Raw genomic sequence first — 125,225 nt, forward strand, 5'->3', positions numbered from 1 at the left:
AATCACCAAATCACCAAATCACCAAATCACCAAATCACCAAATCACCCTTTATTTACTACTTCAAAGTACACTGACTATAACCAACCAGTTCAAAGTCCACCCTCAACTGAGGGGATGCTAATCTCCTGATTTATATTGCTCAGTCAGGGCTTTCCTGATTGGGGTTGTTAACCTGGGCCAATCAAGGACTTTACAGTAACAAGATTCACATGGTCCCAATCACTACATCCCTCCACTCCCCGCTTGCCCAAGTCCAGGGATGCAGGTCAGGTCTTTCACTTGTAGCTTCTCTTGCAACGTTTTCGCCCCAGGTTCAGTTCCTCTGATTTGGACATAGACATGGGCAGCATGTACCAAACCATGGCCCATCTCTTGCATCCGGACCATCTCGGGAGAGTTTCCTCCTCTTCTTCCAGCGGTAACATTATCGAGGCTTCATCCGTTTCAGAATCTGTGGGGGAAGGACCTGTGGTTTCTGACAGGCCTCCTGGCTGTTCTGAGGGGCCAGGTATGTTTTGCTCCTGCGCTGTTTGTGAGGTAACAACTTTCAGGTGATCACATGTTTGTTCAGGACCATCTCATCTACCCGAACATAGTAAGTCATGGGACCAGACCTCGCGTCAACTTTACCTTGTAAACAGGTCCATTTCCATGGTTCTGGCACCAAATTTCATTCCCTGAATTAAATTGTCTCTATCGTTTATAGGAGACATCTAGCCAGCATAGGAGTTCCTGCTGCCATTTCACCTTCCCCAAGATCTGGGAATATCAGGTTTAACCTGGTGCAGAGCCTTCTCCCCATCAGCATCTCTGCTGGAGCTATCCCTGTTGTTGTGTGTGGGATGGTCCTATAATCGAACAGGAACCAGGACAGTTTGGTCTCGAGTGATGCTGTAGGCTGCTTCTTTAAGCCTGCCTTCAATGTTTGGACTGCTCTTTCCATGAGAGCATTGGACAATGGACAGTATGTAGCTGTCCTTATGTCTGAATGCCATTGGGCTTTAGGAAATATTGAATTCCCTGCTGGTAAATAACGTCCCATTGTTCGTGACAACACTTCCAGAAGTCCGTCTATCGCGAATGATGCTTGCAGCTTCTTAGTTGTCATCCCTGAGTTTGCCGAATGAACTTTATGCACATCCAACCACTTTGAGCAAGTGTCCACAATGACCAGGAACATTGAGCCCATGAAAGGACTGGCATAGTTGACATGTAACTGAGTCCAGTGTTTATCCAGCCATTCCCACAAATGTCGGGGTGCTGCTGGAGGCAGTTTTTGTCCTTGTTGGCACTCTGGGCACTGCCCCACCAATGCAGCGATGTTGGCATCCAACCCTGGCCACCAGACACAGCTTATTGCCAGCATCTTCATCTCGGAAACCCCTGGATGACCCTGGTGGAGTTTGGCGAGTATCTGGTGGTGACTTTTACTCGGGACAATTACCTTTGCTCCCCACAGTAATATCCCGCCCTCTACAGTGATCTGGTCTTGCCAGGTCCAAAAAAGTTTTAATCCTGGTTGCGATGGCCCTTCTGTTTCCCCCATTACCAACTGTTTCAGTTTCGCTAGGACAGGATGTTTTTGTGTCCACAGTTGGATATTGTCCACGGCGACTGGAAAAGTGTCTAGAAAGTTTAAAACCAAAACAGACTCTTCCAGGGGAGGCACCACCAGTGGAGTATCTGCCAGTGGGAGGCAGCTCAGGGCATCCACATTAGCCACTTGGCTTCCTGGACAATGTTCTAACTTGTAATTGTACGCGCTGAGAATAAGGGCCCAACGCTGAAATCTGCTGGAAGCTATGGGCGGCACTGCCTTGCCTTCCTTCAGTAGCCATAACAGGGGTTTGTCACCTGTTTCTGTGACAAATTCCCATCAGTGAAGGTACTGGTGGAACTTCTTCACATCAAAGATGAACACTAAACCTTCCTTCTCTATCTGGCCATACTTGCATTCGGCACCAGCCAAAGTCCAGGAAGCATACGCTGTCATGCATTCCTCTCCATTGGACCATCAGTGAGCCAACACCACCCCGTTACCGTACGGGGAGGCATCGCATGTCAGCAGTACCTCTCGCTTCAGATCATAGTGGGCCAACACCTTAAATGACGATAGCTGCCTTTTTGCTTCCCTAAAGACTGCTTCTTGGTTACACAGCCATTTCCGAGGCTGACCCTTTTATAACAGCTTGTGTAAGGATGCCAAGGTGGAGGCCAGGTTATGTATGAATTTTCCATAATAATTCACCAACCCAAGGAAATACCTAAGCTCCGGTACAGACGTGGGATCCAGGGCTCCTTTGATCCCCCTCACTTTATCTTCCAACGGGTATAACTCGGTTTTGTTGACTTTGTAACCCAAGTAGGTCACTTAGGGTGCCTGGAACACACATTTTTCCCATCTAAGGCATACGCCCACCTGGGAGAAATGTTTAAGCTTTCTGTCCAGGTTCTCCAGGTGCTCATTATTGGTCTTCCCAGTTATTAGCACATCATTCAGATAAATGGCAACCTGGGGTAGCCCCTTGTAAAATGTTCTCCATGGCCCACTAGAAAGGAGCACAGGTTGGTGATACCCCAAATGGCCATCTTGTATATTGATATAAACCCTTATGGGTATTAATTGTAGCGTACTTCTGGAACTCCTCATCCACTCGCAATTGCAGGTAGGCAGGGCTCATGTCCAGCTTCGTAAAGGAGAGCCCCCCCACCAAGTTTGCGTACACATCACCTACGCGAGGGATTGGGTATTTACCCAGCTGTGAGAAGCTGTTTACTATTTGCTTAAATTCCCCACAAAGGCAGACCGAGCTGTCAGGCTTCACAATTGTTACAACCGATGCTATCCATTCTGCAAACTGCACTGGTTTGATGATTCCTTTGCTCTCCAGCCTCCTGATTTCCACCTCTACCTTTGCCCACTTTGGCCCCTTTGATAGTCCCAAGCCCTTCTAGAAAAACTCCTCTATCTTTCACGAAGACTTTACTGAGACAGACATTTCCCATTCGAAAAATGTTGAGCCAATCTAGATGAATCTTTCTGAACTAGTTGTGCCCCAATAGGCTTCGGCACGAGCCTTTTACTCCCATCAGTGGTAACTGCACTGACTACTTCTCATAGAAGACTGCAACCTAAATCGTCCCCTTAATTTGCAATGGTTCCCCAGTGTATGTTCTCAGTCTGGCTGAGGGCTTGTGCAAGGTTAAAGACTGGAGTCCCAAGCAAATCTTGTTGAAGACGGATTCTGTAACCATAGATACTGCTGCGTCGGTATCAACCTCCATGGGAACCAGGTAACCATTTAACTAAACATTAATTTTAATCAGTTCCGACTTGGGTGCCACTAAGCAAATTAATTACAACAAAAACAAGGTTGCTGGAAAAGCTCAGCAGGTCTGGCAGCATCTGTGAAGGAGAAAACAGAGTTAACGTTTCGGGTCTGCTGACCCTTCCTCAGAACTCTGCGGAAGGGTGACCGGACCTGAAACGTTAACTCTGTTTTCTCCTTCATAGATGCTGCCAGACCTGCTGAGCTTTTCCAGCAACCTTGTTTTTGTTCTTGATTTACAGCATCTGCAGTTCTTTTGGTTTTTATTTAAGCAAATTAATTATTCCAAACCACATGTAGGGGACTTTCCAGGGTGCGCACTCTCCTGGGAACTGGCCTACGAGGTTTCTTACTCAAGTCAGGCCTTTAGGATTCCTTCGCTGTTTCGAGTTCATTTACCAGCAGCAACTCCAATGGCTTGTTGATCCAGAACTGTTTAGTCACTTGGGTGAGGCTTGGCTTTCTTGTGGGGTTCTGCTCTGGACTGTCCTAGGGTCCCTCTGCTCAGGATATGCCCTGTGAGTGGCTCTGCGCTTGCATACACTCACATGGTGTTCCCCAAACTCAGTCGGAGAGGTGAGGGTGTCCACTTCCATTGGGATGCCCCTGGAGCTCCCATGCTCTACTTGCCTCATTTTCTAATGACCAGGCCAGTTGCAGTGCCTGTTTGAAATCTGGTTGGGCTTTAGCCAGTAGACACTTCTACATGGTTACATCATTAATTCCACATTCCATACAGTCTCTCAGCATCTCATTCAGGGTTAACTCAAAATCACTTGTCAGTCGTTGTAACCTCATCAAAAATCATGATACAGATTCCCCCGGTTCTCTAACAGCTGAATAAAACTGATAGCGTCTCAGGATTAGAGGAAGTTTGGGGCGTAATATTCCTTAGCCAACTCTGTTAAGAAGGGTATTGGAGAGAGATGACAAAGAGGAGTCTTGAGTTTTGTGTTCAGCAGCATTATCGATCTTCATCCAGAGCTCTTTTACCTACATGCAGGAAAGAACAGATACCACTCTGAATCTGGCTTTCTTTGGGGACCGGTCACTCTCCTATCACGACTCAGATCAGAAAGGTCAATGACATGCTGATTTCCCAAGCTGAATACAGCATGTTTATACATTTCACATTACAATAATTACATGCAACATTGATGTCATTTTCCTTCTCCCCTAATCTGTACATCCAATCCTGTGAGACCCCTGATCAATGACGGACACCTCTATTGACAGCTATAGACTCCCCATGATCGCATGATGTTTACTAGACATTGTTACCATCTGGTCTTGGGATCTTACAATGTAGCCCATTAATTTATATTCCAATGTTAACAGTTATATTCTTTTTCAGATATTTCCCAGACTTGCTTATCTCTAAGGAACAATCGAATTCTATTATTCATCGCTATCCTTATCAAATTCTATTACTCATATTTCCTACTGTCCTAATCACAGGAGACTCTCAAAGATGCTAAACACTACCCCTCTATCTTCCAGTTGCACTATAACTCATTCTCTCACATGCTTCTTTTAAGATGAAATTTACTGAGCTCCTCTAAATATTTCTATGCTCACTCTTTTACCTAATAAGACAACATCTATTCCATCAATAAGACTGAAACTAAATCACTGTCACAGTTCACTGAACTTGTCTGAACTTCTAGGGTTTTACAAGACATAATTTTGTCCTCCTTTTAACTTACCATTTTTCTCTGTTATTGTGGGATCATACTTTTTCTTTTAATTTTTGCTAAACTACAAACTTCAGGCTATCTGTTCCCAAGCATCTCTTATCAGACTGTCTCTTACAGACACCTGCAGCCATGGTTTGTAATGAGTATTAATTTGCAAGATTAATTTGTATATTAGTTTGCAAGATTCTTTGTTCAAAATAGACCCTGTTACCTTGGATTTATCTCCTTCTCAAAGCCACTATTGTGCTAACTTGTGATCTCACTCTAATACTAAACCAGGCAAGCTAATTCTGTTATTGCAGCTAAAAATCTCTACCATATTTATGCCAAGGGGTGGCCATATTGTGCCACCTCCTACCAAGGGCTGCTCAACAAAGGAATTAACTAGATTGATTCCTAGGATTGAAGGGTTGACTTATCAAGAATAGTTAAACAGGCCTGATCTTTATTTGTTAGAGTTTAGAAGAACAAGGGTGATCTTATTGAAGGATACAAGATCCTGAAGGGGCTTGACAGAGTAGGTGTTGGGAAGATATTTCCACTCGTGTGGGAATCTTGAACTAGGGGACATTGTTACAGAATAAGGGGGCACTCATTTAAAACTGAGATGTGAAGGAATTTCTTCTCTCAGGGGATAGTGAATATCTGGAATTATCTACCCTGGAGAGTTGTGGAGGCCAGATCACTAAAAGTATTTAAAGACGATGTGGATAAATTTTTGAAATATTTACAAGCAGATGTCTATAATGATGTTGGCACAAAAGGGGGTTTTGAGGCTTGGAGCAGATCAGCCGTGATCTTTTTGAATGGTGGAGCATCTTTGAGGGGCCAAATGGCCTATTCCTGCTCCTATTCCCTGTGTTGTTGGGCTGTCCCTGGCCCACTGATGCCTATTGGTAGAGACTGTACTCCAAAATGTCACTCCCAGACTGTGTACCAACTTAAGAGTGGCACACACTCCAAATACACACATTTCTTGTCATTTCCTGCTATTCTGGAGGGCTAACCATCTACCATTCTGACCTCTCACTGTCTGTGGACTCATCACTTGTGGAACATACAATCCAAGAAACTCAACAGCTCACTAATATCTTTCAGGGAAGGAAATCTGCCATCCACACCTGGTCTGGCTCACATGTGACTCAAGACCCACTGCAACGTGGTTGACTCACAACTGCCCTCTGAAATAGCCCAGCAATCCATTCAGTTCAAGGGTAGCCAGGGTTGGGCAATAAATTCTGGCCAGGCAGCAGCATCCAAGTTCCATGAGCAAATATAAAAAGAAACTCTCCTCCTCTTTGATGCTCTGCATTGACAACAGGTGTTTCCTCAAACTTGGAAATCCTCAGCTTAAGGTCAAGTAGATGGAAACATTTTCTGCATATGTTGTTCCCAAGTCACATGAGTGTTCTGAAGTTCCCACGTGGTGTACGAATCACAGTTGGTGGCTTCTAGATTGCACCCTGTAGTGTGATGGCTCCTGTATTATTTATTTATTGCAACCAAATAAATTCAGTCTAAGTCAGTTCAGTCAAATTCCTATGATCTTTCTAAGGCATTGCCCCTCTCCAACACTGTTACAGCTGTCCCTTCTTTCTTTCCACTAGCTTAAAAAAACAACTCGGCTGTGACCTTGATGGGCACTGGGATAAGATTGCCAGCTATTGCAATGGAGTGGAAGTCTTGTTTCAACAGTTGCTGCAGTTTGGTAATGATGGCTCAGAGCATCCCTTGTATGTTCCTGTATTGTGTTTCTGACAGCTCTAGATAGTGGCTGCAAGGCCTGTGGTCTTCAGCCTTTGATCATTCCTGTTCACCTTTTTGTGGGGTCTTCAGCTGCTGCTTCTCCCTCTGGAAGCTGTAAGGGAGCTGCTGGAGGTTCCTGGACTTGGTGTTGGCCTTCCAATTGCTGTTTTCTTTGATGTTAGTATCACATGGTGAACAATGCCACAATATATTATCTGAGTACTGGTTTTACCTCAGGTGAGTGAGCACACAATCAGTGGCGAATATCAGAATGAGAGCAGCAGGTTAGTGATGGTCCTTCTGATCTCCCACATCATTCACAATGAAACCACATGCTATAGTTTCACATAGTCTGTCATGAAGGCTTCGCCTTTACAAGAAGATCAATGTCGTAAGAAGATCAATGTCATACCTCAACAAAGAGCTTTGAACTCTGTAACTTTGTACAGAAGTAAGTTGCAGACTAAAGTGCCGATACTACATTGGTTGTGTTAAATGCAGGCACATATCCAATGTGATAGCACTTCCTCCCAAACGTAGCCAGCCTTAAAACCCTATAGAGCATGTAATTGGATACTTACAGTTACATGTGCTTACAGCTCTGAAGTATTGTCGTCCGTGTCAGGTATGAAAAGTGATACAGAAACAGCTTTGCACATCTGACGTGCCAGGTGGCCAATTGAAACAAAGTACCAATCAGTTATGATGTATGAGGCTATCATTTGATATGTTCATGATAGCCACAAGAATCACCTTTCAAAACAAACCAATTTGATGGCTTTTGGGTGGCAGTCTACATCCAGTGGATGCTTGATTAAGACCCTAGCAGAGCCTCACACATAAACCATTGCACTCTGCCCCAAATAGAAAAAACAGTAACTGACTCCACCAACACTTCATTCAGTGCCATATTGCACAGCTGAGTTAGGTGTGAACATGTCAAGATTTCAGTTTTGTTTTCTCATTGAGTGAATCACAGAATTATGGCATAGAAGGAGACAATTTGGCCCATCATGATTGCACCAGCTGTACTAGCTAGTCTGGCTCTATTATCTACTGCCAATCTCCAGCCTTTTCCACATTTCCCTGTGCACCATTACCATCCCTCTTGAATGCCTCAACTGAACCTGCCTCCAGCAGATTTCTGGGCAATACATTCCATACCTTAGCAACTTATTGTGTGAAAAAGATTTTTCTCACATCATCCTTGCTTTTCGAATTGTAGCCCCTATTTTATGTTGTCTTTCAGTGTTCTTCTAACCAAAGTACATCACCTAACATTTCTGTGTGTTGAACATCATCTGCTACCTATCTGCCCACTCCACAACTCCCTTTGGAGTTCCACACTATTCTTCTTCCACTTTACAATTCTTTCAACTTTAGTGTCATCTAGAAAATTGGAAATTGCCCCAGTTCCATTAAGATCTAGATCATTAATGTATAACAGGAAGAGCAAGGGCCCCAATTCCGACCCCTGGGAACACCACTACAAACATTTCCTCTAAATTGAAATATCCATTGACCATCACTCTGTTTTCTGCCACTCAACCAACTTCGTATCCGTTTTGCCACTGTCTCTTTTATACCATGACCTACAACTTTCCTCTCAAGTCTGGTGTGAGGCACTGTATCAGATCACAATCCATTTATACCACTTCGTAAATGTTACACTCATTAACCTTTTCCATTACCTCTTCACAAAACTTCCAACAAGTTAGTTAAAAATGATTTCCCATTTAGAAATCCTTAGTAACTCTTCCTAATCAAACACCTTTTACCATGTTATTACTGATTGTATCCTGCATAATTGTTTCCAAAGTTTCCAACTATCAGCATTAAAGTCTTTGGGATTTCCCTTTATGTTAGCTGCTAATTTTTCTCACAGTTTCTCTGCTTTTCTTATTTGCTTTTTCACGTCCCTCTGAACTTTTGGTATTTCCTTTGTTTCTCAATTGTATCTTCAGCTTTACACCTGTCAGAGGCACACCTTTTTGTTCTAATGTTAATTTCCACCTCCTTGGTATTCTGGGGAACTCTACATTTTTTAAAATTTCCTACCTTTTGCATTAGAAGGAATATACCTCAACTGTACCCTAAACATTATCTTGAAGGTGGCCCATTGTTTAGTTACTGATCTTCCCACCAACCTCTTATTCCAATCAATCAGTTGTGACGTTGGGAAATGGGCCAATTTGTGATTTGCATCTCCAAAATGAAAGTCCAGCAATCATTGGTACCTAGTCCTACCCTATTTAGATGCACATTTTGGAGATGAGTTCCACGTCTCTTAATAATTAAAAAAAAGTATAAAAATCCAGAAAACAAAGAAATGCCAGAAATCTCAAATAAAAACTGGGTCTCTCTCAGTTTTTCGGGTAGATCTTTGATCAGATTTCCAGATTTAATTATGTTTCTGCACCCAATATTTAGCAGCAGGCTTGAATTGTGAAATTTGAATTGGAGGAATTTGATAGAAACAGGAAGGAAAATATACCATCATTTCCATGTTTACGCAGTGTGCGTAAGATATTCAACTTGAATGATTCAGTCATTACTCGGAGAGAAAGCTGCAGCTTGCAGAGAAGCTAGATTACTTCAAAACATAATTTTGTTTCTGAGTGAAATTAGGTTTCTTGCTGTACTATGCTATATATCAAATTATGTTCTTTAGGATATGTCTTTAATGGTGACTATACATGATGGTTTTGACAGGATACAGGATCAGTTTGTGGATGCCGTTACTGCACAGCTATCTGCGATGGACAAATGTATTCAGCGATATACAAATGGAAAGACAGTTCCAATGCCACAACCATTCCACTTTGAATTGCCGGAGAAAACTACTCTTACGACAGTAATATACCCTGCTGGAGTCAGTGATGAAACTCTGGAAACACAACGAAAAGTAAGGTTGGAATCCCGGTCACTTTTTGCATTTTTACAGCCTGTCTATGAATTGCTAAATGGTTAAAGGAGTAATTTATTTTGACAATTTTCGATTGATGCTCAGTTTTGCTAAATGGCACAATCAGTTCTTTTTCTCATATTTTCCAAAATGTGCTTCTATTGGTTCTCAACAGAAAATGGTTTTTTGACATAACATTTCCTCAGAAAATAAATTCCATGGTACCCTAAACACAATATATGCTCAATATTAAATAAAATTCTTGGATGCGATGAGATGCTTGTTTCTTGAGCAACCATAAATTACTTTCCAAATTGTTTTCTTCTAATCTTGCCTCTCTTACGCTTTATTATAGCTTAATGACTCACATTATCCACAATACATTTAGAGGAAAAACCACTGTACTTACATTAACATACATAGAACTGTACAGCACAGAAATAGGCTCTTCAGCCCACGATGTTGTGCTGAACATGATGCCGAATGAAACCAACCCCTTCTGCCTACCATTGGTCCATATCTCTCCATTCCTTGTATATTCATATGCTTATCTAAAAGTCCCTTAAATGCCCCTGTTGTATCTGCCTCCACCATCACCCCTGACAGTGTGTTACAGACTCCTACCACTCCGTGTAAAACAACTTACCCCTCATGTCTCCTTTGAACTTTTCCCCCTCTAACCTTAAATGTCTGCTGCCTAGTATTAGATATTTCAACTCTGGGAAAAAGTTCCGACTATCAACCCTATCTGTGCATTTCATAATTTGATAGACTTCTTTCAAGTCTCCCCTCAGCCTCCGCTGCTCCGGAGAAAACAACCTGAGTTTTTCTAGCATCTCCTTATAGTTCATACCCTCTAATCCATGCAGCATCCTGATAAACCTCTTCTGCACCCTCTTCAAAGTCTCCACATCCTTCCTGTAATGTGGCGACCAGAATTGAGCGCAATACTCTGAATGTGTCCTAACCAAAGACTTATAAAGCTGCAATGTGACATCCTGACTCTTGAACTCAGTTTCCCGACCAATAAAGGCAAGCATGCCATACACCTTCCTTTACCACCCTATCTACTTGCTGGCTACTTTCTGGGAGATATCAATTCCTTAGCAACTGTCATCAGCTTATTAGCCTGGCATCAACTGAGAGTATTATCCTGCTTCAAGGAAAAAGCATAGTATGTTGCCTATTGAATGAGGTTTGGAATAAAGCCACCCTTCGCTATGGCAGCATTTTTATATCTTTGCCAAGCCAGGCAGGTCCACAATACTTTTGATAATTGACCAGTTTTATATATTGAATATTCCAAGTTTTAATAAAGTTAGATTTTAAGGGCATGTTCCATAAACTTGATTTAAAGAATTGAGGGGCAACCTGATTGAAGTGCTTAAGCTGTTAAAAGTATTTGTTGGGATTGATGCAGGGAAATTTGTTCGAATCAAGAGCAAGGTATTTTCAGGAACTTGGATAATTCTGTACAGGAATTACAGAAAATTAACCTGGAAGTGCAGCAAGTAAATTCAAAAAGCACTTGATTTGAAAATCTTCGTTGCAAAGAAACTAGTGTAAGAGCAAAGTAGTCTTCCTGTAACTGTATCGGGCCTGTGAAACCACATCTGGAATGTTTTTGGACTCCCTATCTTAATAAGGACATATTTGTCCTGAGATGAGTTCCAAAGGATCACCAGACCAAGCCATGGGACAATGGCGCTATCCTTTTAGGAGAGATTGGGTACATGGGAAGTATATTATCTTGAACTTAGGGAAATGGAAAGCTTATAATTGAAGCACATGTCAAATTCTTAAAGACATTAACAGGGTAGATGCTGGAGAGATATATCCTCATGCTAGGATGTAATCTAGAACTTGGGATCATAGTCTCAGAGGTAGGCCAAGACTGAAGTGCTGTGAAAGTTCTTCTATCAGAAATCTGTCAGACTTCGTAGTTCCTTACCACACAAGTCTATGGATGTGTAAATGTTCAAAATTTTCAAGATAAGGACTGAAAGATTTTTGGATATGCGAATAATGTAGGAAGTTGAAACAGAAGTAGAAGATCAGTCATGATCATATGACATGTTTTCAAAAGCTGAGAAGAGACCAGATGACCTATTCCTGCCCTTAATTATTTTCTTATATTGCAGTAAACTTAATATTAGAGTAAACTATTCATGAATGAAATTAGAAAACACTTTTTTTAACACAAAGGGTTTCAGAATCTGGAATTATTTCTCCCAAAGGACAGTGGATGTTGGGACAATAGAATTTTCAAAACAGATCAATTACTTTTAGGTGAATGTATTAAGTTATATAAGAAAATGCATGTAAATTGATCTGGGATACAGATCAGCCTTAATCAAATTGCATGGTGGAGGGGGCTAAATGACCTACTCCTGTTCCTAAAGGACAGGGTGTGTTCTGTCTTGGCTCCAGATAGCCCTGCATTTAAGGCAATACTGGCAGCAAATCTTCCATTTTGCCATTGCATGGATTAAACTCCAATTATGATTATTCAATGGTTTGATGGCCTGAAGTCTTGGCACTGCCTAGCCTGCCATGGGACATTGGTAAATATGATGTGTCCTTTTACTTCTATGAAAACTTCTTCTGTAAAATGTTAGGCAAATTTCTTTATCCTAACTCAAAATAAGCAATATCAAAGCCTCCAAAGTTGGAACATTACAATGGAAGTCGTCCTCCTCTCCATGTTTTGATTTGTATTATTTGATTCAAACTTCAGCGCATTGCAAAGGACCAGGCCTGTCTACCATTCATAGCATCCCTTGCTATATGCATTATTGATTGCAGTCCATTGTGGATATTTGGATGTGATGGGACATTCTCATAAAGCAACAGGATAGTGTGGAACTGCAGCCTGTACGTTTCCTACAGGAAATTATTTTGCGGTTCCACCTCTGGAGACATTTTTAACCAGTATAGCACCAGCTGTAGTAGTTGCCAGATATATGATTATTATTAGTTAGGTTACAGTAAGGACAACCAAGTTATTGCAGAAATTAGAATCTTGTGGATTTTTCTTTGTAGTTTTAAGATAGCACTGTTTCTGTAGTTTGTAAAAATAATTTATCTAAGGATCTTATGAAATCAGCAATTCAAACGTTGTGCATTTTTTGATGTGTACAGGAGTTGCATGCTGAACTTGGCCTAGACAATAAACCCTTCTTCCGCCGTGCTATGGCTTTTTGTTTTCCATATGATGAGATGAAAATTAAGTACTTGAGAAATGTGCATAAGTACCTTCCATCTCCTGACCCTAATGAGTTCAAGGTACATATCTAAGTCTACAGTACTATAAATTGTTTAAGTAAGGCAAAATAGCCACAAAAATAAATTTTGTCATTCAAATATTTTATTATTTTAGAAAACATGTATTATTGTAAGATGGGGGAAGTATATATTTTGACTCAATTACATACTTTTTAACGTATAAATGTTATGTTTTATTCACTTCGGAACAGATTTCTGTAGTGCACGGATCCTATTTCTATTACCACTGCTTGCAGGACAATGAAAATGACGCTGAGTGGGGTGCACCGTACCGTTGTTTGCAAGTTATCATCTCCTGGTTCAACTATCAGGGTTACTTCGACAAACCTGTACCTACAGTTACAGAGATGCAGGAGGTGTGATAATTGTTTTAAACTAATATTAATGTTGTTTATGCTTGTCTAGTCTTATTTATGCAAATCTTTTAAAAATACAATTTTCAGTTCTAACAAAGGTTTAGTTCAGTTGTATTGCAATATAGTCGTCACAAATTTGAGAAGTTCACTTTTAGAAAATTTAATCCGTAGAGTATCAGACTAAATCAATTAAATTACCAGATTTGCTGGATATTTTAATTACATTTGATAAGAGATCTTTCGGCGAGTAAAGTGAATGCCAGATATACTGTCACGTACAGTCAGGAAGGATTTTGGTCATGACCCCTTCAGTCACTTTAAGTATCTGAACACAGCAAAGGCTATCAAACCAACTCCATCTTATTATAAAAACAGGTAGAATTATTTTAGGATGAGGATACGAGCTGTGATTTTAAGAGATGTTTGATTAACGATAATATTTCCGGACTAGAAATCACACAGCCTAGGATAATGCCCTGGGAACATAGGTTCAAATCTCATCATGTCCACTGTTGTTGTTTAAATTAAATTAATAAATTTGGAATATAAAATTAGTTTCAGTAATGGTGACCGTGATGGACATCAACAATGTTGTAAGAAGAAAACTGGTTCACTAATGTGATTTAAGGATAGAAATCTGCCATTCTTGCCTAGTCTGGTCCATATTTTGTTACTATCAATTCTGGAGGGGTGAATATTCCTATCTTTTATTTTTTAAGATTGGTTGTAAGAGAGTTTGAATTTTGGAAGTATGTGCTTTTTCAATTCAATATGTATTTGACCATGTGTAAAGCTATAAAGAAGTAGCCAGCCAGATCTTTTGAGCTCACAAGTAAAGAGTTTGTTTGATTACTTAAAATAAAATTCACTCAGTTAAGAATAAGCATTAGTAAATGGTGAAGCCTATATAGAATCCAGTGATTGTACAGACATGAGCATGCAAACAACTAGAACAAGTTACAGGGTTAGAGGGAGGTGAAATTCAGAAAAACTTAAAGTTCATAAAATGTGTTATATATTCTGAGCTTCCTTTGGGTGGTCTTGAATTTCTAATGGGGTCGCAATCAGTCAATTCTTCTAGAGACAGTCCCTTTTAAACTGAAATCAGTGCTTTTCTAGGGTGGGTGCTGTGGCACTTGAGGTTTCTTTTATTTTTAACTGTTCCATCTCTATAATGTATTCCAATTTGTAACAGAGATAGGCTCCAAGCTTAAAACAAAAAATTGAGAGAGAGAGAGAGAGAGATCTTATTATTCCATCCTCCAGGCCTTCTTGATGTTACGGTCTTTTGTAATCAACAGGTAAGTTTATAATCATAGCATTTCACAAGGTAAGTTTCAGTCGTGTAATGATTAATGGTACACAATTACATGATTCCTGTTAAAGAAGGAATTTTAATATCCCATTGTGAAAAGTTAAAGTTGAAACAAAGGGAAGAGTCTGTAGGATCTTTTCTTGCATGGTGAATTTTAGTAAGTTCCCTTTTACTATTCCTGCAGATGAGACGTCTATTACTTATTGTCAGTTTTAGCTGTGCTATGCAAATCAGTTCCTTAGTAATATTCCAATAAAAACAAAATATCGTGGATGCTGGAAATTTGACATGTCGGTCTGACAGCTCTGTGGAAAATTAACCTTTCGAGTCCCATATGACTTCTTCATCTGAAATGTTCGCTCTGTTTTTCTCTCCACAGATGCTGCCAGACTTGTTGAGTTTCTCCAGCATTTGCTATGTTTGTTTATTAACAATACTGTTCAGCATCACTTTTGTAGTTTCCTGTAGACCTTGGCAAGTCAGGTGGCGTCTACAGCCACTTTAAAACACAGCATCCTGCACATTTAAAGGTGTCTTCTTTCAAATTAAAGTCCCGGATATTTTCTGATGAAGGGTCTACGCCCGAAACGTCAGCCTTTCTGCTCCCATGATGCTGCTTGGCCTGCTGTGTTCATCCAGCCCAGCACCTTGTTGTCTCGGATTCTCCAGCATCTGCAGTTCCTACTATCTCTGATTCAATTTCAACCCCACTGCGAAGCCTCTTCTAAGGATGCCTAGCCTGAAGAAGTTACCCCCCTCCTTTTCTGATGAAGTGTCTAGGCCCGAAACGTCAGCCTTTCTGCTTCTATGATGCTGCTTGGCCTGCTGTGTTGATCCAGCCCTGCACCTTGTTGTCCTGGATATTAAATTGGTTTGTAGAATTGAAGCTTAATTGTCCATATTTTGACATATCATGACAGTATGATTCCAAACCCACAGGAATGTAACTGATACTTAACTACTTAAATATGGCATAGCAAGCCACTCCATTCCAGGGAAATTAGAGATGGGTAAATAGTTCTGGCCTTGCCAGCATTTCGCATATCCAATTTTTTAAAAAAAAGGGAAAAATATTCAATTGCTGATAGGGATTGGAAGGCAGGTTTCACGTGAAGGGTAGTTATGTCATTGGGAGTTTCGGGCTACGGGAAGAGTCAAAAAACCTGGGGCTCAGGTCAGGGGGAGAGAGAGAGAGAAGGTGAAGGTAATAAAACTGGTGGTCAGAGAGAAGATGATAGTGAACCAGTGTTTGCGGTTGGGACCTCAGGTGAGCAAGAGGACCTGGTTAATATTGATTAGGAGAGTTAGAGACTTTGGGCAGTTTATTAAAGTATAAGAATCCGTAGAAAAACAGATGAGGTGAATGGGTTTTTTGAGCAGAATGAAAAGCAAAGAAAGATCCTGGGATGAGGAAATCAGGCTTAGGGTTTTGGGGAGCGGCATAGAGTAGAATGAGTTGACAGTGGGGTCACCATCTTTGACAGAGCCAGAAGTACCAGCAGCAATATTCTGAGTTTAACAGTGGAACTGAGAGGTCAGGAGGCAGAACAACATGGAACAAAACATGGGATCTTGCTGTGAGTAAATAATTGTTTTCACTCATGTACAAATGGGGAGCATTTTGGACGTTGAAAGTTCTCAAAATGCTCAGGAACATCACTACTTCCAATACGTGGAAGACTTGCAAGAGAGTTGAGTATAGTCGGAAGGACCTATCAAGTGGAAAGAAAAGTGATCAAAACCTTTGCTATCAATTCTTCACTAACCTCCAGTAGAACCACTGTAGAACAAGCAAGAATTGCAAGGTCATACTCCATCTTGCTTTACATGAACTTTGTACTATGGTCTTAGTTGCACGAGCTCTCATTATATAATTAAATTGATCAAATACTTATTTAATGTGATTATGAGGGATGCCTGGAAGCAGAAAGAGTACTGCATGACACTGGTGAAGCAGTCTAGGTGAAGGGCCTCACTCCAGATATTTTGCAAAAATTGCATCAATTTTTACGTAAAATAAGGAATTGCTACTTTATAAGTTATTTTTATTTTGCATTTTCAGATATTGGCAAAAGTTGATGAAGGATTTGTTAATCTTGTGGAAGGAAAAGACTGGATTCCACTTGAACAGATGGTAGCAATATTAAATGTTTTTAGTATATCAGCTATCACCAAGGATATCCGGTATGAAAAACATGCAAGCAAAATGATAATTAAAGTTATATTTTGGTCTACCTTTCGGTGTAAAGCAGGCTATAAATGGTTAGACACAGCTGAAGCTTGTTATGAGTATAGTTATATGAGGAGATATGAACAAAGTTGTTGAAAACTACAGAGAAAAGCTTTGCACTTCACTTTATGTACCGTTTCATTTTAGCTTGGGTTATTACAAAATAATTAATATTTCAGTACCAGAGATGACAAGTTTAGAATTTGTCTGTGCTTGCCCTTCAGCTAGAACTGCCTTCTTCAATCCCATTTCTCTGATTGTTTCATATTGATGACTTTATTCTTGTCTATTTACAGCCTCTGATTATAACTGCACTTGCAGTTACGTATTCCATGTTGTAATAAATATTCTACATTAAATTTTATTCAAGCTTTTCTTTTGATCTTACAGAGATAATCCTCCACCCCTGCCACCTCTTTAAAGTATTCTTTTTAGGAATGATCATTTATTATTTATTCTCTCAAAATGTTTCCATGATCCTGGTAGGGTGAACAACAATTCTGGATTTTTTGGCAGCATCCCTAATTTGGCATTTTGCCCTGCATCCTGGGTTAGGCATTCTAGAAACACATTTTGTCTCAGATCTTATCTGTCACCCAAAGTTTTAAACTTGTGTATGCATTGACTGTGGCAGGTTGATAGTATGTATGGGGGATGTCCAGTTTTGGTGGTTTGCATGGGGGCTGGGACCTGAGCTGAAAGCATCAGAATGGCTGCAGGCTAATAGTCCCCTTCACCCACTCCACTCTAGAACCTGGTAATCCTAACACCCCCTCACCCGCCTCACTCCCACCAAATGGTCTCACCAGAAGCCTCCATAGTGAAGTCTTTCTTAGCTTTTTAGCCAGAGTTGTTCACCCTTGATCTAAGACAAGGCCTGCCATTGTCCAGTTAGGTGTCCAACTGGCACTTAATTAGAAGTTCTTCACAAATTCCAACACAAAAGACAATTTTATAGATTATCGCTTGCTCGAACATCTTGTTCAATTTTTACTTAGATTATTCCACATGTATGGGTCAGGAGGCTCCCTCTTTATGAGACTTACGAATGTTCTGTTTCAGAACCGGTGCTAAAGATATGTCCATGGCACAGAATACAGGTCTACACTGCCTTGTGTTTGACGGTTTGGGAAGTTTTCTTCATATGGAGGAGAGAGTGTTATTTCTATAATTAAAACTAATAAGTAGAGGAATTCAATCCAACAATGCCAAACTATTTGTCATAAAAATGCATAATGTAAATATTAACCTCTCCATAAAAAATGGGAGAGGATTAAGGATATAAAAATATTTAAATTGGATACCAGTCCTTAACTGCTCCACATCTGCCTGTTAGAAATTAGGGTAACGTGCTGTGCAATTGTCCCACTGTCATTAGACAGTGAGCTGGCGTCTCTCTCTCTCTCTCTCTGTCTCTCTCCCCCCCTCTCTCTCTCTCTCTCTCTCTCATCCTGCAGAAAAGAAATCTGAAACCTGAAATCAGCCAGTTTATCATCACTTAACAGTTTACTATAAAGTGTTGCTTTTCACCAATAAGTCAGTGATTTGACAATTTGTGAACTAGTGGCTCTGGGCTTCACAAGGAAGTGAAAATTACCTGGAGAAGAGAGATTTAAGTACAGCAAATCCTGACAAGCAAAAGGTTTATCTCAGCGAACCTTGTGGACGGGGGTGATTGAAATGCCTTCACAGTTGTTCCCTTAATCTATAACACAAATTTCTTTGTGCCCTTCTGTTTGTGTATGTGTATATACATATAGGGAGAGTTATAAGGGGTTTAGAATTTTAACTAGTCACGTTACAGGTCAACAGTTCATTATTGTTTTCTTGTAACTAGAATCTATATACTTGTAATAAATAGTAATCCTTCTAAGTGCAGAAATCTGGTTCATGTTTTCTGTTAGTGTGTGTCTAAGAAGATACATACATTGGGGGCTTTTATGTAATTTGATAAAATCTTTAACATTTGTGCCGACTCTGGAAATAGTGCGGCCGGCCCTCCAGCGCGCTGTCCCACTGAGGCATGACACACGAGTCAGTTTAACTCAATCGTAGGCAAACTTTTGGAATAATTTCAGGGAGTCGTTGAGGGAAGATCATGGCTAACAAATTGGTTTTTGTAGATGTACCAAGGCTGATTGATGAGGATAGTGCAGTTGATGTGGTCTAAATGAATTTCAGAAGACTTTTGGCATGGCCCCACATGGAAGACTGCTTTTAAAAAAAGCCAGTGGGATACATGTATTGTAGCAACTTGGTGCACTGGCAGGAATAAAGGGTTATTGTTGACAAGCGTTTTTGTGACTGGAATGCAGTTTCCAGTGGAGTCCCCTAGGTCCCTTGCTTTTTGTGTTATATAATAATAATTTTGATGTAAGTATAACGGACATGATCAAAAAGTTTGCAGATCACACAAAAAGTGGCCACATGGTTGATAGTGAAGAGAATAAGAAGTTAACAATGGACTTGTCAAGTGAGCAGAAATGTTGTAAATAGAATTCAACACAGAGAAGTTTGAAGTGCGGAGATCAAACAAGGTAAAGGAATACACAACACTGTGAGGTGTAGAGGATGTGCATGTCCAGAGATTCTTGAAGGTAGCAGGACAGATCCATAACTTGATTAAGAAGGCATGTGGAATGCTTTCCTTTATTAGGTGACATACAGAATATAAGAGCAAGGAAGTTATGCTGGAATTGTATATATAATTAGTTAGGCCACAACTTGAGTACTGTGTGCAGTTCTGGTCACACCTTTACAAAAACATTACATTTGCTGAAGAGAAGGTACAGGTGCATTTTGGAGGATGTTGTCAGGATTGGTAAAGTGCAGATATGAGGAAATATTGGATAGGCTGGTGTTGTTATCCTTGGAATAGAGGAGCCTTAGGGTAGAATTGATTGAGGTGTACAAAATTGTGAGGGGCCTGGATGCAGTAGGTAAGAAGGGCCTATTTAGCTCAGCGGAGAGGTTAGGGGCTAGGGGGAATAGATTTTAAACATTTGGTAGAAAAGGTAGAAAAGGCAAACGTTTCTCTTTTGCAGGGTGTGGATGGCTGATAGTGTAGCAGAGGCAGAAACCCTCTACTTATTTAAAAGATGTTTCGATCTGCACTGGAGTTTTATAACCTGCAGGGATATGGAGCAAATGCTGGCAAGTGGGGTTAGGATGGGTGTGTCATTTCTCAGCCAGTGCAGACACTATAGGCCAAGTGACCTTTTCTATGCTATAAACCTTTGATCATTCTATTCCACAATAGGTGTTCTGTACTTGTTCCCAGAAACAGATCTGTAACTTTCTCCGTCCCAATTTCTGCTCTCTTTCCTAAAAATAATTTCCTTTTTGATAAACTTTATTAAGTGTTTTCATTTTTACAGACAAGACGTTGATGAACCAATCGATCTTAGTCTTCATTTCAAAGAACAAGGAACTCCTGTGGTGCTTTGTAAGTTTATAATTTTGTTACTTCCTCTTTCTTAACTTTTGAAATAACATTAAATTCTGCATAAAAAGTGGTTAATTAATCATGCAATTTTGAGAGAGCTGTTTTATTGTGTTCTATAAAATTAAATGTATTTGAAATGGCTCTAGAAGTATAAGTAGCAGTTACTGCAAAAAAGCAATATATACAGTGATCTTGACTACCTCAAAACTAGGAACAAAAGATCTATTTAGCAGTTTTTCCTATCAAGAACTTAAAAGACCAGTGTTTTGAATAAAATTTAAAGTAACAGTCTTACAACTAATTTTGGTACTTGCTTTCAAATTTTATTTGTTGCCAAACTGCAGGATCTGTGTTGATCTCATGATGAATATGTGTTGCACTTAAACTGGAGCGGTACCAATATCCTTACAGGGAGGTTTGATAGTGCCACTCAGAAGGATTTAAACTAGTGTGGCAGGGGTGTTGGGAACTGGAGCAGCAGGTCAGTAAGTATAGAGAATGGAGGGAAGAGCTTGAGACTAAGGTAAATATAGCCAAGAGGAAGAGCATGCAGGGAGAGGTTGCTGAGCTCAGTGGAACTGGAGGCTTGAACTGTATTTGCTTCAATGCAAAAAGTACAACAGGTAAGAAAGATGAACTTAGAGCCTGGATTAATGCTTGCAGTTATGATATTGTTGCTATCGCAGAGATATGTTTGAAAGAGGAACAGGATTAGCAGCTTAACGTTTCAGGATATCAATGTTTTAGACCAAAAGACAGAGGAGGAAGTAAAAGAGATGGGGTAGTTGCATTACTGGTTTGGAAGCATATCACAGTGTGTTGGCAGATGACACCCTGGAGGGATCTTGCAGCAAGGCATTAAGGGTAGAGCTCAGGAATAGGAAGGGTGCAATCACAATGCTGAGATTGTATTACAGATCTCCCAGCTGCCAGTGAGAGATAGAGAAAGAGATACTTAGTAGCTTCTGGAAAGATGTGAAAATAACAGGGTTGTTGTGGTGGGTGATTTTAACTTTGCCCATATTGACTGGGATCCCTTAGTTCTGGAGGTTTGGATGAGGACCAGTTTGTTAGGTGTGTCCAGGAGGGTTCTTTGAAACTGTATGCCAATAGTCCAATGAGGCAAGGAGTCATATTGGACCTGGTATTGGGAAATGAGCCCAGCCAATGATCAAATTTTCAGTGGGGGAGCATTTTGGGAATAGTGACCATAATCCCATCAGTTTTCAGACAGTTATGGGTAAGGATAAGAGTTGACCTCACATGAAGGTGTTAAAATGGAGAAAGGCCAATTATAATGGAAATAGGCAAGAATTGGAGAATGTAGATTGAGAGTGGCTATTTCAGGATAAATCCAGATATGATATGTAGGAATCTTTTCAAGACCAGTTGATTAGAATTCAGGATAGGCAAATTCCTGTGAAAATGAACAACAGGAAAGGCAGGATTCAGGAACTTTGGATGACAGGGGAAATTATCAGCTTAGTCAAAAAAAAAGGCATACTTAAGATCTAGGCCACTAAAAACAGATGAAATCCTGAAAAAATATGGATAAAATGGGAAGGAACTCAATCAGGGAGTTAGGAGGGCTAAAAGAGACCATGAAATGTCCTTGGCTAGCAGGGTTAAGCAGAATCCCACTACATTTTATTCATGTATTAAGAGCAAGGGGGTAGCTAAGGAAAGAGTAGGCCCACTCAAGAATAAAGGACAGAGGTTATGTGTGGAGCCAGAGGAAATGGGTGAGATGCTATTTAACAAACAGAGGGAAATGAAGGATGTTGAGGTTTGGGAAAGGTGTGTGAATACTCTTGGGCAGGTCAACATAACGAAGGAGGAAGTGTTGGGTGTCTTGGAATACATTAAGGTAGACAAGTCCCCAGGGCCAGATGGGATCTATCGCAGGATACTGTGAGGAAATAGTTAGGGCCTTAACAGATGTCTTTGAACCATGTTTGCCCTCAGGCAAGAACTGGAAAATAACTAACGTTGTTTCTTTGTTTAAGACGGGAAACAGAGATAATCCAGGTAATTATAGGCCAGTAAGCCTGACATCAATGGTGGGAAATCTGTTGGAGAAGATACTGAGAGACAGGATTTATTCTGATTTGGAAGTGAATGGATCTGTTAGTGATAGGCAGCATGAGTTTGTGCGGGGAAGATCATGTTTCACCAACTTGATTGCGTTTTTTGAGGAGCTGACAAGAATGATTGATGAGGGAAGGGCACCAGATGTGGACTTTAGTAAGGCATTTGATAAAGTACCTCATGGCAGACTGGTATAAAAGGTAGAATCTCATTGGGTCCAGGGTCTGCTGGCTAGATGGATACAGAACTGGCCTGGTTATAGAAGACAGACAGTAGTGGTGGAAGGATGCTTTTTGAAATGGAGATCAGTAACTAGTAGTGTTCTGTAGGGATCAGTGCTGGGACCTTTGTTTGTAATATTTCTGAATGTTTGGAGGAAAATGTAGGTGGTCTGATTAATAAGTTTGCAGATGACACCAAAGTTGGCAGGGTTGCAGATAGTGAGGAGGATTGTCAAAGGATACAGCAGGAAATAGATAGATTGCAGATTTGGGTAATGGCAGATGGAGTTTAATCCAGACAAATGCAAGGTGATGCATTTTGGAAGATCAAATTCAGGTGGAAATTACACAATAAACGGTAGAACCCTTAAGAGCATTAACATACTGAGGGATCTGGATGTACAGATCCACAGATCCCTGAAAATGGTAACACAGGGGGATAAGGTGGTCAAGGGGCATACAGCACGCTTGCCTTCATTGGTTGGGGCATCAAATATAAAAGTTGGAATATTACAGCTGAACAAAACTTTAGTCAAGTCATAATTGGAATAATTGCATACAGTTCTGGTCACCACATTACCAGAAGGACATGGATGCTTTGGAGAGGGTGCAAACAATGTTTACCAGAATGTTACCTGGTCTGGAGGGTTTTAGGTATGAGGAGAGGTTTGATAAACTCGGATTGTTTTTACTGGAGGCTGAGGAGTGACCTCATAGAGATCTACAAAATTATGAGAGGTATAGATAGTGGATAGTCAGAGGCTTTTCTCCTAGGGTAGAAACATCAACTACAAGAGGGCAAAGGATCAAGATGAGAGGGGGACAGTTTAGGAGAGAAGTGCAGGGAAATCTTTTCACCCAGAGGGTGGTGGGTGCCTGGAACACACATCCAATGGAGGTGATGGAAACAGGCACGGAAGCAACTTTTAAGGTGTATCTTGATAGACACATGAACAGAGGGATAGAATCCTCATATGGACGATAAGTAGCAGGTCTAAATAAGAAACAGAAATTGGCACAGACTTGGTGAGCTGAAGGACCTTTTCCTGTACCATTTAGTTCTTTGCTATGATTACATTTATTGCTGATTTATTAAATCCTGACTTCTTACTAATTTCGATGTTGTTACCGAATAAAACAGCTGCTGAACCTTTTGCGTGTGTTTTGCTGGGAATAGCAGTAAATGAAGAAGCAAACGTCAAAAAAATCCTTGTCCTAGACACAATATACACAGGAAGTGATGACTTGGCCACTATAATTGAAAAGGTATGCATAAATAATCACCATAGTAGTTTTCCAAATCATATATGAATTTGTGGAGTTTTCCAATGAAATTAAATTAGTTTTTTTTGATTTGTTTGTGAAATATGAGCTTAGCTCCAGGACATCATAAAAGATAAGTCTGAAGCATTTGCCCCAGTCTTCAGCCAGAAATGCCGAGTTAATGATCCATCTCAGGCCCCTCCATTAGTCACCAGAATTACAGATGCCTGTCTTACAGTTAATTTGTTTCATTCCATGTCATATCAAGAAACAGATTGGAAGCACTGGTACCTGGAAAGGCTGTGAGCCCTGATAACATTCGGTATTGGAGACTCGTACCCCTAGCCAAGCTGTCCCAGTACAGTTACAACAATGTGAAAAATTGCCCAGGATGTCCTGTTCACAAAAAGCAGGATACATCCAACCTGGCCATCAGTGTACACTCAATTCCCAGAAAAGTGATGGAAGGTGTCATCAACAGTGCTTTCAAGGAGCACGTACTTAGCAATAACCTGCTCCGTGACCCGCAGTAGGCTTCATCAGGGCCATTCAGCTCCTGACCTCATTACAGCCTTGGTTCGAACATAGACAAAAGAGCTTAATTCTAGAGGTAAGGTGAGAATGACAGCCCTTGACATCAAGGCTGCATTTCATTGAATATGGCATCAATGAGCCCTGGCAGAACTGGAATCAATACTAGCAGGGAGAAAACGCTTCGCTGCTTGCTGACATACCTAGCACAAAGGAAAATGGTTCAGGTTGTTGGAGGTCAGTCATCACAGCTCCAGGACATCAAGGCTGGAGATTCTCAGGGTAGTGTCTTTGGCCCAATCATTTTCAGTTGCTCCATCAACAACCTTCCTGCCACCATATAGAGTTCGAGTCATAGAGTCATACAGCATGGAAACAGACCCTTCAATCCAACTAGTCCATAGTGACCATGTTCTCAAACCAAACTAGTCCCACTTGCCTGCATTTTGCCCATATCTCTCAATCTTTCTTATTCACGTTCCTGTCCAAATGTCTTTAAAATGTTGTAACTGTACCTGCATCTACCACTTCCTCTGGCAGTTCATTCTGCATACAAACCACCCTCTGTGTGAAAAAGCTGCCCGTTAGGTCCCTTTTAAATGTTTCTGCTCTCACCTTAAAAATATGTCCCCTGGTTTTGAACTCGCCTACCCTCAGGGGAAAAAAATCTTTGCTATTCACTTTGTCCATGCCCAGCATGATTTTATAAACCTCTGTAAGGTCACCCCTCAACCTCTTTTGCTCCAGTGAAAAAAATCCCAGCCTATTCAGCCTCTCCTTGTATCTCATACCCTCCAGTTCCCAGTAATATTCTAGTAAATCATTTCAATGGAGGTTTTCGCCGATGATTTTACAATATTCAACACCATTCATGAATCATTATATGAAAATTTTGCAAAGTTTTGAGAGCAATTTGGACCATTGTTTTGTGGAATGGGGATGTTGCACAACTTACAAATGTGAAGTCTGTGGCTCAGCCCATACGTAGAACATCCTTTTCTTTGAAAGGGAAAGTTGAGGCAAAGATCAAAGAACAGATCAATTAAGACAACATAAGATCATTTGAAGGACCAGCACCAAGGATGATTGTGTCTTAACCAGATGGTAAGATCAGTATCTGTGTTGATGTGAGACATGTGAATGAAGTGCTGATGGGAGCATGTCACCAAATTCCCACTGTGCAGAAAGCCTTTTTGTCAAAAAGAATGATATTTTCCATATGAGATTTAAGTGGGGATGCCACCAACTGGAGCTTCATCCTGATTCAGGGAAGAAGAATTCTTTTGTCATTCATTGTGGATTTTACCAAGACAAGAAATTGTTATTTGGCATCAATGCTGCATCAGATGTTTACCAACTCAAAACCTGTAAGGCTATACGAGAGATTCTAAGAATAGCAGAGATCTCAGAGGATATCATTATTGTATGACTGAGGCTGGAGGAGTGCACGGTCTGTCTAGTCCCACTACTCCCTAGGCCACAACTTAAATTCAAAATGCTTTTCAAGTCACCAAATACCTCATCTTTATCAGCTTTAAAACGAAAAGATCCACCAAGTTTCTTAATAAACTCGGTGATGGGTTTATTAACAGGACTTAATCAATATAGATGCAATAGCTGGTTAACATACACAGTTAATAACATATAAGTATAAATTCCTATTTCTATAAATATGCCCAAAAGACAGACACAAACACACATACAGACACCCTTCAAGAAAGGGCCTGTGGCCAATGGGTGTTTCTTGAACACAAAAGGATAAAACATAAGATGTTCTAGGGACTGTTGCTGTGATGTTCTGGTGTGTGTGTTTGACATAATCATACACAGTTGTTTCTGAAGATCTGCAACACATCTTGCACAGGAAGTACAATCCTGAGATGCTCCTTCAATCACTGCTTCAAAAGAATAAATAGGTTTCCCTGAAATCAATAAGAAGATTTTCTTTACAGTAATGAAACACATTAGCCGGGCTAGCTGCTTTACTCCAAGTCAAGCTTGTTCTTAGCAAGCTTCCCTGCAACTGAACTAGATAAAGCAAGAACCTCTCCAAGATAGTCACTGTTCAAAAGCAGCTCCAGCAGAGTCTACAACAAAGCAAGCAGTTCTCACCAAATGTCATGCGATTTGTTAAAAAATACCAATGTTTACAGTGAACTTTTAATGACATTTTGTCAAAGAAACTATTCCAGGTATAGCCAGAAAACTTGAAAAGAATTTTTTTTTCCATAATTTTTCAAACTGTATGTCATCTGAGCAATATTAAATATAAACAGCATTTACAACTTTATTCATGGAAACAACATAGAGGAACATGGTGAGGAGCTGGGACTAGTATTGGCCAGATTGCAGTTGGTAGGATTTATGGTAAATGCAACCAAGTATTTGCTGGATGCAACAGAGCTAATGAGTATAAACCCATGAGCACATTGTCAATCCAACCAAAGATAGCAACAAGGGAAGCATGAATCACAAATTCCCAGCAAAGTGGGAAATTTTGAGGGATTTATGAGCTATTCTGCAAAGATACATCCCAAAACATTGCAAACCTAATCCATTGCACAAGCTGACCAGAAAAGATGAATGGTTCAGATTGATGAGAAACAAAGCTGCATTCAGAGTTTTATAGGACAAGTGGTGAATCCCTGGGATACTGTGATTCACATGCACCAACAAATGTCATTACAGGTCTTAATACAGTAAGATTAGAAGCAGTGTTAGCATAAATGCATGCTGTTGACCCCATAATCATTGCTGATGTGAAATGATAAAATGGAGGGAAAGCAGTATTAGTTAAGGAGAAGGTTGCAGTGCAGGAGAAATAGGATGCCTCAGAACACTCTAAGTCAGAGAATGTGGGTTAGAGTGATGTGTGGAACAATCAGCACGTACAGCATCTTGATGTTGGGGGAAAACTCCACCTAGCTTGCACTTAACCTGCTCATCTTTGTACTCTGGGAGGAAACACATACCGTCACAGGGAGAATGTGCAAACTCCACTCAGGCAGTCACCCAAGGCTGGAATTGAACTAGGGTCCCTGGTGCTTTGAGACAGCAGTGCTAACCATTGTGGCACCATGTAACCCACAAGCGCCTACTATCTTTTATACCAACTCATGGTATTTTATAGATATTTTCTATCCAACGCGTTAAGACATTTTAGTACACGTTTCTGGAGAAGGTGGGACTTGAACCTTGGCCCCCTGCTCAGTTGGTAGGATCATCTTTTGTGCTAATCAGAATTGGAGTGGTGAGATTCTCACTAGGCAGCAGTGAGTTGCCAATTGAAGTTGATTATTATTTGTTAAATAACTGGCAGACAGCCCAAAACAAAAAAGACAAGAACAGACTTTGCTGGAAAAAGTCATCACATCTAGAAGCATCTGTGGAGGAAAAGCAGAGTCTGTGTTTTGTGTCCAGCGACCCTTCTTCAAAACTGATTGTAGCTACGAAAAGGTGGTTAAATATTGAAGATGGGGAGTGGGGAGGAGGTGTGGCAAAGCAGTAAATGACAGGTGAAGATGGAGCCCACAGAGACAAAACAGAAGCTGCATTGACAAAGGGATTGATAATGCTGAGCCAGGGAGAAAGAAAAGTTGATAATAGAAACCATCAGTACGTGAAAATGAGTTGGCTGTGATGAAAGCAGCCCGTGTGAAGACAGACTAGGGTGGCTAAGGACATGGAAGAGGGTGTTCAGACGTTAAAATTATTGAACTCGATGTTGAGTCTTGAAGGCTACAGCATCCCCAAGCGGAAAATGAGATGCTGCTCCTCCAGCTTGCGCTGAGCTTCACTGCAGCACTGCATCAGGCCAGAGAAATGTAGGCCAGGGAACACAGTGATGTGTTGAAGTGACAGACAACTGGAAGCTCAGGGTCATTTTTGCAGACAGAACATAGGTGTTGCACAAAGCGATTGCCTATTCTGCATTTAGTCTCCCCAGTGTAGAGGGGACTACATTGTGAGCAACCCAAATCAACTCAATAATATTCAGACTCCCATTTTACCAAACTCGACAAACAGGCTCAATTTTGGAAAACTCTACAAGGAAACTAGAGCAAACGCCGATTGGACTAAGCTCACCATTTGCTGCATGATGGACACCAGTCACCTCAGGGCGAGCTCTGTGGCCAGTGGTCACAAATATCCGATGTTCATGGACATTGGGCATCCCACATAATCCAGCCTCCTACTATCTTAATGGCAAATCTCCAATCCATTTACCAGGCACTTCTGTCCTTCAACACCGCACGCTGACTGCACTGGCAAATACCATTGTAATGCTGCTGCAAGGATACTGCACTCATCACACACCCAGCTCATGGACGGAACAGGCTGCATCTCCAGCCATTTTACTCACTCTCAAAATACACAGTCAGTTTGAGCCTACCTGGATGCTCAAAGCATTTTCTTCATGCCTTGTATGTTTTGACCCCTCAGCCAAAGATACCAGGCTTATATTACTGCTGACTTGGTATGCCAGATAGTGCAGAAGGTAGGCAGTGCAGGGGGCGTGTTAGGTTACTGGTGTCAGGGATAGGGGTAGGAGAGAGTAAATGGGAGGATGTTGTAAGCAATAATGAGAGTGGTAGAGCATAAGCCCTGGTGGGAGTTGGGCACAGTAGCAAAGAGAGAGCAAGGAGAAGGTAGTGGCACATACCTTGGTGGAGTGGCGAAGGGCATTGACCTTCTCCCGATATGGCTAGGCATTCCTGCAGACAGCTACAAGTGAGTTAGCCAAGTGGTAAATCTCAGAGTGGACTGGCATAGACAGGACTTCGAGGACCCTGCTCGCAGGGCAGAGTACCAGTTTCCCCCTGCTTGCTGTATCTGGGGCAAAAGGCAGTTGCAGACAAACAGTGCTTGTCAAGTTGCCTTGAAAGATGGCACGGGCACAAGGAATGCCAGTGAATTACAGGATATTTCCTGAATGGTGAGATGCTCCAGGAACAGTGTGTAGTAAGATGGGGAGGAATTTGGATGTGAGAGATGCTACAGGAGCAAGATAGGTAATTAATGAGTTAATGATTAATTAATAATTAACTAATTAATTGGTAAGATATAGTGAGAGAACTCATTTGACCTCTCAATGAGAAACTCTCTGAAAAAACTCAGTCCAGGCTGATGAATTGTTCTGTGGTTTGTAACAACTCATGGTACACTCAGGGCAATGACAGCCAGGGCAATTAAAAGAGAATCAGACAAAGATCCAGAACTGGATGTCATAACAGAGAATCCAAGCTGGAAATTGGGACAAGTAATCATTGAAGGTGTATATTGCTCTATGATATTGACAATGCAGTTAGAAAGTGTGTTCTGCAGAAGCTAGTCCAGTGACGCTAACTAGTGGGGGTCATTGACAATGGTTGGTACTAAACAGACCATACAGATTAAAGTATTGTGGCCAGGAATGGAGAAAGAAGTGGACCAGATTTGTTGAAGCACATCATGAATGTTAGCAGTCAGCAGTCCCAATCTAGCAGAACCAGCACACTGTTACCAGTTGGACCACAGAAGGATGTGGTAGTTGACTTCTTCAGCCAATTTTCATCAGGAAAGTCCATAATAGTGGTGATTGACAATTATAGCTAATACTATAAGAATGTTGTGATGAAATCTATAACAACACAGATAAGGATATCTCTACTGACTGAGATCAACCAATCCCTCTGTTTTCAAACTATGAGCCACAATTCATTCACAGACCAATGCAGATTACACACAAGAGGGCTACAGAGTTAGGGCTCGAGAATGGGGCTAGCTGAATAGCTTTTTCGGGAGCTGGTACAGACATGATGGGTTGAATGGCCTCCTTCTGTACTGTAAACTAAACCATCACAGAGTAACACCTAATTGGACACAGGCAATGGTGAATTTCAATGATAAAATCAGGAATGTGATGGAATACTCTCCACTTGCCTGGATGAACATGGCCAAAAACTACACTACTCAAATAAGATACTTTCGGGTACATTGTTTCTCTTTATTCTTTCATAGGTTGTCAATGGGCACAGGCAAGGGCAGTCTTTGTCATCCATCCCTAATTGCTCTTGGACAGAGTGCCTTTCTGAGCCATTACAGAAGGCAATTAAGAGTCAATCACATTGCTGTTGGTCTGGAGTCACATGTAGACCAAACCAGATGAAGGTGGCAGATTTCCTTCCCTAAGGACATCAGTGAACCAGATGGCCACCATTACTGAGCTTAGTTTTATCATTTCAGAACTATTTATTAAATTTAAATTCCACCACCTGGTATTTTGGGATTTGAAACCATAACCCCCAGAATATTAGCATGTGCCGACAAATTATTTGTCCAATGATGGCATCAACACTGTGTCACTGTCTTGCTCATGTTGAACATGGGATCACCTGACCTGGAGCTGAAAGGTTGGAAAGCACATGCTCGGAAGTTAGCCAGCATTGTTGATTAAATGATGTGAGATCTGCAGCTAAATCTGTGACTTTGAGTGTTATGTCTTCAGCCTGAGACTTGACTTCTGTCTTGTAATAGGCTGAACCAGCTGAACATTGTAAAACTGCTACAGCACAGTGAATTTCTTGTCTGGGAAACCTTTTTCCTTGAAGGCAAGTAGATTTGCTCAGTGCTTTGAGAACCAGTGCGGACATGATGGGACCAATAGCATCCTTCTCCACAGTAATAGTTCTGTGATTCTAATGTGTTTTGCTTATCACACGCCCGCTCCTATGGAGATTTTCAGAACTTAGGTTTTTCTATGACTGCATGATACTGGATCCATTTGCTTAATGTTCCTCTGCAGTATTGTCATCTTGGATATGGTAATGAAAGCCTTTATCATTGTTCTCAGGGTCTGATTGTAATTTATGAGTTTATTCCACATAATCCTGGGATGAAGGGCTTATCTTATGAAGAAAGGTTGAATAGGTTGGAGTTCTCTGGGGGTTATGGTTTCAAATCCCAACATAGCAGGTGGTGGAATTTAAATTTAATAATTCATTGGCGTTTAGATGGATGACGTGTGATCCCATTGAAACATATAAGATCCTGAGCGGACTTATTAGTTTGGATACTTTGGAGATACTTCCACTTGTGGGGCGGGGGGGGGGGAGCTAGAACTAGGGAAACAGTTTAAGTATAAGACTCTCTTTAAGATGAAGAGAATTTTTTTTTTCTCACAGAATTATTAATAAGCGGAATTCTCAACGCCAGAAAGTAGTGGAAGCTGTGTCAATCAATTTATTCAAGACAGAGGTAGAGATTTTTGATAGAAAAGAGAGTTAAGCAGTATGAGGAGCATACAGGTAAGAAGAATTGAGACCACAGCCAGCTCAGCAAAGATCTTATTGAATGATCTGAATGACCTACTCCTGCTCATACATTCTACATTCCTAACCAACTCATGTATATTCTTGCAGAACTGCTAAGGTTGTTCAAAAATGGCCAGATTTGGCCATTGTAGCCCTTAGCCAAGTTTTTATTTATCCTTTTGTGAGCAAAATGTTTCTTTAATTGCAACATTTCAAGTATGGTGAACCTTTGGGGAATTAGAAAAAAAAGGTAGGCATTAAACAATCATGCAGAAAACAATCAAGAAGCAACCTCACTTTTCTAGCGGAACCCTTCCCTCCTACAAGCTATAGACCCCACCTGCTTCAAGAAGATCACCATCATCCCCATTCCTAAGAAAACATACGCAATGTATCTTAATGACTACCACCCAGTGGCTCTGACCTCCATAATCATGAAGTACTTCAAGAGGCTGATCATGGCCCACATCAACTCCAGTCTCCCAGCCCGCCTCGATCCCCTACAATTTGCTTACTGACGTAACACGTCAACAAAGGATGCCGTAACCCTAGCCCTGCACTCTTCTCTGGAATATCTGGACATCAAAGACACCTACGTCAGACTCCTACTCGTTGACTACAGCTCCACTTTCAACACCATTATCCCCTCCAGACAGATCTCAAAACTGCGTGCCCTTGGTTTCAGCTCCGCCCTTTGCAACTGGATCCTCAGCTTTCTGACCCATAGGCCGCAATCAGTGAGGATGGGTAACTGCACCTCCTCCACAATAATACTCAACACTGGAGACGCCCAAGAATGTAACCTCAGCCCCCTACTGTACTCCCTGTACACATAAGACTGTGTTGCCAAATTCTGAATGAACACCATCTACAAGTTCGTTGACGATATCACCATAGTGGGACGGAAGTTTAGCGAGTCAAAGTACAGAAGGAAGATAGAGGAACAAAAACAAAGTTGCTGGGAAAGCTCAGCAGGTCTGGCACCATCTGTGAACGAAAAACCAGAGTTAACGATTCGGGTCTGGTGACGCTTCCTCAGAACGGCCAGATGCATCCACAGTTCTTTTGGTTTTTATTAAGGGAGATAGAGGTCTTGGTGACGTGCTGCAGAAAAACTAAAGAACTGATCATCGACTTCAGAAAAAAATGAGGAGAACACGGCCCCATCTACATCAATGGAACTGTGGTTGAGAGGGTGGAGAGCGTCACGTTCCTCGGAGTGAGATAACCGACAACCTGTCCTGGACTTCCCACATAGATGCGACAGTGAAGAAGGCACAACAATGGCTCTTCTTCCTTTGGCAGCTCAGGAAATTTGGGATGTCCATAAGGTCCCTCACCAACTTCTACAGATGCACCATTGAAAGCATATTGTTCCAGTGCACAGCGGCCTGGTACAGCAACTGCTCTGCCCAGGACTGTAAGAAACTACAGAAGGTGGTGTGCACAGCCCAGACCATCATGGAAGCCAACCTTCCATCCATGGACTCTATTTACATGGCTCGCTGCCATGGAAAGGCTGCCAACAGCATCAAAGACCCATTGCATCCTGGTAATGACCTCCTACAACTTCTTCCGTTAGGCAGAAGACATAGAAGCCTGAACATACACACCAGCAGGTTCAGGAACAGCTTCTTCCTGGTCGTTATCAGGCTGATGAATGAACTCCCTAGCCTCAAATAATGCTGATCTTGCTAATGTTGATCTTGCCTAGTGCACACCCTGTGTAATATAACCTGTATGCCTCTGTCTCAGTCTTTTTGATCTGTACATCCTTTATTTACTATGATCTGCCTGTACCGCTCATAAACAAAGCTTTTCACTGTAATTTGGTACATGTGACAATAAATCAATCAATCAATCAGTCATTGTCCTGGCTCCACACTAGGTTAAACATAGCTCATCTTTAACATAAATAGGAATACTCTATTACTGGCATAAACCTTTATTCTAAGGGCCATTTTATCTTTTATATTTCAGGCTGTTGATTGGAAAGATGAAGAATTCTTGTCGGGATTGGAGGTTTATGGCTTATTCCTCCCTCAGAGACCAGAGGGTGTTTAAAGCTACCACTACCTGAGTTCATGCATGGGAAAAACTGTGGCTGGAATGGAACTGAATTTTCAGATGTGCAGGACTCTTACAATCTTTTGGAACTTCGAACCAAAATAAGAACTTGAGTGTCGAGTACATGTGCTTCACAAAGTACTGCAATAAAAACAGCAGCTGAATATATCTTTACTACTTTATTGCCTCATATACAAGATAGTTAAACTGTAAAGGTTAGAGATGCTCATTGGAAAGAACTTGATTGGCTTTCATTCTGCTTTCTTTAATAATTACTATCAATCGGTGGGGTTAGGAACTAGGGTATGGCTGATCAGGTAGGCTGCCAGCCATAGCATGGAACATATGAGGCCTTATTGGGAAAACCTCAGGGAAGAAATCAGAGTGAGAGAAGGAGGACAGTGGCCTCAGAGGAGAGATTAGTGCATGGTGCTGGGGGGAGCAGGGATCAAAGGTGAGAGGGAAGAAGTTTAGAGGCTTTGGGATGGTGACTGAAGGCAAACTGAGGTGGGAATGAGGAGAAAAGGTTCAAAGATCTGGTCGGATTGAGTGGTAAGATCAGTGGTAAACACAGATGCCCATACACTGGATTTCCTCTGTCTGTATCCAGGATGTAGATTTAAAGGCACTCAGCCCCTAGATCTTTAGCCAGCCTCTATTGGATGTCGCTCCTGGGTTCTCCAGTGCTCAGGAGACTAGACTGCCTTGAGCTGAAATTCAAAAGCTGAATGGAGCACAGAAGCTCATACCTCTATATTTAATCTGCCTCTTTAGGATGGGATGACCACCTGTCTACCTTTCATCCAGTTAAAGTCAAAAGTGAGTGGGTTGAAAGCAAGTTTGAATTGGACCTCTGATTTTTCTTTAACCCATGCTAGGCCAAACCTGTCCATTGTTTGGGTTTATATTCCCCTCTCTACATCACAAATGATATTTGTGTGATAGTTGGCAACTTGGGTTTAACAAATCCTGATTAGTACAACTCTCGAACATTAAAACTACACCCAAGTATATTGCTCCGTAGTGCCAGCCTCAGCAAAGCTATAAAATGCGGTAGGTCACACTGGCAGTTACTTCCAGCATCTTTTTATTGTATCATGGAATGTAGGTGTCAGTGCTAAGGCCAGCATTTAGTGCCCATCCCTAATTGCCCTTGAACTGAGTGACTTGCTAGCCCCTTTCAGAAGGAAGAATCAACCACTTTACTACGGGTCTGGGATCACAAGTAGCCTACACCAGGTAAGGGTGGAAGATATTCCTTCCCTATCAGACATTAGTAAATCAGTTGTGTATGTAACAATAATATTTCATCATTATCATTACTGATATTAGCTTTCATATCTAGATTTATTGATTGAATTCAAATTCCACAAGCTGCCATGTTAGGATTTGAACTCATGATTCCAGACCACATACCTTAGCCTTTGTATTACATTACCACTACATCACCATCTCTCTGCATCCCGAAATGACATCCTCTGCTTAGCAAGGCACTGGCACAGACATGCTGTGTCTATTGCAGTAGCACAAGGAGAGATCTGTTTGTGACGTTCTCTCATAACCTGCTCACGTCCCATGATAAAATTCAAAAATGTTGGCAAAGTGACCATTTGTTGCCCATCGCAATAGCTCTTGAGAAGGTGCTGTTAAGCACTGCTTCTTGAACTGCTGCAACCCATCGAAAGTAAAGGAATAATGTGATAATTCCATGTACCGTTAGGATGTGGAAAGAGATACTTTGAACTGGGTGACTTTCAGCTCTTTGTCCATTATTGGATCTGCATACTTCCAGGTTAGTGGAAATCATTCAATCACACTCCTGACTTGTAGATGGTGTACAAATGTTGGAGAGTTGAGAGGTGAGTTACTTACATTAAAATTCTGAATCTTGGAACTGCTTTTGTATTTATGAGTAATCCAGTTACATTTCTGGTCAAAGGAAGGTAATAGTTTGGGAGTTAGCAGTGATAATGCCATTGACTGCAAATTAGAGACACTTGGATTTGCTTTTGTTGGAGATGGACATTATCTGATACTTATGGGGCATGAATGTTACTTGTCAACTATCAGGGCAAAAGTGAATATTGCCCAGGTCTTGCTGCAATGCAGGGACATACTGCTGTAAAATTGGAGGAATTGTGAATGGTACTGAGCCATTAGAAGCAGTCTAAGCACTTGTGTGTGCCAATGGCTACATTAACAACCAAGTTAAGATAATCGATCAGTTTCATAAGTGGGGTGAGAATCCAATGAAGAGTCTCACTTACATTCAGAGTAGACCTGTGGATGTAACAGAAATGAGTGACACAATACCAAATATTATGTTAAAACAATAATTTTATTAAATCATTAATAAGCAATTATAAAAAGGAAAATAAAATAAGGAAAGACAAACAACTTCATAAGGAAGAACGTAGGAGAGAGATTATTATCCTTGTGGTTCTACATTTTAAATTAGACCCGGACTACTCATACTTCCTAAGTCGAACATCTTCCTAGCTCTGTCTATGTGATTGGTATCTATATGGACCACAACCAGTGAAACTGCCTCACGGGGCAAGTTCCTTCCAGCCAACAGCAGATATCCTGAAGCTAGACAAAAACATTACCTGCTAGACTCTTCTCAGCTATTGAGAGCTGGGTCTGTACCTGATTATAATGCCTCCTACTACAAGTACCTTCCTATTAAGTCCCTCTGCTATTCATAGAGTCACAGACATATACAGCACGGAAACAGACCAACTCATCCATGCCGACCAGATATCCTAAATTAATCTAGTCCCATTTTCCAGTATTTGGCCCATATCCCTCTAAACCTTTCCTATTCATATACCCATCCAGATGCCTTTTAAAAGTTGTAAATATACCAGCCTCCACCACCTCCTCTGGCAGCTTATTCTATATACGCACCACCGTCCGTGTGAAAAAGTTGCTTCTTAGGCCCCTTTTAAATCTTTCCTCTTTCAACTTAATTCTATGCCCTCTAGTTTTAGACTCCCCTCCCCTGGGGAAAAGACCTTGGCTTTTTACCCTATCCATTCCCGTAATGGTTTTATGAACTTCTATAAGGTCGCTCTTCAGCTTCCAAAGCTTCAGGGAAAATAGCCCCAGCCTATTCAGCATCTCCCTATAGCTTAAACCCTCCAACCCTGGCAACATGCTTATAAATCTTTTCTGAACGCTTTCAAATTTTAATTCTGATATGAATTAATTGCACTGAGTCATATTAGCCAAAGACTGACATCTAAAAGCTGAAGAACACAGGAGGAGACAGAGATGGATCATCCACAAGATACTTATATCTGTTGATGGTTGCAAATGTTTTTGAAGTTGTCATTTTTACTGATGTCCCAGGCTCCCCCATCTTTGAGGATGGGGAGTTTTTTGAAGCCTGTTCCTCAATTTGTTAAGTTATGATTGACTATGGAAGGATTGGAGCTTTGATATGATCCAGTAGCCTATCACATGCTGCTTCCACCATTTAGAATACATGTGGTCCTGCATTGTAACTTCATCGTATTAACATCTTATTTTTACATCTGATACTGCTCTAGGCATGCTCCCCTGTACTCTGCATTGAACCGGGGCTGAATGCCTGGAATAATGACAATGTTATAATGAAGGTTATTGGCAAGGTTACAAATTGTGATTGAGTACAATTCTGCTGATGCTAATGGCCTTTAGAACTTCATGGATGTCCAGTTTTGAAGTGCTAGATCTGTTCTGAATCTAAACTATTTAAACTGGTGACAACATAGGAAGTAGAAGCAAGAGACAATCATACAGCTTGTCAAGTCTGTTCTATCATTCAACATAATTTTAGTCAATATTAGGCTTCAACTTCCTTTTCCTGGTCTGCACCACATATGCCTTGATTCATTGAGAGACACTAATGGTCTGTATCTCAACCTTACCTATATTCATGAGGGCACATCCACTGCCCTCGAGGGTAGAGAATTCCAACAATTCCCAATCCCTTGAATGAAGAAATTTCTCCTCATCTCAGCCATAAATGATTGGCCCCTTATCCTGAAACTGTGCCCCCTTTGTTCTAGATTCCACAGCAAAGGGAACCATTGTTTTAGTATCTGCCTTGTTAAGACCTTTCATAACCTTGAATATGCCTCAACAGCATTCTTCGTGTTCACAGGATGATCATCCAACAAATCAAATGCTAGTCTCCTTCTTGAAGTCAGCTCTACAAGTATTCAAGCAAAACTGCAAAGACAACGACAATGGATGGGACAAAAACAAAGTTCTGAGGAAGGGTCACCGGACCCGAAACGATAACTCTGTTTTCTTCTCCACAGATGCTGACAGACCTGCTGAGCTTTTCCAGCAACTTTGTTTTTGTTCCTGATTTAAAGCAGCTGCAGTTCTTTTGGTTTTTACAATGGATGGGACCCTGTCTGAATGGCTGAAAAACATCTCCTTTGCTCAGTCCTGTTTTCTCCACTCTCCAATGGCCAACGTTGTAGGACAGGGCGAAGAACACAATACACTGTATTATGAAGCTTTCCTTGAAACACAGCAGCATGGCATGTCATAGCTCAAAATGACACAACATGTGCATCAAGTTGTATTTTGCATTAACTCCAAATGCCTTTATTACAAGGTAGATTGGTGGCAGAGAAAGAAAAGGAAATAAATTCAGCATTCTGACACTAGTACCTCATGGGATGCCCTGCCTTTTGTGATCAAAAATTTGTGGATCATCCAGTTCAGTCACATGATAATCCAGTGTTTATTTTATCCCTAGTTTTCTTTGAATTAATTGGCTCTCTGGACAAGTTCAGAGGGCAATTAAAAGTTAGTCCCATTGCTGTGAATCCGGAGTCACAGGTAAGCCATAATAGCTAGGAACATCAGCACGCATTTCCTAAAGAACATTGCACTGACATGCTGGGTTCCCCAGTCATTGAAGATGAGGATATTTGTGGAGTCTTTTCTTCCAAGGGGTCGTTTAATTGTCCACAACCATTCACAACTGACAGGACTGCAGTGTGTAGAGGGGATCTGTTGGTTGTGGAATTGTTTGCTGCTTATGCTGTTTGGCACACAAATAGTCCTGTGCTGTAACATCACCAGGTTGACAACTTGCATTTTGTTTCATTTTGCCTGGTAATGCTCCTGGCATGCTCTTTTGCACTATTTCAGTGAACTAGGGACAATGTCCCTGGTGGATGATAATGGTAGAGTGGGGTATATGCCAGGCCATGAAGTTGTGGATTGTGATTGAATACAATTCTGTTGCTGCTGATGACCTACAGTGCTTTATGGATGCCCAGAAATCTGCCCCAATACCTGATTGGCTGGTATGTCGGAAGTAAACTTTTTATTTGACATAAAGGATTCAGATTTACAAGCCTGGCACTCATTCCAAATTCAAATCATACTTTCTGAACAGAAAATTTGACAATAATCCTCAATATCATGTTGTTTATTTTCTTTTTGTTTAAATTTTCATGGAATGTGGGCAGCGCTGGCTGGGTCAGCATTTAGTGCCCATTCCTAATTGCCCCAGAGAAGGCAATGGTGAGCTGCTTTCTTGAACCACTGCAGTAATCAGTGTATTGAGAAGCCACAGTGCTGTTAGGAAGGAAGTTTCAGAATTTTGACCTGGTGACAGTGAAGGAAAATTAAAACTGTTCCAGTTTAGGAGGGTGTGTGACTTGGGAGTGGAACTTCCTTCTGGTGCCAAACCATGCATCAGCTGCCCTTGCCTTTCTAGGCAGTAGAAATTGCAATTTTGGAAGGAGGTAGAGTTCCTGCAGTACCTCTTAAAGATGGCTGCCACTGTGTGTCGGTGGTGAATGGAGTGAATGTTGAAGGTTATGGTAAAGGTGCCAATCAAGTGTAAAGAGGGATATCAAAGTTGAAATATTAATTCTACTTCGTTCTCCATGAGATGCTGAGTTTCTCTAGCGTTTTGTTTTTATTTCTCATTTACGTAGAGTTTTATGAGTTGTAGAGTTCACAATGGATTTGAACCAATCAATGGCTTTGCAGTAAGTTGGGTCCAGAAGGAGATCTTTCCAAGACAACTTATCAAAACTGAGCTGATCTTCTCTGCTTTACATTGTGTTTTAATCTCCTAGATGCTTAAAAGGACATTATTGCAGACACGTGGGAATACCACCATCTGCAAATTTCCTTCCAAGCCACACACCCCTACCCTGATTTGGAACTATATTGCTGTCCCTCCTATGTTGTCATATCAAAATCATTGAAATCCTTTTCCAATATTAGGCAAACTGCAGTGGTTCAAGAAAGCAGCTCACCAACAGTTTCTCAAGAATAATTAGGGATGGGCAATAAATGCTGGCCTTGCCAGTGGTTCTGACATACCATGGACAAATTGACAAAATAAATTTGTGACGCTCACATCCCATGAATTAGTAGAGAAGAAATGTGTGTAAGATGCACAGTCAGATTCAATGCATTATTTAGACAGATGAATTAGACAATTTCTAATCAGCTTTCTCATTGATGTAAACACACCTCTTGAAACAAGACCTGCTGTTTCAGAGATATAGACATTACCAATGTCCCATAAAAGTCCTCAGAAGCTGAATTAATTTATGTCGATCTATTTATTTCACCTGCCACTGAAACTGAAGACTCCTTGTTTCGATTGAACGTAGCAGTTTCACTGGAAGGAATTATCAACAAATCAGATGGTGAGTAAATTGCTTATTCGATGTATTCTTAACATTCAAGTTAATCTGTTTTACACTTTCAAATGAGCTTTTTATATGAATAATTGGAATCTTTCATACCTTTTAAGCAATGATGTTTTTTGCGCTAAAACTCTAGAAGGGAAGTTTGTGGTCTTTATCTTGGACTTTTTTGATATTCAGTGGAAATCCAGTGACTTTAGGCTAGCTTTTATTATTGTATTTAATGTGTACTTAAAGAAAAATGCCCTTTTGAAATCTAACGAGCAACATGTGACCTTTCCAATTGAGTTTTTTTTTAGAAAACTCATTGATCAATGGTGATCAATAATCATACATCTGGTTCTTGGTCAGATGTCATCATGCTTTTTTTTAAACAACCTGTACAGTGGTGTTATTACACACCTCTGGTGTAGGTGGGACTTGATCCAAACTTCGTGCCTCAGAGGTTGGGACACTATCACTGCACCACAAGAGCCTCTAATTATGCAACAATCTTGATTGTTTGACAAGGCTCTGGATCAGGGCTATTAGACCCAGTTCTGAGGAAGGGTCACTCCACCCAAAATGTTAACTCTGATTTCTCTCCTAGATGCTGCCAGACCTGCTAAGCTTTTCCAGCAATTTCTGTTTTTGTTTCTATTAGACACATGTCAGTTGAGGTCTGAATTCATTATTAATTCATCCTGATTTATGATTGTAAACAAAAACCAAGGACAAGAAACATTCATTTCATCCATAAATTTGTCTCTTTCGTATTTCAATGTGGCCAGACTTGTCACCAATAGCCTACTGAATTGTTTTAGCAGAAACTGTTGGAAACATGAAACACTTCAGTCAGAAAGTCTGAAGAGAGTAGATCACAATTGGGGAGGACACATCTCAGAGTCCTTTTAACAAATTTGATCTTAATGATTGAATGCTCAGCTATTGACAGTGGTGTGGCAAGTCAAAAAGGAATGAAAATAAATGAACCCCCTTGGCATCAAATAAAGCACTCAAAATGATAATGGAAAACACAGTCCTCTCATGTCTGACAGCCATGACATAGCTTCCTGGCTTTGTGTCTGAGCTGAATGGCAAGGCAAGGCAGAAGTAATATGAACCTGGTATCTCTGGCTGAGGGTGAAAGTGCAAAAAGGCAAAGCAGGGATGCTGTGAGCATCCAGGTACTCTCAGTGAGCGCTGTGACAGTGAATAGAGCCCACTGACGCAACCTGGTCAGTCCGTGAGCTGGATATGTGTCACTAAGTGCATAGACCCTTACTGCAGCATTACAATGATACTGGTTAGTTCAACCTGAGGTGCAGCATTGAAGTGCAGAAGCATCCTGAAAGTGGATCAGAGATGTGCCATGAGGGTTCTTAACGGTTTGCACATAATAGGTGCCTGTGACTGTCTAAATGGGATGTGTGTGACTAGTACCTTTGGAGCGTGCCATGATATTTTGGCGACTAGTGTCCAACATGGATGTCTAACAGAGCAAGCAGCAAGCTGAATTCACTAGATACCTGCTTGGATTCCCATGTCGAGTTTTCTCAATGTCTAAAGTAAAATAAATAATTGCAGATGCTGAAAATCTGAAACAGAAACAGAAATTGCTGAAGAAACCCACCAGGTCTGGCAACATCTGTGGAGAGAAAACAGAGATAACATTTTGAGTCCAGTGACACCTGTTCAGAGCCGAGTTTCTCCAGCAATTTCTGTTTTTCTTTCTCAACATTGGCACGTTTGATAAGATAGGAAGACAGAAATATTAATGAGGAAAGTTGAAGCAGTATCAAGGCATTTAACATGCAATAAGTCCCCTTTACTTGGCAACTATGAGGGACTTTGTCAAATACTTTCAAAGGCCACATCCTACCCACATTAATCATCTTCGTCACTTCCTCAAAAACTCATGGAAATTTGTGAGACAAAACTTCCTCTGCATAAAGCCGCGCTGACCATCCTTAATAAGTCCACTATTTTCAAAATACAAGTAAGCCCTGTCCCTAAGAAACTTCTCCAATAATTTCTCTATCATTGATGTAAGGCTCACTAGTTTATAATTTTCTGGATTATCCTTGTAACCCTTCTTAAATAAAGGATGAACATTAGCTATTCTAGAGTCTTTTGGGACCTCATCTAAAGAGGATATAAAGATCTCTGTGTAGGGTCCAGAAATCTCCTGGCATCGACTTAGGTACTGAAAAAGACAAGGACAGAAGCAGCCCTCTCGACCCTGCAACATCCTCCTCACTAATATCTGGGGGCTAGTGCTGAAATTGGGAGAGCTGTCTCACAGACTAGTCAAGCAACGGCTTGACATAGTTATAGTCACAGAATCATATCTTTCGGATAACATCCCAGATACCAGCATCACCATCCCTGGATATGTCCTGTCCCACCAGCAGGATAGACCCAGCAGAGGAGGTGGCACAGTGGTATACAGTCGGGAGGGTGTTGCTCTGGGAGTCCTCAACATTGACTCTGGGCCCCATGAAATCTCATGGCTTCAGGTTAAACATGGGCAAGGAAACCTCCTGCTGATTACCATGTACCGTCCTCCCTCAGCTGATGAATCAGTTCTCCTCCATATTGAACAACACTTAGAGGGAGCACTGAAGAAGGCAAGGGCACAAAACATACTCTGGTGGGGGATTTCAATGTCCACCACCAAGTGTGGCTTGGAAGTAGTACTACAGATTGACCTGGTCAGGTACTAAAGGACCTAACTGCTGGAGTGGGTCTGCGGCAGGTGGTGAGGGAACCAACAAGAGGGAAAAAGATACTTGGCATCAACTTTCACAATCTGCCAGCTGCAGATGCATCTGTCCATGATGGTATGCGTAAGAGACGAAGTCCCGCCTTCACATTTAGAATAACCTCCATCGTGTTGTATGGCACTATCACCGTGCTAAATGGGACAGACTCCAAACAGATCTAGCAATTCAAGACTGGGCATCCATGAGGCGCTGCAGCCTCTAGCAACCTGGCTCGGGGTGTTGAGGAGTCTGACAGGGTAACGTACCCACCAGCGTTCACCTGTCAGCTCTTAATGAGCTGGTGAGTTATCTCACTGGTGATGGCATCTTAGCTGCCACCTGACATGCTCCGCTCCACACACTTTAAAGAAAGAGAAAATGTTCCTCATTGTTTCAGTACCAAAGCCCTATCAAGTCCCTTCATAATCTTGAATGTTCACCGACATCTTTTCTCCTTCTTCCAAGCTCTTACAACCAAACTGAGTAACATCACACTTCACACTTCCCTGTATTACACTCCACTTGTCTATCCGTTACTTGTTCACTTATCCTGACTGAATTTCTCTAAAATAACAAGGTGTGGAACTGGAGGAACACAGCAGGTCAGGCCGTATCAGAGGAGCAGGAAAGCTGATGTTTCAGGTCGGGACCCTTCTTCAGAAATTTCTGAAGAAGGGTCCCAACCCGAAATGTCAGCTTTCCTGCTCCTCTGATGCTGCCTGGCCTGCTGTGTTCCTCCAGCTCCACACCTTGTTATCTCAGACTCCAGCATCGGCAGTTCCTACTATCTCTAAGTGAATTTCTCTAAAGCTGTTTTGTGTCCTCCCAGCATTCTATCATGAGCAAACTTAGTTACGTTACTGAACATGTCTGGCAGCTTCTGTGGAGAGAGAAATTGAGTTACTTTTCAAATCCAGTTTGGCTCTTCTTTAGAACTAAAATGGTCTGGTAAATAAATAGTGGCTATTTAAGCTGTGGAGAGGGAGAGGATAATAAGTCCCATTAGCACTACCTTTGTTTTTTGCTCTGGGCACTCTCACCGTCTATTCAACTTGCTCTTTCTCCTTCATCTATAGCATATAATCCACCATTTTCCTTTTGGATATGTAGTGATTTCGACCAGGTGGACCTCGTTGACTATGAGGTCATTGATTGGCGTTGTTACCCTGGGGCAATCAGGAAGGCCTAGGTGGACTAATATACCAAGGATATTAGAATCTCCTTAGTTGAGGACTGACTCTAAGCTGGCTGGTCACATCCAGTGTACTGTGCACTAGTAAATAAAAGGTGACTTGGTGACAAGACCCAACCTCTGTGCAGTTATATGAGGTTATGAAGAAGAGTCATATCAGACTCAAAACATTAACTTTGTATCCCTCTCCACAGGGGCTGTCAGACCTGTTAAGTTTCTCCAGAATTTCATTCCAAATTTCCAGCATCTGCATGATTCCAAGCCTAAGGCATCAGTACAGATTGTAAATAGCTGCTGAGTAACTCATGACAGTCCATTAGTTGCTGCCTTCCAACTTGAAAACACCCCCTTTATTCCCACTCTCCATAAATTCCCTATCCATGATAATATATTGCCCCAATTTTCGCGCAGTAATCTTGTGTATTAACCTCTCTATAACTGATTTTGTGCCATCAAACCCTGACTACATTGTTGCCTGTGATCCAAAATTGGGTCAGGTTTCTGATTGGTCAAAACTGACCCCATTGTTGTCACCTCTCACAAAGATGTCCACTTTGGTAACTCAGTGGCTGCCGTGGTTACCAAGGAAGTGGCTCATGCTCCTGGTCAATTGAAGCAGAGAGAATCGAAAGGATTTTGTGTGAGGGTGGCTTCTAGATTGTGAACAATAATAGAAATGGTGAGTGTTAGCACTTGTAGGACAACACAGCAGAGCTAGTGTACAGATCAGAAAGGCCCAGCAGGAGAACCCTGACTTTGCATAGCCTAGACTAATTAATGAGCCTTCATAATTTACCCTTGGAGATGGTACAAAAATGGGCAATGAAAACTGTCAAAACTGGAGTCAAATTTTGCAGTATAGAAGTTTCAAAAGTGCGTAATTATTTGTTAATTTTCCTTGGAGTGGTAAATTCACAAATACAGTGCAGGAGTGTCCTCAGAAAATATTTAAGGCCTTGATCTGTACAGGGGTTGCTCAAATCTGCCTATAAAGGGACAGGCCAAATATGGCTGAAAATGGTAGTGTCACTGAGACAGAGAAAATATAACAACAGTTGATGCGATGTTGCTGACTTGAACATCTAGACATTGTTTAATCACATGTATGCAGCTAAGTACAGTTGGAGTCATGTAATCATAGGAATATGAACAGGAGCAAATCATTCAGTCTTTCAAGCTTGTTCTCCTAAGGAAGTAGGTACATGTGCTTTATCTGCCTCATGTGGTATTATGTAGATAGGCCAACAAGAGGCAAGGCCACATTGGATTTGGTACTGGGTAATGAACCAGGCCAGGTGTTAGATTTGGAGGTAGGAGAGCACTTTGGTGATAGTGACCACAATTCGGTTACGTTTACTTTAGCGATGGAAAGGGATAGGTATATACCGCAGGGCAAGAGTTATAGCTGGGGGAAAGGCAATTATGAGGCGATGAGGCAAGATTTAGGATGCATAGGATGGAGGAGGAAACTGCAGGGGCTGGGCACAATTGAAATGTGGAGCTTGTTCAAGGAACAGCTACTGCGTGTCCTTGAGAAGTATGTACTTGTCAGGCAGGGAGGAAGTGGTCGAGCGAGGGAACCGTGGTTTACTAAAGAAGTTGAATCTCTTGTCAAGAGGAAGAAGGAGGCTTATGTAGAGATGAGGCGTGAAGGCTCAGTGAGGGCGCTTGAGAGTTACAAGTTAGCCAGGAAGGACCTAAAGAGAGAGCTAAGAAGAGCCAGGAGGGGACATGAGAAGTCTTTAGCAGGTAGGATCAAGGAAAACCCTAAAGCTTTCTATAGGTATGTCAGGAATAAAAGAATGACTAGAGTAAGATTGGGGCCGGTCAAGGACAGTAGTGGGAAGTTGTGCGTGGAGTCCGAAGAGATAGGAGAGGTGCTAAATGAATATTTTTCGTCAGTATTCACACAGGAAAAAGACAATGTAGTCGAGGAGAATACTGAGATACAGTCTATTAGACTAGACGGGATTGAGGTTCATAAGGAGGAGGTGTTAGCAATTCTGGAAGGTGTGAAAATAGATAAGTCCCCTGGGCCAGATGGGATTTATCCTAGGATTCTCTGGGAAGCTAGAGAGGAGATTGCAGAGCCTTTGGCTTTGATCTTTATGTCGTCATTGTCTTCAGGAATAGTGCCAGAAGACTGGAGACTAGCAAATGTTGTCCCCTTGTTCACGAAGGGGAGTAGAGACAACCCTGGTAATTATAGACCAGTGAGCCTTACTTCGGTTGTGGGTAAAGTGTTGGAAAGGATTATAAGAGATAGGATTTATAATCATCTAGAAAGGAATAATTTGATTAGGGATAGTCAACACAGTTTTGTGAAGGGTAGGTCGTGCCTCACAAACCTTATTGAGTTCTTCGAGAAGGTGACCAAACAGGTGGATGAGGGTAAAGCGGTTGATGTGGTGTATTTGGATTTCAGTAAAGCGTTTGATAAGGTTCCCCATGGTAGGCTATTGCAGAAAATATGGAGGCATGGGATTGAGGGTGATTTAGCGGTTTGGATCAGAAATTGGCTAGCTTAAGAAGACAGAGGGTGGTGGTTGATGGGAAATGTTCATCCTGGAGTTCAGTTACTAGTGGTGTACCTCAAGGATCTGTTTTGGGGCCACTGCTGTTTGTCATTTTTATAAATGACCTGGATGAGGGCGTAGAAGGATGGGTTAGTAAATTTGCGGATGACACTAAAGTCGGTGGAGTTGTGGATAGTGCGGTAGGATGTTGTAGGTTACAGAGGGACATAGATAAGCTGCAGAGCTGGGCTGAGAGGTGGCAAATGGAGTTTAATGCGGAAAAGTGTGAGGTGATTCACTTTGGAAGGAGTAACAGGAATACAGAGTACTGGGCTAATGGTAAGATTCTTGGTAGTGTGGATGAGCAGAAAGATCTCGGTGTCCATGTGCATAGATCCCTGAAAGTTGCCACCCAGGTTGATAGCGTTGTTAAGAAGGCGTACAGTATGTTAGGTTTTATTGGTAGAGGGATTGAGTTTCGGAGCCATGAGGTCATGTTGCAGCTGTACAAAACTCTGGTGCGGCCGCACTTGGAGTATTGCGTACTGTTCTGGTCACCGCATTATAGGAAGGATGTGGAAGCATTGGAAAGGGTGCAGAGGAGATTTACCAGGATGTTGCCTGGTATGGAGGGAAGGTCTTATGAGGAAAGGCTGAGGGTTTTGAGGCTGTTTTCATTAGAGAGAAGAAGGTTAAGAGGTGACTTGATAGAGACATACAAGATGATCAGAGGATTAGATAGGGTGGACAGTGGGAGCCTTTTTCCTCGGATGGTGATGGCTAGCACGAGGGGACATAGCTTTAAATTGAGGGGTGATAGATATAGGACAGATGTCAGAGGTAGGTTCTTTACTCAGAGAGTAGTAAGGGCGTGGAATGCCCTGCCTGCAAAAATAGTAGACTCGCCCACTTTAAGGGCATTTAAATGGTCATTGGATAAACATATGGATGATAATGGAATAGTTTAGGTTCAATGGGCTTCAGATTGGTTTCACAGGTCGGCGCAACATCGAGGGCTGAAGGGCCTGTACTGCGCTGTAATGTTCTATGTTCTATGTTCTATTAGATGCAGAGAGAAGAAAAGTCCTCTAATCATGTTAAACACATTAATCAGTGCACTGCTTAATTTTCTATACACAATGGAATAAAAACCTAGTTTATATAATATAGTCTCATATGTTAACCCTCGAGATGATACAAAAATGATTAATGACAACAATGGTAATATAACCAAGGAAGACGCTCTTACTGTTTTCTTATCCATTTGGGAAAAAATACAACTCACCCATTTAGCATTGTGAAGTCAAATCCTCAAGTCATTCCTTTCACATAACCCACTTGATGGCTGATGTGGCAGAGTAAGGGCATGGACAGGTTTGGGTTTACAAGCCCATAATCACTCGTGCCAAACAGAAAATCTGACACCAATTCTGAAATAGATGTTGTGGTTTTGGGGTCCTTTACTCATTGCTAGGCTACACTACTCTTGCTCCCAGAAGTGAATTTCACATTCATTACAATTCAGGATGCATTTTCTTTTAGCAAACTTTAATTAAATGATGATGTCAATGAATTATAACAGAGAAAGCTTACTCTGTCACAAAAGCAAACTCCTGGAGCTGCTGTAAATCTGAAATAAAACAGGAAATGATAGAAACACTCAGCAAGCCAGGTAACATTTTTGCAGAGAAAAATAGTTAATGCTTCAAGTCTTAGAGTCATACAGCCTGAAAACAGACCTTTTGGTCCAACTCATCCATGCCGAACAAATTTCCCAAACTAAACTATTCCCATATATTGGCATTTGGCCCATATCCCTCTAAACCCTTCCTATTCATGTCCAAATATCTTTTAAATTGTAACTGTACCTGCATCTACCACTTCCTCTGGCAGTTCATTCTACATACATAGCACCCACCGTGTAGAAAATAGAGAACTAGGGGCTCAGGTACATAGTTCATTGCAAGTTGTGTCACAGATATACAGAGTGGTAGAGAAGGCATTTGGCATGTTTGCTTCCATTGCTCAGACCTTTGAGTATAGGAGTTGGGATGTCATATTGCAGTAGTACAGCACGTTGCTGAGGCCACTTTTGGAGTATTGTGTACAGTTCTTGTCACCCTGGTATAGGAAGAATATCATTAAATTGGAGAGGGTGAAGAAAAGATTTGCCAGATTAAAACCCAAAAGAACTACGGATGCTGCTCATTGAGGACTGTTGACATGATCTTGGTCACCTCAATTTTTCTGCCTGCCTCACCCAATCCAACCTGTCTCCCTCCGAACTGACTGCACATCGTGTGCTTAGATCCAACCCTGACTTTGTTATTAAGCCTCCCGATAAGGGTGATGCTGTTGTAGTCTGGTGTAATGACCACTACATTGCAGAGGCAGAGTGGCCAGCTTTCAGATACCTCCTCCTATCTTCCCCAGACCATGACCCCACCATGGGACATCAGGCCACTGTATCAACTACGGTCACTGATCTCATTTCGTCTGGTGATCTGCCCCCTGCCACTGCCTCCAAGCTGATAGAGCCCCCAGCCCTGCACACCTCACCTCTACCTCCTTCCCAAAATCCACAAGCAGACCCATTGTTTCTGCCTGCTCCTGCCACACAGAACTCATCTCTTCCTACCCTGACTCGGTCTTTTCTCCCCTGCTCCAGTGCCCGCCCACTTACATCCGTGATTCCTCTGATGCTTTGCATCAGTTTCGGTATCTCCAGTTTGCAGGGTCCAGCCGCCTCCTCCTTACCATGAATGTGCAATCCCTTTACACGTCCATTCCCCACCAGGATGGTCTCAGGGCTCTCCACTTCTTGCTGGAACAAAAGGGCCTGAACCGTCCCCACCCCACCACCCTCCTCCGTTTGGCCAAACTCATCCTCACCCTGAACAACTTCTGTTTTAACTTGTCTCATTTTCTTCAGGTCAGAGGGGTTGCCATGGGTACCCGCATGGGCCCCAGTTATGACTGTCTCTTCATGGCGTACATGGAACATTCCTTGTTCCAGTCTTATTCCAGCCCCCACCCACAATTCTTCCTCTGGTATATTGATGATATCACTGGTGCTGCTTCCTTCCCATCAGGAATTGGAAATCTTCATCAATTTCGTTTCCAGTTTCCACCCTGTTTCACTTTCACCTGGTCTATGTCTGACTCCTCCCTTCTCTTCTTCGGCATCTTTGTTGCCATTTCTGGGGATAGACTGGCCACTAATATCCACTTTAAACCCACTGACTCCCACAGCTACCTGGACTACATATTCTCGCACGCTGCTTCCTGTAAAAACTCCATCCCATTCTCCCAGTTCCTCCATCTCCATCGCATATGTTCTGATGAGGCCAACTTTGACAATGGAGCCTCCAAAATGTTCAACTTTCTCAACCAAGGATTCCCCAGCACTGTTGTTGGCAGGGCCCACAACCAGGTCTGACCATCTTCTGCACTTCTGTCCCCACCCCCTCTCTTCCATCCCACAACAGTGATAGGGTTCCCCTTGTCCTTACCTATCATCCCACCCGCGTCTACACCCAGAAGAGCATCAGCTCCCATTTCTGCCACCTCCAGCAAGATGCCACCACCAGACACATATTCGCCTCCCCTCCCTTGTCCACCTTCCACAGGGACCATTCCATCCGAGACACCCTGGTCGACTCTTTGTCGACTCCCAACACCACTCCCCCCTCCCCACAGCCCCATGACACCTTCTCCTGCAACCACAGAAGGTGTAATACCTCCCCATTTACCGCCTCCATCCCCAGTGTCCAAGGGCCTAAACATACCTTCCAGGTGAAGTAGCACTTTACCTGCAGTTCACACAATCCAGTTGACTGCATTCGCTGCTCACAATGTGGTTTCCTTTAAATTGGAAAAACAAAGTGTATACTGGGTGACCGCTTCACAGAACATCTACCTTCTGCTCACAAAAAAGACCCTGAACTTCTAGTTCCCTGCCACTTTAACATACCACCCTGTTCCCTGCCTCAGGTTTGCTGCAGTGTTCCAGCGAAACACAGTGAAAGCTGGAAGAACGACATCTCATTTTCCACTTGGAAACTCTACAGCCCTCCAGACTCAATATCAAGTTCTATAAATTTTAGGGCCTGAACTCTCTCATGTCCTAACTCCCAACCCCACACACCAAGTCTTGTTATCATATAGTCTGACATTATACACTACCTATTGATAGTCACTAACAGTCTCCTTTAACAGCTGTTCACTCTACTAACTAGATTGATATCCAATCCTTTGTCTGTCCAACTGTTCTTCTCTCTGCTGGGGCTCTACCTCTACCTATCATTTAGTCTTACCCCCTCCTCTCACCCTGTCTTCTGCATGTAAACCAACATTTTCCTAGTTACTATCAGTTCTGAGGAAGGGTAACTGGACCCAAAACGTTAACTCTGATTTCTCACTGCAGATGCTGCCAGACCTGCTGAGCTTTTCCAGCAACTTCTATTTTTGCTTTAGATTTACCAGATTATTGCCTGGACTGGAGGGTTTGAGATATAAGGAAAAGCTGGATAGGCTGGGATTTTCTTCACTGAGCGTAGGAGGTTGAGTGGTGACTTTATAGAGTTTTATAAAATCATGCACAGCATAGATAAGGTGAATAACAAGGGCATCTCCTTGCAGTGGGGCATTAAAACTAACAGCCATAATTTTAAGGTGAGAGGAAAAAATTTTAAAAGGGACACTGCGTTTTCATCAGATGTAGTTCCAATGTTTCTTTTTAGTACCTCCTCTGCCCATGGGCCAAATCAAGTCACAAATTTTGAAAAGGTCCTCTTTACATAGACTTCTATGGCAGGAACTGTTTGACCACCAGTTGTTATTCACATTGGCTTTGAACTGATCTAGGGCCTTGCATAAAGCAGAAAATGTTGATATTGCAGCAAGAGTTCTCAGCAAGACTTTCATTATGGGGTGTAGCCCATCTCAAAGAACTGTGCATGCAGTCTTTTAATGTAGGGTTGCTGAACCTCACTGACCAGGAACCGAGCATATCTGAGCAAAAGACAAAAGACTACTTGCATTCAATTTTAACTAGAGGTTCCGAGTGGATGATCTATCTTGGCATTCTCAGAGGTCACTGGCATCTTGGATGCCAGTCTTCAGTTCAGTTCACTCCCATGATATCAAGAAACTGCTAAAGGTATTGGAAGCTGCAAAGAATTTGGACACTGTCAACCTTCCAGCACTGGTATTGAAGACCTGTGTTCCAAAACTAAGTGTTACCCATGCCATGATGGTCTAGTACAGATGCAATTCTGGCATCAACCAAATAATGTGGAACATTGCCCAAGCAGGTCCTGTCTTCAAAAAGCAGGACAAATGCAAACCAGCCAGTTACTGTCCCATCATGCCACCACTTCCCCCCCAATCTCAATCATCAGGGAAGTGATGAAAATGTTGGAAGATGTCATTGACAGTGCTATCAAGTGGCAGTTACACAGCAATAACCTGCTACCAATATTCAGTTCTGGTTTCACCAGGGCCACTTGGCTTCTGAATGAAATCCAAAAGAACTGCGGATGCTGTAAATCAGGAATAAAAACAGAAGTTGCTGGAAAAGCTCAGCAGGTCTGGCAGTGTCAGTGAAGAAAAAAATCAAAGTTAATATTTCCGGACTCGAAACGTTAACTCTGATAGTTTCTTCACAGATGCTGCCAGACCTGCTGAGCTTTACCAGCAACTTCTGCTTTTGTTCCACTTGGCTTCAGATCTCATTACAGCCTTGGTCCAAACTTGTACAAGGGAGCGGAATTCCATAGGTGAGCTGAGATGACTGCCCTTGATATTAAGGCAGCATTTGACAAATGTGGCATTAAGAAGTTAAGTGAGAATGTTCCCTGAAGATTGCATATTGCTCAGCATCATTCACAACTGCTCAGAAACTGAAGCAGTTTATATCCACATGCTGAAAGACCTGGACAACATTCAGACATGGGCTGGAAAGTGGAAATAACATCTGCACCACAAAAGTGTCAGACAATGATACATCTTCTATCTTCCTCCGCTGTCAACGGAATTATCATTCTTAAATGTTCGTTATCAATATCCTAAGGGTTATCATTGAAAAACAGAAACTGATCTAGATCAGCCATACTGTGGCTTCAAGTTCAGAGGCTGGGATTTCTGTAGTAAATAACTCACCTCCTAACTCCCCAGAGCCTATCTACCATCTACAAGCTACAAGTCAGGAGTGTGATGCAATACTCGCCACTTGCTTGTGTGAATGTGAATTGAGCAACACTCAAGAAGATCAACACTATCCAAGACCAAGAAAACTGCTCAACCAGTATCCATGCACCAAGTTAAACATTCCCTCCTTCAACGCACAATGGAAGCAGTGAATTCTAAATATGAGATAACAAGGTGTAGAGCTGGATGAATGCTGCAGGCCAAGCAGCATCACAGGAGCAGGAAAGCTGATGTTTCGGGTCTAGACCCTTCTTCAGAAATGGGGGAGGGGAAGGGGATTCTGAAATAAATAGGGAGAAAGGGGGAGGCGGATGGAAGAATATAGGAGCAGAGAGGTGGAGAGGAGACAGACAGGTCAAAGAAGCGGGGGTGGAGCCAGTAAAGGTGAGTGTAGGTGGGGAGTTAGGGAGGGGGTAGGTCAGTCCAGGGAGGACGGACAGGTCAAGGGGGCAGGATGAGGCTGGTAGGTAGGAGATGGGGGTGGGACTTGAGGTGGGAGGAGAGGATAGGTGGGAGGAAGGACAGGTTAGGGAGGCGGGGACGAGCTGGGCTGGTTTTGGGATGCGGTAGGGGGAGGGGAGATTTTGAAGGTTGTGAAGTCCACATTGATACCATTGGGCTGCAGGCTTCCCAAGTGAAATATGAGATGCTGTTCCTGCAACCTTTGGGTGGCATCGCTGTGGCACTGCAGGAGGCCCAGGATGGACATGTCATCTAAGGAGTGGGAGGGGGAGTTGAAATGGTTCGCGACTGGGAGGTGCAGTTGTTTGTCACGAACTGAGCGTAGGTGTTCCACAAAGCGGTCCCCAAGCCTCCGCTTGGTTTCCCCGACATAGAGGAGGCCACATCGGGAACAGCGGATGCAGTATATCACATTAGCAGATATGCAGGTGAACACCTCATCTTTACCATGGATGTCCAGTCCCTATACACTTGCATTCCCCATGCAGATGGCCTAAAGCCCCTCCGCTTCTTGGGGCCTGGGATAGGGGTGAGGGGGGAGGTGTAGGGGCAGGTGTAGCACTACTGCGGTTGCAGGGAAAGTGCCGGGGGTGGTGGGGCTGGTGGGGAGTGTGGAGTGGACAAGGGAGTCACGGAGAGAGTGGTCCCTCCGGAAAGCAGATAAGGGTGGGGAGGGAAAAATACCTTTGGTAGTTGGGTCAGATTGCAGATGGCGGAAGTGCCGGAGGATGATGCATTGGATCCGGAGGTTGGTGGGGTGGTACGTGAGGGCGGGGGGGGGGGGATTCTGTTTTGGTTGTTATTGCGGGGAGGGGGTGTGAGGGATAAGTTGCGGGAAATGCGAGAGACATGGTTGAGGGCGTTTTCGACCACTGTGGAGGGGAAGTTGTGGTCTTTGAAAAACGAGGACATCTGAGATGTCCGGGAGTGGAATGCCTCATCTTGGGAGCAGATGCGGCAGAGGTGAAGGAATTGGGAATAGGGGATGGCATTTTTGCAGGAAGGTGGGTGAGAGGAGGTTTATTCTAGGTAGCTGTCGGAGTCGGTAGGCTTGAAATGGATATCGGTTTCCAGGTGGTTGCCAGAGATGGAAACAGAGAGGCTCAGGAAGGAGAGAGAGGTGTCAGAGATGGTCCAGGTGAACTTAAGGTTGGGGTGGAAGGTGTTAGTGAAGTGGATGAACTGTTTGAGCTCCTCGTGGGAGCACGAGGCGGCGCCGATACAGTCATCAATATAACGGAGGAAGAGGTGGGGGATAGGGCCAGTGTAGCTTCAGAAGAAGTTCCACGTATCCTACAAAGAGGCAGGCACAGCTTGGGCCTATGCGGGTACCCATGGCCACCCCCTTTGTCTGTAGGAAGTGGGAGGAATTGAAGGAGAAGTTGTTAAGGGTGAGGACGAGTTCAGCTAAGCGGATGAGGGTGTCAGTGGAGGGGGACTTGTTGGGCCTATGGGACAGGAAGAAGCGGAGGGCCTTTAGGCCATCTGCATGGGGAATGCAAGTGTATAGGGACTGGACGTCCATGGTAAAGATGAGGTGTTGGGGACCAGGGAATCGGAAGTTTTGGAGGAGGTGGAGGGCGTGGGTGGTGTCACGGATGTAGGTGGGGAGTTCCTGGACCAAGAGGGAGAAAATGGAGTCGAGATAAGTGGAGATAAATTCGGTGGGGCAGGAGCAGGTGGAGACAATGGGTCAACCAGGGCAGCCAGGTTTGTAAATATGAGATGCATTCTAAATATGAGATGCATTGCAGTGATCCACCAACACTCGGTCAAAAGCACATTCCAATTCTGTGACCTGTACCACCTAGAAGGATCGGGGCAGTGGGTTTATGGGACAACACCAGCAAATGCCAGTTCCCCTCCAAGCCACACACCATCCTGATTTGGAATAACATCATCAATACTTCAGTGTTGTGGCATCAACATCACAGAACATCCTTCTTGGTAGTCCTGTGGGTGTACCTGCACCAGATGAACAGCAACTGTTCAAGAAAGCCATTCACCATCACCTTCACGAGGAAATTAGGAATGGGTAAAAATGTTGGTTCTATGATTGATACTCAGTTCCCACCAAAGAATAAAAAAAAGGGATAGACAATAGATGTCACATCTCAAGAATGAATGGGGAGAAAACAGAGCAAGATGCACAGCAGTTATAATAGATTACTTAGAAAGATAGATTACTTTATTTCAATCAATTTGTTTCAGTTGCCACTTGACGCTGAGGATTTGTTGTTTCGAATAAAAGGGGGAATTCAGTTGGAAGGAGTCATTAACAAAACAGATGGTGAGTAAATTATTTCTGGGATACATTTTTGATATTTATGTTGACCAACATTACCAACATTTTATCTATCAATTAATAATTAGAATCAATATTACTGCTTAAGTAATAATGTCTTGTGTGTTAAAGCGCTGTAAGAGAAGTTTACTATTTTACCTTAGCCTTTTTGATGTTCTGGGGAAATCCTATGTCTTTAGGTTAGCTATGTTTCAATGCATTTAGCTCACATATTGTGTGTTAAAAAATAGTTGCCCTTTGTGAAATGTCATTTGTAACATGTGTCCTTTCTAACTGAGAGACATATCAGCAATCTCATTGTTCAATGATAATCATATGAAAATTCTACTACTATTATTTGCAAATAGTTTCCTTTCATTTTTAATTAACCTGAATGGACAAATTATGACACAAATAGAGCAGATGAAACTTGAACACGCACCCCCATGGAACTTTCCTCTCCTCCCCTTCCCCCATTCCCTCTCCTCCCCTTCCCCCATTCCCTCTCCTAACCCAACCTCCTGTTGTGTATTTACCATCCCTCCTGACCTCCCTTTCTTTGATGCTAAATGTTCTGTCCTCAGCAAAGGTCTCAGTTTTATCCCTCTGTGTTCCCACCTTAATGAATTTCAGGCATGACATGATATTGAACTCTACTTCCATCATCTTCGCTTCCGTGCCCATATCTTCGGATAAGAATCCTCTCCCCATCCCACAGATCCCTTCACCCGCCTCCAACACTCCCTCCACCTGGACCCCTTCCTCTGGCCTTTTACCTGCACTCGACTTGTTTATCAAGAACTGCCAATGTGACATTGTTCATCACGTTTCTGCGCCCCCTTACCCATTCCAACCTATCTCCCTCTGAACTGACTGCACTCTATGCTCTCTGATCCAATCCTGACTTTGTAATCGAGCTTGCCGACAAAGGTGGTGCTATGGTTATTTAGCGTACTGACCTCTACATTGCCGATGCTGAGCGCTAGCTCTCAGATACATCCTCCTATCTCCCCCAGACCATGACCCGACCATTGAACACCAGGCTATTGTATTCACAAGGGTCACTAATCTCATTTTATGTGTTGATCTCCCCACCCTCCACTGCCTCCAAACTCATAGACCCTAACCCTGCACAACCCACTTTTCTCTCTCTCTCTGGGCTCCATCTCCATCCATTGTTTACCCCTCACCCCTCCCTCCATCCCACCTTCATCATATATATCAAGCTTTGCCTGGCTGCAATCAATTCTGAAGAAGGGTCGCTGGATGCGAAACGTTAATCTGTTTTCTCTCCACAGATGCTGCCAGGCCTGCTGAGTTTCTCCAGCAAATTCTGTTTTTGTTGATGAACCCAGACCTTTTCTGACTATCACTGAGTCACAAGACCCCTCAAATAGTTTTAGTTGCACCTAATTGCCCTATTGTCCTGAATGTTTTATTGACAAAGCTCTGGATCAGTGCCATTGGAGAAAGGTCAGGTCAGCTTGGGAATTCATCAACCTCCTAGTTCACAAAAGCATAAGAAAGAGACAAAGACAAGAAATACCCATTTGATCCATTAAGCTCATTGCTAAAGTATTTCAACTCACCTAGGTTTGCTGCAAACAACACAATGAACTCTTCAACAGAAAATGCTGAAAACACATATCGTATCAATCAGCAGTTTGCTCTAGAGAGACTAGATCACAATATAGGTTAGGACCCTTCTTCAGAGCTCTTTTAACACTTTTCACCTTGGCTATTGATGGCTCTGCTATTGAGGGTGGAGCAGTGCACATGAGATCTGTAAGACATCCCCTTGATCTGAAATTATCATTGGATTTCAACTCTAGTATCAATGGTTAAGTCTCTTTTATTTTAGATATTAATTACAATAAGCAGGAAGACAGCACATACATTAATGTCCCAAAGAAAACAGCTCATTGAAATTGCTTAGTCCACCAGCCTGAGGCAGGTACTTCAATTTGCTCCATTTCATGACCAATCCTCATCCTTATATATTCTCACATAAACTGGTCACTTCTCATTTCATAGATAACGCAGTGTGGAGCTGGAGGAACACAGCAGACCAGGAAGCATCAGAGGAGCAGGAAAGTTGAAGAAGGGTCCCAACCCGAAACGTCAACTTTCCTCTGCTGCCTGACCTGCTGTGTGCCTCCAGCCCCACACTGTGTTATCGCTGACTCCAGCATCTGCAGTTCTTACTATCTCTGACTTCTCATTTCATCATTTTTGCCTGATTTGCGCCAATATGCAGGCCAGTGCATCATTATAAAAGACTCCTGACTATTCAAGATCTACTTTAGAAAGCCCAGAAAAATCAGGAATATTCTTCCAGCAAAATCAGAACAGTTTAGAAATTGAACAGGAGCAATGATCATCAAACCCATTTACACAAGGACACAATGGTAGAAACAGTGCTTAGTTAGTGGTTAGTTAATGGTGCATTACTTACCAAACAGATAGAAATAATGTCCCTAACATTTACAGGGGCCACACGGGGGAACCTGGGGGAAACCAACTGGCAAGGCAAACACTAACAAAGACACAAATGTACCATCAACAAGAAGTAGGCAGAGGGTTTAATAATCAAGGGGGTGCTGAAAACTCTCTGGAGAGGCTAGCAGGCAAAAGTCAAACTGTTCATCCTGATCCACAAGAAATTCTATTTAAAAAAAACTCTTAAAGCTCCCACCTCCGCTTTGCTACTGAGCTCTGGGAAGCCAAGCCTTCAACAGTTAAATTGATACCAGGCTCCAATTTGCATTATAGGAGTTTTATTCAAAATATGATAATGAATAGACCTGCCTCACCATGACAGGTCACCTGAAGGACATGAAACTCGCTGCAGTAGCAATGGACATGAGGACTCTGCTGTTGTAGTGGTAATGTCCCTATCTCTGAACCAATTTCCAGACTAAGCCCTCATTGCATGAAGTTACCAAATAGCTTCTGGAGTTTCTTCTTGAGTCACAACTACACAGCACCAGTGATCTTCATCTGCTTTCTCAACAGCACAGCTAACAGCAGCATTTTTCCTGCACAGAGCCCTTTCTCCTGTTCCTGTTTCTGTCCGTCTCTGATAACTGACTGTTCAGTAACCCTTCAACTGTTCTGAGTGACAGTTCTATGGAAAACCTCACAAGACCAGCTCTTTTTATGAGGAAATAACAGACATAAGCACCAATAACAAGCACCAATTTCCCAGAATATTACAATTTACACAGTTTTTTGCTGGCTTATAATGTACAATCAGATATAAAAAAATGTATTTTGTCATGTGTGACTGATTGATATTTTGGAGTATAGTGGTCTTTTAATGACTATTCAAGCAATGTTTGCTTGCTGTGACAGATTTAACAAATGTTTCAAAGACTTTCAAATGCTATTTTTGAACTTTATTTCTATAACTTCTAACTATAGTGGATACTGAGTGAGTAAGTTTGTGGTATTACAAGGATTAAGGATAAGGGTGTTTGAGATGGGGGAAGCAGGGTGCGAATCATGAGGGTGGGGCATGACTGACACTGGTCTCTAGAAGTGGGCCAATATTGCTACAAGAGGAGGTAGGCCTTTTCACTGGGCAGTCCCAGAATCAGCCTGCCTCTGGCAAAAGATGACCCCAGCCTGTACCTGGCTCCACCCCCCCAGGTGAAAATCCAACCAGATCAGCATTGCTAGGTAGCAAATAGAGTTTCAAAGCCAGACAATGTACCAATAGATTCCCACAAGGAGATTCCAATATATATACATATATATTTTAAAAATTACAAGTGAAAGCTGGTCGAATGATTGCCAGTTGTCATAAGAATTCACATGGTTCACAGATGTCCTTTTAGGGAAGGGAATCTGTTCTCCTTACCTGACATGCCCTAAATGTGATCTCAGACCCATAGCAATGTGGTTGACTTTTAAGTTCCTTCTAAAGCAAGCCACTAAGATCAAGGGCAAGTATAGATGAAAAATATGTGCTGACCCACATAGCCTGAACAATTTTTTTTTAGAATTGACTTAGATGAAGAAATTCAGAGTAATGTATCTGACTTTTTTGAGATCACAAAGCTCGTTGAAAAGGTAAGCTGTGGGGAAGACACAAAAATATATTGCAGGTTGAGTGTGTGTGGGCAACAAGATGGCAGCTGGATCATAGTAAAGGTAAGTACAAAGTTATTCACTGTGGTTAAAAGAATAGAAAGACTGAATATTTTTAAAAGATGTGAAACTTGCGTATGTCAATGTTCTAAGAGACTTAAGTGTGTTTGTGTGATCAACACGGAAAGTTAATATGAAAGTAAACCAAGCAATTTGGAAGGCGCGCAGCATGTGCTCTTTGTAAGGTGATTGGAGTACATAAGGACATAAGAAATAGGAGCAGGAGTAGGCCATTCAGCCCCTCAAGCCTGTACCATTATTCAACAAGATCATGGCTGATCTGCTCCAGGCCTCAACTCCTCTTTGGAGCCAGCTCAGCATAGCCTTCAACTCCCTGATATTTCACAAATCTAACAACCTCCTCTGAGGTCATCTATGTGTGGAACCAGAAGAGATGGGACAGACCCTAAAATGTCAGTTTTTACTGTGGAGAAAGAAATGGAGGCTAGAGAGCTCGGGAAAATAAATGTTGATGTCTTGAAAACAGTCCACATTACAGAAGAGGAAGTGCTAAAGGTCTTAAAAAACATAAAGGTGGATAAATCTCTGGGACCTGATCAAATGTATCTGACGACATTGTGAGAAGTTAGGGAGAGATTGCAGGGCCCCAAACAGGGATATTTGTATCATCTACAGCCACAGATGAGGTGCTGGAGGACTGAAAGATGGCTAGTGTTGTCCCTTTATTGAAGAAAGGCTATAAGGAGGAGTCTGGGAGCTATAGACCTGTGACATCAGTGGTGGGTAAAGTTGTTGGAGGGAATTCTGAGAGACAGGATTTACTTGCATTTGGAGAAGCACGGACTGATTAGGGATTGTCAGCTTTGTGCATGGAAAATCATGTCTCAAAAGCTTGACTGAGTTTTTGAGGACGTAACCAAAAAGATTGATAATGGGCAGAGTGGTAGATGTTGTCTATATGGACTTTAGTAAAGCCTTTGACAAAGTTCCACATGGTAGACTGATGACTAAAGTTAGATCACCCGGGATTCAGGGAGACCTTGCTAATTCAATGCAAAATTGGCTTAATGGAAGAATCAGAGGATGGTGGTGAAGGGTTGTTTTTTTGGACTGGAGGCCTGTGACCAGCTGTATTCCACAGGGATTGATGCTTCCTCTTTTATTTGTAATTTATGTAAATGATTTGGATGAGAATTTAGGAGGCATGGTTAATAAATTTGTGGATGACACCAAAATTGGTGATATAGTCGACAGTGAAGAAGGTTATCTAAGATTACAAAGGGAACTTGAACAATTGGGCCAATGGGCTGAGGAGTGCCAGATAGCATTTAACTTGGATAAATATGAGGTGATGCATTTTGGTACAACAAATAAGGATAGGACTTATACAGTTAATGGTAGGGCCCTGGGTAGTGTTGACGAACAGAGAGACCTCAAGTTTCAAATGCGTAGTTCTTTGAAGGTTGCATCACAGGTAGACAGGGTGGTTAAGAAGGTATTTAACACGCTTGCTTTCATTGCTCAGATCTTTGAGCTTAGAAGTTGAAACGTCATGTTGAGGTTGTGCAGGACGTTGGTAAGGCCACTTTTGGAGTACTATGCATAATTTGGTCGCCCTGCTCTAGGAAGAATATTATCAAACTGGAGAGGGTTCAGGAAAGATTTACCAGGATGTTGCTGGGAGCGAACGGTTTGAGTAATAAAAATAGATGGGACTTTTTTTAACGGTCCGGAGGAGGTTGGAGGTGACCTTATAGGGGTTTATAAAATCATTAGGGCCATAGATAATGTGAATAGCAAAGGTCTTATCCCTAGGGTGGGGTAGTTCAAAACTAGGGGGTATATTTTTAAGGTGAGAAGAGAAAGATTTGAAAGGTACCTTAGGAGCAACCTTTTCACATAGAACAGAATAGAATAGCCTTTATTGACACGTGCACTTGAATGAGTGCAGTGAAAAGTTTGTAATGTCGCCTCTCAGCGCTATCTTAGGTACAGGGTACATAGGTACAGCTGGGAATGAACCACCAGAGGAAATGATAGATGCAGATACAGTAACAACATTTAAAAGACATTTTAATAAGTACATGAATATGAAAGATTTGGAGGGATATGGGCCATATGCAAGCAAGTGGGACTGGTTTAGTTTGGGAAACTTAGTCAGCATGGACAAATTGGACCGAAGGGTCTGTTTCCGTGCTGTATGACTTTATGATTCTTTAAATACTTGCAGTGATCTAGTCTTCACAAGTCTTGGGGTAGAGAATTCCAGGCATTCACTACCCTCTGGACGAAGAAGTTTCTTCTCCTCTCATTTTTAAATGAGTGTCCCCTTATTCTGTAACTATGTGCTCTAGTTTGAGTCTCTCCCACAAGCAGAAATATCTTGTCAACATCTACTTTGTCAAACCCCCTCAGAATTTTGTATGTTTTAATAAAATCATCCTTCATTCTTCTCAACTCTAATGAGTAAAGGCCTAACCTGCTTAGCCATTCTTGATAGATCAGCCTCTTTATCTTAGTATCAGCCTAGTGACTCTGTTTTGAACAACCTCCAATGCCAGTATATCCTTTTACAAATTTGGGAATCAAAGCTGTACACAGTACTCCAGGCACAGTCGCACCAACACCATATACAATTATTACAAGATTTCTCTTTTTGTAAACTCCGAACCACTAGTAATAAAGGCCAAAAATTCTATTTCATTTCTTAATTATTTGCTGCAACCTTTTGAGTTTCATTCACAAAAACATCCAGATCCCTCTGTGCTGCTTTTTTTTTGGACTTACTGTGCAGAAAATAAAGATGTCTTGTTCTAATTGAACAAGGTTTTTGGTGAGACCTGATGTGAAGGGCAGTGTAGAAAATATATACCTGCATTGGAGATACTTCAGTAAATATTCACTAAATTAGTCCAATGGATGATCCTATGATGAGAGGCTGAGTAAAATGGATCATATTCTCAGAACAAAAATAGAAATTACTGCAGAAACCGAACAGGTCTGACAGCGTCTGTAAGAAGCAAGCAGAGTTTCAAGATTCAAAATATTAACTCTACTTTCTTCCCACAGACGCTGCCAGACCTGCTGAGTTTCTCCAGCAATTTCTCTTTCTGTTTCAGATCTCCAGCATCTGCAGTTCTTTGTTTTATATTCTCTGGAGTTTAGTAGAATGAGAGGTAATGTCATTGAAACATTCAAAATTCTGAAGCTGCTTAGTAGGGTAGATATTGAAAGATTATTTCTGCTGGTCAGGAAACTAAAACACTAAGATACAGTTGAATCAGAGATAGTAGGAACTGCAGATGCTGGAGAATCCGAGACAACAAGGTGCAGGGCTGGATGAACACAGCAGGCCAAGCAGCATCATAGGAGCAGAGAGGCTGACGTTTTGGGCCTAGACCCTTCATCAGAAAAGGGGGAGGGGAAGGGGGTTCTGAAATAAATAGGGAGAGAGTGGGAGGCGGATAGAAAATGGATACAGGAGAGGATAGGTGGAGAGGAAACAAACAGGTCGAAGAGGCGGGGATGGAGCCAGTAAAGGTGAGTGTAGGTGGGGAGTTAGGAAGGGGATAGGTCAGTCCAGGGAGGACGGACAGGTCAAGGGGGCGGGATGAGGTTGGTCGGTAGGAGATGGAGGTGTGGCTTGAGGTGGGAGGAGGGGATAGGTGGGAGGAAGAACAGGTTAGGGAGGCAGGGACGAGCTGGACTGGTTTTGGGATGCGGTAGGGGGAGGGGAGATTTTGAAACTTGTGAAATCCACATTGATACCATTGGGCTGCAGGGTTCCCAAGCGGAATATGAGTTGCTGTTCCTGCAACCTTCGGGTGGCATCGTTGTGGCACTGCAGGAGGCCCAGGATGGACATGTCGTCTGAGGAATGGGAGGGGGAGTTGAAATGGTTCGCGACTGGGAGGTGCAGTTGTTTATTGCGAACCGAGCATAGGTGTTCTGCAAAGCGGTCCCCGAGCCTCCGCTTGGTTCCCCAGTCTTTGGGTAAGATAGTTCATATAGAACGAGATAGCAACAAATTACATCTCTTAAAGGGTAAACGAATGTTTGGAATTCTGTGCCCCAGAGGATTGTGGACTCTCCATTGTTGAATTAAGACCTGGATAGATAAATTATCAGTTTCTCAGGGATTGAAGAGATACGGGGAGTAAGCAGGAAAGTGGATTGAAAGCCCATGGTCAGCCTGATCTTATTGAATGGTGAAGCAGGCTCAAAGGTCCAGTCCAACTCTTGTTTTCTTTGTTATTGTGTACGGGACATCTGCAGAAATATCTCTTCTTGAAGATAAAGAACATTGGTGCATTGAAACATTCGCCCCTGATCTTCCCTGAGACCTCAGTGTGAATGCACACCTCCTGGGATATCTTTTAACTCTAAACTTTGAAATTTTTTCATACATTGATATCTATAGAATGAATATTTGAATACAGTTAAGATCATTTGTGTGATGCTTGCTTGATAAGTTTTGCTACAACAGCATAGTTTGGCGTATGTATATATTTCTCAAAAAATTAAATTTGACTTTAATTATAAAAGGATGATTTTTTATTATAGATAGAAATGTAATGGAAGATTTAGGCTGTTAGCTCTAGTGTTGGCATTGATTGTACATATAATGTGTCCTTTCTCTTCATTGCATGCAGATGAAGGAATTAAAGCAGGTTTTACAGAAGCTATTAACAAGTTGATTTCTAAAGTAAATTCACGGGCTTTTGGTCTGAGCGGTTTCGGTAGCTCACTGTATATATGGCCCAAAATACATACTAGCACTCATTCTTCAAGACTGCGAGAGCATACTCAATGCAAAGCCATCTTAAAATATGTTATGTAAGTAGCAGAATGGAATCTATTATATACTTCAGTATTAGATTGGTGTATGTCTTTGGTGCCCTTGATACATGTGTTAAACTTTCATTGTGGCGCTTCCCTTGAACATTTTGTCTATCAAGTTTTGATTTTGTCCTTTTAAATTTGGATTGTGAAAGGTAAGGTAGAATTTTCTCCTCTCAGCGGTGGAGAAAAAGATGGCAAGCAAAATGACTTAATTGGGCAAGAGTCTAAAAATTCAAATTCTCTTCGTCAAGAAAATCCCTCCTGGGGAGTGAGTTGTGAACCTTTCCATTGTGTGGCAAGCAGCTTATTTCCATGCATTTGCAGCTCATTACTATTCCAATCTGCCATATTAACATTACACATCCAATTTTCTCCTCCACAATCAAGAAACATGACAGCACAAACACTCAACAACCTGACTAGTTGTCTTGTCCGCGCCCTTTGCAGCTTTTGGAACTGTTGTGCTAGCCATCTAGCTTCTTTTTGTAGCTTTTGATGTATGAGGTGCTTCCATTGTCAATGGTCACGTACTCCCTCAATCCTTCATTCACACAATTTGGCATCAGCAAAGCATCAGCCTCAGAACATCATCATGTTTAGTTTTGTCCCAACACAGCCGTGTAATTTGGAGTTGAGGGACAGCTAAGACTTGCACATTCATGGCAGGTGAATTTGTGCTGAGAGCAGCTAGATAGCCACACTGCTTTGACAGTGCCCTATTATTAATCAACAGGATTTGGGAACAGGATGGGATTCCACCCCCTTCATGTAAAACAAATTTGCGAGCTTGGAAGCCACGTTTTGGAGATCTCCAAGATATTTTGGTAGATTCCATGACCTATATGGTATTTTAGCATTCAGATGCCCCTGTTTCCTTCCAAGATCCTCAGCATGTAAGGACATGGCTGGTGGGTGACGAAGCGTACCCCTTTGAAACCCAGCTCACGATATCTTTAGACAATATATAGATGGACACGGAGCTATGGTCCAATGCTGCTCACATTGCCACCAGGGCCATATTCGAGCAGACAATAGGTCTTCTGAAGATGAAGTTTCAATGCCTGAACCTCTCCAGTGTATCCCACACATGTTGTCCCACATCATTGTTGAACGCTGCGCTCTTCACAGTTTGATCCAAGAAAGGGGATGGACATTGATGAAGTGGGGAACAGGAACACTTTCTGAGGATGAAGATGAGGCTGAGAGTCAGGTTATTAACCAAGAGGATCATCCAGAAGAGTAAGACTGAGCAATGTTTCAGACAGCCCGAGTGGCAGGAGGAAATCTTATTGTCAGCCTCTTCCAGGATGACTGAGCTGAGTTCGGACATTGTTTGAGTGTTTTTGTATATACATTGTTCTCATAGCAGGCAGCCCCCACCTAGTGTAAATGACATAAATAACATATTGGCTTGCAATTTGTCACTTTTTGTCTTGAAAAATAAATACTATATTAGTTGTGTTAATGTGTGAATTATATTTTCAGATGCACCAACATTAGCATAACCTGCCCTCCACTACAATTAAGGAAAAGGCAGCAGTGAGAGAGTGCACCTACCTTACATGGTGCTGAAGTTTTGTATCTGCTGCCCTTGTCCTTCTAGAAGGAGGTGGTTGTGGGTTTGGAAGGTGCTGTATGCGGATCTTTAGTAAATTTCTGGCAGCACATCTGGCAGTACACACTGCTGCTACTCAGCATCAGTGGTGGGGGGAGTGGATGCTTGTGGATGTAGTTCCAATCAAATGGGCTCTGTCCTGAATGGCATCAAGCTTCTTAACTGTTGTTGGAGCTGTACCCATCCAGGCATGTGGGCAGTATTCCATCACACACCTAACTTGTACCTTGTAGATGGATGACAGGCTTTGGGGAGACAGGAGGTAAGCTAGTCACCACAATACTCCCAGCGTCTGACCTGCTGTTGCAGCCACTGTAGTTATAGGGTGAGACCAGTTGAGGTCTGGTCAATGATAACAACCAGGATGTTAACAGTGGAGTATTCAGTGATGGCTACACTATTGAATGTCAAAGGGTAGTTGTTAAATTATCTCTTATCGGAGATGGTCATTGCCTGGCATTTGTGTGCTGTGGATATTACTTTCCACTTGTCAGCCCAAGCTTGGATATTGGCCAGATCTCGTTGCAGTTGAACATGAACTGCTACATTATTTGAAGAGTCAAAGATGGTGCTGATCATTGTGTAATCATCAGCAAACATCCCCACTTCTGACCTTATGATGGAGGGAAGGTCATTGATGAAGCAGCTGAAGATGGTTGGGCCTAGGACACTTCCCTGAGGAACTCCTGCAGAGATGCCTTGGAGCTGAGATGTCTGACCTCCAACAACCACATCCATCTTCCTAAGTGCCATTTATGACTCCGACCAGCAGAAAGTTTGCCCCCGATTCCCATTGATTCCAGTTTTTCCAGGGCTCCTTAATGCCACACTCAGTCAAATGTGGCTTTGATGTCAAATGCAGCCGCTCTTACCTCACCTTGGGAACTCAGCTTTTTTGTCCATGTTTGAATGAAGGCTTTAATGAGGTCAGGAGCTCAGTGGCCCTGGTGGAACCCAAACTGGGCATCACTGAGCAGGGATAGTAGGAACTGCAGATGCTGGAGAATCTGAGATAACAAGGTGTAGAGCTGAATGAACACAGCAGGCCAAGCAGCATCAGAGGAGCAGGAAGGCTGACATTTCAGGTTTTTTTTTTCTGAAGAAGGGTCTAGGCCCGAAACGTCAGCCTTCCTGCTCCTCTGATGCTGCTTGGCCTGCTGTTTTCATCTACTCTACACCTTGTTAGCACGGAGCAGGTGCTGTTTGATATCACTTTTAATGACATATTCCATCATATTACTGATGATCAAGAGTAGATTGATGGGGTGGTAATTGACCAGGTTGGATTTGAGTTTGAATTTGAGTTTGATTTGTTGTTGTCACATGTACCATGATTAAATGAAAAAGTATTATTTTGCATGCTGTACAGGCAGATCATACCATGCAAAGTAAATCAGGATAGCAGAACAGAGTGCAGAATACAGTGTTATATCCACAGAGAAGGTGCAGAGAGAGAGGGAGAGAGCTTTGAATTAACACTTGAGAGGTCCATCCAAAAGTCTAATAACAGCAGGGAAGAAGCTTTTCTTGAATTTGTTTGTACGTGTATTCAAACTTTTATATTGTCTGCCTGATGGAAGAGGGCAGAAGAGAGTATAACCAGGGTGGGAGGGGTCTTTGATTATGTTGGTTGCTTTCTCAAGAACAGGACATGCCTAGGCAATTTTTCACATTGTTGGGTAAATGCTAGTGTTGTAACTGTACTGGATGAACTTGGCTGGTGGAGCGGCAAGTTTTGAAGGTTTTCAGTACTATTGCTGGTATATTGTCAGGGTGCATTACCTTTTCAGTATCCAGCACCTCCAACCATTGCTTGATATCTCACGGAATGAATCCAGTTGGCCAGGTTGGATTTGCCCTGCTTTTTGGTTACGGGTCATAACTGGGCAATTTTCCACATTGTTGGGTAGATGCTACTGTTGTAACTTTTGTGGAACAGCCTGGCTATTTTTTTGCGGCGTTAACTAGATGCATATCACACTATTGAAAGGATAGGATTGCACTGGAGAGGGTGTAAAGGGCATTCACCAGGATGTTGCCCAGGCTGGAGCATTTCAGCTCTGAAGATAGACTAGATAGATTGGGACAAAAACTTGCTGGAGAAACTCAGCAGGTCTGGCAGTATCTGCGGAGAGAAAGCAGAGTTAATGTTTTGAGTCCAATTACCCTTCTTCACATAAAGTGGGGTTGTTTTTCATGGGGCAGCAAAAGCTGAGTGGGGACCTGATTGACACCATCAAAATTATGAGGAATGTGGATATTGGCCCGATCTTGTTGCACTTGAACATGAACTGCGACATTATTTGAAGAGTTAAAGATGGTGCTGATCATTGTGCCCCTTAGTAGTGGAGTCAATTACCAATGGGCATAGATAGGTAAGGGACAGGAAATTTAGTAGAGATTCAATGAGAATTTTTTTCACCTAAAGGGTGATGGGTATTTGAAACTCACTGCTTGAAAGCACAACATTTAAGAATTATTTAGATGAACACTTGAAACCAAACAGCATGCAAGTCAATGGACTAATTCAACAGGTGATTGATGGCTTGGACACAAGGGGCCAAAGAGCCATTTTCCACGTTGTAATGTTCTATGTCTTTATGACTCTATAATCATAAAGGTCAGTAGAGCTCTGAAAATTAAAGAGTAAAGTTAAACTAGAACTAGATTTTTTTGTTCAAATTTGATTAGTGTAAATGTGAGACGTGCAGCAAAGCATGGCAAAAATTGAACCCTTTCATTTCCTCCTCGATGGCTAAGCAATGCATGCAAATATGTTTTTAAAAGACCCCATTGCCACTATAGCTCATGGCCAAAGTCATAGCCTTACAGCATTTTGATAACTATTTGATGGTATTAACTCCATTTTCTTCATAAAGATTATTAATGCACACCAATCTATTTGAAATGTCAACAGCTGTTTTAGCAACTTTCCCAAGTTCAGGATGGCCCAAAGCATTTTTAAGACTTTTTAAGGTGCTGCAAATTAATCAACGTTGTAACATAGGAAGGCAGACAAATACAGACACAATTTCAACCTATCACTGCTGTGTCCATTGCTATGTTTCAGGATTAAAGTTCTGATTAAACCATTTGGTTTGAAATTATTTAATAATGAATCAAGAATTTTGTAGAACTTGCTAAAAATCTTGTGAATTTGGTTTCTGCATACATTGTTAGATCATAAAGACAAGTCAGTGGAATTATGTTGAAAGAATGCTCAGAAAGCCTATGCAGACATGATGGGCTGAATAGTCTCCTACAGTACCAGTCTGGTTCTGTGACTCTTTATGGAGAAAACTGCCCACACAACCTACATCCCATCTCATTACCATGGTGATGTGTGGTGCTCTACCATACTGTGCCTAATTATCATAGAATGCCTACAGGGCAGAAGCAGGTCATTCAGCCCATCAAATCCACACCGACCCTCCGAAGAACATCCCATCCAGATCCACTCCCCTACCCTATCCCTGTAACCCTGCATTTTCTATGGCTAATCCACCTAGCCTGCACCTCCCTGGACACTATGAGCAATTTAGCATGGCCAATCCACCTAATCTGCAGATCCTTGGACTGTGGGAGGAAACCTGAGCCCTGGAGGAAACCCATGTGGACACAGGGAGAATGTTCATTCTGTATGAATGGATGAGAGTAAAAGAAACCTGGATCTTTAAAATCATTTCCAGTAGTTTTTACACAGATAGAAATAAAGAAAACCATTTTGTTTAATTCATCCTAGTCAATATTGGTATCAGACAATAGAACATGATGAATCAAGTTTATTTATGTGCTGCCTTATCACAGTTTACATTTTTTATTCCAGGGCTGAAGTCAGTGAGCTACTAAAGAAGGCTTCCAAAAAGAAATTCTTAAAGGTTGCACCTCTGGTAGGCATATACATTTTATTATTTCTGATTTTAAGGAAGATTTCATTATTTCTGATGTTAAGGATTTTTTGCTTTTGCAAATACTTCTGATGAGGAACATCTATAACGATTTGATGTAACAGCAGCTAACATATCCTAGGAGCGATGTACTACTGCCGTTGAAAAATCCTTCAACATTGCAGCCAAGTGTGCCACACAACTTCACTGATTCATTGTCAGTTTCATTTTGTAAAGAGAAAAACTGGATTGACTAGAGGTTTCACAGGCTTCATTACTTGTTTAAAATTGGTCTCACATTTTTCTCTTGGATGGACTAGGCTGTGTTTGGGCATCCTGAGTTGTAGGAGAGGGCTTCTTAAAAGTGACAACAACATTGTAACTTTTAGGCTGATTGAACTTCTTTTCTGCAACTCAGATTCTGTTTTATGTATTTTTGTTCTTTCTTTCATTTTTGTCACTGTCTCGATTTTATTCTTCCCTCTGCAAGGCCTACTTTGTAATGCAATATCAACCATTTTGTTTGTACCAATAAAAAAAAGGTCACGTTGGTAATTACTTTGTTGAGTTTCAATGCCAAGAGCAGTTATTTAGTGCAAGGACAGAAATACAACAGCTCCTGAAAGTCTGACCACAAACAGTCCCTTGTGGTCACCTCTACCTTTGCAAGGGCATAAACATTTCAGTAAACAATTTCAGTAATCCTTCTCAGCATCTACTGAGATTACCACAAATATTAAGTTCTAGGGACTCAAGAGTAGAAATCTATTGATGTATGTTCTCTTGCCTGATGTATTAAGTTGGAGACCTTAACATCCAGCTTGCAGTTTGTCATATTCATAGTTTGTAATGTCATTTTGTAGTTTATCGTTTCTAAGGGCTGTGTTCTGTAGTAACAAGTAACAGGAATGAAAAGCCTGAGAGAAGTTGGCATTATTTGATATTAAACATCTTCCAAAAGGTTTAATTTAAAGCGGTAAGTCCTGGCAGGAGAGCTCAAAGCCATTGTATCCTTCTCCCGCACTCTGTGGGAAGCCGGGTACATTTCCAATTTCTGGACCTGCATGTCTACAGGAAGTGTCTCCAGCTGCAGTTCCTGGAAACCTGGATTTTGGAGCTGGACCAGCAGCTGGGGACACTGTGGGGCATCTGCGAACCTGAGATAATCAGGAAGAGCGCACATAGAGATCTCATTACATCGCAGACTACAAGTGATCACAAGGCAGAGAAAGAGGACTAGAAAGACAATGGGGGAATTCCCTGTGGCCATTTCCCTGAAAAACAGATAAAGTATTTGGATACAATTGAGGGGAATGGCCTGTCAGGGGAAAACAGCAATGGTCAAATTCATGGCCCCACAATTGTCTCTGCTGCACAGTGGAGCAGCAAAATGTATGGAAATGCAATAGCCATAGGAGATTCAATTGTAAGGGGAATAAATAGGCCACAAACAAGGCTCCAGGATGGTATGTTGTCTCCCTGGTGCTAGGATCAAGTATGCCTCAGAGTCTCTACATGACATTTTCAAGGGGAACAGCCAAAAGTTGTGATATACAGTGGTATCAATGATAGAGATTAAAAAAAGGATGAGGTCCTTAAAAACAGAATACAGGGAATTAGGAAGCAAGCTGAAAAGTAGGATCTCAAAGATAGTGCTGTCAAGATTACTTCCAGTATCTCGCATTAGGGAGAGTAGAAACAGCAGGATATATCAGATTAGCGCATTGCAAAAGAGATGGTGGAGGGTGAGGGTTTCATATTCGGAAACAGTCATCATGGATTTACAAACGCGAAATCTTGCTCGACAAATCTAATGAATTCTTTGAGGATGTAACTAATAGAATTGATCAGAGGAGCCAGTAGATGTGATTTATTTGACTTTCAGAAGGCAAAGTCCACATAAGAGATTAATGCGTAAAATTAAAGTGCATGGAATTGGGGATAGAATATTGCGATGGATAGAAGACTGGTTAGCAGACAGGAATCAAAGAGTCAGAAAAAATTGGGTTTTTTTCTGAACAGCAGGCAGTGACCAGTGAGGCACTACAGTGATCGGTATTAGGACCCCAGCTATTCACAACATATGTTAATGATTTAGATGAGGGAACTAAATTTGCAGATGACACAAAACTGGGTAGAAGGATGAGCTGTGAAGAGGATCCTATGGTGTGATTTGGACAGACTGAGTGAGTGGGCAAATGCATGACAGATGCAGTATAATGTGGATAAATGTGAGGTTATCCACTTTGGTAGCAAAAATAGGAAAGCAGATTATTATTTGAACAGCTATAAATTGAGAAAGCAGAATATTCAATAACACTTGGGTATCCTAGTGCTCCAGTTGCTGAAAGTATGTGCACAGATGCAGCACGTAGTGAAGAAGGCAAACTGTATGTTGGTCTGTATAATAAAAGGATTCGAGGAGAGTAACGAGGATGACTTACTGCAATTATACAGGGCATTGGTGAGGCCACATCTAGCACACTGTGCGCAGTTTTGGTCTCCTTACCTGAGGAAGGATGTTCTTGCCATAGAGGAGTGTAGGTTTACCAAATTGATTCCCGTGATGGCAGGAATGACACATGAGGAGAGATTGAGTTGGTTAAGATTGTATTCACTGGAATTTAGAAGAATGAGGGGGGATCTCATCGAAACCTAGAACATTCTAATAGAACAACACAGGTTACATGCAGTAATAATGTTGCTGATAGTGGGGGATTCCAGTACCAGGGATCATAGTTTAAGGATAAGGGGTAAACTGTGTAGGGTTGAGGTGAGGAGAAATTTCTCCCCAGAGAGGGTTAAGCCTGTGGAATTCATTATCGCAGAAAGTGGTTGAGGCCAAAACATTGTATGCTTTCAAGAAGGAGGTAGATATAGCTCTTGTGGCTAACAGGGTCAAGGGATATGAGGGAATGGCAGGATTAGGGTATTGAGCTTGATGATGATCCATGGTCATATTGAATGGTGGAGTAGGCTTGAGGGGCTGAATAGCCCACTCCTGATCCTATCTTCTATGTTTCTGTTAGGAGATTACTCTAGTGGTGGGAGAACACACCAACAACATTCTGAGCCTGGGAATCCATTTATCGACCAGCACATTCCTTCACACATTACCTGATGGCCTTGCAATCTATCACTCATCAAATCTTCCAAACTTTACAACCCTCAACAATAGCAGTAATTAGAGCATAATTGTTTTTAACTTTTCAGAAAATCATAAACCTACAGATTCGGTTTGAGATGACTAGGCCTGAACACGTCCAAAAGATTGTTGTCCAGCACAATAAGATGCCATGTATCCACTTCAAGCTGACTCTTCCGATTGATGTGGTAGTATTTGCAAATCCAGAGGAACCATGGGGAAAGTATGTATTCCCCTAAGTACTGAATGATTTCTTATATCATTTACTGTGTTAACAAAGCAATAACATAATTTGTGAGCAACTATACTTTGTTGGTCAAGCATTTCTTAGCTTTCTGCCTCTGTATTATAAGCGATCTATTTGCTGATGCTACTTGTTTGGTTGTGTTCTGAGGTACTTAGAGTCATAGAGTCACAGAGATGTACAACATGGAAACGTGCTGATCAGCTATCCTAAATTAATCTAGTCCCATTTGCCAGCATTTGGTCCATATCCCTCCAAACCCTTCCTATTCATCCACCCATCCAGATGCCTTTTAAATGTTGTAATTGTACCAGCCTCCACCACTTCTTCTGGCAGCTCATTCCATTGATGCACCACCCTTTGCATGAAAAGGTTGCCCCATTAGGTGCCTTTTATATCTTTCCCCTCTTACCTTAAACTTATGCCCTCTAGTTTTGGACTCCCCTAACCTGGGGAAAAGACCTTGGCTGTTCACCCTATCCATGCCCTGCATGATTTTATAAACCTCTATAAGGTCACCCCTCAGCCTCTGACACTCCAGGGAAAATAGCCCCAAGTCTATTTAGCCTCTCCCTATAGCTCAAACCCTCCAACCCTGGCAACATTCGCCCGAGTGTGGCATCAAGGAGCCCTGGCAAAACCGGAATCAATGAGTATCAGCAGCAAACTCTCTGGTGTTTGGAGTCATACTTAACACATAGGAAGCTGGTCATGGTTGTTGAAGGTCAGTCATCTCAACTCCAGGACACCTCTGCAGGAGTTCCTCGGTGTAATGTCCTCGACCCAATCATCTTCAGCTGCTTCATCAATGACCTTCCCTCCACCATAAGGTCAGAGGTGGGGATGTTCGACAATGATTGCACAATGTTCAGCCCCATTCGCGACTCCTCAGATACTGAAGCAGTCCACGTTCAAATGCAACAAGATCTGGACAATATCCAGGCTTGGGCTCACAAGTGGCAAGTAACATTCATGCCACACAAATGCCAGGCTATGACCATCACCAATGTAACTATCACCCCTTGGCATTCAATGGTGTTACCATCGCTGAACCCCCACTATCAACATCCTGGAGCTTATCATTGACCAAAAACCCAACTGTACTTACCACATAAACACAGTGGCTACAGGAGCAGGTCAGAAGCTAGGAATACTGCAGCTAGTAACTCACCTGCTGACTCCTCAATGCCTGTTCACCATCTACAAGGCACAAGTCAGGAATCTGATGGAGTACTCCCCGTGTGCCTGGATGAGTACAGCCCCAACAACACTCAGGAAGCTTGACACAATCCAAGACAAAGCAGGTCGCTTGATTGGCATGACATCCACAAGCATCTACTCCCACCACCATCGATGCTCAGTAGCAGCATTGTGTACGATCTACAAGATGCACTGCAGAAATTCGCCAAAGATCCTCAGATAGCACCTTCCAAACCCACGACCATTCCCATTCTCTAAATTAAACTCCATTTGTCACTCCTCGGCCCATCGGCCCATCTGATCAAAGCCCCATTAAACTCTGAGAAAACCTTCTTAGCTGTCCACTAGACCACCAATTTTGGTGTCATCTGCAAACATATTAACCATACCTCCTATATTCACATCCAAATCATTAATATAAATGACAAAAAGCAGTGGACCCAGCACCGATCCTTGTGGCACACTATTGGTCACAGGCCTCCAGTCCAAAAAGCAATCCAGGAAATTAAGACCTGGGAGTCTCACATCAGGGTTTGGGAAGCTATTGGAGAGAATTCTTGGGGATAGGATTTACATACCTTTGGAAAAGAATGGCTTATTAGGGACAGTCAGCATGGCTTTGTGCAGGGTTGTCATGTCTTACTAGCTTGATTGAATTTCTTGAGGAGGTGATGAAGGCGATCAAGGAAGGTAGAGCAGTGTATGTTGTTTACATGGATTTTAACAAGGCTTTCGACGAGGTGCCTCATAGTAGGTTCATCCAGAAGATTAAGATGCTTGAGATCCACAGTGACTAGCCGCGTGGATTCAGAATCGGATTGCTCATGGACAACAAAGGGTAGCGGTCAAAGGGTGTTTTTCAGGCTTAAGGTCTGTGACTAGTGGTGTTCTGCAGGGTTCCGTACTGGGACATCTGCTGTTTATGATACATATATAAATTACTTGGATGAAAATGTAGATGGGTGAGTTAGTAAGTTTGCAGATGATACAAGGATCGGTGGAGTCGTGTATTGCATAGAAAGTTGTCAAAGGATACAGCAGGATATAGATCAGTTGCAGAAATGGGCAGATGGAGTTTAATCTGGGTAAGTGTGAGGTTCTGCACTTTGGGAGAGCAAATGTTAAGGAAAAGTATACAGTTAATGGCAGGACTCTGAACAGCATTGATGAATAGAAGGATCTTGAAGTTCAAGTCCATAGTTCCCTAATAGTGGCCATGCAAGTAAATAGGGTGGTAAAGAAGGCATACGGCACGCTTGCCTTTACTGTCAGGATGTCTTGTTGCAGCTTTATAAAACTTTGTTTAGGCCACACTTAGAGTATTGCATTCAATTCTGGTCACCACATTACAGGAAAGATGTGCAGGATTTGGCGAGGGTGTGGAAGAGGTTTACCAGAATGCTGCCTGGATTAGAGGGTATGAGCTATAAGAAGAGGCTAGAAGAACTCAGGTTGTTTTCTCTTGAGTGGCAGAAGCTGAGGGGAGACTTGATAGAAGCCTTTAAAATTATGAGATGCATAGATAGGGCTGATGGTCAGAATTTTTTTCCCAGAGTTGAAACGTCTAATACTAGGGAACATGTATATAAGGTGAGAGGGGGAAAGTTCAAAGGAGATGTGAGGGCCGTTTTTTTAAACAGAGTGGTAGGAATCCGGAATGCACTGCCAGGTATAGTGGTGGAGGCAGATGCGATAAGGGCATTTAAGGAACTTTTAGATAAGCACAGAATATGCAAGGAATGGATTGATATGGACCAAAAGTAAGCAGCAGGGATTAGTTTCATTTGACGTCATGTTCAGCGCAACATTGTGGCCAAAGGCCTGTTCCTGTGCTGTACAGTTCTATGTTCTATATTCTACGTTCCTAATTCCTCAATGCCTGATACCCTGACCTCCAAGTTCTCTGGGTTTCCCCTCCTTCAACCCTGCTGTGACAACCCACTGTGCTTACCTCCATGCTGGCTGCAGAATGTCAACTGAACAGTTTACCTCGCACATGGTGATACTGGGATTAATAACCCGCCACTATCTAAGATGAGTCTTCATCCCGAGTGAGGAATGGAATTCTCATCTATAACCATTTACTGCTTTCCTAAGTGTTAAACAGTTTTGGTACATTAATTATCAGGAGGGATCCCATTCAAAAACCTAACACTCATTAAATTCTAACCCTACAATAAAACTTGAAGAAAGGGTTGAGCATCTTTCAATAAAGCTCAGGTATCTATTTCCCTGTTACATCACTTGAATGGATGGCTGAGTTATTTGATCTGTTTCAATGGTTTTAATGTATTCATCTGTGATGGTTTGTTTACACAGCAGTGCAATGGAATCCCATTATGAATGTTTGACTGAGTCTCAAACTCATTAATGCATTAATTTGAATAATGGTTTTTGATACAGCTGTCATGGGAATGTGTTCTTGGTCGTACTAATATTATTATAAGTGTTTAACAGGATAAAGACTTTTTGAAATGCCTTTTCAATGGTTGTTTTAGATACCGTGAGATGGGGGGGATGGTAAAGATGGTGCATGTGTTGAGGGGGATAGAGAGGCTTTGAGCTATGGTGCTAACTAAGGAGAGAAGGAGATGAGGGGTGAAGAATGGATGAGGGAGTAGATGGTGAATGTTAGGGCACCTTAATTCATCTATAGACCTGGGCTGACATCCTAACAAATGGAGGAGGTTCTTTTAACCTGCTGGCCTTAGCATTAACCCACTAAACCTTGAGCCTGCCTTGGGCAGTGACAGTACTGACTCCAGTCCATTCCTGCCTTCTACCTAAAGTTGCAGGGTTGAGGCTGCCAAGCAGAGGTGAGATTGTAACATTGGGAAATGGCCCAATTCATGTTTCTCATCTCTATGATGAAAATCTTTGCCCCTTGTATCCAGGTGTATTTAGTACCCAACCTGCCCTTTACTGGATGTTCATTTAGGAGATGGATTTCTGACAGAATTTCTTACAAGAAAATACAGAAATCCTGTAAATCTGAGTTAAAAACTGCTTGTCATAAACATATACTAGTTTTTACTATTGATCTGTGTCCCATCGTCAAAGTGATTATTTCTAATGGTTTGTCTCCACACAATTTGAGTACCCAGGTGAATGACTGGATACTTAGCTAATGAGTAGGAGATGACCCCCATTTATACTACTTAAAGGCAAGGCTTTGCTGATGGGTTGCCTGCACTTGAGAATATTGGAATATTGAACCTTCAGTGATGGAAATGTTTGGACGATTTTGGAAATCTTGCAATATGGCTTCAGTCACTTTGTTTAAAAAAAATGACTCAGATGTTTCCAGCCAGCAAATTCATAAAGTAATTTTACAATAAGTATAGTTTCATAACATATTATACCTTTAACGGTAACTGTAAATTATTGTTTTGACAGTGTACAGGATCAATTTGTGGAAGCAATTACTGCACAGCTATCTGCGATGGACAAATGTATTCAGCGATATACAAATGGAAGGACAGTCCCAATGCCACAACCATTCCACTTTGAATTGCCAGACAAAGCTACTCTTACGACGGTAATATACCCTGCAGGATTCAGTGATGCTACGCTGGAACCACAACGGAAAGTATGAATGGAGTCTATGTCACTTTTTTTATTTATACAGTCTGTCCATTAATTACTATATGTTGAAAGTAGCAATTTATTTGATGTTCTTTTTTTTCTTAATCAGCACATCCTGTCATTTTAGTTATTTTCTAATCAACCTGTTCAGGTGGGAATTAAATCTCCTGGTGCAGCAGTAGGAACAATACCACTGTGCCACACAAGCTCTCATCCCATCATTTTACACTTTCGAAAATGTGCTTATATTGTTTAATAATAGGAAATGTGATTTAGCATGATACTGTCTCAAAACCATGGTCTCAGGGGAGATTAGACCGAGTGGTATTATCACTGGATTGTCAATCCAGAGACACAGGTAATGTTCTGGGGACCTTGGTTCAAATTTGAATTTGAATTCAATTTAAAAACAATTCTGGAATTAATAGTCTGATGATGACCGTGAATCGATTGTCAGGGAAAAACCCATCTGCTTCACTAATGTAGTGAAAGAGTTTGTTTCGGTTCACCATTGCTTTTTTTGCACATCACTTTAAATCTATGGCCTCTTGTTCCTTTTATGATCAGAAACCGTAGGGGAGGGGACACCCATGTTTTGGGGACTCAGGTTCAAATCCTGCCATGGCAGAATCTGAATTCAATAAAATCTGGAGCTAAGAATCTAATGCTTCATTGTCATCGTCAGAAAAACCCGTCTGGTTCAGGGAAGGAAATCTACCTTTGTCACCTGATCTGACTGACATGTGACTCCAGATCCACAGCAATGTGGTTGTCACTTAACTGCCCTCTGAAATGGCCTAGGAAGCCATCCAATTGTATAATCGCTATGACGTTTCGATAAAGAAATGAAACCGGATGGACTACCTGTCATCAACTTAGGCACCCGAAATGATAATGACAAAAGTAGCACTGTTGAACCTGCCAAGTCCTCCTTATTAACATCTCAGGACTCGTGCCAAAATTGGGAGCGCTGTCTCAAAGACTAGACTGAAATAGTCATACTCACAGAATCATACCTTACAGACAATGTCCCAGACACCATCATCACCATCCCTGGATATGTCCTGTCCCACCAGCAGGATAGACCCAGCAGAGATGGTGGCACAGTGGTATATGGGAAGGGGGATTTGCCCTGTGAGTCCTCAACATTGACCCAGACCCCCATGAAGCCCCATGGCGTGAGATTAGACATGACAAGGAAATCTTCTGTTTATTACCATGTACCAGCCTCACTCAGCTGATGAGTCAGTACTACTCCATTTTAAACAACACTTGGAGAAAGAACTGAGGGTAGCAGAATGTTCTCTGGTTGCGGGATTTCAATGTCCAGAGTGGCTCAGCAACAGCATTACTGATTAAGCTGGCCAGGCCCTAAGGACAGGGAACCAACAAGGGGGAAAACATACTTGACCTCATCCTTACCAATCTGCCAGCTGCAGATGCATTTGTCCATGACAGTATTGGTAAGAGTGACTGATGCACAGTCCTTGAAGAGACAAAGTCCACCTTCACATTACCGTCAAGCCAGGGGATCAACCCTGATCCATGGAGAATGCAGAAGGGCATGCCAGGAGCAGCACCAGGCATACCTAAAAATGAGGGGCTCACGTGTTGAAGCTACCAAACCGAACTACTCACATGTGAAACAGCATAGACAGCAAGTGATAGGCAGAGCTAAGTGATCCCACAACCAATGGATCGTATCTAAGCTCTGCAGTCCTGCCACATTCATTTGTGAATGGTGGCGACAATTAAACGACCCACTGGAGGAGAAGGCTCCACAAATACCCAATCATCAATGATGGAAGAGCCTAGAGCGTCAGTGCAAAAGATGAGGCTGAAGCATTTACTGCAATCTTCAGCCAGAAGTGTCAAGTGGATGATCCATCTCTGCCTCCTCCAATGGTTTCCAGCATTGCGGATGCCAGATTTCAACCAATTCAATTCACTCCACATGATATCAAGAAATGGATTGGAAGACTGGTTCCTGCAAAGGTTATGGAACTTGACAGCATTCTGTACTGAAGGTTTGTGCTTCAGAACTTGCCACTCTCCTAACCATGCTGTTCTAGTATAGCTACAACACTGGCATCTACCTGACAACGTGAAAACTTGCCTAGGCATGTCCTGTTCTCAAAAAGCAGGACAAATCTAATCCAGTCATTTACCGCCCAATCAGTTTACTCTTGATCATCAGTAAAGTGATGGAAGGTGTCATCAATAGTTCCATCAAGCAGCACCTGCTCAGCAACAACCTGCTCAGTGATGCCCAGTTTTGGTTCCATCAGGGCCACTCAGCACCAGACCTCATTACAGGCACATTTCAAACATCAAAAGAAAGATTGCTGAGGTGAGGTGAGAAGGACAGTCCTTGATATCTAGGCTGTATTCAACTGCGTGCAGCATCAAGGAGCCCTAACATAACTGGAACCAAAGGAATCAGAGGAAATATTTCTACAGGCTGGAGTTATACCTGACACACAGGAAGACAATCATGGTTGTTGGAGATCAGTCATGTCAGCTCCAGGACATTTCTACAGGAGTTCCTCAGGATAGCAGCTTAGGCCCAACCATCTTCAGCTGCTTCATCAATGACCTTCCCTCCATCATAAGGTCAGAAGTGGGGATGTTCGCCGATGGTTGCACAATGTTCAACACCATCTGTGACTTCTCAGATACTGAAGCAGACCATGTTCAAATGTAACAAGATCTGGACAATACCCAGGCTTGGGCTAATAGCTGGCAAGTTACACACAAATTCCAGGCAAAGACCATCTCAATGAGAAATTAACCACCAACCGTTGACATTCAATGGCATTACCATTGCTGAATCCTCAACTATTAACATCTGGGGTTTCCAATGACCAGAACTCTCCTGGACTTACCTACGGAAGCAGGTCTGAGGCTAGGAATACTGTAGCGAGTAACTCACATCCTGACTCCCCAGAGTCTGTCCACTATTGACATAACATAAGTCAAAAGTGTGATGGAATATTTCCCAGTTGCCCGGATGGGTGCAGTTCCAACAACACTCAAGGTGAGAGGAGAATTAAAAAAGACATGAGAAACAAATTTTTTACACAGAGGATGTAGAATGAACTTCCTGCGAAGTGGCGGATGTAGGTACAATTACAACGTTTAAAATACATTTGGACAGATACATGAATAGAAAAGGTTTGGAGGGATATGGGCCAGGAGCAGGCAACTGGGACTAATTTAGTTTGGGATTATATTCGGCATGGACTGGTTGTGAGACAGCACCTTCCAAACGCACAACCAGTTCCATCTAGAAGGACAAGCGCAGCAGATGCACAGGAACATCACCATCTGCAAGTTCCCCTCCAGGTCCGTCACCATCCTGACTTGGAAATATATTACCGTACCTTTACCATCGTTGGGTGAAAATTCTGGAATCCCATCCCTAACAGTATTACAGCACATGGACTGCAGAGGTTTAAGAAGGCAGCTGACCACCAACCTTTCAAGGGCAACTGGAGATGGGCAATAAATGCTGGCCAGCCAGTGTAACACAGGTGATTAAGAAAAAGTTTCTCGCTTTCTAATCCATCAAGCCTGCTCAAAATTTTGAAAACCTCTATCAAATCTCCCCTTACTCTTATCTCCAAGGAGAATGGTCCAATTTCTTCAATCCATCCTTGTAAATGGAGTTCCTCATCCCTGGAACCATTGTTGTAAATCACTTCCACACTCTCTCCAATGCATTCACATCCTTCGTATAATGTGGCACTCACAACTGTACACAATACTCCAGCTGAGGTCTAACAAGTGTCTTATACAAGTTCAACATCGCCTATTTGCTTTTCTACTCTATTACCCTATTAATAAATCTGAGCATCCTGTACGCTTTACATAATGCTTTCTCTATCTGTACTGCTACTTCCAATGATCTGTGCACACATACACCCAAGTCCTTCTGTTCCTGCACCCCTTTTAGAATTGTACCTCCTATTTAAGTATTATTCCCACCAAAATGTGTAATCTATACTTCACTGTACTGAACCTCATCGCCCATCTACCTGCCCATTCCACCAATTTGTCTTTTAATTTACCAGTTTCACAGAGACTGCAGCTCATTGCAAAAGGCCATGCCTGTCCACCATTTTAAATGTATCCTATGCTTTATACTTTACTGATTGTTTTGTGGATATTTGGACGTGACAGGACATCCTAGCCAAGAAACAGGATAGCGCGGAACTTCAGTCTGTGTGTTTTCTACAGGAATTTGTTATGTTCGTGCCACTCCAGAAATTGAAAGTTCTTACCATTTGTAGCACAGCAGTTTTAGTAGTGCAAGATATCTGGCTGTTTTTAGCTAGATTATCGTAAGAACAACCAAGTTATTGCAGAATTTAGAACCTTATGGATTTTTGGTTGTAATTCTAGGTTAGAACTGTTTGTATAGTTTGTAAAATAATAATCATTAAATGATGACCTAAGGATCTTACAATTAAAAGTTGTACATTTTTTGCTGTGTACAGGAGTTGCATGCTGAACTTGGCCTAGGCAATAAACCCTTCTTCCGCCGCCCTATGGCTTATCTTTTTCCAAGTGACGAAGTGAAATCTTTCTATCTGAGAGATATACATAAATACATTCCTTCTCCCAACCCTGATGAGTTCAAGGTATACATCTAAATCTACAATACTGTATATTGTTTAAGTAAAGCAAAATAGACATTAAAAAGAATAATTTGCCTTTTAAAGCATTTATATTGTATCAGTAGGCTGCAAGTTAAGGAAAAAAAATATTGGGATTCAGTTACATGCACTTTCAGCTTCTATGTTTTATTACTTTGGAACAGGTTTCCCTCGTGCATGGATTCTATACCTTTCATCATTGCCTACAAGACCATGAAAATGACAGTGATTGGGGTGGACTCTATCGTTGTTTGCAAGTCATCATCTCCTGGTTTAACCTTCAGGGATACATCGACAAACCTGTACCTTTAGTTTCGGAGATGCAAATTGTAGGATAATTCTTTTAAATTAATATAACTGTTGTTCATATTTGCCTGCGTTTACATAGGGTAATCTTCGAAAAGCACAATTTGCATTTCTGAAAAAGAAACTATGAACATACAAACAAGGGGGAAAAGTAGGCTGTTCAGACCCTTTGAACTCATTAAACAAGATCTTGGCTGAGATAGTAGGAACTGCAGATGCTGGAAAATCTGAGACAACAAGGTGCAGAGCTGGATGAACATAGCAGGCCAAGCAGCATCATAGGAGCAGTAATTTTTCTGATGAAGGGTCTAGGCCCGAAACCTCAGCCTTACTGCTCCTATGATGCTGCTTGGCCTGCTGTGTTCATCCAGCTCTGCACCTTGTTGTCTAAGATCTTGGCTGATCTCATTTTAATTTCAACTCTGTATTCCTGCAATTCCCTAATAATCTTTCATTCTCTTGATAATCAAGAATCTATGTACCTCTGCCATAAAATATTTAAAATATTCTGCCTTTTTAGGAAAGGAATTCCAAAGACTCGCAACCCTCTGAGAGAAAAAAAAGTTTTCTCATCTCTCTGTCTTAAACAGCAACTTTTTATTTTTAAACTCTGATCACTAGTTCTACATTCTCCCATAAGAGGAAACATCCTTCCAGCATCCATAAGTCAAGTCCCCTCAGGATCTTACATGTTTCAATTAAGTCACCTCTGACTCATCTAAACTCCAGAGGATATAGGGCTGGCCTGTCTAGTCTTCCTCATAAGGGAATCGCTCATTCCAGGTATGAGTCTCATAAACCTTTTCTGAAATGCTTCCAACAAATTAACATCCCTCTGTACAGTGACCATTACCATACATAGTACTTCAGGATGTGGCCTCATCAATGCCCTGGATAGGCATAAACCATGAACCTCCTTTCTCTTGCATTCAATTCCCCTCATGATAAGACAGATTAGCTTTCTTGACTACCTTCTGTACCTGTATACTAACCTTCTGTATTTATGGACTAAGACACCCAGATCTCTCTACATCTCAGGGCTCTCCAAAATGATTCCTTTTTTATCTTTCTACCAAAATGGACAATTTCACACTTTCTCAGATTGTACTCAATTTGCAAGATCTTTGCCCACTGACTTAACCTATCTGTAACTCTTTGTAGGCTCCTATGCCCTCTTCACAATTCATTTTCATACCTATTTTTGTATCTCAGCAAATTTAGCTACCTTGCATTCAGTTATCTCATCCAAATCATTTATAGAAACTGGAAAGAGTTGAGGCCCCAACACTGACCCCTGTGGAACACTACCTATAGCCTGTCTGCCTGAAAAATACACATTTATTCATATTCTGTTTTCTGTTAGCCAGTCAATCTTCTATCCATGCCAATGTGTTACTCCTTACTTTTATTTTATTTTCTGGAATCATCTTTGATGTGGCACCTTATCAAATACCTTCTGGAAATGTAAGTGCAATCCTTCCACTGGTTCTTCTTTATTCTTAGCACAAGTTATTTCTTCAAAAAACTCAAATAAATTAGTCAAAAATGACTTTCCTTTGACAAGACCATGTTGGTTCTGCCTGATTATCTCAAACTTATCCAAGTTCCCTGTTGTAACATGTTTGATAATAGATTTTCAGAGTTAAATTCCATCTGCCACTGTTTTGCCCACATGACCAACCTGTCTACATTCCTGTAATCCAGGATCTTCTTCCTAATCTTAGCCAGCTGGCCAATCTACATGTCATCCAGAAACTTACTTATTTCCTCCACACTGATAAGATTCCATATGGTAGGCCGCTCTGGAAGGTTAGATCGCATGGAATCTAGGGAGAACTGGTAAATTGGATACACAATTGGCTTGACGCTAGGAAGCAGACAGTAATAATGGAAGGATGCTTGTTGGACTGGAGCCCTGTGTCTAATGGTGTGCCTCAGGGTTCAGTGCTGGGCCCATTGCTGTATGTTATCTATATCAATGATTTGGATGCAAATATACAAGGCATGATTAGTAAGTTTGCAGATTACACTAAAATAGGCGGTATCGTGGACTGTGAGGAAAGTTATCAGAAATTGCAGCAGGATCTTGATCAGTTGGGGAAGTGGGCCGAGAAATGGCAAATGGAGTTTAATATAGATAAGTGCAAGGTGTTGATTTTGTAAAGACAAATCAAGGTATGAGCTTCATAGTGAGTGGTAGGGCCTTAAGGAACGTAGTGGAACAGAGGGACCTTGGAGTTCAGGTGCAAGATTCTCTGAAAGTGGAATCACAGGTAGAGAGGGCAGTGAAGAAGGCTTTTGGCACCCTGACCTTCATCAGTCAGGGCATTGAGTATAGAAGTTGGGAAGTTATGATGCAGTCATACAGGACGTTGGTGAGGTTGCACTTGGACTATTGTGTTCAGTTTTGATCACTTTGCTCTAGGTAGGATGTTAATAAACTGGAAAGAGTGCAGAAGAAATTACAAGGGTGTTGTCAGGACTCAAGTGACTGAGTTATAGGGAGAGGTTAGACAAGCTAGGATTTTTTTTCTTTAGAGAATTAGAGACTGAGGGGGGAATCTTATAGGAGTGTATACGTTCATGAAAGGCATGGATAGGGTGAATGAACTCAGCCTTCTTCTCATGGTTGGGCAATCAAGGGCTAAAGGGCATCAGTTTAAGGTAAGAGGGGAAAGAAAACAACTTTTTTTACACATAGGATGGTAGGCACATGGAATGTGCAGCCAGTGAAAGTGGTTGAGGTGGGGACACTGACAACACATTTGGATGAATACTTGGAAAGGTTTAGAAAGATATGGGCCAAGTGCAGGGAAACTGGGTCAGCACAGATGGACATTTTGGTCAGCATGGACCAGTTTGGGCCAAAGGGCCTGTCTCCATGCTGTAGGACTCTGTGACTCTATGACATTCTCATTTATATAATTTATACATATCACAAGAATAACGGACCCAGCATGAACCCTATGGTATGCCACCAGACATTGGGCTCGTCACACTGCCTTCTACCACCACTCTCTATCTTCTACCACTGAGCCAATTTTAGATTCATCTTTTTGAGTTACCCCGGATCCCATCTGTTTTTATCTTCTTTATCAATCTCCCATGTATGTTTTTGTCAAAGGCTTTGTTGAAATCCCTATAAACCCTATCAACTGCACTACCCTCATATACACACCTCTTTGAAAGACTAAATCAAACTGTTTAGGCATAACCTCCCTCTGACAAAGTCATGCTGACTATCCCTGATCAAAGCTTGCCTCTCTAACCAAAGAGTCATTCTCTCCTTCAGAACCATGGCCATTGTTGTGAGACTCAATGGTCTGTAATTCCCTGGTTTATCTCTATCACCCTTCTTGCAAAGTGGAGCCACGTTAGCTGTCATCCAGTTCTCTGGTCGCTCCACTGTGGCCAGAGAGGAATTAAAATTAGATCAGAACCCCCCGCAATTTCCTTCCTCACCTCCCTTAGGAGGCTGGGATAGAACTCATCCAGGCCAGGACATTTGTCCACTTTTAAGCCTGCCAAAACTTCCAAAACTTCCTCACTTCCTGTGTCATTCTGCTCAAGAACTTTTCTGCCATCTCCCAAAATTCTGTACCTATATCCTCCTTCTCCCAAGTGAAGAACAGAAGTAACATCCTCCAGCTCCACATACAGATTGCCTAATGGATCTTCCTGTTCCTCTGGTTGTCCTCTTCTCCTTAATGTACTTATAGAATATCTTGGAATGCTCCCTAATTTTACCTACCCGTGTTTTCTCATGCCCCTCTTTGGTCTCCCAATTGTTTTCTTAACAACCTATACTTTATACTTATACTTTTTGTATTCCCAAGAGCCTCTTTTGATTTGCTCCTTTTATGCCTTCCTTTTCCTTCTTATCCAGTCCTGAGTATTCTTAGACATTTAGGGTTCTCTGGGTTTGTTGCTGCAACATTTTACCTTAACAGTGTTGGGCCTGTACTCTCCCAATTTCCATTTTAATCCTTTGCCACCCCCACCACTGTTCTGCTATAGATTTCATACAAGTAGCTGTTCCTGTACTACTTTGGCCAGATTCTGCTTCATTTTAGTAAAATGCCTTTCCCCAAACTAAAACTCTTTTTGCAGATTGTCTTTTTCAAGGTCTCACCTTGAACAAGCATAGCTATTTTCCTTTGATGCCCGGTATGACTCCAACCAGTGGCAAGTTAACCCCACCCCTGATTCCCATTAACTCAAGTTCTGCCACAGCTCCTTGAACAAATGCAGCCTCAATGTTAAATGGGTGCAGAGTACAGCAAGAATCTAGGAAATTGCAGATCAGTTGAATGGATTTCCTGGTGGTTGGCATACAGGTTGAAAAGAGGCAATCAGAAGATTGGACCTTGGATGGTTGAATAAATGGAATGGGGTAAGGTGGTGTGAGTGTGGGGTCACCAACACTTCTAGCCATAGTGTGGCATGGTGGCATAGCGGTTAACACTACTGTCTCACAGTGCCAGGGGTCTGGGTTCGACTTCAGTCTTGGGTGACTGTGTGGAGTTTGTGTGTTTTCCCTGTGTCTGTGTGGATTTCCAAGACCAAAGGTGTGCAGGCTAGGTGGGTTAGCCATGGGAAATGTGGGGTTATAGGGATAGGGTGGGATGCTCTTCAGATGGTCAGTGCAGACCTGATGGGCTGAATGGTCTCTTTCTGCACTGTAGGGATTCTATTCTATTCTATGTCTGGAAATTTGCTGGGTTTAGGATTGGAGCTGGAGGGCAGGAGGCATTGAAGGCTGAAATCTGAGACATAACTCTGAGTACATAGTGAAAGATCACAGTCATTCATAGACAAACAGGGAATAAGGTGATGGAGACTGAGAATCTCAATGTGCTCCTGATCTCCAGTACATGGACAAGATACAAGAGAGTAGAGTACACCCAGTGGTACTGAAGTCAAGAGGAGCACCCCACCCACTTTCCACAGAAGGGGAATTAATAGGAACATTTCCTATTCATTCTTCAGTCGCCTCCAGTGGACCTACTGTAGAACAAGCAAATCTGCAAAGGACACAACCCATCTAGCTTATCATGCATTTTTGCATAAGGATCTTAAACAATTGTCTAATTCTTCTTTGCATATTTAAACTAGTATAGTAATTAATTCAGGAGGTTCATTGGATGCCTAGAACGTAACAAGCACTATAGTAGCAGTGATAGTCACTCTGAGAAATTGGTAAAAATGACACCAACTTTTGCATGAAGTAAGGAAAATCCAGTGGGCCCACTGTTTTCCTCAACGTGACCCATACCCAGGGCCAGGATGAGAAATCAGGCCCATCAGATCAATTAAAATTGATTCACTAATCTACAAACTGGAAAAATCAGATCAGTCGCTTGACTTGCACATTTAACAGTCTAGTTTCTAAATAATTTCCTATGAAATGAATACAGTTCAAACCATTAAAATGTGATCCATGGTTTCTGCTAATTATGTTTATCTATCTTCCAGGAATTGCTCATTTCAAAGCTGTGTTCAATCTGTATTTTCAGATGTTGTTGACGATTGGTGATAAATTCCTCGACAATGTGATATCGAAAGGATGGCTTGAACCTGAGGGGGTGGACGAACTACTAAAAATTTTTAATATTTCATGTACCACTATGGAAGTTCAGTAAGCAAAACATACAAGTAATATAATCATTATGAATTGTGTTTTGGCCTGATTTCACTGTATGTAAGAATGTAAATGGCTAGAATGAGTTAAGACTCATGCATTATGATATATGTACATATGTATATCTATAAGTAGTGCACATTATGAATGTGATTTGACAAATTTATGGTAAACTGTGAGAAAAGGTTTGTGCTCCACTTTAAGAACCCAGATATTTTAGCACTTTTGTGAGTGCCAGTGATTTAAGTGATTGAGGGAGTTAAGTGGAGGAAGGGAATGAGGTGCTGTGATGGCTTTGCATTAACTGAAACATTTTCAGTCTCCAGTTGTTCGTTTTTACTCTGCTGTGGAGAAGCTGGTTAATAGATGAATAGTCCATTCCACCATTCAGTGAAATCATGGCTTATCTGATAATTCTCAATTCCATTTTCCCACCTTTTCCCCAATACCCTTGAGTCCCTTACTGATTAAAATTCTGTCCGTCACAGCCTTGAATGTTCTTCATAAACCATCCTCAAACGCATTCTGTGGTAACAAATTTCACAGATTCACAACCTTCCTAGAAAGGAAATTCCTCCTCTTCTCAGCTTCAAATGTGTGTCTCCTTTTTCTGAGATTATCCTCTCTAGCCATAGACTCTCCAACAAGGGAAAGCAACCTTTCTGCCCCTACCCTGCCAAGTCACCTAAGAATCTTATATGTTTCAATAAGGACGCCTCTCATTCTTTTATATTCCAGTGAGTACAGTTGCAATCTACTTAACCTTTCCACATCAGATATCCCTCCATAGCTGGGAGTCAGCCCAGTGAACCTTCTCAGGACTGCCTCCAATGCCAGTATATCTTGCATTAACTAAAGGGCCCAAACTGGTCACATTATTCCAGCTGTGGTCTGATGAGTACATTGTATAGTTTTAGCAAAACCTTCCTATGTTCGTACTTTTTTTCCTTTGAAATAAAAGCCAAAATTTAATTTGCTTTCCCTATTATTCACTGAACCTGGATGCTAGCATTTTGTGAATCATGGACGATGTCACCCAAGTCCCCCTACTCTGTAGCATTCTGCAGTTTTAATACTTTTTTAAATTCACTCGGGAGTTGTGGGTATGCTTGCTGGACCAGCATTTATTGCCCATTACTAGTTGCCCTTGAGAAGGTGGTGCTGAGCTCCTTCTTGAACCACTGCAGTCGATGTGCTGTAGGTTGACCCACAATGCCCTTAGGGAGGGAATTCCAGGAGTTTGTCCCAACGAAGTAAAGGAACAGCAATATATTTCCAAGTCAGGATGATGAGTGACTTGGAGGAAATCTTGCAGATGGTGGTATTCCCATGTATCTTCTGCCTTTGTCTTATTAGATGGAAATGTCTTGGGCTTGGAAGATGCAGGCTAAAGATCTTTAGTGAATTTCTTCAGTATTTCTTTTAGTTAGTGCACACTGCTGCTACAGAGTATCGGGGGGGGGGAGGTGGTGGAGGGAGTGGATGTTTGTGAACGCAGTGTCAATCAAGTGGGCTATTTTATGCTGGATGGTTTCAGCTTCGTGAGTGTGGTTGGACAGTGATTAGATTGTCCTTATTGGAGATGGTCATTGTCTGGCATTTGTGGTGTGAACGTTGCTTGCCATTTGTCAGCCTACGCCTGGATTTTGTCCAATTGTGCTGCATTTGGACACGGACTGTTTCATTACCTGAGGAGTTGTGAATGGTGCTGAACGTTCTGCAATCATCTGCGGACATCCCCACTTTTGACCTAAAAGAACATGAGAGCATAAGAACTAGGAGCAGGAGTAGGCAAATCAGCCTCTTGACCCTGCTCCACCATTTAAAATGATCATGGCTGATCTCATCTCAGCCTCAACTCCACTATCCCGCTTGGTCCCCATAATCCTTCATCCCATTATTCATTAAAAATCTGACTATCTCCTCCTTAAATATTCTCAATCTTATAGCATCCACGTAGGGACCCAGGTTCGATTCCATCCTCAAACAACTGTCTGTGTGGAGTTTGCACATTCTCCCCGTGTCTGCGTGGGTTTCCTCCGGGTGCTCTGGTTTCCTCCCACAGTCCAAAGATGTTTAGGTTAGGTGAATTGGCTGTGCTAAATTTCCCACAGTGCCCAGGGATGTTCAGGCTAGGTGGATTAGCCATGGGAAATGCAGAGTTACAGGGATAGGTGAGGGGAGGTGGGGGAGAGCATGGGTCTGGGTGGGATGCTGTTCGGAGGATCGGTGTGGACTCCATGGGCCAAATGGCCTGCTCCCACACTGTAAGGAATCCACGAAAGGAAATTCTAGGCTAGTTAACTCGGCCTCAGTGTGTCTGGGTAAAATTTCAGAGTTCATTATTAAGATTGAGATTGCTGAGTACTTGGAAGTCAATGATAAAATGGGACTGTCAGCATGGCCTCATTGAGGCAAGGTCATGTCTGACAAAATTTGTTAGAATTCTTTGAGGAGGTAACAAGCAAGTTAGACAAAGGAGAGCCAATGGACACGATCTACTTAGATTTCCAGAAGGCCTCTGACGAGGTGCTGCAAGAAGGCTGCTAAATAAGATAAGAGCCCATGGTATTACGAGCAAGGCTGGTAAAGATGGAGGATTGGCTGACTGGCAAAGAGTAGGATAAAGTGGTCTTTTTCAGGTGGCAGCTGGAGACTCATGGGTTGCACAGGGGTCAGTGTTGGGACCACAACTATTCACATTATACACATGATCTAGACAACGCAGTTGAAAATATATTGCTAAGTTTGCAGATGACACAAGGATAGATGAAGGAACAGGTAGTGTTGAGGAAGTGGGGAGGCTGCAGAAGGACTTGGACAGATCAGAAAGTGGGCAAGAAGTGGCAGATGGAATACAATGTGGGAAAGTAAGAGGTTATGCACTTTGGTGGTACATAATAGAGGCATAGACTACTTTCTAAATGGGGAAAGGCTTTGGAAATCTGAAGCACAAAGGAAATTACACGTTCTAATTCAGGATCCTCTTAAGGTTAACATGTCACATCAATTGGCAGTTAGGAAGACAAATGCAATTTTAGCATTTGGTTCTAGAGGGCTAGAATACAAGATCATAGATTTACTTCTGAGGCTGTATAAGGCTTTGGTCAGTGCATTTGAAATATTTTTAGCAGTTTGGGCTTTGTATGTAAAGAAGGATGTGCTGGCCTTGGAGGGAGTCCAGAAGAGGTTCACTAGAATGATCCCGAGAATGAAGGGTTTGTCATCTGAGTAGCGGTTCAGAGCAATGAGTCTGTACTCAATGGAGTTTAAATGGATGAGGAGGGGATCTGATTGAAACTTACAGAATAGTGGAAGTCCCGGATAGATTGGACATGGGGAACATGTTCCACTTTAAAGTTTTGGCAAAGATCTGTAGTTCGGGCTGTGGATGAAGCTGTTGACTTGCTTGCCAAGCTGGCTTGTTCTTGTTCAGATGTTTCACCACCCTGCTAGGTCACATCATCAGTGGAGCCTTCAATGAAGCAATGTTATTCTACTCTGCTTGGAATTTATACTGTCCGGTCTGTTATGGTGAGTAGTGTCATTTCCGGTTTTGATCTGTATGGGTTTGTATATGGGGCCCAATTCTATGTGTTTGGTGATTGCATTATGGGTGGAGAACTATGCCTCTAGGAATTCCCGTACGTGTCTATGTTTGGCTTGGGCTACTTTGGTTACCTTGTCCCAGTTAAACTGATAGCCTTCATTGTCTGAGTGTACTGATATTAAAGATATTATGATCATCAACAAGCAGCAAAACGGCACAATGAACTCTTTTCAATATCGGTATACTCAGTATGCAAGTAGGCTACTCAGCCCATTGAGTCCAAACTGACCCTCTGGAAAGTATCCCACACACCTCCACAATCCCTGTAACCCTGCATTTTTCATGGCTAATCGATCTAGCCTGCATATCTCTGGATACTACAATCCACCTAACCTGCTCATCTTTGGTTTATAGCAGGAAACCGAAGCACCCAGACGAAACCCACACAGGCATGGGAAGAATGTGCAAATTCCACACAGACGTTTGCCTGATGGTGGAATCAAACCCAGATCTCTGGTGCTGTGAGGCAGCAGTGCTAACCATTGAGCCACCATGACTCCCTAGAAAGTGGTGAATCTGAGGAACTCATTGCCACAGAAGGCTGTGGAAGCCAAATCGCTGAGTGTCTTTAAGACAGAGATAGATGAGTTCTTGATTAGTAAGGGAATATGGGAGACGCAGAAGAATGTGAGAAACACATCAGCTATGATCGGACAATGGAGCAGACTTGATGGGCCGAATGGCCTAATACTGCTCTATATCTTATGGTCTTACTGTGTAAGGACAGCATATTGACACAGATAGATGATTGGTAGGCTTACATGAGGCAGATGTAAATGGGTATTTTTCAGGTTGGCAAAATGTAATGAGTGGTGTGTCACAATGATTGATGCTGGGACCTCAAATGTTTACAATTTATATGATGAGGCTGGAGATATATTTATCAAACCTACTGACAACAGAAAGATATAGGAAAGCAATTTGTGAAGAGGACATAATGATGTCAAGAAAATATGTTGATAGGTGAATGAGTAAAGATGTGGCAAATGGAGACCAATGTGGGAAAATATGAAACTGTCTATTTTGCCACGAAGAAGCAGCAGTTACCTGTTCAGTGAGCGATTGCAGAGTTCTGAGACGCATGAATCACAAAAGATTAGTATATAGGTACAACAAGTAATTAGGAAAGCTAATAGAATGATATCACAAGTGGACTTGAATGTAAAAATAGGAAAGTTATTCTTCAGTTATTGAGGGCACTAGGGAGATCACATATGGAGTACTTTGCATAGTATTGGTCACCTCATTTAAGGAAGGATATAAATATATTGCAGGCAATTCAGAGAGGGTTTACCAAACTGATATCTGGAAAATGGCAGGTTGTCTTATGAGGAAAGGCCAAGCTAGTCTTATACCTGCTAGAGTTTAGAAAAGTAAGAGGTGACTTGATTGACATACAAAATCCTGACAGGAGTCTTAACAGGGGTCTTGATGTGGAGAGGTTATTTGCTCCTATCAGAGAATCTATAACTCGGAGTCTCTGTCAATGATCACCTATTTAAAACAGAAGAGAGGTAATTTTTTTTTCTCTCGCAGGGTATGGAGTTCTTTTCTAGAAAAGATGGTAGAACTAGAATCCTTGAGTATTTTTAAGGCAGAGCTGAATAGATCCTTAATAAGCACAGGGATGAAATATTCTCAGGAGCAGGGGAGAATGGGGATTTGATGTTACTGCCAAATCAGCTATAATACAATTGAATGTTAGAGCAGGCTCAAGTGGCTGAATGGCTTATTCCTGCTCATAAATTCATAAGTAGATTTTTTTTACAAATTCTTACAAACTACGACTTAAAAGACAACTATTTGAGAATTTGTGCCTGTGCCAACTCTTCACCTAAAGCTGTTTTCTTCAATTCCATTTCTATTCATTGTTTTCATATTGCTGAATATATTCTCCCTTTGTGAAAACCAATCTTTGATGTGGCACCTTATCAAATGCCTTCTGGAAATTTAAACATAATAAATCCACAGGTTCCCCTTTATCCACAACACAAGTTATTCCTTCAAAGAACTCCAATAAATTAATTAAACATGATTTCCCTTTGACGACACCATGCTGGCTTTGCCTGATTACCATGCACTTATCCAAGTGCCCTGCTCTCGTGCCTTCAATAACAGCGCCTAACATGTTCCCTTGGACAGATGTTAATTTAGCTGGTCTGTAGCTTCTTGCTCTGTGCATGCCCCCGCACCCCCCTCACCCCCTTTACAGTAGAAGACTCATGTGAGCTATTTTCCAATCTAAAAGAAACTACCCCAGATCTTATAAGTTTTGGAAAATTAAAACCAATATATTAACAATCTCACTACCGCTTCTTTTAAGGTCCTAGGATGAAATGTTTGAATTATTATGTCATCCAGCAAATAAAGGGGGATTGGAGCTGCTAGCCCAAAAGGAACTTGGTCTACTCCTCTACTGATTATACCTGGTCTTTCCCTCCTGTTGATTCCCCAAACCCTCCCAAAAGCCTATGTTCACTCTCCCCATCCTCAGGTCTGGATCTGTCACTTCCTTCCTCCTGACTGATGCTCTCTTTCCCAAAAACATTGCAGTTTGTAAAAAGCAAATAAAATGTTATACTTTTACAGGGCTAAGAAACCAGTGGATCTTAGTAGTCATTTTGAAGAACAAGGAACCCCAGTTATGATTTCAAAGTTTGTGATCTGTAAGTTGATGATTTAATTCATTCTTCTTCCTTAACTTGTGAACATTCTTTAAAACTCTTAAAAATCTGATTTCAAAATTATGAACTTTGACAGAATTCATTTATTATGTGCTACTCGAATTAAATATGTTTCAAATGGTTCCTTACTATAAAAAGTGACAGTTACAGCGCTGCAATAAGTCTGTTTTTGTTACGCAGTTGTGTTCAGGTATTACTTGAAAAATAGGAATATAACATTTATTTAGCAGTTCCTGATATTAAAAAAAGGAAGGCATTTTAAAGAAATGAAGTTTGAGTCTTATGACAAATTTTAATATCTATTTTAAAAGTTAAATTTATTGGGAAACTGCTGAAAGCATCTTGAACCTCATGCTGACGTGATTAAATTTATGTGCTGATTCCTTAATTCTGCTGCTATTTTTTTATTCCTGTTACTGAATTAAACAGTTTCTGAACCTGAGGCATACATTTTGCTTGGGCTTGCTGTGAATGAAGACCCAAAAGCCAGAAAAGGCCTCATCTTAGACATAATGTACACTGGAATTGATGACTTTAACTGGATAGTTGAAAAGGTATGTAGGGGAAAATACGGAGGGCAAGTAATTTTTCTAACAGTACTTGAATATGTTAAGAAGCTTCTAGATGAAATCTAATTTGTTTTTTTTAATATGTGTATGAGATGGGCGTGTCACAAAGTCAGAAATTATTACCAAACTCTAATTGCCCTGAGAACACTGTGGTGAGCCAACTTCCCGAACTTCTGAGAACATATTCAGTGTTGAGTCTTAGTATTCTCCATGATCTTATCATACAGACCCATTTTCCTAAAAATTCCCTATGGTAACAGCATTACTGTCATCCTGCATATTGGTCAGGGAAGTCTTTCCCAATATTCTCAGGATCTGCTTCCCAACTAACATTTGCATTATCCAGCAGAGTTGCTAAGTAAGGGATATTTAAGAAAAGGGCAGAACCAGCCCTTGTAGCTCTTAATTAGATCATTACTTAACACTTTATTTACATTTCTTTAGTTGCAATATCTTAAGGACTTCCTGCCTGGAGATTTTTTTTAAACAGAAGTGGACAAAAACTAATTATCCAGCAGTCTTTTTCAGTCAATCAAGGAGTAGCCTCCTCTTCTCCTGCGACTTATTTACCTCCACCTCGTCAACTGTGATATTTTCCCAGGTCACCATTTCTGGCACCTGCCACCTCTACCAGACTTAGTGGCCTTCGAAAAGTGTTGTTTGATGTAGTTCATTACCACCAATCCTCCTTTGCTTTGGTCCTATTTGTGGTAGAGAATACAGTACTATAGGATATCTACAGAAGAGACACTGTTCCTAGAATTCAAGAAGGTTTATTGCATGACAGTAAATATAACTAAATTTTGATCACATATAATTACTAGGACCTTCGGAAACTACCACAGATATATCTATTCACTCCAAAAGCTCCAGTAGAATCTTTGTCTCTACCCACAGACTATGAGTGACATCATTGAAATGGGTTGACCAAGGTAACATGAAAATGAATGCCTGCAGAACCATTACCTTATACAACACTTTCCCACACCCTTGCATAATTATCCTCACTCTACATTTCATTAGAAGCTGTTCACTCTATTATAAAAGGATTAATCCAGTACAGAAATTCATCATATATTTAAAGCAACCATTTTATCTTTTGTGTTTCAGGCTATTGGGTGGAAAGGAGAAGAATTCTGGAAAGATTTGGAAGATTATGGTGTATGGCTGCCTCAGAGACCAGAGGGTGTTTAAACCTGAGTTCATGTTCCTAAAGAACTGTGGCTCGAAAGGAATTGAATTTTCTGATGCATAGAACTCTTACAGTCTTTGTACACTTTGAGGCAAATTTGAAAATTGGGAATAAGTACTAAACATAGTACTTCAATAAAAACAGCAACTAAATATATTTTCAACACTTTACAAACTAGCGCAAAATATAAAAGTGGATAGCAAATGTTTCTGTAAGTATGTAAAAATGAAGACAGTAGCTAAAGTGAATCTGGTCTCTTAGAGGATGAGACTGGGGCATCAATAATACAAAACGTAGAAATGACAGAGACGCTAAATCAATATTTTGCCTCAGTTTTCACGTGGAGGACACTGAAACCATCCCAGTAGTAACATGTACTCCAAAAGCTTTAAAAAAGGATGCATTGAAAATAGTCATCATTACAAGGGGAAAAGTAGAATCCTAGAATAGAATCATAGAATTCTTACAGTGCAAAAAGAGGCTATTCAGCCCATCAAGTCTGCACCAACCCTCTACATAGCATTCCACCCAACACAATCCCTTATCCGATCCCCATAACCCTACATTTACCTAATCCATCTAGTCTGCATATCCCTGTACACTGCAGATGATTTTGAATGGCCAATCCACCTAAGCTGCACATCTTTGGACTGAGAAAAGTACTGGGATTAAAGGCATATCGGTCCCCAGGGCCTGATGGTGTACATCCTAGAGTCTTGAAGGAAGTGAAAGCAGAGATACTGAATATATTGATTACATTCCAAAATTCCCTGGATTCTGGACAGGATACAGTGCATTAAAAATTTGTTAATGCAACACCCTTCAAAAACATTCTAAAAAGGAGAGAGGCAGAAAGTGGTGAACTATAGACCAGTTAGTTAAACATCTGTCACTGGGAAATTGATGAAATCAATTATTAAGAAAACAGCAACTGGACATTTGGAAACTCAAAATGCAATTCATATGAGTCAGCCTGGTTTGATGAAAGATAAATCATGTTTGCCAAATTTGCTAGAGTTCTTCGAAGATGTAACAAGCAAAGTGGATAAGGATGTCATGTAAATATAGTGTATCTGGAGCTCCAGAGGCATTTGATAAGGTGCCACACTGTAGTTTAATATACAAAGTAAGATCACATGGATTTAGGAGTAATATATTAGCTTGGATAGAAGATTAGCTAAGCATCAGAAAGCAGGCAGTCAGGTAAATGGGTGTTTTTCAGGTTGGCTAGCTGTAACTCGTGGGTTGTTTTAGGGTTCGATCCTTGGGCTCCAACAATTTACAATCTATATTAGTGACTTAGATGCAGGGATAGAAAATATTATAGCCAAATCTGTAGATAACACTAAAATATGTGGTTATCATAGAATCCCTACAGTGTGAAAGAGGCTAGTCGGCCCTCCAAAGAGCATCCCATCTGGTCCCAGCCCCCTAACCTATCCCTGTAACCTCACATTTACCATGGCTACTCCACCCAGCCTGCATATCCCTAAACACTACAGGGCAATTTAACATAGCAAGTCCACCTAACCTGCTCATCTTTGGACTGTGGGAGGAAACTGGAGCACCTCGAGGAAATCCACACAGACACGGGGAAAACTTGCAAATTCCACACAGACTGTCACCAAGGCCAAAATTGAACCCGGGTCACTGGTGCTGTGAGACAGTCATGCTAACCATTGAGCCACCATGCCACCAATGAAGAAATATGAAATTTACAAATGGATATGGATAGATTGGGTAAATGAGCCAAAATTTGGCAGATGGAGTTTAACATGGATAAATGTGAGATTATCCATTTTGGATGGAAAAGTAAAAAGGCGTCTTATTATCCAATTGGAGCTAAGGTTCAAAATGCTTTTGTTGGGAAGGATGTGTGTGTATTCATGTTTGAGTAACAAAAAGATGGTATGCAGGTACAGCAAATAATAAGGAGGGCAAATGGAGTTTTGGCATTTATTGCTAAAGTAGGCAACTGTTGTTGCAACTATTATTGAGTTTTGGTGACCTTGCTTGAGAAAGGATGTATTTGAAGTTGGTTCAGAGAAAGTTCACTGGATTAATTCCAGAAATGAAAGGCTTGTCTTATAAGAAAGGGTTAGGCCTATACTCGCTCAAGTTTAGAAGAATGAGAGGAGATCTAATTGACATATACAAAATGCTAAAGGGGATTGACAAAGTAGACATACAGCAAATGTTTCCCTTTGTGGGGCAATCTCAAGCTAGAGGTTTTAGGCTAAGGGGTGGCAGAGCTAAAACAGAAATGAAGAAGAATTACATCTCTCAAAGGTATATGGTGACAGATTTTTAATTAGTAATGGGTTAAAGAGTTATGCAGAGTGGCAGTAAAATGAAGTTGAGGCTGAGATGGGATCACCCATGATCATATTAAATGGTGGAGCAGGCTCAAGTGACTGAATTTCCTACTCCTGCTCCTAGTTCTTATGTTCTTTATTGCTTCATAAGTTGGATTGTCAAACTGCAAAGGTCACAAATGCTCATCGGGAAGCACTTGAGTGACTTTCACTCTAGATTATTTAGTATTTGCATTTATCAAGCTTCTGATTTTTTATAACATAAACTTGATGGAATCAAAGAAACTACTGAAATTTTAGAAACTTCAACAAATTTACAGAAGACTACAGGAATTAATGGAAAACTCAGTCCAACATAACAAGCATACAAAGTATACAAATATGACTATAATTATCTAGATACCAGGTAAAAAAAAAACCAATAGTGTAGACACTGAAATCACCAATCTACTCTCCATCTGGCACTAACAAGTTTGACTTGAAAGCTGCAGAATGGGTAGGTGCATGTGTATATGGAATAGATAGGGAGAGGATTTCAATTGTGGGCTATTGGCTGGTGGAGTCAGTCAGGGGCCAAACAGATAGAATTCTGATCACAGAGTGAGGAAATATCCATGCTGCTGAAGGAAGAGTCAAGAGAAATCAGAGTTAGAGGGTGAAAGTAATTGACCTCGAAGGAGAAATTGGGACCTGATAATGAGAAACAGAGATCTGATAACTGCAAAGAGACAGAGAATTGAGGGCCTGGGAATGATGACTGAAGGCATGGCAAGGGTGAGCTGGGGAGAAGAGGGGTTCAGGGACCTGCCTAGATCAGATGGCTGTGGGGTCAGTGGTGAGATCAGAGGTGGGGTTTCCTCAGGTAGACATGCTGTATCCAGGATAGTTCCTGATCTGTCATGTATTTCAGGGATGTAGCACCTGGTTTATTAATGCTAAAGAAATTGGGCTGACTAGAGCTAAAGTTAAAAAGCGGAATGGCAATGAGGCTCTGAACTCCAATTTTAATCTGCCTCATCAGCCAAGTTGACAGCTGCCCATATTTTGTCCTCAGTTAGTGCCGTAAGTGGGTGATTTGGAAGCGGGTCTGAGTTGGAAATCGGATTTTTCACTTTCATCTCCATCAGACCAAACCCATCTGTTTTCTTGGGTTAAAACCTCCCCCCTCTGCTTCAAACCAAACCGATGAGGAAAAAATCATTGCATGCTAAAGCAATACATTACTAACAAACACAGAAATTACTGGCGAAACCCAGCAGGACTGGCAGCATCTGTGGGGAAAAGGCAGAGTTAAAGTTTCAAGTCTGGTGCCTCTTCATCATAACTGATAGCAGCTAGGAAACATGGTATTTATGTTGCAGTTGATGGGGGTGAGGGGGGAGGTGGGAGAGGGGACCAGATAAGTGAGATGGAGAGAATGAGAGAGAAAGAGATATGAAAGGATGAAATTGCTTTTCAGAGATTGGTGGTGAGTCTCCTTCTTGAATTACTGGCATAAACAGGTACAATTTTGTACAGTGTCACAGGCTTGGGAAGCAGTGATCGTAAAGGTCCAATATATAATTTAGTCAGGATAGTGTGTGTGGATGATTTGTGCTGTTCATCTTCTTGAGTGCTGTTCCAGCTGCAGTAGCCTGGGTGAGTTGAGAATATGATATCACATTCCTGATTTGAATGTTACAGATGGTGGACAGGTGTTGGAGAAGTAGGAGGTACCTTTCTCGTTATTTAATTCCAATTCTTGGTCAGACCTGGCCTAGCATCCACGGTTGTTACATATCAGTCCTGTTAGGTTTCTGGTCAAATGTAACTCTCAGCAAGTTGATAAAATGGTATTCAACAATGGTAATGCATTGCTGAAAAAGATGCATTTTGTCATAGCTTTCTGTCTTGCACTCATCAGGGCAATTTGAAGGACTTCCAATTCAAGAGGAAAACTAACAATCATAATGTACATTAGTAGAGGGCATTAGTAGAGGGCATTGCCATGAAGAATGTATCAATTAATGATAGAAACGGAAAGAAAACAGAAGTTTCTAGAAAAGCTCAGCAGGTCTGGCAGCATCTGTGAAGAAAATCAGAGTAAACATTTTGTGTCCAGTGACCCTTCCTCAGAACTGATGGCAGCTAGGAAAATGTTGGTTTATATGCAGAAGGTAGGGTGGTGGAGGGGTAAGGTGTCAATGATAGGTGGGGATAGAGCCCAAACTGAGAGAAGAACAGTTGGACAGACAAAGGAGTTGTGTGGCTAGGATCTGGCTAGGAGGATGAATAACTGTTAATGGAGACTGTTAGTAGCTAACAATAGGTAGTGTGTAATGGCAGGTTTTGTGATAACAGGGCCTGGTGTGTGGGGTAGGGGGCTAGGACATGGGAGAGTTCAGGCCCTAAAATTATTGAACTCAATATTGAGCCCAGAGGGGTGCAGGGTCCCCAAGTGGAAAATGAGGTGTTGTTCTTCTAGCTTGCGCTGAGCTTAACTGGAACATTGCAGCAAATCTGAGACAGAGATGTTGGCCATAGAACAGGGTGGTGTGTTAAAGTGGCAGACAACTGGAAGTTCAGGGTCTTTTTTGCGAACAGAACATCGATGTTCTGACAAGCGATCACCCAAACTATGCTTTGTTTCCCCAATGTAGAGGAGACCATGTTGTGAGCAGCGAATTCAGTAAACTAGATTGTGTGATGTGCAGGTAGGGTGCTACTTCACCTGGAAGGTATGTTTGGGCCCTTGGATACTGGGGAGGGAGGAGGTAAATGGGCAGGTGTTACACCTTCTATGGTGGCAGGGGAAGGTGTTGTGGGGCTGTCGGGGTGTGTTGGCAGTGAAGAAAGCGTAGACGAGCGTGTCCTGGAGGGAACAGTCCCTGCAGAAGGCAGACAAGGGAGGGGAGGGAAATAAGTGCCTGGTGGTGGCATCTCGTTGGAGGTGGTGTAAATGGCGGCTGAGATCTTCTGGATGTGGATGCTGGTGGAATGGTAGTTAATGACAAGGGGAGCCCTATCGCTGTTGCAGGAGGGAAGAGAAAGGGTGAGGGCGAAAGTGCGGGAGATGGGTCAGACCCGGTAGAGGGCCCAGTCGATAACAGTTGCTAGGAAAAAAAGTCTCTTTGAACATCAACATTTTCAAATTTTACACATTTTTTTAAAAAATTCAGCTTTTCTATTATGACCAAAGTGAATAACTTCTCATCTATACTCCTGCCAACTTGTTGTCCATTCACTTAACCTTCTATATCTATTTGCATCCTCTTTGCCCTCCTAGTTTCATATCATCAGAAATCCTAGATACATTACTCTCTGTCTCTTCATCTACATCATAAATATAGATTGTAAATAACTGAGTCCTCAGCAATAATCATTCCAGTACTTCACTGATCACAGTCCCCCAGTTTGAAACAGTTCAATACATCCGTACTTTCTGCTTCCCGTCCATTATCCAATTCTCTGTAATGTTAACTATCACCCCTCACTCCATTCCTGTATAACTAACTTCTCCATGGCTGATATTCCAGTATCAAACTCCTGGCCCCATTATTGTGTCTATTTGACCCTTAATTGGATTCGGTCAGGCTTCTGATTGGTCAGAACTAACCCCATTATTATCAACCCTCACAAAGATGTCCGCCTTGGTAACTGAATGATTGCCATGGTAACCAAGGAATTGATTCATGTTCCTGGCCAATTGGAGCATTGAGGTTTCTGCACAGAGGGCAGCCTCTGAATCCTGAATGGTAAAAAAATGGTAAGTCTCATCACTGGCAAAACAGTAGAGTGCAGCTGATGTGCAGATCAGAAGCCTCAGATGAAGAACAGTGACAATGGAAGTACTCAGACTAGGCAATGTGTACTTATAGTTAATCTTTTAGGCATGGAGGTCATAAGTAATGGGGAATGGAAGCTGTCAATACCAGGGTCATATTTTTGACCATTGGACCATAAGATATTGGAGCAGAATTAGGCTATTTAGCACACTTTTCTTCTCCACCATTTGATAATTTTGCTGTATAGAAGCGTTACAAGTACAAATTTGTCTTAGAATAGCAATGTTACGAGTATCCACTGAAAGCAATTACATTTTTATTGCTCTGTGAAATTATTTAAGATCTTTCAGCGTACTGATTGATGTTCAACTAAACAGAATTTAGAGTTGTGAGGAAAATGCAAGGAGGCTTTGAGGTGATTTTGATGTGTGTGAACAAATATATGACAAATGGAGTACAACATGGCTAAATGTGGAGTTAGGTATTTTGGTGTGAAAAACAGAAATGAAGAGTATTATTTAAATGGCGATGCATTAGGAAGTGTGGATGTACAAAGGGATCTGGGTGTCCTTAAACATCAATCAATGAAGTCAGGAGTCATACGACACCAGGTTATAGTCCAACAGGTTTATTTGAAATCACCAGCTTTCAGAGTGCTGCTCCTTCATCAGGTCAATGAAAGCAGACAGACAGATGTAGCAAGCAATTAGGAATGCAAATGTTACTTTGGTCTTCATTGCAAGATGATTTGAGTTTAGAAATACAGATATCGTACTGCAGTTATACAGGGCTTTGATGAGACCACAGCTGGAGGTTTGCACACAGTTTTGTTCTCCCCACCTATGAAAGGATATACTTGCCATAGATGGGGTGCAGTGGAAGTTCACCGGGCTGATACAGGTGATGGCAGGTCTCTGCTATGAAAACAGAGTGGTTCGGCTGTGTCTGTATTCACTAGAATTTCGAAGAATGAAAGATTGAAATCTATAAAATTCTAATAAGGCTGGACAGACTCGATGCAGGGAGGATATTTCCCCAGTTTGAGGAATCTGGAACTAAGGATCATAGTCTCAGAATACAGGGTAGACTATTTAGGACTGAGATGAAAAAAAAAGCTCAAAAGGTAGTGACTCTGTGGAATTTTGTACCACTGAAGGCTGAGGAAGTGAAATCACTGAATATATTCAAGAAAGAAATATCCTTTTTTTATTCATTCATGAGATGAGGGCATCGCTGCATTTATTGCCCATCCCTGAATGCCCAGAGAGCAGTTAAGAGTCAACCACATTGCTGTCGGTCTGGAGTCACATGTAGGCCAGACCAGGTAAAGATGGCAGTTTTCTTCCCTAAACGACATTAATGAACCAGATGGGTTTTTCCAACAATCAACAATGGATTCCCGGTCATCATTAGACCCTTAATTCCAGCTCGTTATTGAATTCAAATTCCACTATCTGCCATGGCAGGATTTAAACCCAGGTCCCAGAATGTTATCTGGGTCTCTGGATTAACAGTCCAGCCATAATACCACTAGGCCATCGCCTCCAAATATTAAAGAGGTTTGGCAATAAAGTGGGAATAGGACATTAAGACAGAAGTCCAACCATGACCTTATTGAATGGGGAGCAGACTCAAAGGGCTGAATTCTGTACTCCTGCTGCTAGAATCTGAGTTTTGATGTTTCTATTTGTAATAAATTGTAATTCTCATTAAGTACAGAAACCTGATTCATGTTTTCTGTCAACCTAGGTCCAAACTGACAGGTAAATTAGGGAATTTTGCATAATTTTCTAAAGCCTTTAACTATTGTGACACCCTGGGAATTGATTCCAGTACAGTACCCCAGTGAGACATAACAAAAGTGAATTAATAAGAGAGAATAAAGTGGGAGCAGATGAATTGAACAGGTATTGTGAATTGGTTTTCACTACAGATGATATATGACATCCCAGGAATAGCTGTAATCAGGAAATGAAAGGGAGGGAGGAAGTCAAGAAGCTTGCAACCACTAGGCAAGCGGTGCTGAGTAAATTATAGGAGCTGAGAGCTGAAAGGTGCCTGAGTCTGGATAGATTTCATTCGAAGGTCTTAAAAGAAGTGGCTAATGAGCTAGTTGATGTGTTGGTTTTAATTTTCCAAACTAATCTAATTCAGAGAAGGTTCTTTCCAGATAGTGACTGCAAATCCTTTAAATAAAAGGGGAAAAGGCAAAGAGGAAACTACAAACCAGCTAAATCTGAATATCTGTCACAGGGAAGATGTTAGAAAGTTTTATTTAAAAAAAAACATTATAGTAGGGCACATAGAAAAATTCAAGTAAATCAGGCAGAATAAACATTTCATGGTGAAAGAAAAATCACATTTAACTATATAATGAGAGTTCTTTGAGGAAATAACATGTGCTGTGGACAAAGAGGAACCAGAGGATGTACTGTCCTTAGATTTTCATGAATACATTAGATAAGACAGCGCATCAAGGTTATTGCAGAAAATAAAAGCTCATGATGCAGGGGTAACATATTGGATAAAAGATTAGTTCACTCCATCAGGTTGACAACTCATTGTTAGGTAGGCCTGGTTCTGCTCCTGGCATGCCCTCTTGCACTGTCTATTATACTAGGGGAATCTCCTGACTTGATTCTAACGAACAAGAATAAGCAGGTCTTTTTCTGAGTGGCAGGCAGTGATAACTGCAGGGATCAGTCCTTGAACCCCTGCGAGTCAAAATATAATGATTTAGATGAAGGAAATAAATATAATGTCTCCACGTTTGCAGACGACACAAGCCAGATGGGAGGGTAAAATGTGAGGAGGATGCAGAGATGCTTCAATGTGATTTGGACAAGTCGAGTGAGTGAGCAAATACATGATAGATGAAGTGTAATGTGCATGTGTGTGAGGTGATGTAGCAAAACCAGGAATGGTGATAGGCAGCATTTATTGCCCATCCCACATTGCCCAGAGGGCAGTTCAGCGTCAACCACATTGCTGAGGGACTGGAGTCACATGTAGGCCAGACCATGTAAGGATGGCAGTTTCCTTCCCTAAAGGGCATTAATGAATCAGATGGGATTTTCCAACACATTAAGGATACCCTCCATCATGTTGCATTGCATTACCACCATGCTAAATGGGATAGATTTTGAACAGATCAAGCAACTCAAGACTCGAATATTCATGAGGCACTATGTTGCCAGCAGCAACAGCAGAATTGTATTTGACTACAACTTTGCAGCTATGTCCTTTAGGATTTGGGCCACTCTTGGTGATGGACATTGAAGTTCCAGAATACATTCTATGCCCTTGCCATCCTAGAGCTTCCTCCATGTGACTTACAACGTGGCAGAGTATTGATTCATCAGCCATGGTGGCATGCTCATTGGTAGTCAGCAACAGGTTTCCCTGTTCAAATTTGACCTGATGGCATGAAACTTCATAGAATCCAGAGTTAATGTTAAGAACTCCCTGGTCAACTCTGTCCCAACTTTGCTGCCACCTCCCCTGGGTCTTTCCTGCCAGTGGGACAGGACATATTCAGGGATGGTGATGCTGGTGTCTGGAATATTGTGTCCAAGGTAAAATTCCATGAGTATGACAATGTCAGATGAGTCGTGACTAGTCTTTAAGACAGCACTTCCAATTTTGACACTAGTCTCCAGATGTTAATGAAAGGGGTCGATAGAGCTGAAGTTGTCATTTCTGATGCTTTGCTCAATGCCAGGTTTCATTCCTTTGACACTTTTGAATAAAAGCAAAATATTCTGGATGCTGAAAGTCTGAAACAAATGCAGAACGCTGGAGGCAGGACTTTGAGTCCGTTAGTGGTTTTCTTGCAACTGAGTGGCTTGTTAGACCATTCCAAAGTGCTGTTAAGAGTGAAACACATTACTGTGGGTCTGGAGTCACATGTAAGCCAGAGCAAGTAAGGGATAGCTGATTTCTTTCTCAAAAGGTTGTTAATTTTCCACAATTCCTTTTGTTAATCTTAAGAACTGCCCATTTCCCTAAACAAAACTAATGCACAGATATAACACAGCGTCAGAGGTAACACAGCATGGAGCTGGAGGAGCACAGCGGGCCAGGCAGCATCAGAGCAGCAGGAAAATTGATGTTTTGGGTCAGGACCCAAAGGGTCAATTTTTCTGCCCCTCTGATGTTGCCTAGCCTGCTGTGCTCCTCCAGCTCCACACTGTGTTACCTCTGACTCCAGCATCAGCAGTTCTTACTATCTCTGAGTGAGTTAATGCACAGATATAGTCATAGATTAATACAGTCTTACAGTAGGGAACCGGACCCTTTGGTCCAACCAGTCCATGCTAAACATAAACCCAAACTAACTAGACCCACCTGCCTGCTCCTGGCCCATATCCCTCCAAACCTTTCCTATTCATGTATCTACCCAAACATCTTTTAAACATTGTAATTGTACCCACATCCATCACTTCCTCAGGAAGTTCATTCAATATGTGAACCACCCTCTGTGTAAAAAATTTGCCTTTTTATAAACTCTCTCCTATCACCTTAAAAAAGTGCACCCTAGTCTTGAAATCCTCCATCCTAGGGAAAAGCTAACTACCATTAATTCTATCTATATCTCTCCAATATTTTATAAACTTCTATTGAGTCGCCTCTCAACCTCCTACACTCCAGTTAAAAAAGTTCCAGTCTTTCTTTATAACTCAAACTTTCCATACCTGGCAACATCCTGGTAAGCCTCTTCTGAACACTCTCCAGCTTGATAATATCCTTCCTATAACTGGGTGACCAGAACTGGACACAGTATTCCAGAACAGGCTTCACCAATGTCTTCTATAACCTCAACAGGACTTCCCAACTCCTATACTCAAAAATTCCTAGACTCAAAAACTCCTTTATTCAAAGGATTGAGCAATAACCACACTGTCTATACATGACGCAAACTTCAAAGAATTATATACCTGCACCCCTAGGTCGCTCTGTTCTACAACACTACCCAAGGCCCTACCATTAATTGTATAAGCCCTGCACTTGCTTGTTGTACCAAAATGCAATACCTTGCTTTTATTCAGATTGAACTCCATCTGTCATTTTGCAGCCCATTGCTCCATTTGATCAAATCCCTTTGAAATCTTATAAAACCTTCTTCACTTGTCTACTATGCCACGAATTTTGGTGTCGTCTGCAAACTTACTAACCATGCCATCTATATTCTCATCTAGATCATTTATATAAATTTGTTTGAATTCATGTGCCAGGCCAACTAGGGATCGTAATTTCCTATCACTGGCCTCCCCTACTATGTTCACTATCAAAGTTTGTCAAGAATAAAATTTAATTTTGCACCTCCATTCTTCCATTGCTGACTCTTGCCACATTGCAGCCAGCCAAGTGGCACCTCACCCCATTGACTGATCATTGTGCCTGCAATTGAAAAAATTGAGATTTCTGTATCAACATATGCCCATCCAGTAGTTGTGGGATCACTGGATAAAGACCCATGATTGAATTGTCCTCTCCCCCACCACACTAACTAGATATTAAACTTTACATTACTTAGTGCTTGGACCTGAGACTTAGAAAGTTAGTGTTGACTGTCTCGATGTTAGTGCATAATTTTGAAGATGAGTCTTATCCTTGCCTGGCATTCTCTCGCACATATCCTGGAAGAGACAACTGGATAAGCATCAAAGTCAGGATAAATTGAGCTAATTCATGGTGCCACTTTTTCTCCTCTCCCACCACCTGGGAACATGTCCGATTACTGTAGATCCTATAGAGAGATATTAGGCAAATGGGACTAGTTCAGTTTAGGAAACCTGGTAGGCATGGACGAGTTGAACCAAAGGGCCTGGTTCCATGCCTTATGACTCTATAACTCAGATGGCTTTCGAAGACAATCACATGGTTTCACAGTCATCATTAGATTTTTAATTCCGGATTTTTTTTAAATTCAAATTCCACCATCTGCTCTGGTGGGATTTGAATCCTCATCTCCAGAATATTTTCCAGATCTCTGGATTACTAATCCAGCTGGCTGTGCATATTTTGGAGTCCCTGGTGACCGGAACCCAGAGTGTGGAGATTAGGCCAAATCAGCGTTGTTGTATTCTTAGGGCATTTGTTTTGCATCAACAGAGTATGTCTTTAGAACGCTGAGGACCCCTTCTACAGTTATAATTACATTTGGATTGATTTGCCCAAAAGTGTCAAGAAATTATCCATCACTGTCTCCTTGTTAGAGTCATAGAGTCATAGAATTGTACAGCACAGAAGCAGACTCGTTAGTCCAACTCTTCCATGCCAACCAGATATCCTAAATTAATCTAGTCCTATTTGCCAGCATTTGGTCCATATCCCTTTAAACCCTTCTTATTCACATACCCATCCAAATGCCTTTTATATGTTGCAATTGTACCAGCTTCCATCACTTCCTCTGGCAGCTCATTCCATACACGCACCACCCTTTGTGTGAAAAAGTTGCCCCTTAGGTCTCTTTTAAATCTTCTCTTTTAAACCGTCTCACCTTAAACCTATGCTCTCTAGTTTTGGACTCGTCTACCCTGGGGCAAAGACGTTGGCTATTCACCCTATCCATGCCCGTCATGATTTTGTAAACTTCTATAAGGCCACCCCTCAGCTTCCAATATTCTAGGGAAAATTGCCCCAGCCTATTCAGCCTCTCCCTGTAGCTCAAACCCTCCAAATCTGGCAACATTCTTGTGAATCTTTTCTGAACTCTTTCAAGTTTCACAATTGTTACTCAAGGAAGTAAGAAGTTGGGGTTGTAATATTTTTGTTGCCCTTCTACTCACAGATAGTTGCACTAAGTTGCAAAGGTGACCATAGTATCTTTAAAGTGTGCATTGCTCCTAGTCTGAGGGAATATAGAAGATGGACATAACACCCTCTCACAGAGAAGTCACAAAAACCAATTGATGTGAGTAACTGAAGAGAGGCCTGATGATCAGAAGGAAGATAGCATGGCATGAGCCCCAGATGGTTGGAGGAGAGGAAAGAGAAACAGGTTCTAATGTGTAGGGGAGTCTACAGGCACAAGTCATCAATCATAACCTTTCAGAAAATTAGTTTCGGATGAGACTTGGGTTGAGCTTTGAGGTTGTCACAGATATCTTTCACATGGCGCAGGAATAGGAATCACAGTCATTTGACCCTCAAGCTCATTCAACTTCTATGCCTCAGACGCTTTCTTGAGCACAAGATTTCCCAGTCAGTAATACAAAATTCCATAAAGGATGTGATTAATGCCTTGTTTGCTAATGTTGTGGAGCATATTAGTTTCCCTTTGGATTTTGCACCTCAAACATAGAGCGCTATAGGATCTGCCCAGTGTCCATGCTCCCCGCAGATGAAGGGTTGTTGCAGTAAAGGTCCTAACCTACAGTACGGACACCTTCAACACCAAGAGTCATTTCACCTAGTCAATGCTTAAATGACCACAGTAAGGTCTTCCTTCATGTCCATGCAAGATTCTTGGGCAGCTACAACTCCTCTGTACTAAGGCATTCATAATTCCTCATATGACTGAAAGCTGACAATTGGTGAGCAAGAATGTTTTGACTTTTTTGTGCAAATCTAATTTTGCTTGTAGTAAGCATTAGTTACCATTTAACTGAAATCTACACATTAAAATCAAAAATTCCTAACTAGGATTTAAACAAGGTGTTGACTGGAAGAACACTTAGATTTCATTAAATTCATAATTATTGAGATATTGCAGATGTCTGTGCCAATATACAGTGAAACATGGACAACATTCAATCTTTAGTTAATAGGGCTCATGCAAAACATGTCAGGAAATGACTCATTTGTCACAATACTTTAGGACCTCATCTGAGAATTTGGTTTCAAGAATTATTGGTCAAGGGAAAGGCAAGGTCAAGAACTATCTTAAAGCTCAGGTATCTGTAGAACTCGACTATATGTTAACACCGGATACAACAATACATGCTAATCTGATAGATCCCAAATTCAGGGCTTATTGTTGCATTGTTAAGAAACAGTTATCTACATTGTAATGATCTTCCACCTTCGATTTACCTGACTGAAACTTGGCTACTCAAACCTGTGACGAGAAACCCTTTGATCTCATCATAAGGTTGCTCAGGTATCCTAAAATCCTCATGTAAAAATTAACAACTCCAACAAGGAGAATGTAACCAACCCCCTTGACATTCAATGGTGATTAATTCACAGAATGCCCAGTATCAACATTCTCTGGTTACCATTCACCAGAAACTGAACTGGATTAGTCATATAAATACTGTGGCAACAAGAACAGGTCAGAAGGAATTCTGAAGAGAGGTGATAGTGACTGCTGTTGACATCAAAAGCAGCATTGGAGAATGACATCAAGAAGTCCGAACAAAATTGGATTCAATGGGATCAAGAAATTCCTCAGGGTATTGTCCTATACCCAACAATCTTCTGTGACTTCATCAATGATCTTCCCTTCATGAGGTCAAGAGTGAGAATGTTCGCTGATGATTGCACAATGTTCAGCACCATTTGTGACTTCTCAGATACTGATACAGTCTGTGTTCACTTGCATTAAGATATTGAAATATTCTGGCCTGGGCTAATCATGAACAAGCAACAGCCACATTACACAAATGCCAAGCAGTGATCATTGCAACCAAGAGGGAATCTAACCATCACTCCCTGATGGTCAACAGAACTACCATCATTCAATTCCCAATATCATCATCCTGGAGTTACCATTAACCAGATACTGAACTTATCAAGCATTATAAATACCATGGGTGCAAAGACTATGAATTTTGCAGTAACACACCTCCTGACTCTCCACTGTCTGTCCAACATCTACAGAGCACAAATAGAATAGAATGGCCTTTACTGTCACATGCATACGAATGAGTGCAGCGAAAAGTTTGAAATGTCTCCTTTCGGCACCATCTTAGGTACAGGGTACCTAGGGACAGATACTTTTTAGTGTTGTTACAGAATTGAAATAGCAAAAAGAAAACTAGGATGGAAATACAGAGTTTAAGAAGTCCATAGTAATAACAAAAAAATTATCTTTAAAGTACTCAGGTTATCGTCCTTTTTCATCGAGTCTGTGCCCTCCAGGCTTCAGAACACGAGGCCTCGCTGCCTCCATGCGCTCACCTGTGCCCCAGACTCCCCTCCAGGACTCGTCCCCCAGCCAGCCGAGACTTGCTCTACTCCCACTCCGGGTTCTGGCCATGACTTGCTTCCGGGACTCAGCCCGCACTTGCTCTGCTCCAACTCTGGGCTCCAGATCAGCCCGGGCTTGGTCTGCTATCGCTCTGGGATCTGGCTGGGACTCTCTTCCCACCAAGTCAAGAGTGTGTTTCAGTATTCTCCATTTTCATAAATGAGTGCAGTTTCAAATACAATCAAGGAGCTTGACACCATCCAGGACAAATTAACCTGTGTAATCAATGCCGTATCCACTACCTTCTGTATTCACTCCCTTCACTGCGCAAACACATCTACAAGATACACTGCAATAATGTACCTTTCAAATCCAAGATCACTACCATCTTAAAGGTCAAAGGCTGCAAATGCACAATAACATCACCATGTGCAAGTTCTCCTCCAAGCCATACACCCTCCTTTTTTGGAAACGTATCATACTTCATTCAGTGTTGCCGGATTAAATTCCTGGAACTCCTCCCAACAGCACTGTGAATATATCAACAATGGATGGACTGTCGCTGTTCGAAAATGCAACCCACCACTCTCTTCTTGAGGACAATTAGGGATGGATACAAATGCAGACTTTGCCATTGACACCCAGATCCCCTCAAAGTATAAACACAAATTAGCGAGTGGCAACAGATGCTCACACTCATCAATGAGTAAAACAAAAAAGTGTGTAACATGAAAAGGAAATTTGATTCATTATTCAGATATATGGGTTACTTTATTTCAAACAATGTATTTCAGCTGCCGATCGATACTGAAGATTTATTGTTTCGAATAAAGGGAGGAATTCAGTTGGAAGGAGTCATCAGCAAAGCAGATGGTGAGTAAATTGCTTTAATCCTTAATATTTATGTTAATCTATTTTACATTATCAATAAAGATTTTTTGATCATTGAATAAATTAGTATGTCTTGAGCAATAAGATTTTCAGTGCTAAAATCTTTTAAGTGAAGCTCGTCACTTTTTATTGTCATCCTGATTTTGTCCTGTTGAAATTCCCACACTTCTGTTGAAATTCATTCCCTAGGGAATAGCTATTTTTCAATGCATTCAGTTCACATATTGCAATTTAAGAAAAGTTCTTTGTGAAATGTCATTTGCAACTTTTGCATCACAGTTGGACAGGGTGGTTAGGAAATGGCTTAGCACACTTGCCTTCATTGCTCAGACCTTTGAGTATAGGAGTTGGGACACTGTGTTGAGGTTGTATAGGATGTTGGTGAGGCCTCTGCTGGAGCACTGTGTGCAGTTCTGGTCACCCTGTTATAGGGAGGATATTATTAAACAGGAGAGGGTTCAGAAAAGATTTACCAGGGTGTTGCCAGGAATGGAGAGTTTGAGATACAAAAATAGACTGGAAAGACTGAGAGATTTTTAACTGGAGCATAGGGGGTTGAGAGGTGACATTATAGAAGTTTTCTAAAATCATGAGGGGTATAGATAAGGTGAGTGACAGGGGTCTTTTTCCTAGGGCGGTGGAGTTCAAAACTAGGCAGCATATTTTAAGGTGAGAGGAGAAAGATTTAAAAAGGACATGAGGGACAACTTTTATACACAGAGAGTGGTTCATGTTGGAAATGAACTGCCAAAGAAAATGATGGATGTAGATAGAGCTACAACCTTTAACAGACATTTGGATAAGTTCATAAAAAGTAAAGATTTGGAGAGATATGGGCCAAGCGCAATCAGGTGGGACTAGTTTAGTTTGGGAACATGGCCAGTATGGACTGGTTGGACCGAGTGTTCTGCTTCCATGCTGCATGACTGTATGACTCTATGAGTAGAACATATGTCTTTACCAATTGAGTGACTTCTCCAAAATCTTACTGCCCAACAATGATAATATGAAGTTTCTGCTTCTGTTTCTTGGTTGCTTCTAATCATGCTATTGTGGACTCACTTCATTAACAATACTCTGGATCAATGCCAGCAGAGACTGGCCACTTCCTGATTCAGAAGAGAAAAACAATAGTTCAAAGACATGAAATATTAATATTGTCCAGCAAATTCACCCAGACTTCCCACCAACAGCATATTAAACTGCTTTAGCAGAAAATGTAAAAAATACGCAACACACGAAATAGCATCTCTGGAGAGAATGGTTCTCAATGCAGTTGAGGACCCATCTTAGAACCCTTTTAGCACCTTTGACTTTGGCTATTGAGGACTCCCGTACTGAAAATGGAACAATAAGCATAAAATCTATAAGATATTATGTTGGTAGCTGAATTAATCATCAAATTGGTTGACTCTTTTTACTTAGGATATTAATTCAAATAAATAAGCAGGTATATCTTTGGGGAACAAGTAATCAGTCTTTTGGAGTTTATTGACATATGATTTGGAGTAAAACTCTGTGTAGAAAAGTTATATGCTTGGACACTAGCTAACCAGCCTTCAATTTCTGATGTTTGACGGTGACAGTGAAGGAAGGTTACAGATATACAAACATATGAATCAGGAGCAGGAGTCTGCCATTCTCCATTCTTCTCCATCATTCAATAAGATCATGGCTCATCTATCGTGACTGCGAATCCACATTCCTGCCTACCCAGATTACCTCTCAACCCTTTGTTCAACAAGAATCTATCTACCGTTGTCTTAAAATATTAAAGGACTCTGTTTCCATCACCTTCTCAAGGAGGGAGTTGAAAAGACATGATCCTCTAATGGATTGCAAGTTAAAGACTGAACACTGTGCATTATTCTAACCAAAGAGTAATTTGGAGAAAATATCAGCAAGATGGTTGAATAAAAATATAAAATGTCACACATCCCTATTTTCTGAATGTAAAGCTTCTGACCAATGGAATTATGAAGTAACCAAAAGGACCCACGTGCTTCTTTACCAAAGAGGAAATAGGATATGGTCTTGGCTGCTTCGCTACCATAAAAAAGCAGCATAAAAAGTAACTTTTTTTGGCAGAATTGGAGACTGATGCCTTGGACACAGATGAATGGCTGGACAAATGATCAACTTTCATGGATAAAATTTACCAAGATATGATTTACTAACTGCTTGTGAGGTGTGGTCATATTTTAACAAATTCAGAAAGAGTGAAGATAGTTCCATAGAAGAGCTGAGGCATGACTTAGTTAAGATATGCACAATAATGAGGGGCTTGATAAAGTGGACAGAGAAGATCTGTTTCCTCTAGCAGGGAGGTCAATTATCAGGCAACATAGATTCAAGGTGATTAGAAGGTATATGAGGAAAAACCTTTTCATCCAGATGGTGGTGAATGTCTGGAATTCATTGACCAGTTTGGTGGGTGAAGTGGAAACACTCAATTCATTTAAAACAAAACCTCAATCTAGAGGTATAACATGAAAGGTTACAGATCAGATGCTATGAAGTTAGATTAGAATGGCTAGCTAATTTTTTCAGCTGCACAGACAAAGTGCAGTCAATGGTACCTTTCAGTGCTATAGCTTATGTATGATTCCACGGTCTTGGTACAATACAGAATTCATAAGATTATATACAAGAATGCAGAACTTCTTTTTCTAATTGTGTCCCCAGTTTGTGCTGGAATTTAAATTATTAGGCTGCCAATGCGACAAGTTTAGTAAAACCTAGTTTGGATGGGAGTTAAATTTACAGATAAACACACTGCTGGAACAAATGTTGAAAGCCCAAAAAAAACCTGGGAAAATATTCCTTTCCAGCAGTGTTCATGGCTTAAGTGTGGCAATCAGCCAAACAACAGGAAATGAAGGATGTAATACGGTCTGGCAAGACCATTTAGAAACAGTTTGAAGGCAACATTATGAAAACAGTATTTTAGCCAAGATAGAAATGGTTTTAGCAATTTTGAGAAGCAAAGAAAATTTTGGTCTGACAATGACAGAACGAACATCAGAATTGTCCTTACTATAGTGAACTAATGTTTCAAATTAAAGTGCCAAATGCCATGAACCTTCCAAAAAATATAACAGAGTATTTGAAACTAAATAGTCAACAGAAGATTCAGAGAAATAAAATGAAGATATGGATCAAAGAAAGGTTGTAGTACTGATCACAGTAGGTTTTAGCTGGATGATGACTGTGATTGTGGCAGAATGTTTCAATTGTGCAGCATTAGACAGAGCGTGCACATCTACAGGGTGTGCAATAGGTTGGCTAAAATAATGCCTGGGCTGAGTAGTAAGGATTAACAAAATTAAAGATTGCTTGCATTCCCCTAGTTTCAATTTTATTTTATTAATTCACAAAGTGTAGGTGTCTTTATCTAGGCCAGCATTTATTGCCCATCCCTAATTGGCCAGAGGGTAATTAAGAATCAACCACATGGCTGTGGGTCTGGAGTCACATCTAGGACAGAGTAGGGAAGGACGACACACTCTGAAATAATTAAAAAGACTGGTCATTCTTTGTAAAATAGCTGGAATCAATTACAAAAACAGAAGTTGCTGGAAAAGCTCAGCAGGTCTCGCATCACCTGTGAAGAAAAAAATCTGAGTTAATGTTTCGGGTCTGGTGACCCTTCCTCAGAACTGCTATGCCAGTAACTTCTGTTTTTGTTCCTGGTTTACAGCATCCACAGTTCTTTCGGTTTTTCGCTGGAATCAATCCTTAGCACTAATCATTACACATATCACATTGAAATATCATTATTGCTAATAAATAGGCCATTGATTTTAAAAAGTGCAGATGAAACTGTGAATGAAAAGAAAACAAAGCTACTGCATTTGGAAAATCCGTAAATTTGCAATTTACACCATCTGGACACTATTGTATTCCTTGAATTGAACATTACCCTTCCACTTAAAGAAACTAAATAAGTGTATTGAAATCAGGTAGCAGAAATTTAGAAGACAAAAAATTAAGTCAAAACAACATTGGTGATTTACCCAACCACCTTCCAAAACATTAAGTGTTTTAATAAAGGATGCAGAAATAATGGATGAAAAGTACAATTATCTTATAGAAGAGATGTGATGGATGTGAAATTTGCAAGAAATACCAAAAGACACCAGCATGGTTTAGAGTGAATCTCCCTTTATTGAGGGATTTTAATGAGGAATAGATTTAAACTCCTATACTCAATGCACTGACCAACAAAGGCAAGCATGCCAAACGCCTTCTTCACCACCCTGTCAACCTATGACTCCACCCTCAAGGAACTATGTACCTGCACCCCTATGTCACTGTGTTTGACAATATTCCCCAGGGTCCTACAATTAAACATGCAAGTCCTGCCCTAGTTTGACCTACCAAAATACAACACCTCACATTTATCTAATTTAAACTACATCTGCCATTCCTCGACTCACTGGCCCAGTTGATCAAGATCACATTTTACTCTTAGATAACTTTCTTCACCGTCCACTATATCCCAATTTTGGTGTCATACACAAACTTACTAACCATGACTCCTACATTCCCATCCAAATCGTTTTTATAAATGACAAACAACAGTGGATCCAGCACCAATCCTTGAGGCACACCGCTGGTCATAGGCCTCCAGTCTGAACAACAACCCTCCACCACCATCCTCTGTCTCCTACCATCAAGACATTTTGTATCCAATTGGATACCTCTCCCTGATCCTCTATGATCTATTCTCAATAATCAGTCTACAATGCAAAACCTTGTCAAAGGCCTCGCTAAAGTCCATGTTGACAAAGCCTATCACTCTACTTTCATCTACCTCCTCGGTCACCTCTTCAAAAAACTCAGTCAAGTTAGTGAGACACAATTTCCCAAGCACAAAAACATCCCTAGTCAGTCCTTGACTTACATGTAGATCCTGTCTCTCACAATCCCCCCAACAAATTACCCCCAACTGAATGGGTAAATCCACCTTGGGGATTTACCTACTTTTATGTGTTTTAAGACCTTCCACACCTCCACTTCTGTAATGTTGACTCTTTTCAAGACATCACTATTTATTTGCCCGAGTTCCCTAGCTTCCATGTCTTTCTCCACAGTAAATACTGACACAAAATATTAATTTACAATCTCATCCATTTCCTGTGGTTCCACACATACACTGCCTAAGTGATCTTTAAGGGGCTCTATTTTCTCCCAAGTTAGTCTCTTGCCCTTAATATATTTGTTGAAACTCTTTGGATGCTCCCTGACCCAATCAGCCAAAGCTAAGTTGTATCCCCTTTTTGCCTTCCTGATTTCCCTCTTAAGTGTACTCCTATACCCCCTATACTCTCCAAGGGATTCACGTGATCCCAGCTGTCTATACTTAATTTATGCTTCCTTCTTTTTCTTAACCAGAGCCTAAATATCTCTAGTCATCCAGTCTTCTCTACTCCTGTCATCCTATCCCTTCACACTAACATGAACATGATGTTCCTGAACTCTCATTATATCGTTTTTGAGAGCCTTCTACTTGCCAGACATCCCTTTACCTACAAACAACCTCCCCCCAATCAAACCATTAAAATTGGCTTTGCCCCAATTTAGAACCTTAATCTATGGACCAGGCCTATCCTTTTCCATACCTATTTTAAAACTAATAGAATTATGGTCACTAGTCCCAAAGTGCTCCTGCACTATCACCTCAGTCACTTGCCCTGCCTATTTCCCAAGAGGATGTTGATTTTGTCCCTTCTGTAGTAGGGCCAGCTGCCCATTGATTGAGGAAGTTTTCTTGAACACATTTAACAAGTTCCTCCCCAACTAAGCCCTAAACAATATGGCAGCCCAAGTATATGTTTGGAAAGTTAAGTTACAACCTTATTATTCTTACAGCTATATGTGATTTCCTTACATATTAGCTCCTCAATTTCCATTGGGGGAATCTATAGTACAATCACATTAAAATGATCAACCCCTTCTTATTTCTCAGTTTCACCCATAAAACTCTACTGGACGATCACCCAGGAATATTCTCTAAGTAGAGTTGTGACATTTTCCTCAATCAAAAATGCCACTCCCCCTCGTCTCTTGCCTCCTCTTCTATCCTTCCTGTAGCATCTGTCGCCAGAACATTGAGCTGCCAATCCTGTCCCTTCCTCAGCCATGTTTCTGCAATAGCTATAAAATGCCAGTCCCATGTTCCCACCCATGCCAAGTTCATCTGCTTAACCTGAGTTCATCTGCCTTACCTGTCAGGCCTCTTGCATTGAAATAAATGATTTTAATTCATCAGTCTTCCTTCATTCTCTGCTGTGCTCTTACCTGTCTTCTCTATTTAACTTGCTCTCTTTAACTTCTGTACCAGCCTCAACCTTCTGTCTTGCCTCAGTACTACTTAGGGGTCCCACCCTTCTACAAGACTATTTTAAACTTCCTGAGGAGCTCTAGCAAATCTCCCTGCCAAGATATTGGTCCCCCTCCAATTCAAGTGTAACCCATCCCTCTTGTACAAGTTACTTCTGTCCCAGAAGAGATCCCAATAATCTAAAAATCTGAATCCCTGCCCCTTGCACCTGCTCTTCAGCCGCGCATTCGTATGTCCTATCCTCCGATTCCTACTCCCACTAGCATGGCACACCAGGAGTAATCCAGGGACCTTTTCCCTTTTTTATACCCATGTCATTTATACCAATGTATATAACAAACTCCGGCTGCTCACACACCCCTTTGAGAACTTGCTGCAACCGCTCCGAGATGTACTTGAACCTGGCACCAGGGAGGCAACACGTCACCCTGGAATCTCGCCAGGGGCCTCGGAAATGCCTGTCTGTGTCCCTGACTAGACAGTCCCCTATCACAATTGCTCACTTGGACTTTACAGCAGTCAGTCATAGTGCCACAGACCTGGCTTCTCTTCTATTTTCCCTTAAGAGCCTATTCCCCCCAACAGTATCCAAAACAGTGCACCTGTTTGAGAGGGGGATGGCCACAGGAGACACCAGCACTACCTGCTTACCTCGCCTGGTGGGCACCCATCTATTTGACTGCACCTGCAGTGTGACCATCTTCCTGGAGCTACTACCTATCACCCTCTCTCCCCCTGTATGTTCCTCAGTGCTTTCAACTACTGGTCCAACTGATCTATGAGGACTGAGAGAAGCTGCAGCCAGACACACCTCTCACAGACATAATTGCCAGGGACAGTCAACTGCTGCCTGATCTTCCACATCTGACAGGAGCAGCATTCCACTCCACTGCCTACCATTTCTGCCCCTTTACAACTGACAGACATAGGGGAACGAAAAGGTCTTACCTTACCCTTACCTTGTTCCTCCTTTCTGCCATCAAAAAAGCCTGGTATTCAGGTAGGCCCACTTTTGGATCTAAGCTGCAGCATCTCGACCACAACGCAGTGCCTTGCAAGAAAAGGGATACAGTCTGACACGCACACACACACACACACACACACACACATACACACACACACACACACCACACACACTCTCACACACACCACACACACTCTCACACACACACACATCACCAGGGCAATGTGGGGAAATTACATGGTTAAACTGGGAGAGAGGGGCAACAGCAGAATATGGGAATCAATGGGAAGAGATCAGTGGGATAAAGATAGATGATTAGGAGAGAGAAATAAAGACAGATGATTGTGTCAGAGAATTTGAAGTTGAATCATAATGTTTTAATTTTGCATTTAAATGGGGGTATATTCGAGCTCTCAATATCTTATTTTGCTACAAAGCACCCACAGGAATGTCTCTTTTTGTCTAAAGAACCCTAGTATGTTGTAATTAGTCACAGGACTTTCAAGCCCGCTCCCCAATTTCACATGTTCAAGGCTAATCCCTGCTCTCAATGCCACATTCTTGCTTTCTCTCTATATGCCTTAATGTTGTAAAAATCAGAAATTTATTGGTCTCTTTCTTGAATACATTCAACAATTTGGCCTCTACAGCCTTCAGTTTAGTGATTTCCTCAGGTTCACTATCCTTTGAGTAATGAGATTTTTCCTCATCTCAGTCCTAAATGGTCCATCCTGTCTCCTGAGACTGTGTTCCCTGATTCCAGAATCCCCAATCAGAGAAAAAATTTTCCCTACGTCTAGTCTGTCCAGCCTTGTTATAATTTTATATACTTCAATCAGATACTCTCTCATCCTTCTAAACTCTAGCAAATGCAGGTCCAGTCAAACCAATCTCTCCTCATAGGACAACCTAGCTATCTCTAATCTCAGCCTAGAGAACATCCTCTGCACTCCTTCTACGACAATGTATGCTTTCTTAGGTAGGGAGACCCAAACTGCACACAATACTCCAGGTGAGGTCTACCAAAGCCCTGTATAACTGCAGTGAGGCATCCCTACTTCTGCACTCAAATTCTTTCTAAATGCACATACCAATATACCATTTGCCTTCCTGATTGCTTGCTCCACCTGCCTGTCTACTTTCATTGATTGATGTACAAGGATACCCAGATTCCTTTGTACAACCATACTTCCTGATATATCACCTTTTAAATAATACTTTTCCATATATTTCCCACACCAAAATCTAAAACTTCATATTTAGCCACTTTGCGCTGAATCTGTTTATTCTCCTGCTCACACAACTTATCTGTCACCTTGAAGCCTCCTTGCATCCTCCTCACATCACAATATTGCACCAATTTTATGTCATCAGCAAACTTAGAAATGTTGCATTTCGTTTCTTTATCCAGGTCATGTGTGCATATCATGAATAGCTGGGGCCTGAGCACTGATCCTTGGGGTACCCCATTAGTTTCCACCTGCCAGTCGGAAAAAGACCCATTTATTCCCACTCTCTGTTTCAGTTCTCAATCCATACTGATACAGTAACTTCATCCCATGTGTTTTAACCCTGCCTGCAAGATTCAGTGCTTGGGCCTCAGCTATTGCCACTAACCTCTTATGAATGAACTTATCAAAAATCTCTGAAAACCCAAATACATTGCATCCACTGGTTGTCCCTCATCTATTCTATGAGTTACATCCTCAAAAACATCAGTAGATCTGTTAAGCATGAGTTGCCTTACATAAGCCGATGCTGGCTTTGTTTAATTCATTCATGCTTTCTAAATGTCGTTACCACATCTTTTATAATAGACTCTAGCATTTCACCTACTATCAATGTTAGCCTAACTGATCATAATTCACTACTTATCCTCTCTGTCTGCTTTTAAATAAAGGGGTTACATTTGCCACACTCCAATCTGTAAGAACTGCTCCAGAGTACATAGAATTTTGGTAGATAACCAACAATGCGTCCAATATTTCCAGGGCCACTTCCTTCCATACTTTGAGATGTAAATTATCATGTCCTGGTGATTTCCCAGGCTTCAACTCCATTAATTTCCCTAGTACCATTTTCTTAGTAATACTGACTTCCTTCAATTCTGTGTTGATCCCTACATCCTTGGTTCCCTAACATTTCTTGTTGTTCCCTCTTTTAAGGAAGCAGAAACAAAGTCTGTGTTAAATTCTAAGCAAACCAAAAATCAAAGAACTACAGATGCTGGAAATCAGCAACAAAAACAGAAATTGCTGGTAAAACTCAGCAGGTCTGGCAGCATCTGTGGAAATAAAGTAGAATTGACGTTTGGAGTCTAGTAACTCTATGGATGCTGCTAGACCTATGGAGTTTTTCCAGCAATTTTTGTTTTTGTTTCTATATTAAATTGCTCCACTTTTTTAGCTCCCTATTATAATTTCCCTGCCTTCTGGCTGTAATGGACCCACCTTTGTCTTTACCAATCATTTGCTCTTCACATATTTATAGAAGGTTTTATGGTCAGTTTCTATGTTCCTTGTAATTTTACTCTCACACTCTATTTTACCCCTCTTGATCAAACTTCTCGCCTTTTTTTGGCTGTATTCTGAAATGCTCCCAATGCTCAGGCTTCCTGTTTTTTCTGGCAATTTTATATGTCTTTACCATTGATCCTCCGTCAACGCCTTTAATAAGGTTTCCCTCCATTCTTGCCAAATTCATGACTCGTACCCTCACAGTTTCCTTTATTTGGAATTATATCAGTGTGAATGCTCACTTTCTGGATGCCATTTAACTCTACAAATTACTTATTCTTTGTTCAGGTTGACAACAACAAAGTAAGCAGTTGAATGTAGTTAGTGATCTTTTGTGTAATGCTTGCTTGTTAAATTCTGTTGCAGGGTCACAGCATTTAGTTTGGTGCATAGTTAATTTTTCAAAAAGACCAATTTGCCACCTACACAGAATGACAATTCATTAGTTATAGAGATTATTGAAGACTTATTCTGGGTATAACTGCATTTATAACCTATTTTCTTTTCTTTATCTTCATTGAATTAATTCAGAAGAAGGAATTAAAGCAGGCATTAAGGAAGCCATTAAAGGACTGATATCTAGGATAGAATCGAAGGCTTTTGTTCTAAATTGTCTCGGTGGCCCAGTATATATGTGGCCCAAAACCCATGCCAGCACACATCCATCAGAACTACAAGAAGATACTCAATGCAAAGCCATCTTAAAATATGTTGCGTAAGTAGCTGAATGGAATAAATGAATAAAGAAATAAATAAATGGATGAATGGATAGGACCATTGACAAGAAGAAATTTCTTTTTTTAAAACGTATTCTTTCATGGGATCTGGGTTACTCTGGTAAGGCCAGCATTTATTGTGCATCCCTAGTTACTCTTGAATTGAAGGCATGCCAGGCCATTTCAGAGGGTAGTTACAGTCAACCACATCCTTCACTCAGAGAGAGGCGAACCTTTGGAGTTCTCTACCACAGGAGGCCATGGAGAATCAATCGTTGGGTATACTCAAGTCAGTAATGACATCATGTGATATGGAGACAGCGCAGGAAAATGGCATTGAGTTAGATCAGCCATGATCTCATTGACTGGCAGGGCAAATTGACGGAACTGAATAGCCTTCTCCTGTCGACATTTCTCATGTTTCCATGGATCTGTTAAATACCTCTATACTCCATTACTGAATGTCCTTGGTTCCAGTACAGTTGCTACGAGGACTTCACTAAAGTGCATGGTGCATTTCTCAAACTTTAATGTTGGGAATTTTGCTGGAACATCTCACCCTTAATTCTGTCCTTCCAAATTTGGATTGCGTCTGAAGCTAAACATTATTCTAAGTGATATAATAGGAAAATAATGGGCACCTGTTCACAAATATAATTCAGAGAAATAAGAGTAACTTCAGCTTGTTTATTATAAGTATCATACAAGAGAAGGTCATCACTTGACTTCTAATGTTTCTTTTGAAATATTGATACTAAACAAACCTGGTAATTTGCTAATCACTAATCATGAAGAAAATAAAACAAACAGTTTAGCTACACTGAGATGACAAGGTGTGGAGCTGGATGAACACAGCAGGCAAAGCAGCATCATAGGAGCAGGAAGGCTGACGTTTCAGGACTAGACCTTTCATCAGAAATGGGGGAGAGGAAGGGGTACTGAAATAAATAGGGAGAGAGAGGGAGGCGGATAGAAGATGGATAGAGGAGAAGATAGGTGGAGAGGAAACAGACAGGTCAAAGAGGCAGGGGTAGAGCCAGTAAAGGTGAGTGTAGTTGGGGTGGTAGGGAGGAGATAGGTCAGTCCAGGGAGGACGGACAGGTCAAGGGGGCGGGATGAGGTTAGTAGGTAGGAGATGGGGGTGCGGCTTGAGGTGGGAGGAGGGGATAGGTGGGAGGAAGAACAGGTTAGGGAGGCGGGGACGAGCTGGGCTGGTTTTGGGATGCGGTAGGGGGAGGGGAGATTTTGAAGCTTGTGAAATCCACATTGATACCATTGGGCTGCAGGGTTCCCAAGCAGAATATGAGTTGCTGTTCCTGCAACCTTCGGGTGGCATCATTGTGGCACTGCAGGAGGCCCAGGATGGACATGTCGTCTGAAGAAAGGGAGGGGGAGTTGAAATGGTTCGCGACTGGGAGGTGCAGTTG

At 41.7% G+C, this 125,225-nt stretch overlaps 2 protein-coding genes across 2 annotated transcripts in view; both read left to right on the plus strand.

The window, feature by feature from the left end:
- The window catches only part of LOC109913526 (ufm1-specific protease 2-like), a 41,679-nt gene extending 7,911 nt beyond the window's left edge, over window positions 1-33,768 (plus strand). Inside the window, exons 2-8 of the mRNA XM_048619380.1 lie at window positions 9,486-9,678; window positions 12,820-12,963; window positions 13,155-13,319; window positions 16,697-16,818; window positions 20,242-20,309; window positions 23,760-23,884; window positions 33,685-33,768. Of these exons, the coding sequence (XP_048475337.1) occupies window positions 9,486-9,678; window positions 12,820-12,963; window positions 13,155-13,319; window positions 16,697-16,818; window positions 20,242-20,309; window positions 23,760-23,884; window positions 33,685-33,768 (901 nt within the window). The remainder of the gene's footprint in view (window positions 1-9,485; window positions 9,679-12,819; window positions 12,964-13,154; window positions 13,320-16,696; window positions 16,819-20,241; window positions 20,310-23,759; window positions 23,885-33,684) is intronic.
- An 18,245-nt stretch (window positions 33,769-52,013) lies between these two features.
- LOC125481960 (ufm1-specific protease 2-like) lies at window positions 52,014-97,152 on the plus strand. The gene is made up of 12 exons (XM_048593920.1): window positions 52,014-52,112; window positions 55,787-55,865; window positions 64,625-64,808; window positions 70,256-70,319; window positions 73,530-73,684; window positions 78,302-78,494; window positions 82,990-83,133; window positions 83,313-83,477; window positions 88,971-89,092; window positions 95,295-95,371; window positions 95,819-95,943; window positions 97,069-97,152. Exons 1-12 carry the CDS (start codon window positions 52,014-52,016, stop codon window positions 97,150-97,152), a joined length of 1,491 nt encoding a protein of 496 aa, XP_048449877.1.
- The last annotated feature ends 28,073 nt before the right edge of the window (window positions 97,153-125,225 follow it).

This window comes from Rhincodon typus, chromosome 3 (genome assembly GCF_021869965.1).
Source record: "Rhincodon typus isolate 14 chromosome 3, sRhiTyp1.1, whole genome shotgun sequence".
NCBI lineage: Eukaryota > Metazoa > Chordata > Chondrichthyes > Orectolobiformes > Rhincodontidae > Rhincodon > Rhincodon typus.

Coding starts and splice junctions, on each gene's coding strand:
- LOC125481960 (XM_048593920.1), top strand. CDS start 52,014: ATGCCAGTCTTCAGTTCAGTTCACTCCCATGATATCAAGAAACTGCTA. Junction 70,320..73,529: donor TCTTAAAGGTTGCACCTCTG/GTAGGCATATAC, acceptor TTAACTTTTCAG/AAAATCATAAACCTACAGAT. Junction 95,372..95,818: donor GATTTCAAAGTTTGTGATCT/GTAAGTTGATGA, acceptor TGAATTAAACAG/TTTCTGAACCTGAGGCATAC.